We start from the raw sequence: 144,179 nt of genomic DNA, 5'->3' as shown, positions 1-144,179 counted from the left end.
TCTTACTTTATGCACTTTTTGAAAAGGGGGGTTCGGATGATTGCGTAACTTTGACGAGCATACCCCCAAACTCGGTCATCTCTAGTTACTTTTTAACTTGTTCGGAATTCTTACATACTATGCGGAGAGATTTATCATTTTCTTTTATCACTGATCTGACTTCTCCGTCAACACAATTGTTAATTTCCTGCCAAACAGATAGAATTGACTGAAACATTAAGTTTCAGATCACGCCCATTCGTAATTTTTAAAATTTTATTTGGGTCTTTGCAAGTGTTGGCATTGGATTCTCGTATTCTGGCTGTAGGGAATGCTGGAATGAAGCATAATAAGCCTCTTCATCAGATGAGAAGTCAGCCATATTGGCTTAAGACTCGAGGACTATGCAAATAAAGCTACAATCCATGTTAGTGCATCTCCCCAACCGAGTACATTCTTCGCGAATATATAGTTTAGTTGAAGATACATTCTGCAGTGCAAAATTCCTGCCAAAATCTGGGCTTCACGTGATTTTAATGCCTCCTGCTCGTATTTATCCTTTATGATCAAAGAATATCCTATACAAGATTTTTAAAAATGCAATCCAAAATGCAAACCAAAAGGATAATTCCATAAAATGTAATCCAAGGGGCATCCGAAAAACAAAGTTTGAGCTAAAGGATTAGATTCCAGCTTAGGCAAAAAGCACAAAAATTGATGCTGATAGACACACAAAAAAACATGTTCGGTGCTCTCCTCTGGTTTTATTATATCTGCCTTTTAAGGCAAAGACACCACTTAAAATTTGTGTTTCCTTCAGTACTTCGTATATAGTGTCACATACTTCCAAAACAAATGTAGGATATGATGCTTTCTCCTACTCTGTACAGAATTGACAGTCTCATGAAACTTTCACCTTACATAAAAATTGACAAATATGAATGAAATTGTAAAGCTTATGGATTGGATGTAATCATATTCTCAAAGTTTACTTTAAAGCTTACATACATTTCATCAGTTGATTACTCTTTGTATTTATATGTTGCAGACGAAAAAGAGAGATTGAGGAATAGCGCCCTGGAGTATGAGAGTGATGTTGAGTTAAACAATAGAGCTTTCGGAAATTTGTAGTGGAATTATTTATATCATTTTTGGATTGTTAAGAACAAGCTGGGTTTAAACAGTGAGTAATGCGCAGTCATATATGACTGCGCATGCGTGAGGAGTCGATGTCTCTCATTTTGTGCTCTCATTTTCTAGAACAAAATTTCAGAAAATACATTTGCCCAAAGAAGGAATTTATCATTGCATATGTGTTTTGGAAGAAAGAAAGGAAGAAAATAAAACAAAAATACTCCTAAATATGCACACCCAACACAGAACCATCTAGCTCTATCCATCCTCATGCCAGACATCTCCATCCCCTTATTAAACAATTTTGTTGTATATCATTCATCTCTTATCATTTCAAGCACCGTATTACATACAGGTTTTGTTTGTATCTCGAAGTCCAGTGGTTTCCCATTAGTGCTTACGTAGTGGGTGGTTTTTCACTTCCGAAAAGAATGGAAATATATATGTCATAATTCTCAAAATGTTGTTCTACAGGTAAGGTTCTAGGGAAAGTAACCTGCCCTGTTCTATGGGCTTACACATGCCCCATCTGTGGAACCAATTGTGACAATGCCCATACAATCAAATACTGCCTCATGGAATTGGGGCAGTCCAGAGAATCTTCCTAGATGTGGGGCCATGCAGCCTCTCCTCTGCATAAATACTCCTCCGACACACCTTGTCAGCTTTCTTGATACACTCCTCATCTTGTGCTAATAATTCATTGAATGAATCACGGCCCATTCTGACAAAATTTTGAAAGTCTCTGGTGCATTATGACTTAATTCTGTCAAAGTCATGTAGGCACCCAGTGCCTTTCTTTGAGCTATCCATCTTTTCACCCGGATCTTCCTAAGACACCTCTGTTTCTTGCTGACGTTGATGCAGGGCCAATTGCGTGATGTTTTGCTTTTTTCTGCTTTGCTGATATAAGGCTTTTTGTGGTTCAGCTTGGGAGAGCACTTGAGTAACAAGGAGTCAGATGTCGTCTGCTGCTGTTTTCGTTATTATTGTTATTGGTTGATTTGGTATGTTGTTCATTTGTTTACATTGTCTATTTCATATTGTTTTGCTATGTATCATATGGCCATGCGCAAAAATTATGTTATCTTAAAATTTATGTGGTGAATAACTTCCACTTCTCATGAAAGGAAGAAATACCTGAACACCTACTGTGTCTTTTGCAAGAACAACAGAGAAACTCTCAGCTTCTACAGCTCCCATGTTTTGAAGGATGATCTAGGGAAAGTAACCTGCCCTGTTCTACGGGCTTACACGTGCCCCATCTGCGGGGCCAATGGTGACAATGCCCATACAATCAAATACTGCCCCTTGGAATTGGACAAGTCAAGAGAATCTTCCTAGAAGTAGGGCCAGCCTCTCCTCTGCAGAAATACTCCTCCGACACACCTTGTCAGCTTTCTTGATACGCTCCTCACCTTGTGCTAATAATTCAATGAATGAATCACTGTCCATTCTGACGAAATTTTGAAAGTTGTTACTTAATTCTGTCAGTAGAGTCATGTAGGCACCCAGTGCCTTTCTTTGAGCTATCCATCTTTTCACCCAGATCTTTCTACGTCACCACTCTTTGTTGCTGATGTTGACGCAGCACCAATTTGTGATATTTTGCTTTTTCAGCTTTGCTGATATAATGCTTTTTGTGGTTCAGCATGGGAGAGCACTTGAGTAACAAGGAGTCAGATGCTGTCTGCTGCTGTTTTCATTACTATTGTTATTAGTTTATGCTTTTAGTGTGAAGTCTGCACAATCCCTGAATTGATGACATTGTAGTAGCATTGGAAACGCGATTCTCTGACATGCAGCACCGGTGGTTAGCTAACAATACATGTCAAATAAATTGTCCAGATGTCGTATTAAAGTGAAATACCAACAATGCAATCATGATTGAAGAAAATAAGCATATTGATCAGTTTGATTTTATTTTGGAAATATTTTCCGAACCAAATGTCAAGGATGTCATCGTTGAAGAAGGAAAGAAGATACTTTGTATACTTGTTGCGAAAAATCTGAAGAAGAAGTGCAGTTCATATAAAATTTTGGAATGTATGATAAGCCAGACAAATTTTTACCACTTGAACTCTTGAAGTTGCTGAGGAAGCACAGATTGGGTCCAACCTGTTGAATACCGGTAACCTTGGGGAAAAGAATCTTCTTGGGAGTAAAAGTTGAGGCCAATGTCTAGTATGTTTAGATCCTTTTCTGATGAACAATATTTACTGAGGCCAATAACTTTCTGCTTGGTATCCTGGCATTAAGTCAGGTGAACTGATGTTCATTACCAAACATTATGTTGCAAAGACTGTGAGGTAGGCCTGACATCCTATTACTATTAGGTTGGGCAAGAGCAGTCATCTGTCCTGCTTACACTTCTTTTACATCAAACTTTTGTCAACCTCAAATTCTTCACACCCTTTGACTGGCCTTCCCAGAATTTGCACCAAACACCTGTTTCCCCTGCAAGATTTGCTGTGTCTGATTCCCTGTCTTGGGTAGCATACTTTTTCACAGAAGTCTCTCCCTCACTTTAACAAAACCTTGTCCTTGTTCTTCAGATTTACATTGTCAATGGCGATGTGCTTATACTATCAACCATGTGTATATTCTAGGTTTTCATCACTCTTTCAGTTGGTTATTTCCAAGGGTTCATCAAAACTGATTTCTTCAGCTTGTCTTGTATTTTCTGTATCATTCAAGAACTGAATACAGTCAGATATTAGAGATAAAGATTTAGCTAGAGTTAGATTAGGTGATTGATTTAATTAATTAGTTAATAAGTTTCATTGATCGTCTTTCAATTATGGGGTGTCATAGTAAGGTAATATTTTGCATATTGTGAAAGTATTATGGTTAATTACGATGGAAAAAATAAATTTATTCATCTGGACTTACTTTGATTGAAACAGAGGACAGTCTCACGTCCGATCCATGATGCTTCTTCAGCTCTTCTGAATTGGCGGGAAATCGTCAGAAGAGCTGAAGAAGCATCCCGGATCAGACGTGAAACTGTCCTCTGTTTCAATCAAAGTAAGTCCAGATGAATAGATTTATTTTTCCATCGTAATTTGACTTTTCCTGGATAATAATAATAATATTGTACTTATATTGCGCATGAATCAAAACATATCAGTTTATTTAAAGTTAATATACATGAAGAGCAATTTATCACAGCCTTTTTAACCCTAAATAGACTGGGCTATTTCGACGCCTAAGAAGACTGGGGGGGGGGGCTGATTCAGCCCCCCCTTATGATCTCGGCCGTTGATCGCGCCATCGCGACGAAAATTGGCACACGCGTTACCCATGGCATTATCTACAAAACTATAACATCAAATTCTGCAAAAATCTCATGTTTCATTAATTATGCTAATTTATGCGTAAAATCATAAGTTTGCTGTAATTAATAAAATAATGCCCCTGAAATGCTAATTTTTGTTTCACATACTCTAGATAGGCATCTGATCAAATTTATTGAAAAAAAATTTCAACATCACATTTAATTTCTTATGTATTCTATTGTTTTCTAAATTTCTTATGTATTTCTTTGTTTTTCGACTTTTTGTTTTTTCATTGGAAATTGTCAGGGACTTTATTTGGACCATAAAAAAGATAAAATTAATTGATTTTAAGCAGTAAAAGGAAAAATAATGATACATTTATGAATTTTGGTTCAAAATACTATTTGCATTGGATTTGTACACAAATTCACGTTTTTGAGTAATTTTGAGTGTGCATGCACTTACGAAATGTTGCGTAATTTCCGAACCGCTTACCCGGGGGTCACAATTTTGGTCTCAAAAGTTGCGCGAGACTTGAAAGTAAAAAGTCAGTGAGCGACGCGGTCAAAAAATTTTGCACGGCGGATTTATCGCGAAAAATGTCGAGGGGGGGCTGAATCAGCCCCCCCCCAGTCTTTTTAGGGTTAAGACTGGTTTATGTACTTCAAAAAAACCAAAATGTTTACCAATTCTACCTTGCAGAACACATCACTACTATTAATATGCATTAGTAATGATTATCTACCCGATGGTAAATTGGTACAGCCTGAAAAACATGAGATTAGGTACAGTGTGTTTCACACTGTTTAAAAAGTCAGGATAGATAATCCTTATAACGCCTTACTGAGTGATGTGCATTATTTGTTTTATTATCTCACCTGCATAGCACGAGTGAGGCATATCCACTTCATCATTAAATATTAACCAAGTTTAAGTTATTGAATAAATGATTTTCAAATGTTCTAATTATGATATATTAATTCCTCTAGGGGATGCATTCCAAGAGGTTATAGTATGGTGAGTTGGTGAAAAAGATCAAAATAATATACTACCATATTCTATTTATGGTACTTAGGAAGAGTAGTACCTTTTCTGACAATTGTCAACTGTAAGAGAAAGCACTTTAAATGTCCTCACATTTTCAATAAGACAACTCCCCCACCCCTAAAAACCATATGATGTTTCAATTATGGGCTGATAAGCCTTTTCTGTTTACATCCTAGGAGGTTTGAATCTAATCCCTTTGTTGTTTTCATAAGATCCAATATTCGTTAGATCATTGGATATAAAGATAAATGTACTTGAATTTTTTTTCGTGATTTTAAAACCAGTAAAAAATCTTAAAAAGTTGGGTTTCAATCATGTAATAAATCATGTGCCGGGCTTTAAGAGTTAAGAATGATTGTTGCTATCATTTTTACTTTGGAAATCAGTGTGTGCAATTTTTATCATACCCCCCCCTTCTTGGTGTTGTGGTAAATTTCAGTTGCCAAAAATAACAATACTTTAATCAGTGCAATTGAATTCTCTGTAGTCCTCCCTGAATATTCATCTTGAAATAATCTTGTTTTTTGTGTATTATTAATTTTTCCAGTGCATATTTTTGTATCCCAGTATTATTTTTACCATTCCTTGAGTTTTTAAACCTGTATATATGTGTTTTATACTATTTTTGTTTTGTTAAATGTTAAAAAGTATAAGTCACTGCCTGTTGTTCCCACAGCATATGGTAACTGGTATTATTGACCTATTGTCTCATGAAGAATTTATGTTTCCCAGAGACCTCTACAGGGACCACTTGTTTCCAGTAGGCAACGGGTTAACACAATGCAGACCTCTACACTAATCTAAATTTCAAGGTAAAAAAACAGAACTATGACCATTCTAAGTTCTGATAAGAATTCCCTCTATTTTCTGTATTTTTTCTTGACTATTTTTCAGTTTTCCTTTTTTTCATTAAACCCCACACGCACACACAAAAAAATCATCTTTTTTTTCCTTTAGAAAGATTTTGAGGTCTGCATGAAGTTTTGGAACACGATTCCCAGAATACTTTGAAACCAAAGGTAATATGTAAAAGTGCTTTTGAATTTTGTGTGTGTAAATCTTCAGTATTATGAAAACAGTGTACATGCATCATTCTCACTTGTATTCATTTTTTTTTTCATTTTATTCTGTAAAGTATATGAAAACTTTATTTTACATTTAAAATGTTGTATACTGACAAACCTTGTTTTATATAATTGCCATAAATTACATTCCTACAAACTCTGTAAGAAAAGCCTGGGAAGAAAGTTATCAGTTGATTATGTGATAAGTAGTTTTGAACATCAGCAGACATGCCAACCATTCGCTTTTTAGAGTATTTGTTCCTCTTTTTTGCTATGAATACACCAATACTCTTTTTGTATGATTTGTTACTTTTTTTAAAATTTCTGATCATGGACTGTATTATACATAGCTCATTACAATTGCGCCGGTCCGACAGTCACAGACCGGTAAAAATCACTGTTGGGCAGTAATTTGTTGCATGAAAAGAACATGTAAATTCTTGGCTTGCCTACGAGCACATTTTTAAAAGGGTGAATTATCAAGTTTTCAAGCAGAGTCAATTCACATGTTTATTCACCGATCTCACTACAACAGGTTGGTGATTGTTATGTTGAGACATTTTTTTTTAAATGCTCTTTTTTGGTCAAAAAATACTTTTTCCCTTTTTAAGAATACCTTTTTTTTGGTTTTAGAAGGTTGCAAGGTCTGTTGAATAGCTGATAACACAGGAGTATTAAAGTCTGATGGGAATGACACTGATGGATGATTGATCAGAAGTCTGGCTTTAAACAGATTGACATTTATAGAAAAATCTGCACAGGGTGAACCATCGACAGCAACACATAAATAAGTGGCATCTGCTTGGCTTGTCATTGCAATCTTCTAACTCCTGTGTTCCTCTTAAGAGCTTCCGTGTCTAGAATTCTGAATGATTCAACGGTTGCATGGACACATGCGTCCCAGTTGACCACTTCATTCATTCTTTTATCCTTGACAATGTTCATTGAGTGCTTATAAGCGTACGTCAAAGCGAATCCCTCTTCTAGTTTTCGTGTGCAGAGCCCAATCTGTTGCCAATATGTGAGAGCATTTTTTGCTCCCCAGTTGACCACCAATTTGATGTCTTCGATATCCACTCCAAGTCCAAGGGCCCAGAGTGGTGACTACCACTCTAGTACAACCCCCTCTTCTACGAAAATTGTTCATGATATCAGATGATCTGTCATGTGAAATATTCCTATGGAACATGTCTAGAATTCGATGCTGTGCTGGATAATGGCATTGTAGATCAGCAACTTCTTATTTCATCTAGTAATACACCTTTTGGCAGATGTTCGTGCTCCTCATGAAAACAATAATCTTGCATCCATGAATTCTGTATTCTAACAAATGCCTCAGGAAATCTTTTGGTTACGTTCTCTATGTGAAGGTAAATGTTTGGTCTGTCATGGTAGCAGCGATTTCACATCGCGTTGGTTCTATCCGAGGTTTTCTCAAATATCACGACAGTCTTTTAAAGTTGCTGTGGCTGTCAATACTGGGGTAGGGACTTCCCCCAAACATCGTCCCCCATACCACATGCCTGTCTGTATGCCTTTCCTAACTTGGGGCCCCATTTGGGTATGCAATTACCCTCATTGAAACAGACAAGGCAGATCCTCTCTTGAATGTCTGTTCTCATTTTCTTCTGAAAATGCGGAAGAAGACATGCCTCCGGAGATGCGAGTATAAGTGCCACATCTTAACAAGTTCAGACTTTGTAAGATGTTGAGTAATTGCGCACATTCTATTCTGAGATCTCCAATCCAGATCTGTTGCTCGGCCATTTTATATTTCGTTTTCATTTTGAAATGAAAAAGTTGGCAGTCAAGTGCTCTGCACTTGGGTAAAACTTCATATCACATGTCAGGATTAATTCTTGAACATCATCAATGCAGAAACTCTTCTCATAATTGTAATATCACCATAGAATATTGGTTTACATGACCATGCAGAGAAAACAAAATTCTGTTTATTCCTATCAATTTGAAGCTTGTTTTAAAACCTTCGTAAATAACTAAATTCATTAATCGAAAATATGTCATGCACACATGCCAACCGTTTCCATATTAGAGTATTTGTTCCTCTTTTTTTTTTTGCTTCAAAATGAATACGCCAATACTTTTTTTGTATGATCTGTTACTTTTTTTTTTTAATTCACAGCGCGTGACACTAGCGCCTGTTCGACGGTCCCGGACAGGTAAAGATGACTGTCGGGCCAGTAACTTGTTGAATGAAAAGAACAAGTAAATTCTTGGCTTGCCTACGAGCACATGTTTAAAAGGGTGAATTATCAAGTTTTCAAGTAGAGTCATTTCACATGTTTTTTCACCAATCTCACTACAACAGGTTGGCGATTGTTACGTTGAGACATTTTTTAATGGTCTTTTTTGGTCAAAAAATACTTTTTCCCTTTTTAAGAATACTTTTTTTTTGTTTTAGAAGATTTGCCAGGTCTGTTGAATAGCTGATAACACAGGAGTAAGTCTGATGGGAATGACACTGATGGATGATTGATCAGAAATCTGGCTGTAAACAGATTGACATTTATAGAGAAATCTGCACTGTATGAACCATCGACAGCAACACGTAAATAAGTTGCATCTGCATGGCTTGTCAGTGCAATCTTCTAACTCCTGTGTTCCTCTTAAGAGCTTTTGTGTCTAGAATTCTGAATGACTAAAGGTTGCATGGACACTTGCGTCCCCGTTGACCACTTCATTCATTCTTTTGTCTTTGACGATGTTCATTGAGCGCTTATAAGCATACATCAAAGCGAATCTCTTCTAGTTTTCGGGTGCAGCGCCCAATCTGTTGCCAGTATGTGAGAGCATTTTTTGCTCCCCAGTGGACCACCAAATTGATGTCTTCGATATCCACTCCAAGGGCCCACAATGGTGACTAGTACAACCCCCTCTTTTACAAAAATTGTTCATGATATCAGATGATCTGTCATGTGAAATATTCCTATGGAACATGTCTAGAATTCGATGCTGTGCTGGATAATGGCATCGTAGATCGGCAACTTCTTATTTCATCTAGTAATACACCTTTTGGCAGATGTTCGTGCTCCTCATGAAATCAGTCTTGCATTCATGAACTCCGTATTCTTTGATATGTGTCACGATCCATAAAAAAATGCTTCATGAAATCTTTCGGTTACGTTCTCTATGTGGAGGTTAATGTTTGGTCTGTCATGGTAGCAGCGATTTCACACCGCATTGGTTCTATCCGAGGTGTCCACAAATATCACGACAGTCTTTTAAAGTTGCCGTGGGTGTCAATACTGGGGTAGGGACTTCCCCCAAACAGCGTCCCCCATACCACATGCCTGTCTGTATGCTTGTCTGAAATTGCGGCCCCATTCGTGTATGCAGTGACCCTCATTGAAACAGATGAGGTAGATCCTCTCTTGAATGTCTGTTGTCTGAAAATGCGGAAGACATGCCTCCGGAGATGCGAGTATAAGTGCCACTTCTTTACAAGTTCAGACTTTGTAAGATGTTGAGTAATTGTGCACATATCTATTCTGAGATCTCCAATCCAGATATGTTGCTCGGCCATTTTATATTTCGTTTTCATACAGAAATGAAAGAAATGGCAGTCGAGTGCTCTGCACTTGGGTAAAAAAATCATGTCACGTCAGGATTAATTCTTGAACGTCATCAATGCAGAAACTCATCTCACAATTATTATCACCATAGAATATTGGTTTACATGACCATGCTGAGAAAAAAAATCTGTATATTCGTATCAATTTGAAGCTCATTCCTATCAATTTGAAGCTCAATTTAAAACCTTCGTAAGTAACTGAATTCATTAATCGGAAATACGCCATCCACACATGCCAAAGGTTCCCTTTTTTTAGTATTTGTTCCCTTTTTTGCTATGAATACGCCAATACGTTTTTGTATGATCTGTTACTTTTTTTAATATTTCCAGTCTTGGAGTATGTATAATACACAGCTCGTGACATTAGCGCCTGTCCGACGGTCCCAGACCGGTAAAAAACATTGTCGGTCCAGTTACTTGTTGCATGAAAAGAACAAGTAAATTCTTGCCTACGAGCACATGTTTAAAAGGGTGAATTATCAAGTTTTCAAGTACAGTCATTTCACATGTTTTTCACCGATCTCACTACAACAGGCTGGCGATTGTTACGTTGAGACGATTTTTTTTTAAATACTCTCTTTTTTGGGGTCAAAAAATACTTTTTTTCCTTCTAAGAATACTTTTTTGTTGTTGTAGAAGGTTGACAGGTCTGCATCAGTTATATAACATTCAAACTTTGATTAACTGTCTATCATTTTAGAGGATGTTCTGTGAATTAATTTCATTCAATGGCTGTGACTACAGCTGGAATTGATGTTTAAACTGTCTGAAGTTTGGATATTTGTTATCAGGTTATGTGATGGTACACCTCTGACTGACAAATGTAATTTTTTTTTTGCTTTCATTAAGAGTTGTACATAAATGAATCAAGGGCCATTATAACCGGATATGATCAATGTTTCTGTCTATTTTAACCCAAGTGTATGTAAACCATGCACAAACTTTGCGATCAATTTGAAACATTTCATTGTATTTCTTTGTGTTATTGAACCAAGATGGATACTGTAACCTTCTATTGTTGAATAGCTATTAATCATTGTAATGTTCATTGAGAGGTTCTCAATCAAACTTCCATATTGCATTTTTTGTGGATGTTCACTTTCTTAAAATGTCATTAAATTTTTTAAACAATGGATTATATTCTGCATTTCTGTGTTTGTTTATTCTATTTCCCTTATAATAGTAGGGTATATGCGATGGACTGTTTATTTTATATTTTATTTGTGACAGGTATAATGTGTTTATAAGAGTTCAAACTTTGAAACAGGCATGATTGTATCACGAAAATGCAGAGAAGGAGAGAGGGAGAGAGAGAGGGGGGGGAGGAAGGGGGGGATATTTTTTTGTGCAGGGGAGATTGGAGGGGCAGCTACCGAGGAAGAATGGCAGTAATCATTATCAACTGATAATGTAGTAGATGGTTCATATTGGGATTTTTAGAATTATATACTACACCATTACATGAGGACCCCCTCCCAAACAATCATTGATCATGATGAGGGTAATGAGAGTCAAATGTGACCAGTGAACAGTATATTGGTGACATTATGATCAACCCTTTCCATTCAATTGCTTCTTTGTAAGTTTAAGCAATTGGTATGTACCATCGGACATCCTTTATTCCTATCTGTGTTTATTCCTGTCTTTTTTTCTTTGTTCTGTTTAAATCGTTTTCCTTTCATTTGTCTGACTTTATTCCTTTCCATCTTCTTTACCCCCTCTTTATCCTTCCTCTTTCTGTGCATTTTTTCCTTGTTTTATTTATATATTTAAAATTTCAAAACAAATCTTTATTTCTTACTTCATCTTGTTCTTTATTTCTTTTTTTTTCCATCATTTGGTAACTACTTATTCTTATCTTTTGTTTTCCCCCTTTTTATGAGTCTCAATTACCCAGTTTCCTCATATTCTCCTTTCCATTCTCGCCCCTTCCTTTTCACCCGCCATCCTTTATTCCATTTCTCCCTCCCTTTCCCAGTTTCCTCCATATTCCCTCCCTTCCCTCTGTCTTTCCCCTTTTATCTTCTTATCTCATCCTCTATCCTGACCTCTCTCATTCTCCGATCAAAGAGCCATCGATTTCTAGTGTTCTCGGGAATTATCACTAGGGCTCCAGTGCGCCAGCCCGTGAGGTATCTAAGAAACGACTCGCAATCGTCGATGCAATATTCATCTACCAAAATAATTGATCAGGTTATATAGCATGTTAAATTGTAATAGAGAGGGGAGGTTTCACGAACTTGATAATTAATTCACGTATGCTTTTAATTATTGGGTTTGGGAGGTGAATTTGATGGTATCAATTAAAGTTGGATTGAAAAGAAACTGCAGGCCTGAAGATACATACAGGGAAAAAGACACAGAGATGAGTTCATAAAAGATAGGATCTTCTGAGCTAAAGTCAATTGTACAGGGTTGGCATAGTGTAGAGGGTCTGTACATAAGGACGTAAAATACTCTTCGACTTAACGCCCATCTCATTCTCTCGTCTTCATTACCCCTTCTTCATTTCCGAATCCTTATCCATTTCTTCATGCCACCTGTTTGTATAGCTATGTCAAAAACAAAACAAAACCCGGAGTGAGATAATCTGCCTGATGATCCATCATGATCAGTAGGTGATCTGAAACTTTTCCAAGATACGGTCATACAAAATTGTAGTAAAAAGTACACCTTCTTCTTAGCATTGTGGTTACTAGGGGTTACTATGGTTACATGAATTATTAGAGAGATTTGTCTTAGTAGGAGTATGATTGATTGATTGATTGAGAGATTGGTAGATTGATTAATTGATTGATTGATTGATTGATGATTGATTGACTGGCTGACTGATTGATTGATTGTGTAGGAAATGGTGTCACGGGGCTGATGGAGAGAGATGAGAGAATGAGAGGCGGGGAGAAAAGGAGAGACGTGATGAGGATGGCGTTACGTTGCTATGGTGAGGGGCTGGTTTAGCAGATGCATGTATGGAGGCGGGAAATTAGATGCATCAATTATTTAGCTTGTCGGAGCCGAGGCAAAGTCGGCTTTGTACAAACTGTCAGCCGCGCGCCCACGAGTTTGAGCGAGCGAAAAATCTTCAGCAGTTAGCAGGATTCATCTGTAATCATCCCCATTCATCCCAGATTCGCTTTCTTTTGTTGTGTGTTTTTAACATGGGTAAACCAGGGAGTTTGCAGAAAGGATTTTCCATTTCAAAGAGCGTAATACAGAATAGACTGCGATTGGCAGATAAGTACCACCTTAAAAACTACTGTATTTGACTTTTACTTGTATTCTTTTGTTTACGTCTGCGCAGTTATACGCGATGATTGCAAACTGTAAGTTGTTTTGAAGTTGCTTCATGAGACAGATATATTATACGGGATGGTGGTTTAAGCTAGGGACACGTTGTTAAAAATTTGATATAAGTTCTCCCGAGAAACATTTTGATTTCCCCAAGTTTTGATAGAGATATGCGACAGACATGTGAGGGGGAATTCATTAGCAATCAACTCTACTGATGTCCAAGATCCGTTACCAAAAGGACATCCAGCAGCAGGAGAGAGCTCTATGTACCAACTTTTCCGGGAATGTGATAGACCAATTTTGTCAGCATTTCCTCTGCACGTCTGTGTTATGTTTTGATCGGGTTAATAATATACATTCGGATGACTTATGCAGTTATTTTGTGAAACGAAATCATAAACAGGACAAAAAAGAACCCACTCTGCTTTTGGAACGTCCGTTTTGGTTTGATGATGGCAGCTGCCCTGAAGCAAGTAAAGGCCAACCCTTCCACAGTGGCATCTGACAAGACGGAGAGTATCTCTGGAGCTTCAGGAGGCGACGGACCTTCCGTCAAGGTTGGTGGGAGTGACGGTGGAAGAGTTGGTGGTGATGGGAGCGACAATGGATCAGTTATAGGAAGCAGTCCTCACAGTGACTCCAGTAAACCAAGCAACGGTGGGAAGCCGGTAAGAAAGCTCTCGCAGTGGAGCCTCCTCAAGAAGAAGCTGAATATTCGCAATGGCGTCGCGGTCAGCGGAAGTGTAGGTGGTGGCAGCGGTGGGATCAAAGGAACACTGTCCCTTGGAAACCCACTCCTCATCCGCACTGCCTCCAAGAAGTCAATCCTAACCAGCACAAGCAACAACTACAACTCTGCAGAGTCCGTACGACTCGAGAACACCTACCAGTTGGGACCCGACAGACAGCACACCTTTCGTCCGTTGCGCGTCCAGCATGAAGTCGAGCTACTCTTGGACCAGATCTTGGAGAAGGAGAGGTACGACCCCTCTAGGAGTGGCTTTCTGACAGTCCGTATTGCAGAAGCTGTCAAGGATAGGGTTAAGACTCTAGGGTTCGTGAGGCACAAGTTGGTCGTCCAGACCATGCTCAGTTCGGCAGGAGGACAGAGTTTTGAGATTGCCAGCCGATGTCTCTGGAATGCCGACACCGATAATTACACGACGGCAGTTTATCAGAACCCCACCCTCTTTGCAATAGTGTCAGTGTATGGATTGTACTACGAGTGATGTTACTGACATAATACATTTCATATGTCTTTTGGGTAAAGTGACGCTGGGTGCATGATGCATTAGTTGGAATAAACTGTAACATAAACCACATCTTTCGATTGAATTAGATCGTTGTGTTATATTGATGCCTTCTTTTTAATGTCTTGGTATATTTTCTTACGAATGAATTATAGACATGTGCAAAAATTGTTATTGATAAAATAGGACGGACTTGAAGAGGAAGCTTGGTATTTTTCTTATTGTAAGTTAAATGATAAATTTCATTTCCACATGTTTCTATGAAAATATATACTTTCCCTTTGCGAGATTTAAACCAAGCATATAAAAATATGGTAATAACTGTTAACACGTCGTGCTATTTTTTTTGTTGCACCATGGACCTAATAGTTGTATAATTTATTATATATATAAATATATGTATGTATATATATATATATACACACATATATATATATACTCTTTACTGACATAACATACCATGAATTTTCACTCTTTTTGAACGGGTAGCGTTGAAGTTGAAATTGAATAAGGAAGAAATGTCACGTAATAAACTGATTTGAAAGTCACAAAAATAAAGAAAGGTAAGAAAGAAATAAAATAATGAAAAATTGTGAAAGTTGCAATTGTGACAGTCTGTGATAATCAAGAAATAAGAGCATCATCAAGCAATATGTAAATCTCAAGTTGGCAATTTATTGCACATAACCAACTCTTTAAAAAAAAAGTTACTTAGTCATCTTTTGTTCAAATTTTCGATATTCTTCTATTTTCAATATGCTGTATGTCTCTCTTTCGAGAAAAAAAATCTTGATATTTTCGTCCGATTTCCAGTTATGGTTGTGTCGATGAAAAATGACGGATTTTTTCCAATAAAGTGCATTTGACACTTGCCATGTGATTAATCTTGTTCATAGGCCCAATATGGTTTGTGTAAGTAGTTTCTAAGGTTGCTATGGAATTATTATTCGGTTCATCAATCGCATTGTCTGTATGATCAATATATCTATATTAATATTATAGGCCTACCGAGGCATATCTGCTGTCACCATATCCACAATATCACGTCTGAATATCCTGACACTTTTTATTAATGTAATGATATGAATACTTACGATTTGTTTGATGAATTTTATACGATTTATGATAATGGTAACAAATAAAATGAAATGAAAGCTGAAGAAGTTTACCAGTAGATTTTTTTTCTTAAATATGATATTTAATATTTGCCAGTAACGATTAACATTATAGTAATTAAAAAATGACTCATTCGTCAATAATTTGCTTAAATATTTTGATTAAAAAACATTTACTTAGTGCCTACGTGTTACTAAACATCTTTCACGCAAACACATCAGTATGTTCATTATGTTAATGTGATTACGTCACCAAATGAGAATGGGCAGCCGCTTCTACAGCGCTGCCATTGTCTGTTTTAATAAGATACTATTATCTTCAAGAATTAGATCAAAGCGGTGCTTAATTCAAACATTCCGTTTTAGTTCCATACATGGGCGGAATTCCCAGGGGAGACGCGTCCCTTTACCCAAAATAGTAGGGGGGGGGGCACAATATCAAATGTCCCCCCTACTATTTTTGGTCTTTTATGATGCAAAGAAATACATCATTCAAAATCGAAATAAAACATGTATTTTGGACGAGATGACTTTACATTTGGGGTGATAACCCCCCTCCTTTTTTTTTTACTTGTCAAATTTTCCAGCCCCTGGTCCCCCTTCATTCGGACAGAGATTTCCGCCCTTGATTCCATATACAACAAAACTTTCCTCCTCGAGCTTCGAACTTTCATCATTATGTTTAGTGACTAACATTTATGATTACTAAAAGTTCTTCGAGTTGATCGCATCGTTTTGATTGGTAAGAACGTATGCTAGTTATGAATTCCTAACAAGATCCTTAAAATGTCCCTTTTTAACATGCTTGAAGGTCAAGTCCACCCCCTAAAAATGTTGATTTGAATAAGTAGAGAAAAAAAATCTAGCACTAGCACAATGCTGAAAATTTCATTGAAATCGGATGCAAAATAAGAAAGTCATGACATTTTAAAGTTTTTCTTATCTTTCACAAAACAGTAATAAATTATGCACAACTCATGCACATGAGACACTCGATGATGTCCCTCACTCTCTATTTCTTTTGTTTTTTATTGTTTGAATTATACAATATTTCATTTTTTACAGATTTGACTATAAGGACCAACTTGACTGAAATATATAGTGTCAAACAATACTAATTCCACATGTTCAGGGAGGAAATCTTTTTTTCACTTGACAATGAGGAGAAAATTAGAATACTCACTATTTCATATAACAAAATACAAAAGAAATAGTGAGTGGATGACATCATCGGTCTCCTCATTTGCATACCAACAAGTATGTGCATATAAACTGTTTTGTGAAATTAAGAGAAATTTAAAAATGTTATAAGTTTCTTATTTTATATGCGATTTTGATGAAATGTTCAGTTTAATGCTTCTTGGATTTTTCTCTTTTTATTCGAATCAAATCTTTGTTGGGGTTGACTTGTCCTTTAAGGTCTGATAATTTTTTTTTCAGCTCGCGCTTCACAATCGCTTTATTTGGTTAGTTATTCTGTCATGATTGTAAATTTTGTCGTTTTTTATGGTTTTGTTAAGTGAGTTTTCAGGTCTGAAAATCAATAAATATCACCTCGCGTTCGCGTTATTTGATTAGTACTTTCTGTTATTTTATTCTATGGAAATCGCCAGCGACATCAGTCATAACATTAAATCAATTTCTTTTGATCAATGATTTGAGAACAATAAATATGTAAATTGCATTTTGATTTGTTTATTTGTAAGATATTGGAAAAGCCCAAATTCTCTCTCCAAATGAATATCTTCTCCGGCGGGGGGGGGGGGGGGCACTTCCATTCACGAGTGGAAACCATGCGCGACCATGGGGTCTCGAAAAGCACCCTAAACACGTAATTTCCATATTCTGAAAATGCACCCCTTAACAAGTATTGGCTTGTGAAACCCTACCCTTAACAGGTATTGGAAACAAAACGATACTCTTGGCAAATATTCCCTGAAATGAACCCCTAAACAAGTACAGGAATGTTTTATTGTTACGGGTCCTTCGGTCGTCGGCTTTACAGTACATGTAGTTTGGTTTAGTACGATCCCACCTTCTACACCTCGCGCAAATCGGACTCTAAACACGAAGTGTTGGGGCAAAAAGGACATCCTTTATAAAACATTTTAATTTTGTTTCATCATCCCCGGAAATTCGACCCTAAACACGTAATTTTCCTAGCGAAATAGATACCCTTTTTTCATTATTTTTTTGTTTTTGATACCCTTATCAAGTTACGTACGTAACGTGCCTTATCGTGAAAAAGACATCCTTTTTACGTGTTTTGGGGGTCGCGCATTAAACATGGTATCCACTCGTCAATGTAAGTGGCCCCCGGGATATCTTCGCAAACAGTCACATCATTTTGGTTTTTATAAGTATTTGCAGCTAATGAAAAGGTGGCGGCATTGAATAACTCATATGAATATTTTGTTGTTTATAAAATGTTACAAGTGCTTTCTTGATAAAATTTGATACAATAAATGAATAGTTCAACTCAACACCCCCGCACCATCACCCCTCAGTTCGTTGCCTCACGCTAAACCCGACATCGATCACAAACCAGCTGATATAGCGTCATTATAGTGTCAATCTCTTTTATTTCAATATTCTTTGTCAAATAAGTCTATTCTGAAGAGCATTTCCGTTCACAGGTTTGGTTTGTACCGTGTGTATTTATTTTGGGGTCTGATGTTTGTAAGTGTATACATTTGCTTGATGAGAGGTATTTTAAATGGAAGAGATGAGGAAGCCCAGAGCGAAGGGCAGCAGGTCCGCAGCAGGTGTTTTGTGCCCCTACATTGATCGGTTTCCTTTTTTCTCTTATTTTGAACAGAGGTATGTAGAAGTACATGTATGCTGTCACATCCTGAGCAGCGTTGACGAAAGACGTAGAAATCCTGGTCCCGATTAAAAATTCATTGATAAAACCTTTCTTTCAATGGCTAACACTGTCATCAATAGTAATTACCATGATGCACCGCTGAACAACCAATCAAAATAAATGTTCTCCAAATGGCAAAGGGTCACGAACCAAAAATTAGATGAAAAGAAGAAATGGGGAGGGGGCTTGGTGCATATAACTTTAGTCATTTTTATTCATTTTTTTTTTTACTATTCTGAATTCGCTTTTGCTGAGAATAATTATTCGACAGATATTAAGTTGATTTTATAATTGTAGCTATGTCGAGAAACGTTTAACTTTGGATGACATTACGTATTATTGATTGGTATTTTCGGGTTCACTTTATTTACCATTTGAATTACTGTCTTTTTGTACTAAACTGTATCTATTTATATCTTCAAAGGGATTGATTCCTTTCTCTCACTGTAGTTCACTTCCATCAATCAATCGCGGCCCTGACGTCATCGATCGACGTTCTTTCATCAACATAATAAAACGCATCCGCTCTCCCATTGCCAGTCATTAGATATCCATCCATCATTTTTTTTAAAGTCGAATATCTCTTATAAAAGGGGCATTACAAACTGATGCGACTCATTAGGGAATCGTTAGGTCTCCACCACTGTCACCACCATCGTCATCATCATCATTGCAACTGTCACAACATACCTGACAACATTTAGAAGTGAAAAATCTTGACATGAAATTTCAGAAATTAGGACGTCCTGGTATGTGGCCATTTTGAAAGTTGAAAATCGGGATAAAATCAGTCGACGGGTCTCTCATAACCATCACCATCCTCATTATCATAACCATCACCACCACCACCACCATCATCATCATCATCAACAATCATCATCATCATCATGACCATCATTATCATCATGACCATCATATCATCATCAATCATCACCATCATAATCACCAACATAACAATCATCATCACCACCATTACCATCATCATCATATCTTCATCATGACCATTTGGGTGATTTACAGTTTGGTGCTCATTTTTTGTATATAAAAGAAAGCCCCCAAAAAGAAAGATGCACTCGGAATGATCCAATCTTGATGAAAGAGCAATATTAGTCAATTGCTTAAAGGAGAAGTCCACCCCAACAAAAACTTGATTTGAATAAAAAGAGAAAAATTCAACAAGCATAACGCTGAAAATTTCATCAAAATCGGATGATAAATAAGAAAGTTATGACATTTTAAAGTTTCGCTTCATTTCACAAAACAGTGATATGAACATCTCGGTCGGTATGCAAATGAGGGAATTGATGACATCACTCACTATTTCTTTTGTATTTTATTATATGAAATATTTTGATTTTCTTGTATTTGTCATGTGAAATGCAGTTTCATTCCTCCCTGAACACGTGGAATTCCATTATTTTAACATTTTGTGCTTCAGGCAAGGAGGTCCTAATTTTCAAATTCGTAAAAATTGAAATATTGTATAATTCAAACAATACAAAACAAAAGAAATAGTGAGTGAGTGACATCATCGACTCTCTCATTTGGATGTAACTGGCTTGTTCATATAACTATTTTGTTAAAAATAAGCGAAACTTTGAAATGTCATAACTTTCTTATTTTACATCCGATTTTGATGAAATTTTCAGCACTGTGCTTGTCTGATTTTTCTCTATTGATTCAAATCAACATTTTTCTGAGTCAACTACACTATTAAACTCTCATAAACCATTAGAGGGAAGTTGACCTCGACGAGAAGTTAGTTATAATTAGAGCATGAAAATTGTACAGAATTACAGAAATATCATCAAACCTTTACCAATACTTTTTTTCTGTATTTTTATGCTTTTGTTAAACAAATTTTCGGCATTCGAATCCCACTGGTTCCAATTTTTTCTGACTTACGATTTATGATTTTCATACAGATCGAGCATACTGATCTTATGATTTTCATTACAGATCGAGCATACTGATCTTAAATAGGAGTAATGCCGAAAATTTGTTAAACAAATTATAATTTCCTCCTATAAAAGCCTCTTAATTTACTATTTTATGCTTTTGTTAAAACAAAACATTAGAGGGGAGTTGACCTTGACAAGAAGTTAGTTATAATCAGAGCATGAAAACTGTACAGAATTACAGAAAAATCATCAAACCTTTACCAATACTTTTTTCCTGTATTTTTCATGCTTTTGTTAAAACTTAAAAACAAGGTTAACTACTCTTGGAACAAATTATTGTAAAACTTCCAAGAAATCAACAAATGTACATTGATCATTCACATGTACTTGGTTCTGAGGCACTAGTCATTATTTTTGCAACCATCATGACCAATAAATTTAGTATGCAAGGGACTAGGAAATTATTAATAACATTTGACAAGTCCATGAGCACATCTATTTTGTTAGAACGTATCTTGGTCACCTTATTACAAGACTACTGTTCTGAGAACCAAGTATTTGTGATTTTATTATTTTTGCAACATAATGGGGAGGCAATGGGTGAGAGCCAGTAACAAAGAGAACGATTTGGGAGATATTTTTAAAGGGATGCTCCGGGCTGAAGATAAATAGAGTCAAATTCACAGAGCAAAATGCTGAAAATTTCATCAAAATCGGATAACAAATGTCAAAGTTATTGAATTTTAAAGATTTAAATTTTTCCGTTGAAATAGTTCTAGGCACATCTTCATAAATATTCAATAGGTGGGTTAATGTATGTCATATCCCCACTTGTTCTTTTGTATTTTATTATATGAAATTAGGTTTATTCAATTTTTTTTCTACCAAGGACTTAAAATTGGATTTATAACTGATTAAGTGCATAAGTTATTTCTTGCTGCAACTTTTTCATAATAATGGAGATACATCATTTTTACACATTTATGAAAAAAGAAATTATGATTTCATGTAATAACATATGAAAAAGAGAAGTGGGGATGTGACATCATTAGCCCACCAAATGAATATTAAAAAGACATGCCTAGAACTGTTTCACCAGAATGATGCAAATCTTTAACATCCAATAACTTTGTTATCTGGTTTTTGATGAAATTTTCAACATTTTGCTTTGTGAATTTTACTCTATTTATTTAGATATAAATATTTTCGGCCTGCAGTATCTCTTTAATCATCCTTCATCAAACAAATGGACATCCTTCACTTTTTCTCTTGTATATCTCTCAAAATGAAATAATACACATTCGGTACTTTTGTGCATTTCCACTTGTTTGGGTTTTAATCAACAAATACAAGTCACATTATCACAAGATTGGCTTATTCTCTTCTGATTTATTCTCACAACAGTGAATCATAAATTTCAATCTGTTGAAATTTTCATTACCAAAGAATATTCATTCATAAGTCATGATGGACATGTGTATCAACATTTTGTTTGAATAGGTCATACCAACAATAATGTTATCTTGCAAAATAGATCTGTTTACTATGGCTAAACCACAAAGGTTTCATGAGTCAACAGATTCCATCAAACAATTTGGAAAGAATTATTGTGAACACCGACCAAATTAAAAATGCAACATACTCGGTACTACTTCATAAGCAGTTTGCAAAGCTGGAATCTGTTAAATGGAATCATGTAAGGTTTTCTCTTTCCTGTATTCTGATGAAAGAAAAGAAAGTGGCACTTACAGGATTGTAAGCGACATTCCCAGGGATATTTCAAAATAGTCTTGTCAACTATTTCACTGACAAATCCGCTCTCAGCTCTCGTGACAGTTCAAGAACCGTTTGACAGATTTACTTTTTATTTAGATCATGTATGCATATGGGAGTGACAAAGAGGTGTGGAGGTCAAAGGTTGAAGGTCACAGAGGTCATTGTATAACTTGGAAAGCCTTGTTCTTGCAATAACTCAAGAACTGTTTGACAAATCAACTTCAAACTTGGTTCATGTATGCATATTGGAGTGATGGAGATCTGAAAAGTTTTACAGATCTCAAGGTCAACGGTCATAGAGATTATATCATGCCTGTGATTGGATCAATTTGATGGTCTTTTCACAATATCAGAATAAAGTATGCAATAAAGGTCAGATCTGAAGGCACACATTTTGAATTGTGCAGTTGAGAATCCATCCAGTTGTAAATTTTAAAGCGTGGTACAGACAAAAAGCACAGTCAAACCTGTATCTTATGGTCACCCAAAGAAGGTTTTCACTATAGACTGGGGTTGCCAAGAAAGGTTTAACTGTACTGCCTACATGGACGGTGTAGATACTGGATTCGCAAATTACAAATTAAAACTCACCATCACAACTTTTTCCCTACTTTGCAATACAAGAATTCATGCTAACGAGACCATGCAAATACTACGAGAGGGACAAATTTTCAAGACAGAAGGAATGCTGCAAATGGCTTTTTGGACATCCTCTGTGTTGAAGTTCGATGTCAAGAAATGTCTCCTCTTTCATTGTAGCTACTTCATACTGATCCTAGATGGAATTCCTCCGGCTTCTTGAAGACCACAGATACTGCGATCTGGAAAATAAAGAGTTAGATAAGGAAATATTGAAAGATTACCTAATTCATCATCTGACATCACATACAGATGAAAGAAAAGTCATGGTCTTCTACAGGAGTATAAGCACATTAATGGCATCTATATTACACCTGAATCTATTGCTACGTGCTAAGCACTTGTAAGGCACGCGGAACTAAAGGTGATCAAGGGGATAGTGACAATATTTCATCACGACGGTGTCACAAGAACATAGTACTGACAAAGACAAAATATGTAAATGTAACACAACTGCATCACATCCTTGTTACTTTGTAAATCTAAAGCTAAATATTTCATATTCTGCAATTAACTCTTTGCACACTGAATTAATTTATTTGGGGGATAATAATGACAATTGTTTCCATGTCATTTTCTTTCATTCAAGATATCCATATTGCACCATTGATACTTATTACTATTATATAGATGTCATCCAAGAACTATTGCCTGTTATCAGCTTATCTAATTTGAAGGTAGGGGAGAAAACTAATTACGATTGTTGAATTTTATTGTATGAATGTGCACAATTGCAACATCAGCACGCAAAGGGTTAATAAGTTTTAGGCTTTCTTACACAAATCTTCATGTGATGATGTCTTCATATGCTTCATGATACTAGAAGTTGTCATCCTACACAGATGTGTGCATCCAGGCACAGGTGCTCTCCCTCTACCATCGTCGTCCTCCCTACATGAATAAGAAACACCAGTTAGAGGGAAAGCATAATACTTTTATTCGACTTCAAATTTTTTATCATGAATGATCTAAAATTCATTCTACAAACAATAGAGCAAATACTGGTATGACTATGTATACTAATCGTCAAACACTGGGGAAAATATTTAGAAATTGCGGATTCAGTTCTCAATATTCAGGAATCTGTTGCAGGATGAATTCAACCAACAAACTGTGCCTTGATGTCTTGACTTTGATATTGTATCATTTCTATTTTTCTTTAATTCAATGTCTAAACCGAGTTTTATTGTTTATTCAGATTGACATTTCCCTTCAATTTTTTATTGACTTTATTAATTAATAGATTTTAATTTATTTATTTATCTATTTTTTATTATATTTTTAAAAATCATTTATTTATTATTATTATTGATATATATATATATATATTTTTTTTTTTTTTTGGGGGGGGGGGTGATAGGAAAATTCAAAATACACTATTGAAAGTACTGTTAAAATAACAAGGGTATGCATACCTATAGGCAAATTTGATGGCTGTTACAAACTTGCATGTGTGAATACAGTTCAGGAAAATCAAAGACTAATTTCATAAAATGATCAACCTTTTTGTACATCCAACCCCCATTTCTCTCAAGACTTACATCACTTCATAAACTGACCAAGTCATAGTTCTTTGAGAGCATTACAGACTATCAAAAGAACAAGAAATCAGAGAGAGAAAATCTCATGAAGGTCCCACACATAGGGGGTCAGATGTACACATTATGGAATTGCCCAGAATGAAAATTTTAATTATTAGTTCTGTCACGATTTATAACTGCTAACTCATCCACTCACCACATGGTCTACCTTCATTTAGTCTAATACCATAGTCTAACTACTATTTGGTCCAATCATCACTTCGTCTTTTCATTTTGTCTATTACCATTTCGTCTATAACCAGTTGGTCTAATTTTCTTTTCATTAATTTTGCACATTTAACACTGAAGTTTAATTAGACCAAATGGTATATGGACTAAATAGTCATTGGACCAACTGGTTATTAGACATAATGGCATTAAACTAAATGAAAGTAAACCATGTTGTGAGTAGACATACTGATGATAGACCAAATGGTAGTAGACAGAGTTGGAAATTGGACAAATTGGGATCAGACGAATCGAAATAAACCATTAAAACTGTGTCAAAATCATGGAGTAATCGTATAAAGTCATATCACAATAATATGAGATCAATTGTGGCAATTGTATTTATTGTAGAAAATTTTTGGAATGGTCTAAACATTTCACAATCATTTACGAAAAGGCAATCGTGGTGTTTGTAACGGATCGCACGGCAGTGGGAACGAGGTATAACCTTGAACTTCTCATTGGCTAAAAGTAATACTAAAAATTGTGTTAAATTTTTTCTAAAAGCTATATTCAAATGCAAGTTTGGGACAACCAGGGCTCCATAACACGGAGGTTTGCGATGAATTTCAAGTATGAAAGCACCTCACTGATTGGTTCCCAGTCAGTATCTTTAACAGAGTGCGCGTGCAACGACGATCTTGATTGGTCATTGGTATTTAGCATTTGATTGCAAACCATCGTGCTACGGAGCCCAGGACCTGCATGATACTGTTCCATTTACCTTCGAAAGGATGATGGTTGGTGATCAGTCAAAGCATCAGGCCGCACCGGCTATCAGACAAATCTGTAGGATAAAGAGTGAGAGATCTAAAATTAGCGCATGTCCTCATATGATCTATATCTAAAACATGAAAAATTATGGTTTGAATCAAATATACTTGAAAGAGGGGGGGGGGGGCGGACAAAGAAAGAGTTTAGAGAGAATGATGTACTTAATTAAGTTAGTTAATTTCATTTAAATGTGTTAAACAATATTGAATCTCCCACCCCAATTCAAGGCACTGGTAAAAAAAAAAGAACTATTGATAAAAAGCCAAGAAGTTTTTAAAGAAAAAAACAAGACAGTTGGAAGATGTATAAATAAATGAGGTGTTCTTGTATTTTTTTAAAAATCATTTGAAGTACTTCAGCTTTTTTATATGAATAACACATTGAAGAATCTGTCATTATGAGGATAATAATAACCATGATAAAATATCAAAGTATAACTTCGTTGAGATACTGCTCTCATTTCCAAAGTATTTCATCTGTCGGTATTCAATTGCACAAAATAAAGCTGGCTAAATCTCTTACATGGTAAATTTCTTTGGGGGAAAAAATATCAATATCAAGATGATGATGCTATAAAAATGATGTTTCTTCATCACAGCTCTTGGTACAAGTATTGGCAATGTCAATTGAAAAATAGAACAAAATGAGTTGCTATAAAAACATGTCAACAGTATTTCTATGAAGTTACTACTATTATGATTTAATAGTGCAGTGCATTTGCACACTGGACAACTTTGTCCACATATGCATTCAAGTTCAGCCTACAAACAAATGTGCTTGAAGATTCATGTCAGAAATCTGCCCATATCAAGAACAGATCTTGTGAAATAACATGATTTATGGCATGGGGAAACCCCCTTCCTCATTAAATGGTTATTGACGCAGACGAGCATATGCTGTTTATTGATTCTTTTAATTTTATTTTCTTAATGCTTCATACCAAGAAACTTAAGTAGTTCTAAAAACACATGAGGTTGCAAAGATTAAACTGGAGAAAATGGTGCATTATTGGTTTGTATCCCAACGCCTTTTCAATCTTCAACTCATGATAGGGCTATCGAAGTTTGTTATCAGTACTGCAAATGCTCATTTAAAGTTCAGAATGATAATGCGCGCTAATGAACATCATTACATACTTGTATATTGTTGACTATAATGTTGCGTGGACACATACATTGCAGAGGTAAGAATCTAAAGATTGGGTCACATAAGTGACATTGCAAGAACATTTTGAATCAAGCAATCACCTTAAGAAGTGCTGTCTTTATTAAGAACAGTCCACATTTTCATGAAGGCAGATTTATCTGCACATTTCTTTTAGCGTCAGTTCAATCTACAAAATATTGATGTTTGAGAAGAATCCATTATGCAACTTTTAATGTCTGGACATACCCCTTTCAATACTTATTTTTAGCAAAAAAAGTAAAAATAAGTCAAATTCTATAATGCACATCAAAAATAGAAAATGTTCAAGACTAGAACAGTTTCTGAAAGTGTCGTGTTAAGAGATCTAAATATACCATAGTGTCGTTCATAAAATTGAAGATCAATGTTAGTGCACGGAAGGTTTCTGTACACAACAAAATTAAGATGCGATATCTTTGTAATTTCTGGCGAGGTATCATTATTTTAACAATAGAGAAAATGGGTAAAAAAATCATTTGAAGTGTACGACCAACACATTGGTTGGAACAATATCACAAAAGAGCAATTGTATATAAAATTCATGTTTATAACCCCCAGATCTTAAAGAGTTGCATGCGAAACGTCAATTTACACCTGAAGTTCATCATATGGAAAGCTCACATGGGTGGTTCACAAGTTACAAAAAAAGGAAAAAAAAATTAAATGCATAAACTTCCCAACAATCACTGCTGAATATGATGGGAAATTTATATTGCATGCCTAAAATATATTTCACATCATTTGAAATGGCCCAAAACACTACATCATGTAATATCACAGGTTAAAGGCTATATTTTTTTCTTTGCTTTGCAGAAGTCACTATGTGTATGTATGAATATATAAAAGAGGCACGTAAAAATACATGGAAAAAAAATGGGTTGAACACAAAGTAATTTTCCATAAAGTTTTACAGATACCTGAAAGTCTTGCTGGGTAATAGACGAAGTCTGAAGGTCGATAGACACTGAATTGAATGAATACAAACCATCGACGATTGGCACCACTCCTTCGTTTATTCCATTTTCTGCTTCACTTGAAACTATAGAAATGGCTGAAATGCTTGATAGCACATAATTCCTAAAGAAAGTAGCAATACGGCACAGAATAGTAGATGATCAAATATTAAGGGGCGTCACCCTGCCTCGTAATGAGAGGTTGTGAATTACTATGTACATTGCTTGCTCTGCCAGATGTGTGTCTTTCCTGAATTGTTGGTTTTTTCCCCTGACATGGGCTTAGGTCTGTTGCTGTATAATAGTGCTGGTACACAGATCTATCTGAAGTCTGACAACAAGCTGAATTTTTAATAAGTTTTTTGCAATGGGGCTTATGATTTCATAAACATTAGGCTTACAAAATTTATTAGGTAAATAATGCTTGTTTATAAATTATTTTGGACTCTTTAAATGGATCCAATAAGAGTGGTAATTTTAAAGTCCACTCAAGCTATAATGGCATCCCAATGGGAATATATTCCATTCCAATCACTAATACAGACTGCCGATGCTAATTGATTCTATGTCATTGAATTACATGTAGTTAATATTTTCCATTTATCCTTCATTTGAAATATGGTAAAGGTCTCTTTCAGTACTAAAATGTCAAATTATAAGTTATTTTGGGAAAATTACAAATCGTGGAAATATTACCTTGAAATTGATTTAAATTTTCTCCCTTGAACCATGACCCCATTTTGAGAATTGATTTGATATATTGTATTAATGGGTTTTAAGTATTGACATTCTCACATTTTCTGTTTGACAAATGAATATTTCAAACTGCAATGAAAGCAAATCGCTTTTCAAATGCATCTACCTGAATTGAATTTCATCTTTGAATATGTTCCCAGAATTTTTTCACAAATTATATTTATTGAGCATATCATTTACAAATATATCTCATTTTACTGTCAAAGGGATGCAATTTATCTTGTTTCTTTTCACCAGTTTTCAACCATTTTAAAGAAAACAGTATTTATTTCACCCTCTCATGAAAATACAATATTTGATGCATCATTTAGGGTGGTTGGGAAGACAGAAATTTTATGTTTAGGATACCGAGATGGACGGATAATTGCTAGCTTAAGTTTCCATTTTGAAAGTCTGTTTGTATTTTATAATATTCATCTTTGGACATTACCCCCCCCCCCTCGATAATGGAAAATCTATGGCACAGCCCCAAGAATTATATTTCTATTACAAACCCCAAGGACAAGGGAAGGAGTAACCCTTCCAATACCTATTGACAATGTGAAATTATCAACAAAAGATACAATTATTTCTGTTCAATTTCGTTCCAGACTGCAGAGTTTCAATAGATCCTGCACAGTATGAACAAACCATGCTTGGATAAACCTCAAAAACTTGTTGTGAGAATCCCTTATTTATTGAATGAAAATTAATTTCGGTCAACTCAATGTGGTTTTCTTTAGTACAGTATAGTGAGAAACCGTACTGTACGTGTAAAATGCAACTTGCCATATGGAATTACATTACTTTTTAAATCTATGGTTTGATTTGATGATTTTGTTTGCACTGCAAAATTTACTCATTCAGATGCTCATATATTTAGGTTATTTTCCTCTTATTTTGTTTATGGTGTCCCATGTACAAGAGCATTATCTTATAGTTCTTTGAGTAGTCTTCAAAGGGCCACATGGCTTCTGCATCACAACACTGAAAGGTATCATTTTGTTGATAAAAAATGGAAATTGAGGGGAAAATGTAATCAAAGAACTTCAAATTCTTATACAACAATCATGTCAAACTAATAACTTTCAGTTCAACCCAAAGTCATTTGATGTATTTTTTCCTAGATATTCCCCACCCCCATCTGTAATTTTCAATCAAAATAATGATGATAAAAAACACATTAGCACTACAACTAGGAAAAAAAGAGAGAAAATAATAAGATGGATTCACAGTCCTTCTGTAATACCATACTTACATCAATACAATGAAGAAAATTCCAGTTCAGGTTATGAAAAATATAAATTTTACATTTTGAGCCCCATTTGTAAAATAACGCAAGTATATATTTTTTTTCCATGGAAACTGTTTGATTTGATTGCCTGTTGAGCTCTGTTACCATGGTAGTTGCCATAACTTTCATAAAACATGACCCTGATCAATGTGAACTCCCCTTGCATATTTCATGAGTCGGCAAAACTCAGCATTCAACAATTATGATTTTTCTGATTATTTTCCACACATTTAAAAATTCAATATTGCATGCTGAGGACATAATTTTCATCTTCTTTGTGATTTTTAATTCAGTGATTGCATGTGTGGAACAAAATACAATGATCTGGATAAAATTTCAAATTTTTCAAGTTTCTTCAAAACATTTTCTTTACTTCTTTTCCAATTTGAAAAAAAAAAGATTTCACATGGTTGTTATAAACGACTCGGTAAAAATATAAATGAAAACTTAACACAATTTATAATAAATCCAGACAATTATTATCCAATTACACATGAAAATTAAACAGGCTCCCCTTTTTTATTCAAATTCAAGCCACTTATTAAATTCCATTCTGTGGGATAGAGGCTAGAGTCAACATGAAGTCTACATAAATGTTTGAAGAGTTCATATTTTCTGCATATATAAAGCTAAGACTTTTATTTTGTTTTATAAAATGTACCTGGTGCCTTATTTTTCTTAAATTAGAGCCACTTTTACTTCAACCCCCCTCCCGAGATCCCCACATTCAAACATTACTGTCATTGCAGACCTCCACCCCACCAGATTCTGTTAAATATAGCAATGAGTCATGATCTATTCCCCTCATAATAAATCAACTTTAAAAAAAATATCAACTTGATCTAGATAAAGCCCCCCTCTCCCATCTAACATTTTTTACTGCAATTTGGATTTTACCTTTTTCAAACATCTAATACATTATCTTGCCATTTTAAAAATAATTAAATACCCTTAATATCTTATACCCCCTCCCCCCAGTTCTCCAAAGTTGTGGACTCTATGAAATTTGCCCTGCCAGTATTTATTTGAGGGATCAAGTGAGCCTCAAAGTATTCCTAAAAATAAATGAAACATGCTCCTTTTTCTGAATAGACCAGCACTTAAAAGATGTTCCTCCATTTTGAAAATTGTTAATGGGATATCACCCCGATCTTTACGAGGTCATACCCTTTCTTTCTCCATAATCTGCAATGTTTATTACTTATCCCCCCCCCGGTGGCGGTATGGGTATGTGCAGCCCGCTCCCTAACCCCCCCCCCATCTTGCCAGCCGTTCTCAAGCAAATTATTCTATCATCTTTCCCCCTTCCTACAGAACAAATTAGAAATATCTTGTTCTCTGGTTTTATTGCTCATATTCTTCGAGCCCCCACCCCCAAAAAACATTGATAGTACCATGACATTTGCTCCAGCGACAATTGCTCTTCGATAAATTCCCCATACAAATGGAATGACTCAAATTCAACCCTGGATTTAACACCATACTCTATCCTAAACATGACATACAACCCTAGTGCAACCATAATCCTAACCCTATATTTTAAGATGAAATAAAGCCCGGATGCCATTGGGCAATTGCCGCCGGAGCTAATGTTGTGTCACCACATTGATATCCCATCTCCAATGGTTCTATTGTTGATGCAAGCATCGTGTATCCTTCCTTCCATTCTGAACAAAATGTGCGGAAGAGTTCTATGACCATTGTTTGTACCAATTATATCAAGGCGCAGCCAGCGGCGCTACTCCAGTAATAGAGTGCAAAATTAAGGTCAATACATTTTACGCGTCAGTTTCAAATGTCAGTTCCCCAAACATTGAAATCCAATCTCTAACGGTTATATTGTTAATACGCGCAACATGTATGCTTCCTTCCATCCTGAACAAAAATGTGCAGAAGAGTTCTATGACCTGGGGGGGGGGGCACTCACATATATTTTTGGTACAGGGACGTGCTGCTTTGATGAACCCCTTTTTCAGACCTAATTTTCAGCTCTCTAGATACTCCAAATGACAAAATTTCAGTTCAGAAGCTGTCCAGCCCTGCTCGCAAGACCCCCGTTACAACACATCTCAGTTCCCCAGCCCTGCCAAAATTGTCAAGTGCAAGCACCGCATTCGAAATGCACATAAGCCTTCGCAACTCCCTATGTATAACTAGTAGCCGCTCCATATATGGCGAGCGTATTCACAGCGCTCATATCCCATCTCTACTGGTTATATTGCCGATGCATGCACCATGTATGCTTCCTTCGATTCTAAACAAAAAGGTGGCACAAGAGTTTTATGACCACTGTTCGTACCAATCACATTAAGGCAGTCAGTAGCGCTACTCAGTTAATCGCATGCAAAATTTATGGACAACGCATTTTACGCATCAGTTTACAAGACCCTTTTTCATTGTTAATTTCCAGTTTCCAAGCACCCTCATTTTTATAGAGAGCCACCTGGTTTTTAAGTCCCTCATTTCACTAGCAACTTCAATTTTTAAGGCTATTGTCTTATACCCATTCCAAATCCGAGTCCATCCCCCCCCCCCCCCGGTAAGGAGACATACATTGTATTACTTGGGATAGAGGAAGATCTAGAATATCAAGTCCCAGTATTTTTTGCCTCTGCTGCATAAACAGAATGTTGCAAATCTTGAAAATCGCACAGGAACCCCAAACCGGTGTTGTTAGCTGGACTTGTTCAGGCCTCCAGGGATCTTCTCCTTAGGGTCTAAGATTTTGAGATGGCCTGGAGTTTTCAGTGAGATCATAATCCAGCAGGAATAAAAGGGGACCCCCTCACCCGGAAAAATAGCAAATAAGACCTAAAAACCTCGATCGCACAAGTTATTTCATAAAATTTGTGTTAATGTGAAACTGATCCAATTGAATTCATAATTCTTCATAATTTACATAATTGAAATTAGAGAATAGACTTCTGGGCCATGTTGCATAAAAGTTACCATTATGGTAACTTGCATGGAATCCTTGATTCTGATTGGCTGCTGATCATCGTTACCATGGCAGTTCCCACTGGTTGGCAAAGTTATCATAATAGTAACTTTTATTCAACAGGGCCCTGCTTCTCATGTCCAAAAATGAAAACTGTGCAAATTTTTAGTTGCCAATTTCATTGATATGGCCATTTGCACCAGAGATCATGATATTGAAGCTGGAAAAAAATCGACAACAGGTGAACCACAATTTAGAAATAGAGACAAGTTTTAAATGAAATAAAAGTGAAGCAAAAATTGGCATATAGGCTGCATTAGTATGCCACTGGAAATAAAAGTACCAGAAGAGTCATATTAGTGTACAACCGCCATTACTCCAGAGAAAAAGACTGGCCACTGTGTTTCATTTGGGATCCTGACGTTATGGACAAGCAAATTTCAAGAATCCTTTAGAAAAGGGGACAAAATCATGATCCTAATAAGAAAACTAAAAAAAAAGCACCAGGGTGGTTTTCTGGCAACCGAAATTACCCCCCGAAAAATGTTCCAGAGTTAAATGAATTCCATTTTCCAACTTTTTTTTGGAAGTTGGAATTTATTACCTGATACACTAATAAATTCTCAACAAAATACTTCGCAGAATGGCTTATCAAAAGGTATTTTCAATCTTTTGTTTAGAATTTAATTTTAGCCAAATTTAGCACACCAAAACATGTTCCAGTCACAGTATAAGTTGTGCCAAAATCTATCTTCATATAAAATGCCTGGGTACCTAATAGTGTTCTAATTGTGTATTCTGTAGAGTGCCCAAGTCAAAAGTACACAAAGACTACAGGGAGGGGTGCAAAAGAATTGTCCTGTTTAATACATATAAAAAAAAGCTGAAAAGTGATCAAACCTGATCACAAGTGATACCTGTAAAAGAAATGTGAATATTAATAAAGCTTGTCTACATGTAACATGGACCAACTTTACAGTCATCTACAAACGACAAACACTTAACACGATTTAGAATTTCTTGAATGTTCTCTGTGCACAGATTGTTTACAATAACTGTAAACTTGCCCATCATTGTAACCAAATGTATTGAGACTATTATTCCAGGTGTTGTATTTCTTTCATTGTCGTTCAACTGGATATAATTCCATAAAGCTTACACATCGATGGATTTATATAGGGTGGGATCAAAGGTATGCCACATAACACATGAGATACACACCTGATTTTTTTGTAATTCCAGAGTACATTACAGGTCCTGAACTTTCAGATGATGAGACTGAAAACTCAAGAATTATGCAATTCTCCCCCTTAAAAAATTCCAGGACCTGAATGCAGGCATTCACCTGAAAACTGGCAAGGATACCTGTTGAAATTATCATCCTCACAATCACACTATGATATGAGGTTGTCCCATTACAGTTCCTTAAATTACTTCGTCAGTATGGAGTCATTAAATCTTCTGATGATGAAATGGAACACTTGTTTTCATCTGTGTTCTCAGCAATATAACAAAATCATATCAATTGATTGCAATGCCAATTTTGCACAAATGTATTGCATTAAACCTTATACCCCTTTCATAAACCCAATTATGCAGCTAATAGCAGCATAATTTGGTCGTAAAATAGGAGGACCAGAGTTATCTGCATATGCTGCTATTATCCGCATAATGGCAGCATCGGGACCAGATTTTGACTTTATGAACGCATTTCCAAATAATGCGGATAATTGCCATGGTGCGGTCACAAGGTCACCCTTTTCCAACACCACCGCATCGCAGGGGGCGTGTCCAGTTGTCATGACGATTATCCGCCTTTTTCAGGACGGGCGCTCATAAAATAGTGCGGATTATTTTCGGAGTTTGTGAACGCAATTTTTATTGAATTATCTGCATTACTCTTAGGCGGCTAATTGGAGGATGGGTTTATGAAAAGGGTATTGTGTGCAATCACAAATCAATCCATGATCAATCACTATGCTTTGTATGATTGTGACTGGATTATTAAATATCAAATAGCATTTAGAAGCATTTAGAAGGATTGCTCATAAATGCATTTCTACACATTTCCCAGAAAACAACACACAAAAATTAAAAGGGGCAAAATTTTTCAATAAATCTCAGTTGATTTTGGTTGTAATGTTCAGTGAAAAATTGCCAGGTACGATCTGGACAAGTCATAGAACTTAAATAAAAGCAGTTCAAAATCTATTAGTTCTAACAATAAACTCATTAAGTATAATGAACAGACTGCTAAAAACCACAGAATAAATTAATATGACACAATCATAACATGGAAATTTGATACTTATCTGCTTCATGACTTATCAAGGTCTGTTACTTTATGACTTTATTGTGTAGGTAACTTTTGGAGTTCATGAGAAACTTTATATCAATGTAGTGTTGATTAGGATATTGGAGGGTACTTGCAGAACTATGCAAAAGCATGAGGCATTTGCACCAAGTGCTTTTGCATGGTATTGCGAATACCCAAGATGCCTGCATCGTCATAACATCACAAATTTGAAATGCGCATTACTTGTTTTATAAAACAGATTGGCAGTGTAAATTTGTAGCGGAAAGGTTGTTCGAATCCCTCCAAATTTTCTAGGATCGCACCTCCTTACTCTAAACATTTTGTTTTCTCACAAAGCAATTAGCTAGACAGTTTCCAAACCCACTTTTCCAACTGAAGTCATTTGGCTTCTCAGAATTCATTACAATAATAAGAATATGGCAAATGCTTGTATCTCTCCTCAATCTTAGATTATAACACTGAAAACTCCCACCTAGTAGGAACTGCATGCAATTATTTTAATTAGGTTAGCTGGCATTCTAGTTTACAGCACAGATTTCTACTTCATTTGGAATTAGAAACAATTCTTGATTTACAGAAAGTAATTACTTAGTCTCATCTGCTATCAACCACTATATTTTTTGGAAAGTTGTCTTGTACAGTAATTTAAACTAGATTCGTCTTTATATAATTTGAAATAAATCAATTTTTTATGTCATTTGCGAAGGAAACTAAATACATCACACAGTGAAGAACCTTGTCTAAACTTCCAAGGACAGTGGTCAAAAGATAGCAGGGGAATGGTTAACAAACATTCAGAGATCAAGGAAAAGTTAAACACAACACTCTAAATGTGCAGGTGATTGATGCCAAGGCCTTTATTAAAATTATTGTTGACCTAGTAAGCCGTCTATTGGTCCTATAGACTGTTCCAATAGAAGTCATGTGAAGTGTGTTCTGGTATCCATCTACACACATGTAACAATACATGAATACCACCCTAATTCTCAACCGTTGTTGTTTTCTTGCGTTTTCATCAGACAGCTTCAGACGAATGACAGAACCTGAGACTTTATGAATAGGGAGGAAAGAAAAACATGTACAGAACAGACAAAATATTATACTCTGAAAAAGATTAGCAAATTCAATATACCTGTCATAGTGACAGTAAAACAGTATAAATATGAAATGAACGTTTTTTAAGCAAGAATCGCATGAAGGTCAAGAATTCTGCTGTGAAAAAATGAACGTTCACAAATGAGTCTTGGTTATGGTTACCAAATGGACATCTCTGTATTAGATACATGTAGTTCTTTTGAGAACCCAAGGAACACGACAATCACACATGATTTTTATGCATGTATAGATATGAATTGATGTTTTTAATGTTAAATAAGGGCTTAAAATATTAACCCCAAATCAACAAGGCCATACATAGTCTTTGTTGTCCTATAAGCCAGTTCGTAGTTTCTTTCTGCGCATGATCAAAATATTCATCGCAAGATCAGAGGAAGGTCATTTGTACGAAAATGACATGGTGGTTTAAAATCTAATGAGATAAGCACCAACTTTGATGTCTTGATTATTCATATATTATTTTGAATTGTGTTTTTCATTTACATCCAAAAACAACAATGTGCCCATGAACAACTGGTATTTCACAGTTTGCCAAGTACATTGTGCAACATGCCATGATATGCATTCAAAGTAGGAATGCAACAAATACCTTTATAAAGTGTTCATTGGTGTGCTATTCTAGTCACCTCGTCTATTCAATTTCTTCATCCTGCTATGTAAGGCAAGCTTACGTAATATCTTGCTTTGTAATCTGCCTATGAAAGATCATTTGACCAAAATTGTCCATGAAGTAATACAAACTGGTCTATTGATTGGTGTCATTGCCCCTCTCACTGACATTGGATATTTCTTGTGGGATTTTTCAAATTTTCATATTTGTTTCGTAATGTAAAAATGTGCCTTGGCCTAAACACATTGAAATTTAAAGCCTGTGAAATAATAACCTAACTTTTTGAGGGAAGAAAAATATAACCAAACCAAAGATGAAACAAAAAACTATTTCATACAATTTTTTGTTCTCTGCAACAAAAAAAAGTGTCGTGCTGGTACCCAGTAAATACTCACTGTAGCATTGCCTATCTCAATAAGATTCACAACCATTGAAAACTGTTGTCCTTACAGAGAAGCGAGTCTGTTTTGTGTATAAACTGCACCCCAGAGTTTTCTCAAGTACATCTACAGTGCATAGAAATCACCCAATGAATACCCAGGTTGAACTACTGCACTGGCGGATGAGGGGTGGGGAATGACACAACCCTATTTTGAGAAGCAAAATTAAAATTTGAAATGTAAAAATGTTGTTTAAACAGGAGTGTTCCCCCCCTTTTTTTAAAGTGAAGACCTTTTTTTTTTGCTTGTCAAATTTTGCCTCGGAAAAATGTGCCCCCCATTTTGGAAAATCCTGGATCCCCCTGACCTACTGAATCTTCATTACAGCTTTGCATATTCCAGCTTCCAAGATGGATCATACATCATTTAAATGAGACCTAGTAATTACAGCACTTCAATTATACCCCCCCTCCTCCGATATTAACACAAACTAAATAAAGTCGACTGCTTTGGAGCAGTTAAGTTAACCATACTCTACTCAGCATTTTTCAATACAAAGATTACTAATGAAAAAGAAAATTCAAGAGCAACTGAAATTTGCAATTTATTATTTGGTCTACACTGTATGAATGAAATGCCCATCACTGAATGCTTGGTGCAAACTAGGCCTGGAACTTTCGGGTATTTTTTTCTTCAGGTACCCGCAATAATTTTCGGGTAGGTACCCTAGTACCTGTTAATCATGTCACATGAAATATGACTGGTGGTAAAATCCCATAGGTGACATCATCCAGCCACTGCCGCAAGCCAATTTATAAATGAAAAATTAGGTAAGCCTCCCAGTGCCCCAAGCAGTATTCCATCAAAACAAGTCTGTAATACTCTGTTACCTCGTACCAAAATTGACAGAGAATTCCACTTTCTTATATTTTATATGAATTATGAACGTTATTCTCGGAGGATCTGTTTTCTCACCGATACCACACAGGTAAGCAAATTGTGATTACTTCATGCTCTTCCGTCAAAATCTTACGACGTATTGTCGATATCGCCACATGCACAAATTCAATTTATTTCCGGATTTTGGAGCATCGAATGCGCCAGCCAATCACGATCGTGTTACCATTTTCAGTTTATAATGAACTGAAAATGGTAATACGAATGTTATTGGCTGGCGCTTCGTATGCTCAAGCTGCAAAAGAAACATAGCGACGATTGAACGATCTCAGTCACATCACTTGAGAAACTTGTAGATTTATGGATATTTCAAGGGTAATTGGTGAGATTCAAAATGAGACTTGTGTACTTTTGCGATGAGTAACAATCATGTCTTTCACTACGCAATACGAATCAAATACATGTACGTTAAACTGGTAAGCAATTGAGAGTATCGGGTATTGATTTTTCCACCCGGGTACCCAGTCCCAGCCCAAGTGCAAATACTGCTCACAAGAGATTATGCTACTATACATGTAATTTGTTGGCTGGTTGGTTAGTTCTCATCTAGTGAAGTGGTAAGTCGCAATGTAGACTCCAATGGATTGGTAATGTGGATGGATATATGTCTCACCTAACCGATCAAAGGGCACAAAAGCTCAATCTCCCATTTTATTGTTGCAGTTTATGTTACCATAAAATGTGATGGCAATTTGCATGCCTTTAATCAAATAAATGCAAGCAGATAGTGTAATTAAAGGACCAGAGTTTGCTTTCAAAAGTTCTTTAGAAATAGCAATTGCTGGTCTTATTTTTGAAGTCCCTCCAATCTTTTAATGTTAATCAATACTAAAAAAAAACACAAGCACTTAAAAAGTAAACAATTCTAACCCATCAATTAATACCTGAAATATTTGTTAAATGTAAATAGCAGGGAAAAAATTACATAGGGGCTCATGGCAATTTCGCCCCTCCCCCCGAAATGCTCAAAAGAATCCATGTAAATTTCCTGTTCACTGCAATGTTAAAGCTTATCCAATGTTGTTGATTTAGGGATTAAGTTGTGAAAAAGAGGCCCCCCTAAATTTTTCCCTCGCAATAATAATAGGCATTTATATAGCGCCATCTATCTAGAAATAATCTCTTCCAAGGTGCAGTGTTTATTATTACTACTCAGGCTTTGGCTCGAGCTGCCTTTCAGCGCTCAGTGCATTCAAGGAATTAAACCTGCCGGGTACCCATTCACCTCACCTGGGCTGAGTGCAGCACAATGTGGATAAATTTCTTGCTGAAAGAAATTACATCATGGCTGGGATTTTAACCCACAACCCTCTGTTTCAAAGTCAGAAGACTAATCCACTGGGCCACAACACACCATACGCTCGAAAATAGGTTTAAAATAACAAAACAAGAGGGAAATGTTTTATAAATAGTGAATGCTCAGGAGTTGAATGTACATTCATTAGTTTATATTAGTGAATATACCACATCTTCAACTTGGCAAGAATCCTTACTCGGGTTATAGACCAACCCAGAGGTACATGTATAAAGACTTTTAGAGCAACTGATCTTCATCAATGGCTTGTGGTCTAGTGGTTAAAGCATCAGGCCAGAGCTCTATGCTGAACTGATGTTATACATGTAGCTTTGGTTCAGATCCTGCTCCAGTTGGCTGAAATTTCTTTTTAGTTACAGATCGCTATCAATAAACTTGATTCCATTTAGAATATGCCCAACAATAATGAACTTTGGCAATAAAATATAAGAACTATGACTTAATATTCATTTGTTTTATCTTGATATAATAACTATGGACATTTTTCTTTATTTTTTTTGAGGGGGATGGATTTTGGACTTTTTTTTCAATCCATGAGACTTTTCAGCTTCAGTCTAAAAAAAAATAATTTATTTTAACACTGAAGTTAACTGCATATGTCCCAACAATATCACAAATAGTAGCGATTATTTGCAGATTATACTTTTTTATCTACTAATTTCATTCTGTATTTGATATTCCCCCACAATTTTCAGTTGGCATATTTCTAATAATCAAATTTCAATGGGGGGTTCATTTTACATCTCCATGTACCGTAGATCTTCCTGTCTTGAAAAAAATACATAAGTTAACTGTCAGAGAGAAGTAACACAAAACAGAAAAGACAGAAAAGGGAAAGTAAGAAGACAAAGAAATACAAGAATTAGAAATGGAGATTTTCATTTATTCAGAGAAGCAGAGAAATAAGTCATAGATCGGGGGGGGGGGGGATAAAGACAATATCTTCTAAAAATTGGAGAAGAGCAGACAAAGGGAAGAGGAGAAATAAAAGATCAGGGGGTTGCTTCACAATCTCAGAGAAACAGTGATTTAACTTAAAAAGTCATGCTCTAACATAGTACCAATTGACACAAGGCACTTAACACAAAATCAATTTAGACGATCATCCAGTAGGATTGATGTGTTTTTATGTACACATACTGCATACATCTTGACATAAAGAAGATGCCATCTTCAATAAACTTACTCTTTTTCCAACTTTTTGTGAAACAGCCCCCTGTTGCAACACTCAACAGTTATACATTATCAAAATAATTTTAACTGAAAGGGAGAAAGAGAGATGAAGAGCAAAGAAAGGGGAGGGAGAGATATAAAGGGCAGGGGAGGAGGGGTAGATAGTCAATTGGATTTAGAGAGAGAGAAAGAGAGCAAGGGAGGGAAAGGGGGGTGTGGAAGGGGGGGGGGGGGGTAACAATAAAGGTCAAGATTGAAAAGGAAATATAACAGTTCTGAATCTTCTGAGTTATCCATAGCACGAATTGCACAACAATACTCTTGCTGCTGTGAACATGTCCATGCTGGATTTGAAGTGCTGTAACATTCACGTCGCACCATAGTTTTCATCAAATTGGTCTGCAGTTGCCAGGCAAATAATCCCTTAGTCCAGACAAAGTCCATTCCTTTCCCATTATCATGAAATCTTTAGTGCTCTGCTTGTGTGTTTTCTATTATACTTGGTAAAATTAACTTGCTGTTGGGTTGGACTTCAGGCCTAATTTCCCAAAGTTGTACATCAGTAAAGTTTTTTTTCCAAACATGATTCAAATAGGTTCTTAACATCATAGAATTTGACTTTAAGACATGTCACAAATAAAATGTCATGACATTGTTGGCATAACTTGATAGACTTGTGAGACTAAAGGACCAAAGTGGGGTATTTATCTCATGTCTCATCAGTCATTAGGTGTACAAAACATAAGCATAAAGTGCTTTTTTACAAATTACATATTTAATAAAATAAAATTTGTAGATCCTATTAAGCAGATGGTTTGAGAACACTGAACCTTTGTGAATTCAGGCCTTTTACATGTGTCAATAATCATGTACTCTTCACTTGCAACCATCTCTGACCCCACCCCTTCTATTTCCTTTCTCACCTCATTCTCTCTTTCTTCGTGTTATCCATAGCTCTTTTCACTACCACACTCATCCTGCTTATGTTCAGTAATAAATTTATATAAAAATTGTTTTACCATTTCAACACTCTTACGTGTGATTACCACTCTCTATGGGATACCCCTCACAATCTTGTGCTCAACATGAAAATTGCCATCTTGGAACTTCATCTAGTTTCACACCCTATCATTGCAAAAAGTCTAGGGTTGCTCATAAAAACAACTTTATCACAGTGAATTAAAGTTAAATTTTCATTGACCCTAAGCTGAATGCTACTGCATTTTAGCTATATTCTGCTCAGTCGTAATAAGACATTTAAAAAAAGAAATACAATGAAAAAGAGCATTAGTATCCTGCAAAACCGGATGTTTAAATTGCTTGAACCAACAAAGCTCTCTCTCCCGATTCTTAGATGTCATAATGGTGGTCTGATCCTGGTTCTAAACAAACCACTGCAAGTTAATAATTCATCATCACTTATACCTTGGTCACATTTGCTCTACGGCGGCCGTACGGCGAGTCGAAAACAGTCGTTTTATTCATTTTTATTCAAACCACCGATATATCATGTATATAGCTGGTACAAAAAACAAATGTTAAAACGGCTGTTTTCAACTCGCCGTACGGCCGCCGTAGAACAAATGTGACCAAGGTATAAGTCAAACTGCAGTTCCACCTGCAGTGGTAGGGTGCACTGCAAAATATATTCATGTAGAATCTGCATTCATGTAAAATCATGGAAGTCCTTCCTACACTAAATTTGTTCTAGTAGTGCTCTAATTGGCATTGTGATTGATATTTGTGATCCTCACATCTTTCCAGCACGCTTACTGTATATCTTCATGAGAAGTGAAAAAATGGCTTGTTTCTGTAAATAGAACCAAATTCTCTACCTCTTTGATTTTTTCCCTAGTGCAAAATCTTCATGAGCAAGAAACGTACACCTATAACATTCTTATTTTCATGCTAATCCAGTTTGCAAGAGAATTAAGCAGGTTGTGAATCTGAAGATGAACAAAACTAGAAAAAAAAGAAATGCACCTGTCACCATTACTACAATTTTTTTATCACCTCTACCCTACCCCCATTATGAATACTTCATTATCATCTGCAGCCTACTTTCAAGTTTTTAACTATTTATACTTTGCCAATATACTTTTCATAATAAATACATTTCATAAAGAGAATAACCAACTCCCTTTTATAACTTAAATACAGGAGAAACAAAACCAAAAAGCACTGTGCCATTATAAATTCTTTACCTCTACAAATCTTCCAAGAGATTTTTTTTCTTCATTTTTTTACAGCAGGCTGCAGAAATAACTGATGGTTTAAAAAAAGAATGAACTGAGGGATAAAAGAAATTATGTCAATGCAAGTGGTGTTCATCTCACAAAGTTTCACATATTTATTATAAGCATAACCATAAGATACATAACAAGGTCATCAGAAAACAGCTAAAAACACATAACATCTTTGATTTCTTTTCCATAATAAAAGCTTAAAATATCTGTCATTGATGAACAGTGAGTTTACCAATCAACACAACAATTTTTTTTTATTTCAACGTTGCTCCGTGTAACTATGCTTTAGAACATGATTAATTCTCTATCCATCAAATTACAAAAATTCAACACAACCAAGAAAACAGACTTGAGCACTGGAGATTCAATGTACATGGTATTTTCTTCATCTACATGGTTTTTTTTTTGCATTTTATATATTTTTTTGCAGTTCCTTTTCCCCTTCATTATTTTACAATAAATGAGACTCAATTTTTCAATTCGCTATCCTCCTAGGCCACCAGAAATAAAACAATCAAATTTGGTAGCCATTTCAACATACTTGGTTATATACTAGTATACTGTACAAAAGCTTAAATCATCGCAGTGTGGTACCATAGAGATCTACAGAAAAGCACAAGAATTCTATGTACAAAAGTATATCAATTTTTTTTTGGGGTGTTTATAAAAAATGAACATGCTGACTATGTGAGGTCTGCTCAATATGGTTTTTTTTTCCAATGATTATATACAACTGCTGTTTGTATGAGATTAAAATGATATATCTTAGTAATAGGATTTCACTTCATATCTGATCTATAAAATTATATTATTCAGAAACAGAACTGCAGGCAATTTGAAAAGTACAAAAAGAAAATCTTAAAATAAAACGCAAGTATGTCAAGAAATATATACAAAATTATTTTTAAAACTGGAAGTTAACAAAAAATTTCTTGTGTGGAAATCCTTGATTAGTGCTAAAAATAATGTATGAACATTGGAATATAATTAATGCAGATCTCCTTTTGGCATCTTAGGAAGGCCTGAATAATTCTTTTTTATTTTCTGCATTGTTATTTAGAAATTTTCACTGGTATTTACAAGGACCTTTCCCTTTGCATAATCATGTGCATGGATTTATGTTAATCCTTGTATATCAGTAATTATGTTTTTTTCATTCTGCACATGGATAACTTTGAAATTCGTAATTCAACTGGTTTCCTAAATCTACTGTATATAGCTTACTAGGAAGAATGATATAAGTTTGCTATATGGCAATGGTAGTTTCCAAAAAATCTAGAAGCGACGCATGCGCTTGGCCATGTAGTCATCACGGCGTTCCATATTACGGCCACGGTCGCCACCACGGTCGTCTCTTCGCTCAACAGCCATTCTTCCTCTTCCATCATCCATCTGGGAGCGGTTTGGTCCTCCCCTACCACTGCCATAGGATCCTGGTCCTCCACCTTGTGCCATGTTAGCTCCAGGTCCACCTTGGGCTGGGCCTCGTCCTCCCTGGGCTTGGCCACGGCCGCCCTGCTGGGCACCACGTCCACCCTGTTGGTTGCCACCAGGAGTGCTACCTGGGGCGCTGCCAAGAACTCCTGGGGCACCTGGCCCACCTCTGTTGGGCGTTGGGGTTCCATTGTTGCCGCCTTGTCCTCCTTGGTTGGGTCCACGGTTCTGGTTGTTATTGAAGCCACTGCCTGGCTGTTGGTCAAACCTACTCTGACGCTGTTTTTCAAATGTTATTTATAGTTTGGAGCAGCACAGGATCATATTGCGCAAGTTTTAAAGTAGATTCATGTTCAAGTAGCCACGATTATAGGTAGCACAAAATGTTTTGACCAAAATGATTTTTAAAAATAGGATGCAAGACATGTTCCGTCATATGGTTCAGGATTCATTGGGTAATTATATTGGAGGGACATCAGATCAATTCATTGTTGTTCCATAGCAGAGGCATCAACAGAGGTCACAAAGAGTGATTGAGGCACATAATAGGATAAGAGAAATAAAGGTAATTTCATCATTAGCAAAATGTCAGATATCTACAATCTATAGGAAAGTGGCACTTTACATATTTAATTTTAATGAGTTTACAGAGCATGATTCATGGTCGATTTGCTATGTAGTTGAAGATGCAACAGTCACTGAGTGTAGGATATCACTATACCAAGAGTTTGTCCATAGACCGCGCATACAGGAAAACAATCACATAAAAGACCAGTATGTATGGTGTTGTGTGTGTTTTAGACGTAACATTGAACAGAGAAGCATCAAGATGATAAGTTAATGCCTTTTAATCTCCCACATGTATGTTAGTAAAAATTACAATATTTTAAATGACAAAGAGGTTGCAGATCACTGGAAGATTCAAATGTCAAATCTTATATCAAAAATATGATACAAAAAACCGATCTTGGGTAATTAACTCCAAAACCAAGAAGAAACAATAAGATACAAGGATGCATAAAAATCAAGACATCTCTCACATGGGCTGCTTTATAAAGTCACCTATTGTATTAAAAGATTTTAATGCACCATGGCTTAGTGGCAGGAATGATATTTGACAGTGGCTCTCTTTTCATATATGGAGGCTATTGTAACAGTTTCTAGGGGCCAATTGCCCTTAGTTCACCCCCCCCCTTATCATTTTTTTTACGGTGATGGTACTACATCCAGCTTTTCGTCAGGGTTGGTGTCAACCATGCTTATCACATGTAAGTTTAAAATAGTTAAACAATTTTCCCCTTGTAGAGACGGTTTGAACTAAATTGCATGAATACAGAACAGACACGTGCTTGCATAGCACATGGAGGCCTAATGAGTTATGGAAACTCGGTGACTTCAGTCACTACATGTACACAATTTACACATTTATTTTCTGATCTATATTGAAAATCTAGGCAGCAAAATAATGAAGATGCTTCATTAACAAGAAAGTACCAGAAAGCACAAAGAAAATGTCTTCATGGCAGTTCTTATTGCAAACCATTAGAAATACAGCTTGCTCTATTAAAGCGCATTATGTATCAAACAAGTTGTGTTAAATGATGAATTTAATTTAAGTAGAAGTCTAATATGCAGCAGAATGGGTAAGTATGTGCCATTTTAATATTTGAAGCAGCCTCTATATAAACACGATGGGAAATCAATGTTGTCCTCGCGCAAAATGAAATTAAATACATCTCCATTCCAAAACAGATGCCGCAAAGGAAGAACATCAGAACATTCAGCGTGGAAGTCGTCATGTATATTATGCATAAAGGCAGCCATCATCAAGTGATCAATATTGATCAAAGTTCATTTACCAATCAGATCTTACCATTCATCCAAACTATGGTTCCTTTTTATTCCAGAATCTACATGTACATAACACAATTATTATTCTATTTAAAATAGAAAATTATTTGAACCATATCTACTACAACTCAGGCCTGCTTCAACTCCCTCATAATTTGTTTTTCAGTACCATCTGCAATATTCTCTCCAATCGACACCTCCCCCTTCATTGGCATGAAAATCAAGGCTCGATCCAACGATCATTTATGGTTTGCACTGTAGAGCAGTTATCTATCTCAGGCGAGATCCACAAGATTTGCAGATACGAAAAGCCATGGAACATAAGGTTATCAGAAAAGCTGAAAACATGTGATCCCCATCTCTTCTACAAAATCACATTGTCGCTGCCACACATAGGGTACTCAGGACTAGTTGCATATCAACATATTCAACACGACCATGTTTAGCTGCATGCTTTCAATAGTAATGCTAGTACATAATCAAGTGCCACTTTTCAGTAAATTTCTACAATGACAATATAAACATAACTTGGTTTGAACAGTAAATCAGATTTTGCATGTAGTTAGGTTTTCTAGAAAGTTTGGAAATTGGAAGCAGTTGATGAAACGCGCAGGCTAGAATAAGCGCCATATAGATGAATGATATAAAACTTTGCTGGTAAACATGAAGAAAATTGAAATTCACTTGGATCTTGGATGACAGTAGTATAATTATATCAACGTACAACTGTTCCAGGTTGTCTTCATATACAAGACAATTAAAAACTTTTTTTTCATAGAAGTGAAGGTCTAAGTCAGATCTCAACGAGAGTATTTTCACATCGACTCAAAGTTCAAAATCTATCATTCAATACAGTGAATCATTAAAAGTTATGATTATTCACACAAAACACACTCTCACACCTTCCTTTCCCTGAACACAAAAAAATATGTGAAACATGAGATTGAAGGATCATACTGAAGATCATAATGAAGAATTAAGTAGATAAAAAAATAATAAAAAGATGAAAATATGCACACACCTACAGTCAAGAGTGCTGTGCAATGACCACTATCAATGGAAAATGAAAGGGTTCAGCACAGATGTATGGAAAGCAGTCACTATTTGTAATCTTTAGGTAACACTAGATGCAGTAGATTTTTTACACCTTGTATGTTCAAGCCCACTTATTCCCATAACCCTCCGACTGCAGAATTGTCAATTTATCAATACCGGAAGAAAAAATGGTAGAGGGGCAAAAAAAAAAAGAAAGGTAAAGGATGAGAGTAAAAACTACAATAATTTTCATGATCATCATGAAGTAAAACCAGTTTTAAAAGATACTCTAGTCTTGTACATCATGCAATTGGAGTCTTCAAAATGAAAACAAGATTTTGATCTCAGCATCAAGTGGAATCAAGTTTATGCAGTGTGGTGGATAAAAATTTTTCATTTCCCCCAAATCCATGACTGTAAGAGGTGTTACATAGGAGACTTGGTTTGATACAACTTAATTTTTTTTTTATATCTGAGATGCTAAATTAGATGTTTAAGAGACTGCATCCAACAGCCATTATTTACTTTCAAAAATCAAATATTAATTATAACTGCTTGCTTCTTGATTGAAATGGGGAAAAAATGCACAAAACACGATGAAAGTAATTAGTAATTTTTTTTTTCAAATGGGTAATCAGAGGAGTTTTCAGTCATCAGAAAAGCCCCTTTATCTCTGGTCTCAAAAGAACCCCTGCCCCCTCTCACATCACCTTTCAGGCAACTCTCTCTCATCTGACACGATACAGGAACTACTTACCCCGGCACCTCCTTGAACTTGTTGAGGCAACATGTCTGTACCGCTCTGAGGACCACCAACACCTGAGCCACCAGCCATCAAGGGCTGGGGCCCACCAACTCCGGGCATGGGGCGTCTAGAGCCCTAAGAGGAATATGTACACATTGCATTGACCAAACACCTGTTCTACTAGTTTCCATGATGGAAAATATGTCACAAGCCACAAAACTTCAAAACAAGGGATTAAGTGATTGTATGCAAAGTATTCTCTTTTTTGCATGTACAGGTTTTTCTCCATCACATATCCTCTAAATAATAACGTGTAAATAGCTATATCATCTCTTTCCCCTGATGGAAAGTATTTTAGATCTGCTAAGTCTCCAACTAGTATAGCTCTTACATGTAAACTAACAAGGTATACATGGGGTATTATCAATAAAAACAAAAAGTTTTACTTGGTTCCAGGAAAAAGAGCTTAGTTTGGGCATACTAGAACATGACATGCTTGATATCCGTCACCGATAAGATAATGGTGCAGGACCAAGTGGCAAATAGGCCGAGTTGGTCTTTGAGATACATTAGAATTCAGTCCATTGTAACCACCTTCGGATAATCAATTCCAATGTTCTGATAAACCTATGGCAATTGGGGGTGAAACTTAAGATGTATTTCCCTTTATCCTGACTTCTTTTGAACAATATTGAAATTAAAATGATTTAAAATGAAACTTTACAATACTGAAATAGAGCTGTCACTGTAGGATTTGTGTGTCATATTTCTTTTCCTAATTCAATATCTACATCATTTGCTGTCTACACCACTTCATTTCGGGAGACAAATGACGTTAAGAAAAAAAAAAACATGCTAATCCTTCTATATCAATTTTATCAATTAAGTTTTGATATCTATCTGAAGTTGCTCAATACATAGAACAAGTGGAGTACCTCTTGCAGTCTCACCTGCATTATGCTATTCAATATACATAGAGCAGCAGTGCTGACTTTGAAAACTTACCGTATTATAAAATAATTATTCACAGAAAACACCATTCATAAAATGATACAATACTACGTTCATTGACCCCGAATGACATTTGATCTTAATCATGAGTCCTAAGACTTGTCAGTGATACTTGATTACCCCTTCATAAACTATATCCATAAACGTTGAAAGTTATGATGGCAATTTAATAATTACCTGTAATATGGCCAAAGTCAATTGACCTTAAATGACCTTTGAATTTGTTCATGTGACCTGAAACTCAAACAAGATGTTCAGTGATACTTGATTACTCCTATGTCCAATTTATATGAATCAGATCAATAAACTTTCAAAATTATGACGGTAATTCAACAGATACCCCCAACTTGGCAAAAGTTCATTGACCCTAAATGACCTTTGACCTTGACCTGAAACTGAGGTAGGATATTCAGTAATACTTGATTGATCTTATGTCCCATTTTCATGACTAGGTCCAAATACTTTCTAAGTTATGCTGTCATTTAAAAAACTTAACCTTTGGTTAAGATTTGATGTTGACGCCGCCGTCGGAAAAGCGGCGCCTGTAGTCTCACTCTGCTATGCAGGTGGGACAGAAATAATTTCAGTTGTTGAGAACATGTTTATCTCTGAGTGTATTCATTTGATTTATAAACGCTATCAACTTTTACATGGGGAGTTTTACATCAATCGGCTAGTGAAATGCACAGACACTCATGCAAAAGATCAGGCAAGAGAGGATGAGCTCATGTCTTAATTTTGTTGAAGACATGGTAAAGGGTTATGAAAGGAAGTTTGGTTACATCAATATATCAACAGAAAGATTTGAAACCAGGATTCAAGTCTGACACGATACGCAGATTGTTGCCGAGTAAATGAAACGTGATCAACGCATAAAGCTACTTCAGAAGCATAAAACCACTAGATCTATGCAAATCAAGTTTTCAGTCAACTTGGGGAAATTGATAATCAGCGGCTTAAATCAATCATCCTTTATTTTCTGAATACTGATTTTTTTTCTTTTCAAAGCTTAAGACAGTTCCATCCAAAATATTGATATAAACATTAGCGAGTGTCCCCATGGGTACCACTGGTGATGTCGATACAAAAAATGACCTAACTAGATACTTCAATCTCACAGAAACAGAATATAGAAAATCGCAGTAGTTTATTCATGAAAAAAAAGAGAAAAAAAACTACAGTATGAATCAAATAATCAGATTATTCTTCGCAAAAGTCCAAAGTATTCACAGCATCTAGAAAGTAAAAATCTTTTAATAGTCCGTACTCCGTAGCTGGTAAAAAAAAAATATTCAGCCCACTGCTTGTCAGACAAGCGTCTCTCAAATCATTATATTATCCACCTGTAAAAGCAATCTATCAGAACAGAAAACTATGCACCTTTCACACATCTCACATGAATAGTTCAAAACTGAAACTGCTTCCATACCACTCTTCAAATTGTATACATACAGAGAAATGAAAAAATACAGAATACAATGACTGTAACAGAAGATCTGAACTGGTGAAATATGAACTTTCCTTCTGGAATTGTATTTCCCCAAAAAAAATGTATGTAAAAATCACATTGACAACTCCTGAATTATATTTTTCATATGCTGATATAATTCAAGAAGCTTTACAATCAATTTAAATTCTTTATTTAAACTGAAACCAGTAATTTGATGGAAATGAAATTCATATGCAAGGCCAAGGTATTTTAGAAGTTGCCCTCCAGTTTAATATTTCAGCAATTGTTATTAGTATCTGATGTATAAAGCAAGCTCAACATAAGGGGTTGCAAACATGCAAATATGGCAACCTTCAATACAAGCACAAGAATGCAGGCGAAGTCAGACCCTAAACCTTGGACTTGTAAGATTTCTCCAGTTCAGAGCAACTTTGGTCTCTTGAAAGACCATACCTACCTCCATCTGCATCATCTCCTCCTGCTGTCTCCTCATCATATCCTGCTGGAGCCTCATGTCATCCTGCTGGACCTGCTGACGACGTCTCAAGGCATCTTCATGCTGCCTGTACAAGTTCTCTTCCTGACGCCTTCGCTCGTCACGCTCATTGCGCCTGGAAAAAGAGGTTTATGTGAGAACTTAAAACTTGCAGCTAATACAGGAAAAGGATGAAATCCTTGGTATTACTGGTTACAGCAGCAGCACAAAATAATGAAATGGTGAATGAAGATATCAGGAATTGATTGAAACTCAAATGACCTGCGTTAATTCAAGGCCAGACATTTTTGCTTGAAGTTTTCCTGAAAATATTCAAAAATATGAAATTTTTATTTCCAGTGTCAAACCAACACTCTTTATAAGCCTCACAAAACATGCCTTCTTTATAACACTCACAAGAAGAAAAACACACAACAGAATTTCAAATGAAGACCAGAATGGTAAGTTAAGACTTCCTAAAATGGACTACTTTGTACATGTATTGTTATTCTGAACATGTGCAATTTTATCATTTTTACAAAGACATAGAACACTAGTGTCATTTCTTTCATAGCTTTAGTAGATACATGGGGGATATGGGTGTGCTTCCAATACTCACCTCATTTCAAACTCCCTACGTTGGTCCTCTAGACGTTGAAGCTCTTCCTGTCGACGTGCAAGCTCTGAAAATTAAAACAAGAACAAGAGTGTTACTGGGGCAAGCACATTATATACCTGTCTGTAATGTGGGAAATGGAGTTATTGGTCAAGCAAGACTAATATGAGCCTAGGCTAAGTTGAACTAAAGTTATCGCGTTTATAAGGACTTCAGAAGGGTAAAATGAAAACATGTCACTGTGATCTTGACCTTTTGACCTCAAAATCAAGACTTTCTGGGATCCATGCTAGTTTCATACACACCTATTATATGAGCCTCGGTTAAGCTTAACTGAAGTTTTCATGATTACAAGGAAAATTTAACGGACGAACATGGCGCGATACCATAATTCGTCCCGTCCAATGGGTGGGCGTATAAGAATTAAGTCTTCAATGCGATGCCTACCTAATGCCTTATAAGTTGTATATAACTAACGAGACAACCATCTTCAACAATATCTTGAAGGATTCAAATCAACATCTCAAAACTACAAGCTGTTCACAACAAGGAAAGCTTGTTTAATTTCATCTCAACATACCTTGACGCATAAGAATGGCTTGATGCTCTGTCTTTGCAATTTCCATCTCGTCCATAACCTTCAGCCTAGACTCTTCGATGTTCTTTTCCAGATTGTCTCTCTTAATCTTTTCTTCTTCCTCCAGGGCCTTCATCCGCTGCCCCCACTCATACTCAAAGGTTCCTGGCTGGGCAAAACGTGGTGGTTGCTCTCTCTCCCTTTGGTACTCTCTGTTCTTCATGATGTAACGCTCTTGGTTTCCATCCTCTTCATCTTTCTGTTCGAGAGGCTCTACTGTCACAGGAAATGGGGCCCTGCAAAAACAGCCATGTTAAAACTCTTTATTATTCATTTTAATTCGTTGCCTTTTACTGTTGAATGCATAGTTTATTATCAAACCTACCAAACACTTTCAATTAAAATTTTCTTTCTACCTATAGTTCTAACACTATTGCATTTAGCTGGAGAACTTATACATTTCAACCATACAAAGCAAATGACCTTTTTTTTTATTGCCAGGAAATTTGCTTACCAGATGGCTCACCAAAAAATGTTCACTGGCATACTGAAAATAGATCAATTATATGCTACCCCCCAAAAATTATTAATGGCAACTTTTTTGGAAACAAATCAGTTTCCATGGCGACTGACCCAGATCCACTCAATTGTAAAATTTAAGATTATACTTACGCTGTCAAAAGGAAAACACCTTGACCAATTCTGTTCAAGGCATTCTGTGCACCAGGTTTTCGTGAAAATTCCACAATTCCATTCTTTGTCGGTCGCCCTCTGTCATCTACAATCACGATGGCCCGCTCTACCTCCCCAAACATTGAGAATGCCTGTTCTAGAAGTTCATTTGATGTGCTTGGTGGGATGTTCTTTACCCTAAGTGCTGCTCCATGTGTGGCAAAACGAACTCTGATAGTACGATTCTTCTGTTGGGTACCATCTAGGGCAGCTTTAGCAGCCTCTGCATTTAATCTTGTATCCTACATGAAAGATAATTAGAAAATAGATTAATCATTTAATGATACTACAAATCAAAAAGTAAAACTCAAAGTTGTATTGTGGTACACATTCTTAAAAAATTAGTATAGGAAAAAAAATTATAAAAATTGTGATGTTTTTTAACCTCATCTAGACCGGGGGGGCTCAACAAATCGCACCGCTCGCTGACTTCTCACTTTAAAGTCTTGCGCAACTTTTGAGACCAATTTTGCTTCACCAGGGTATGTGGTTCCGAAATTACGCAACATCATGTAAGTGCATGTCAGACCAAACATTGCTCAAAAACATGGTGTTGTGTACAAAGTCAATGCAAATTGTGTTTTCAACCAAAATTAATTTATGTATGATTTTTAGTTTTGCTGGTCTAAATGTATTTCTTTTATGTTTTTATGATCTCAGAAGAGTTCCAACAAATTCCATTGAAAAAACAATGAAAAAAAAGTGAAAAAACAATGAAAAACAAAATGTAAAAAACAAAGAAATACATAAGAAATTGCAAAAAACAATATAATACATAAGAAAATGATTTGATATCGCAATTTGTTCAATGTACACTTGCTAAGAACACCACAAAGAGTTTCTATAACAAATATTAGAACATTTGGAGCTTTATTTAGGGAGTTAGAGGAAAAAGTATGATCTCCCAGGGCCCCCCCCCTCCCCCCGGCCATATGAACTCCAAAAATACCCCGACCTAGATAGGGTTAAAGTACATTTTATCAAATTCCTACAGTCTAAACCAAAAATTAGCAGTTTGGGGAATTTATCCTTAAGGGCAAGTCCACTTCAGAAAAATGTTGATTTAAAGGTCAAGTCCACCTCAGAAAAATGCTAATTTGAATCAAAAAACAGACAAGCACAATGCTGAAAATTTCATCAAAATCGGAAGTAAAATAAGAAAGTTATGACATTTCAAAGTTTTGCTTATTTCTAACAAAATAGTTATATGAACAAGCCAGTTACATCCAACGAGAGAGTCGATGATGTCAATCACTCACTACTTCATTTGTTTTTTTATTGTTTGAATTATACAATATTTCAATTTTTATGAATTTGATGATTAGGACCTTGCCTGAAGCACAAACTATTAAAATAATGGAATTCAACGTGTTCAGGGAGGAATGAAACTTCATTTCACATGACAATGACGAGAAAATCAAAATGTTTCATATTTCATATAATAAATAAATACAAAAGAAATAGTGAGTGAATGTCATCAGTTCCCTCATTTGCATACCGACCGAGATGTGCATTCAACTGATTTGTGAAATGAAGCGAAACTTTAAAATGTCATAACTTTCTTATTTTACATCCAATTTTGATGAAATTTTCAGTGTTATGCTTGTTTAATTTTTTTCTCTTTTTATTCAAATCAAGTTTTTGTTGGGGTGGACTTGTCCTTTAAATCAATAAAAGAAAAATCAGACAAGCATAATGCTAAAAATTTCATCAAATCACATGAAAAATAAGTTATAACAATTTGAATTTTCGCCTATTTTTCCACAACAAAGTTATATGCACAATTTAGTCCCATGCAAATGAGAATGATGTCTTGTGCTATTATGTTTTTTATTGTTTGAATTACACATTTCAATTTTTTACAGATTTGAAAATAAGGACCAACTTGACTGAACCATGAAATGTTAAACAATGGTAGTTCCACATGTTCAGAGGAAATAAAAATTTGTTTCAAAGGACAATGAGAAATTAGAATATTTCATACAATAAAATACAAAAGAAATAGTGATATCATCAGTTCCCTCATTTGCATACCAACCGGGATGTGCATACAACGGTTTTGTAAAATTATTCAAAGCGAAAATTTAAAATGTTATAACTTTAATATTTTACATGCAATTTTGATGAACTTTTCAGTGTTGTGCTTGATTTTTCTCTATTTATTCGAATCAACATTTTCCTGTGGTGGACTTGACCTTTAACAACGATGATAAGAAGTACCGATGGCGATATTTTTGACGCGAGATATGGTAATTTAGATAAGAAAATTTCTCTTCTTATTCGAGATTTTGCCCATGTCACCTGATGATTTTTTAGTGTGGGAGTAAGTGAATGTGTACTTCACACATGGAATTCCATTATTTTAACATTTTGTGGTTAAGCAAGGTCCTAAATCTCAAATTTGTAAAAAATGAAATATAGTATGGTCAGTTCCCCCATGTCTTCGCGGTCTCCCACTTGTTCACTGCTACCACCCTGCCTGTGGGGAATCTACAGGTAGGACTATGGTATGCCAATGTTGTCCAGAGCACACACTTTAAAAAGTCATTAAAATATCACTTTTGTGACCAAAATTACTAATTTCCATACAGTTGCAATTTATTTTTCATTAGTAATTTGGGAATAATTTTTGTATTCACCAGAGCGCTCAAAAACTTTAATTTTGGGCATATTTTTGTGTACGCCCTCTATTGGTGGAAAGTAATATGGCAAGAAAATTTTCATTTTTTTATCTCTATTTTTAACTAAGAAAAAAATGATTTAAAGTATCAAATTTAAATAAGAGCCAAGTTGTATGAATAATAGGTGTAATGGAAACTGTCAGTGTAAAAACATCAAGCATTTGCCCCAAACAAAAAGAGAAAATTAGCCAAACATTGCCACCCTTATTTTGCCACACATGGAGATATAACTGAGAACAAGGTTATATTATAACCTTGTTCATTGAATGAGTGCGGTCTCCCAATTCTGCGCACCCTCGTATCTGCGCTATTCTAGCAAAAGATACGCAACGAGCACAAAATTTACACATGCAATACATAGACAGGTATTCATAAAAAAATCTGACTCAAAATGGTGGAAAAATAATGAATTCAGAGCATTTCATGTGACAGCCTCAAAATGCAGCCTTTGTCATCAAAATCCCCGAATCGTGTACAAAGTGAACGAGTGCGCAGACATGGGGTACGGTACCATTTTTTTTTCAATCTGAAAATGACTGCCTGAGGTTTTTTCCAGGAAATCATATTAGGCCCTATATCTCTTTCAATTTTTTAGGAGATATTTGGCACACTAACTCATTATGATGTAAGAAACATTATCAACTGAAAGATTTTGTGAAATAAGAAATTCATGTTAAATCTTAACTCACATTGTTAGGTGCGCAGACTTGGGGCCCACCATCATATACTTCAACAATAAAATCCAAAAGAAATAGGACTGACATCGACTCATTTGCATATCTCTATCTCTATCACCAAGTTGAGCATAGTTTGATTTTTTAGAACTATTTTGGGAAAGATAAGTGAAACTTTAAAATGTCATACACTGTAACTTTCTTACTTTAGTCTACATCCGATTTTGATGAAGTTTTCCGCTTTATTCATGTTTGATTTGTCTGTTTATTTAAATCAACTTTTTCTGGGGGCACTTCACTTGTCTCGCGGCTCGACCTTTTTATTTTAACCACGTACCGTACCACCATCCTCAATTTCTCTCAGTCTCAGACTCAATCGACATCATTCATACCTAATATTCTACATCATTGAACCTACCAAACGAATGAAACCAAAACCTTTTTGGCTATTCAGGAATGTTTCAGACACTTCTCCAAATTTCTCGAACATCTTTTTGAAATCTGATTCTGACACATCATTTGCAAGATTGCCAACGAAAAGACGGCAACGTCCTGTGAATTTCTTTTCCGTTCTTGGTCCTGCATCAAATTCTGGAAGAGGATTGAGTGTATCATTTCCTTTCTGATAGTCTTTTCGATTTCCCTGAAATTGAGGTCTGTGACGTTTCTCACCACCAGATTGATGTTGATGATGCTGACCACCGCTTCTGTCGTGCCTGTCTTGACTCTGTGGCTGATTGTGTTGCTGCTTGACGTTTGGCTTGTTCGGAGTCGAATTTGCGCTTCCCTCACCGCCTCCTTTACTGTCGTTTCCACGATTATTCATCGGCTGATTGGGCCTTTTTTGTCCTTGGGTTCCTCTCGATTCTTCCCTGTTAGGCATTTTGGATATATTTCAACTAAATAGCAAGGTAAGAAGGATATATTCTTTGATAAAAATTAGATGACGCAGACGTGTAGACACTAGCTGGATGCACAATCAAGAGAAAGTAAAAAGAAAATGGCGAGACGCGGTGTTCGGATTTTTCCGCACATCATCGGCTTTATCCGTATACTTCCGTAAAATAGAATACTTTCTGTAATTTTTGTAATGACCCTAAAAAATTGCTATACATGAAAATTTAGGATGATAAAAATAAAAATTAGACAAAATTTATATTTTTTTAAAGATTTCATGTTATTAAACAATAATGGTTTATTGCTACATTTTTTGCGAAACTTCGAATTGATTCGGATATAAGTTCGGATTGGATAAAAATGACGACATTTAATGCACGTGCGCAGCGCAGCCTCGCCTCGCAAGGCCTATCGTGCCCTAATGGCCCATACGCATAGTGCGACCTTTTTTTCCCAGTAGACAAGCAGCCAGTGCATGCAGCAGTGAGTGAAACTGACACAAACGCAAAAGCGCTGGGGCACCATAATAATTATGATTGACACGAATAACAGAACGTGTACCGATAAGTCCCGAGCGAGCTAAGCAAGTGAAAAAAAAGTATGAGAATCGATTTCGACATGAAATGCAGAAGAAAACGTCAAAGTTCCTTTCACCAACCATTAATATATTTTCTCTTTTTTAAATGTGTAGAACCGGGGGGCCACTTCCATTCACGAGTGGATACCATGCGCGACCATGGGGTATTGAAAAGCACCCTAAACACGTAATTTCCATATTCTGAAAATGCACCCCTTAACAAGTATTGGCGTGTGAAACCCTACCCTTAACAAGTAATGGAAACAATACGATACTCTTGGCAAATATTTCCTGAAATGAACCCCTAAACAAGTACAGGAATGTTTTATTGTTATGGGTCTTTGGGTCGTCGATCGGCTTTACCTTATTTGGTTTAGTACGACCTCACCTTCTACACCTCGCGAAACGGACTCTAAACACGAAGTGTTGGGGCAAAAAGGACATCCTTTATAAAAAAATTCTAATTTTGTTTTATATTCCCGCAAATTCGACCCTAAACACGTAATTTTCCTCGCGAAATAGATACCCTTTTTTCATTATATTTGTGTTTTTGACACCCTTATCACGTTACGTACGTAACGTGCCCTATCGTGAAAAGGACATCCTTTTTACGTGTTTTTTTGGTCGCGCATGGTATCCACTCGTCAATGTAAGTGGCCCCCCCCCCGGGTTTAAAATTCATTTTCTTATGAGTATAAGAGATATACTTATTGCTCGCGATCAATATATGTACGAAGAGTGTTACTGGGCACCCTGCAGAAAATGTATTCTAAAAATAGAGTGAAAAATGATAGCAAAATATTAGTGAAGATTTGAGGAAAATCCATTGTAAGAAAGTTATTGGAATTTCATATTTTTGATTTGTGACATCATTTTGCGTAATATACATTCCATTTTTGTTAATGGCTCGTTATAGCTTTTTTATTTTTTTCGCTTTAGGAATGAATTTACTGAAGGTACAATAAAACCATTTTCATATTTCATTGATTTTTTACCCTACGATATGCATGGAAGCTGCTCGCATATGACGTCACAACGCAAATATTATATATATATTGGCGTGTGAAACCCTACCCTTAACAAGTATTGGAAACAAATCGATACTCTTGGAAAATATTCCCTGAAATGAACCCCTAAACAAGTACAGGAATGTTTTATTGTTACGGGTCATTTGGTTAATTGTTGGCTTTACTTTACAAGTACGACCCCACCTTCTACACCTCGCGCAAATAGGACTCTTAACACGTAGTGTTGGGGCAAAAAGGACATCCTTTATAAAACATTTTAATTTTGTTTTATCATCCCCGCATATTCGACCCTAAACACGTAATTTTCCTAGCGAAATAGATTCCCTTTCTTCATTATTTTTGTGTTTTTGACACCCTTTTCACGTTACGTACGTAACGTGCCCTATCGTGAAAAGGACATCCTTTTTACGTGTTTTTTTGGTCGCGCATGGTATCCACTCGTCAATGTAAGTGGCCCCGGGGTGTAGAACTAGCTTCGATCAAGCCCAACCCTAGCTTGATCTATAACGAAATTATTGAATTTTAATTATAGTTTATCAATATTTTGTGAAAACAGTTATATGCACAATAGTAGGGCCTATTCATTATAGGTTGGCCGCATCACCACTTTTCCTAATATATTAGGCCAACAAGAAATCATAAATGTTTTACTTTTTCATACATGTGTATAAAATGATAATTTTGCGGCAGTTTGCGCTTAAAGGGGAAGTTCACCCTGACAAAAAGTTTATTGTAAAAATAGCAGAAAAAATAATAAAAAATATTGCCAAAGGTTTGAGAAAAATTTATCAAATAATTAAAAAGTTATTACAATTTCAATTATTTGATTTGTGACGTCATATGCGAGCAGCATTCCTACATAGCGAATGGTAAAAAATCAATGAAATGTCATTTTCTCAGAAAATTGAAAATGGTTTTCACTGTATTTGTATATCAATAGACAAATCGTTTCACACCCGATCATGAAAAGAAAACAAAATTAAGTCATCAGGAACCATACAAAATTTGAAATTCATACATTTTATATTACATAACACATGGGGCAGCTGCTCGTTTATGACGTCACAAATTCAAAATTTTGAACTCTAATAACTTTCTTACTCTTTAACGGATTTTCCTCAAACCTTCACCAATATTTTTTACTATTTTTTCTGCTATTTTTACAACAAAGTTTTCTTCAGGGTGAACTTCCCCTTTAAGTCAGTTGTCAATCCAATGTTGTTTCAGTTTTTCGCCATAAATTTTTTGAAGATTTTCATATAATAAAATACAAAAGAACAAGTGGGGATATATATGATCAGCCCACCTGATAAATATTCAAAGAAAGACCTGTTTCACCGGAATAATGCAAATATTTATCATTCAAGTGTTTATTTTGATCAAATTTTCAGCATTTTGCTCCGTGTGAACTGATTGAACTATTTCCAGCCTGGGACCATCCCAAATTAAATGCCCGCTATTTTTAATCAAATCACGGTCGGGGATATTGCAATCACTAATGCCATGGAGATCCTCCCATTGGCAATGCGACAAGGATGTGTGATGTCACTGATGAACAACTTTCCCTTTGGTGGACTATAAAATAACCTCAAAATGTCTCTTTTTGCTTTTTCTGATGATGATACAAACTCTCTATCCATGATGAATTCTAAAAAAATATGTATTACATGACCTCATGTAGAAAGAACACATGATCTATGGATAGATGTGATAAAAGAGGCAATTCAAGTGAAATATATACTAAAGTAATGGGTAGAGTTGTTCACAAGCGACATCACACATCTTTGTCGCATTGCCAATTTGCTATCTCCATAGCATTAGTGATCGCAATATTCAATGCTCATAACTTTCTCATTATTTGTCCGAATTTTCTCAAACTTTCATTGATCTGTTTCTTTGACTTTTCTGTTTTCACACAAGCTAACTTGTTCCAATGGTTTCATTCTCCTTTAATGTTACCGGGGTAATACTGAATGGATAAGAGCCAATCGCTTATCTTTGAACCTTAACAAAACAAAATACATTTTATTTAGTAATTCCATATAGACAAGTTACCGATAAACCCGCCGATAAAACATGTTTGATAAACTCCATTAGAAATGGTATACCGTACACCAAGATTCCTGGACTAACAGTTCACAGTAGTGGTGTAACTACGGGGGGGGGGGGGGGCTTGGGGGGCACATGCCTCCCCCCCATCGGCTAGCCTAGAAAAAAAAATACGTGGGAAAATGAGAAAAAGAGGGAGAAAAAATGAGAGGCGTAGTAGAGGAAAAAGAAACTAGTGTATATTCTATTATATTAAGTTATATATTATTTTATAATATATTGTTACATAAATGTTTTGTTCATAACTTTTTTAAACATATTTTACTGATGGCCTATAACATTGTGTTCATCATTCCTGGTGCTTGCAATTTAAAATGAATAATCCCGTTGTACTATAAAAAATCCAGTTTTAAGTCAATATACACTATGTATATCCTTGTTATCTTTGCCCGCTTTAAGTCTGAATATGAAATAATTATTTCTAGTTGCATACGTTCGAATTAGTGAATTGGTGAGATATGTCTGCTCTTAATGAATTCCTGAAAATAGCCCTTGAAATTTCCATTAACTGGTATGAATATTCTATATCTGAAATTTTGATTACTGTGGTCCGACTGGCCGACTGCAAGCTCTTTCTTTTCATCAGAGCGACTAGCTAAAAATTTAGATGTTAGTGAGACAGAAAACAATAAAATTTATGAACATTGGACCTAACCCCTTTTGACAAATGAACTCTTCAAAAGAGTTTGTTTGCAAAAAGGGTAAGGTCCACTCCAAGAAAATCATTTTTTTATTCTCTCATATTGCAATATTCTTATACGATTTTTTTTTTCATGATACCCTTTTGCAACCAAACTGAAATGGACCTAACCCCTTTTGAAAAAAGGTGATTTTTCTTTGCCATTTTAGATCAATTTTTAATGGGACTTTCAACTTTTCTTTGCATGGTATTATCTTATAAAGCTATACTAAAAGTCTATACATTGAGAAAAAAAAAATCAAATTTGATGAAAAATGGACCTAACCCCATTTGCAAGTGAGTTCTTCATATATATATATATATATATATATATATATATATATATATATATATATATATATATATATATATATATATATATATATATATATATACATATATGGTAGTGGATCGTATTACCGAACACTTTTCAAGAATTCAATCATTTCAAAAATATTATTCTCATAAAATTCACCAAACTTTCACCATAAATACACAATTACCTACAAAATATAAATATGTAACAAAAAATTGCCGAAATCGTTTTTCCTTTTGATGATATTAGCTTCCAATCGGATCGACCCCTCTTCGGATGTGAAATATTTTGGTCACCTGAAAAAGGTATCGTATTACCGAACGTGTGTTTTCAATGGGAAAAGTTGAGAAATCAACAAAATCACTGATGAGCTATTTTGACCATATTTTATTATTTTTAGAATATTAAGACTTTAAAAATAATGTGTTTTGAACATTTTTCATCATCTTTCTATCCAAGTTCTCTTTGGAAGGATGTTGCAAAGAATTGAGCGTATGAAATTATTTTCTGACGCGTACGATGCGCACGTTCGGTAATATAAGGCCGGTCGGTAATACAACCATATTATATGCATTATAGGCCTGATATGATGAAGGCCCTAATTCTGGCCGAAAGCTAGCCCAATAAAAGAGATACTTGAAGCTACGTCTTGCATCAATGCTTGAGGTCATTTACGTCTATATATATATATATATATATATATATATATAGATAGATAGATAGATAGATAGGGCCTTGGCGCTTTTTTTTAAACAATTGCACACCTAGTCACCAATAATGCATATTGCATTTCCATTTATTTGAAAGCAGGATAATAGAGCATTGTAGATTAAATGCCTTGCTCACCGGCATAGGTGCCGCGGCCGGGGATCGAACTCCGGACTTTCCATGAACCACTCGGCCACGGCACCTCGAGGCTCGCTTGTGTGTTGCTGCCCTCTAGAGCTCTACGTTCGTTGTGTACTTTAAGATATCATATTTAAAATTATGCTTCTAAAGTTTAGCCCAATCCGACTTAAGTAACTCAAATTGGACTTTTGGCAAATTTGAGGGCGGATTACATTTGCCAAAGCCAGTGAAAGAACGCCAAAAGACGGTTACTGACCAGAGAGGTGAGTGACTGTCTGAGGACAGTTAACTTAAGTTACGGTAGCGTTTTCGGAGCGGGAGTGTGGCCGGTACTACGGTAGTGCGGCCTGCGGTGGACCTGGGGGGCGGCTCGGAGTGGGGCTAGGGTGCCATGGCCGTGGCTTGCCGTGGCCGCTCAAAAGTGCGGCCTTATCCTGAAAATAAGTCACCTCTCGCTCTCGAGTGTCACTCATTCAATGAACAAAGTTATGATTTGTCAGTGTCTGTGTTTGCGCTCGCTCGTTGTGTACAATGTCAATGACAAAAATTGGGAGATGAATGAAAGAATTCACTGGTGCTGACGAAATTGAACGGCAGCGAATGGAGTGGTTAGCCTGGAGCCGTATGGGGAGTGAAAGTCATGATATATACCCAGTTGTTGTGTGTCCGGACAGGTTGTGTGTCCGGACGATCAATATTAGAAAGTCATTTGGAAAAAAATACAAGCAAGTTTTATCAATTTTTAGTACAAAATGTTAGAAAATATAGAGAACAAAATAGAAGATGATTTCAACAATTGAATTCATACTTTTAGTGTAATCCAAAGACAAAAAAGAAGGCTTCTAAAATATTAAGTGTCCAGACACCCGACCCCCCATCCTACTATACGTATGGTCACTCCCCACTGACGCCTGGGATCCCTACCTATATTCCCCCACGTATGGGTACAAAACCAGAAACTTTCGCCCCCGAGAATTCTACTTTCCCTCTAAAAGATCTAGCCCTATTAACATGTATGGTTGGAACTAGGCATACCCCTTATCGACCACCTAATCTTCTAAGCATCGTATCTGCGAAAATATTCATCAATTTTACCCAATTTTCGTCTCATTTGTGCAGAAAATTGAGCAGATCAGATTCCCATGTTTGCACGGTGACTCCGATTCAATCCGCGTATATATTGACGAACAACGAATACAACGATTTTACATTTGTTCATTTGCACCCATTTTTTGAAACCGACCACCCGCGGAACACTAAGTTTACGGCCGATTCTTGCCGCGGTGGTGAAATATTTTGACTCTTCCAAATCAGTTCTATGATGTAAACATGCTAAATGATCGTCTCACTACTTCCATTGCGAGCTCCGGCACATGGTTCGATGATTGACGACGGATATTTGTTCTAAAGCCGTTTCCTATCGGAATTCTTGGTTTTTCAGCGGGGTTTAGGTCTAGTCAATACAATTTTGATTAATTCTACTAAATTTTTACTTTTTGCTTCTTTTTTTTCTCGTAAAATCGATTCTTACCGTTTCTTTGGACACTGCACCTACTCTCCCGCGCGTATCGTTTGTAATACGCAATAATTTTAACGCACGCAAGGTGGTCGGTTTCAAAAGAGGTGGTCGATATGTGGTAGCCTCACCATACATGGGGTCCAACTTCATTTCCAACATTTCTGCGATATTGATCATATTTTTAAAGAAGAATTCATTAAAAAAAATGAGAAATTTGTTATAAAAGATGGGAAGAGCTTACGGCCGTGTTTACGTCGCCATCTTGATTTCTTTGTCTTCCGCTTGGCAACAGCAAGCAAATCGCGCGATTTGCGTTGAAAGAGTGTTTGAACCATTTCAAAAAGTTCTTGGGCCCCCATGAAGAACACAAAAACCATTCAAAACCCCCCACTTATTAGTTCGTCTAGTTATAGTTCTTCTCTCAGAGTAAATGCTGCTTCAAGATCGTGATGAAGACAAATGCATTGGTTGTGCATGTAGTGTGTAACTTTTCACATAGGGGAGACCGGGGTTAGTTGGAACATGGGGTAAGTTGAAACATTGTAATTTTCTTTTAACGCCTGTGAAATAAATTTTTGCAATACTTCCCTCTATTTATTGCAATAATAATTCAACACTGTTGTATTATTAATAGCAATAAATAAATTAATTAATAATAAAATAATAATTAATAATAAAAGCTCTTGTTCTTATAGTGGAGGTGCATATATATACATGTGTAAGTAAAAAAATCTTTGTGGTGTTTACTTTTACTTATCTTTTTGTCAATTATATGTTCCAAGTCTGTCCTTTGTAATAGTTTATTATGTTGTCTGCTCACACAGAGTTTCCAATTTTGGCCCACTTTTTTGTCTAGACATACAGTGCATCCCACTAAAATCGAAACCCAGATTTAGTGATGATTTGTCATAACTTAATCATAAATACAATAGACAAATTACCTACCAATGCAAAGCTTATTCACGCATGAGTGAGCAAAAACAATTTGAAGAAAGGATACCCAAAACTCATTTGGCGGGGGGGGGGGGGAATATCTGAAAGAAAATCACATGGGCCTAAAAAGTTCAATATCTGCTCTTTTATTTGATACCTTTATCACAGAATATGGTCAAGAAGTAAAAAAGTTCTGTTCCCTCGAAACAATGCTTGTAGTTGTATAATTTAATTAAATAAACATGTTTTCACTGGTTTCCCACAGAAGCTATTGCATGGTAAACAAAAGACTGAATGCAAGGTTGGTCATCAACAAAACGGAGTGTCGAGTGAGTCTGAATGCTAGCCTGTAAAACCTCGTCATTTTATGAAATTATTGAAATTCAAGCCTTATTTCAAATAACCAGAACTTTGTTTTTTGTTGACCATTTTCTGTAATTGAGGTATCAAATTAAAGAGCAGTTATTGAACTTTTTAAAAATGTGGTTTTCTTTTTGAAACCCAGATACAGCCCGCCAAGTGACTTTTTGGTTTCCCGTCTTCAAATTGTTTTTGCTCACTTGTGCGTGAATGAGAAATGAACTAAGTAATTCCAGATGAAAGAAGAGATTCTAAGCTTTAAAATAGGAGTCATTTTGTCTATTTTATTTATGATTAAGTAATGATAAATCATCAATAAATCTCGGTTTCGTTTTTTGTGGGATTCACTGTACAGTGTACTGCCAACTTGGACTTGACATATTTCATTCTTAATTCACATAGGGTGCATTACACACACACACGCACAATTTAGTGATTTGTTCATCTCATTGTGCAGTGTACACATAGAGCTTTTCTTTATAATAACCCATGGATCCTACTATCAAAAGTTATTTTGAGTTGAAGTAGAATAGTCCATTCAAAACCCCTTTTTAAATTGCTCCCTAAAATTCATGTGGCACAGGAGTGCAAAGAGTTAATTGATGACATTCTCTTCCCATCATATAATTAAAGGACAAGTCCACCCCAACAAAAAGTTTGCTTGAATAAAAAGAGAAAAATGCAACAAGCATAACACTGAAAATCTTATCAGAATATATAGGATGTAAAATAAGAAAGTTATGACTTTTCAAAGTTTTGCTTAATTTCACAAAACAACTATGAACATCCTAGTCAGTATGCAAATGAGACTGATGATGTAATCCACCCACTATTTCTTTTGTATTTTATTTATGAAATATGGAATATTCTAATTTTCTCCTCATAGTCAACTGAAACAACAATTAATTCCTCCCTGAACATGTGGAATTAGCATTGCTTAATACTATATGGTTCAGTCAAGTTGGTCCTAACTGTTGAATCTGTAAAAAACGAAATATTGTAGAATTCAAACAATAAAAAACAAAAGAAACAGTGAGGGACATCATGGACTGTCTCATTTTCATGTCACTGAGATGTGCATATAACTATTTTGTGAAAAATAAGCAAAACTTTAAAATATAACTTATTTTACATCAGATTTTGATAAAATTTTTAGTGTTATGCTTTTTTTTATTTCTCTCTATTTATTTAAAGCAACATTTTTCCGGGGTGGACTTGACCTTTAAGACTGGCTTTGTTGCAGGAAAGGTACTGACAGAGAGTTACTCCTACTCCTGGGAGGCTGTGTACTTCAACATGGATACATGTGGTGTCTGTGATGGAAATCTCCAACTTATTGGGACACAAGCTTTATCATTCTGTGCGTATCTCTCAAAAACCAATGTTAAGGTTGGCCAAGTACTTCAGCAAATAGGATGGGCTGTTGGAGATGAAGCAACGTGGAATACAAGGCGTTGCTGTAAGCCATGTTATAAGATTCTTGGAAGTAAGTCAACAAAAGAAATTGGTGAGCTTTTGCTCACCAACGTGTGCGGATGAACCGTTGTAAAAATTTGTTGTTAGTAATTCATGATCTCAGCATCCAAGTTATGATTATTTAGTAATACTAAATATTTAATCATGACTTGAATGCTGAGATCATCACTGTCATGTCCTATGGCAATGTGACAATGATGTGTGATGTCACACATGAACAACTTCCCCATTTTTTTGTGCATATTTATTTTACTTGAATTGCATCTTTTGTAAATCTGTTGGTGTAGATCAGATTTCCTTTCTGTTGGAGGATATGTTATACATGTTTTCATTTAAAGGGGAAGTTCACCCTGAAAAATAGTTTATTGTAAAAATAGCAGAAAAAGTAATAAAAAATATTGCCGAATGTTTGATAAAAATTCCTCAAATGATTAAAAAGTTATTAGAATTTCAATTATATGATTTGTGACGTCATATGCGAGCAGCATTCCTACATAGCGAATAGTAAAAAATCAATGAAATGTCTTTTTCTCAGAAAATTGAAAATGATTTGTACTGTTCTTTTTGTATATCAATAGACAAATCATTTCACACCCGATTAGAATAGAAAACAAAATCAAGTCATCAGGAACCATGTAAAATTTGAAATTCATGCGTTTTATATTGCATAACATATGGGGCAGCTGCTCGTTTATGACATGCAAATCCAAAACTTTGAACTCTAATAACTTTCTTACTCTTTAACAGATTTTCCTCAAACCTTCACCAATATTTTTTACTATTTTTTTCTGCTATTTTTACAACAAAGTCTTCTTCAGGGTGAACTTCCCCTTTAATACATCGTGGATGAAGAATTTTTATCACTGAAAAGCAGGAGCAAAAAGAGAGATATAGTCCATCAAAGGGGATATTTGTACACAATTGCCTTTGACACATTCCAATCGCAATAGAAAACCTCCATAGGATAGTGATTCTCCATAGTTAATTCTCAACATTCAAACGCTCATATAGCTTTACTATTGTCTGTCCATTATTATATTACGACAGTATGCTATTAAATCAATGGTGAAGAAGTGATGGTATGCTGTTTTGTTCCTCTCCCTTCCCTCTCATCCATCCAGAGAAAGACAGACTCATACAGGGGGGGTGGGGTACTTTGACCATTGATGAGTGGATACCATGCATGGCCAAATTAAGTATTTCCATGTTCTGACAATGCACCTCTTAACAAGTATTGGCGTGTGAAACCCTACCCTAAACAAGTATTGGAAATAAAACGGTACCCTTGACAAGTATTCTCTGAAGTGACCCCCTAAACTAGTACGATTTCACAGACCTGATTGGCATGGACGTCGGCTTCACCTTTACTTTTATTGGGTTAAGTACCACTCACAAAGCTCACTGAAATCAGACCCTAAACACGTTAAGTGTTGGGGCAAAAAGTAAATCCATTATAAAGTATATATTTTAGTCTTTTTATACTCTCAGAAATTTTTCATTGTCTTAGTGTTTTGACATCCTTATTACATTACATATGTAATGTGTCCTATCTTGAAAAAGGGATCCTTTTCACCTGTTTTTTGGTTGCTCATAGTATCCACTCGTCAATGGAAGTGGCCCCCCTGGGGACTCTAACACACACTAACTCTTCCCTCTACCCCTCTCTTTCTTTCTCCCGTCCCCTTTCTCGTCCCTAACTGTATTTTATTTTATTTGCCTTCTCCCTCAATACACCCAGATTCCCATATTCATGATAGCCAAATACATGTATGTATCTTATTTGTAAGCAGGCCAATTAGGTCAGTCAATGATTTCACTCGAAGTTTGTTATGTATATAGAATAGTTTTGTACGGTAATTGTTATTGTCCTTTCCCCATTGTAAGTATTATAATTAAAGTAGACCCCGTATTATATTTCATAAATTAACCATTATGATAACTTTTGTTCATATTTTAGAATGGAACACTGTTAGAAGGAATCTGGAATATGTCTGCTGTGAGTGGAGAGAAAGAACAGGGAAGTCATTGCCTGGCCTGCAAGCCGTAGAAAAAGAGACAAAAAAATCTAGAGTCATACAGAGCATTAAACACTCAAACTATGAACAAACATTCCGTTTTCTAAGGGCATCCAAGGCAGCATGCAAAGTGTGGAGGAAGGACATTATCAAAACCATCAAAAGTGAGATGTCATTTCTCTGCAAAACCTCGAACCTCATTCCAGATTCCAGTTCAAAGGAAGAAGAGTTTGACTGGACAAAGATTCTAGATAGAGTAAAATCTGTCGCCCCTACGTTCTTTGCTGTTTGCTTGGCGGCCGTATCTAGAAAGAAGTCTTCAAGGTAAATAACACGAAATACTATACTAGATTTAATCTAACTGTTAAGTATATTCATCTTGTGGGTTGGCGGTGATTAGAGATTGGGAGACACGTGCCCTCTATGTTAGCTTTGGGAAAGGACACTTTCAAACAACAAGGTCCAATCTGGACAACTTTTCAACCAAACTTGGATGGTAGATGGATTTGGGGTACCTGCATGTTATGCTGCAGGCAAAGGTCACATGGTTAGGTCAAAGGTCATTTTCAGGTCAACGTTAAAGTTTACCTGCAAGACTCTCTTATGACACCTAACTCTTCAACCGCAAGTCACTTTTTCAACCAAACTTGGATGGTAGATGGATTTGGGGCACCTGCATATTATGCTGCAGTCGGAGGTCACATGGTAAGGTCAAAGGTCATTTTCAGGTCAACGTTGAAGTTTACATGCAAGACTCTTTCTCTGAAATCATAAGTCACTTTTCAACCACACTTGGATGGTAGATGGGCTTGGGGGACCTGCATGTTAGGGTTATTGTCGCCATGATAATTGTATATATTTGTCAAATTTCTGTGTGAGCTCTATATATCGCAATGACAGATGACGCGCTGGGTTCGGGGGATACAACCCGCCGAGCATCTCTAGTTATTAATAATTATAGACTTACGATTTCATGCTAAAGAGGATGGATAGTGTCGTTCAAGCAGACCTTGCCCTCCCACACCTAGGGACAGTGATTTTCCGCGATCGCGGAAAACGGACGGAATTCACGGAAAAGGCCTTTTGAAACGGAAAGTGGCATTTTAAACGGAAAATCACGGAAAATGTGTTTTCCCTCAAAATACACAGAATAGCAACAGAAATTACTAAAAAAACCCAACAAAATGAGAATATTGAATGGCCACAAAACCCCAGAAAACACGATCTCACTTCGCTACAATCATGACAATTCACACATCGTGACTGCTCTCGACATCAGCACACTCGATAGTACCCCGCGTCCGTACCCAGCCGGCCGGGTTGAGCTTCACATCCCTTCATATCGCTTCATAATCGCTTAACTGCACGGTCGTGTGTAGCTGCCCTCTACGTTTGAAGATGAAGCATGATTTGAGATTTCTGAAACGGAAAAGGCCATTTTTTGAAACGGAAAATCACTTTCCCTACACACCATCCACCAGAGAGAGAGAGAGAGAGTGAGAGAGGGAGAAAAAGAAAAGGAACAGAAGTGATAAAAGAAAAGAAGGCAAAACATCTGAAGAATAATAAGGTTATGACTTTTTAAAACCTTTGTTTTGGTCATTTTCCCAAGTTTTGTTCACAAAAGGGTGGAGGAGCCATCGTAATAGATCCGTGCCTGATGGATGCTATGCAGAAACAAAACTTTGGCAGAATTCATCATCACTATAAACTGTATTGTCTGCATAATGTAATAGCAATCATCTCTTTTCTATTACAGTGCTTCCCAGAAAGTCATGAAGAACAGATTGGGAATGATGCTCCTGATTCCATTGTATCAGAGAAGACCCATCGTCATGCAAAGATTACTACCTGTACCTGTGGCTTCTACATTGAAGAGATATGGCTTAATGGGAAAGGTAGCCCATCTATGATAATGACAAGCGTGCCCGTATGCAGCAGGGAGGGGGCACTTGCACCCAATAAATTCTGAAAACACATTTTTTTATTACAGAAATTCATAAAATCACCAATCCTTCTATTTCAATTTTAGAAATGGAAATTTGCCCCAATGAGATTCTTGGGTGCTTTGCTCCCTGGTTTTTTTAAAAAATTATGTCTTGCCGTACCCCCCCCCCTCTCGAAACTTGTCTGCAAGCAGCCATGGTGACAAAAAATATACTTGTTTTATTGTAAGATGCATGTTTTTTATTACACCTAATGCTCACATTTTGTTAGACACCGGAATACAATGCCAATACTTCCTCAAGTACTTCTTTCTTTGATATCTGTCATATCAAACTGAAAACATTGCTCAAGCATTGTGATGTAAATGGGTAACTGGCAAGAATATTTATTCCTTGAAATGCAGTGCACTGAACAGTTACAATGCTTTTAGTATGGCATGTAATGCTACATATAGAGGACATAGAGACTTCTGATAACTGTTATGCTCTTGTAACACTGTTTTTTTTAATGGTCTTTTTGATATATTATATATATTTGTAATTGTGGTAGCGTTTGACGGTGTATCGAGGCGAGTGTTACAAACAAAGAAAGATGAGACGAGAAGGCAATGATTATTAAGTTCCAATATATATTTATTCACCTTTTCTTGATGGTAGAAAGGTTAGTGAACCCTTTCCATTACAGTGCAACTGATATTTCTTATTTTTGAAATATATATTGATTATTTCTACTTTAACACTCTGTACAAGAAAGTAAAATTATCATTTTCATAATGAAAATAATTTTTGTCTTTTGAATAAAGGGACAAGAAGTAAATCATGATATTGTCAGATATGCAAATGTTCCAATAGAGATCATTAGGAGTAACAAGAAAAAATTAATTCTAAACTAGAGATGTATTGATAATGTAACTTTCATTGTCATTCTATGAACAGGATGTGAGCTCTTTCAAATGTTTTGGTTTGACAACATCGCAGACTACCGCCATGAGAAAATCAAACCAGCCGAGCAGTGAAGCTGACAAGGTCATATCCTCGTGGAAAATGTCAATAGAGGTTGGTCACCTTGAACTAGAAAATGCATGAAATATTTTAAAGGGATGGTCCGGGCTGAAAGTATTTAAAACTTAAAGAAATAGAGTAGAATTCATTGAGCAAAATGTCGAAAATTTCATCAAAATGAGGTGACAAATAACAAAGTTATTGGATTTTAAAGTTTAGCAATATTTTTGAAAACAGTTGTCATGAATAGTAAATAAAGATGGCAGTAGGTGGCAGGTTCGAATCCCACTGGTTCCAATTTTTCTGACTTATGATATTCATTGAAGATCGAGCATGCTATGTTAATACATAGGAGTTATGCCGAAAATTTGTTTACAAATTATAATTTCCTCATATTAAAGCCTCTTTATTTACTATCTATTGTCAACGGCGGACTGCATATGCATATTATGCATACTAATGAGTCAGAAAGAAAAGGATCGAGGATATTTGAATTCCAGTTCATCGTGATTTAGCCGTTAACCAGAATAGCTGTGTGGTTAAGTCGCTGCCTGGAAAGCAGTAGATGGCAAGTTCGAATCCCACTGATTCAAATTTTTTCTGACTTATGATTTTCATAAAAGATCAAGCATGCGATCTTAATACATTGGAGTAATGCCGAAAAATTGTTTACAAAGTTGTCATGAATATTCATTAGTTGGGCTGATGATGTCACATCTCCACTTGTTATTTTGTATTTTATTATATGAAATTAGGTTTATTCAAATTTTTTCCTCCTAGAACTAGAAAAATTGGATTGAGAACAGTTTTAGTGCATTAGATATTTATTGCTGCAACTGATTTCATTATAAGGGAGACATATCATTCACACAAGTATGAAATAATGAAAATATGATTTTATGTAATATAAGAAAACGGAAAGTGGGGATGTGACGTCATCAGCCCACCTAATGAATATTCATGACGACTGTTTTCACAAAATATTGCTAAACTTTAAACTTCAATAAGTAACTTCATTATTTGTTATCCGATTTTGATGAAATTTTCGGCATTTTGCTCAGTGAAATCTGCTCTATGTATTAAGGTATAAATATTTTCAGGCCGGACCATCCCTTTAATAAAGTAACATGTAATAACAAATGCATATTCATAACTTGACGGGAGGATACATTCATGGCTTCAAAAAGAAGAAGAAAATCATTCTCCAGTTGGTTGGATAGGTTTGTCAATGAATACAGTGCCATCTATTATTATTATTTGTTTGGCGTCACATGCGCCTGGGAGGTGAAAAGCGAATCACTGAATGCAGGTGGACCACTACACAGGGGTTTCCCCCTACTCTTATACAAATAGTGCAGTGGGTTCTTAACGTGCAAAGGTGGTGACTCTCCTCTACACGGGGCCTCCATTTAACGTCCTATCCGAGTTGAATGGGTGAAGAACTATTGTCTGATAAAATAAAACCATGGCTTTGTTAATAAAGCATTCATTTCCACTACAAAGTTGCATCTGTATATTCATTAAATTCCACTTATAGATGCTTCAAAGATGCTGTGTCTCTTGTGTACATGTAGTTGTATGGTGATGCTTATGCAAAGCAAACCTCAGTTTATGCATTATGGTGTTCAACAATCTCTCTCGATCATTGTTTCCAGAGAGATATTTCTACACCCACATTTGAAGGTGCAGCTTCAACAGCAACATCAAGCTTGGAAATAACTGAACCTCACGCAACTACACCTGTGGACACGAATCGTGAGTGCATACTTCTTATGCTCTGGTGACATAGACAATTCATAATTATTCTATTTATAATTTTCATAATATATATAATTATCATTTGTTTGCATTAATTAAGAAGTGTCTGCAAGTAGACCCAGGGTAGGACACGCTGAGGAATATTTAACCGGCATATAATCAATCATACAGAAACCTTTGGGAAAATAGACCCCTGGGGGAGGCCAGTCAAATATATTGCTGTACACATGCTCGACCAAAAAAATGTGTTTAAAGGGGTGATTTCAGTTTTGGATGTGGGCCGTGCGTGCACCCGTTACGGGTATCAAAAATACTGATTTTTTTTAAAAGGGTAGTTTTGAAAGACTGGTCAATGGTCAGTCGCAGGGTCAAACGTATTTAGGGTATGCTTTTTTAACGATGCCCCTGTCTGTCCGTCCATTCCCCCACTTGGTCTCCGTGCAGTAACTCGATGAATATTCAATGGATTTTTAAAAAATTTGGTTTATAGCAAGTTGACACCACAATACAAACTAAGTTCAAATTCGGAGTCCGCAGGTCAAAGGGCACAGCTCATTAAATATGCGAGTTTGTTTGCACATGATAACTTCTGAAATATTCAACAGATTAAAAAAAATTTGGGTGTGTAGGTAGATGACACCAAAATATAGGCTTAGTTCGAATCTGGAGTCCGCAGGTCAATGGTCACAGCTCACATATGCGAGTTGGTTCAAACGTCTAAATTTGTTCATTATATGTATGTATATATATATATATATATATATATATATATATAGATTCAAGATTCAAGATTTTATTAGAACAAATGATCGCAGCTTGTTACAGCTGAATTGGCATATGTTTTACAAAAAAGCATAAAAATACACATAAAATCAACAAAATGCAATGTTACAAAAGAATCAAGAAATTACAAAAATAGTTACGGTAAAATCATGATAATAATGAAGAAGTGATCTTAGCTTTGGATAGCTTTTAAAAAGTACATTTGTTGGAAAAATGATTTACTCCTAAAATAAAATTATTGTGATGTAATATATATATATATATATATATATATATGCATATTGGTTTCTGCACGATATTAATTTCAATCATATTGAATGAATTTCTGATCACATTAAGCAGGGGCATCTGTTTCCATTAGACATGTCAAATTTCTAGTGTCCAAAGCTTTTTTTTTAGACTAGCCAAACGTGTTTAGGGTATGTTTTTTCTCCAAGCTCTTTCCCGGGGTCACTCTGGCGACAACTTGTTTAGGGGGTTATTTTGCACACAGAGAAAAACTCGATTTAGGGGGTGTTTTGAAATAGGCCACGCGTTTGTACAGAAATACCCCGCCCCCCGGAATAGACCTCCCCTTAACCCTTATCTAACAGGGGGGAGGGTCAATTTGACATAAGGAATACACAAAACCTAAGGCATTGAATTAAACAGCAAAAAATATAATATGTTATGAACAATACTACAACTATTTGTGAATGTATAAATAGACAAAATACAATGATAAAGGGAAAATGTTTCGAGTTGAATTTAATTCAGTTCAATTTATTTATTTTCTCAGCATAAAAAAATGATATACAATATGTACAGGAATGGCGAATAATATCAGAGAAAATTGGAAACTACAGAAAAGTTTATAAGAACTTGTGAGTAGTAGTTCCCAGTACTGTTACGTGTACATTGAGTCAATAATTTCTACCATGCTGTGGCGTAGATAATGAACGTAATAAAAAATGAAGGGGCCATATGCACTTCCGTATCGGGCAATAATCTCAGTGATTTTTTTATGCACCCGCAGACGAAGTCCAGAGTGGGCATTAAGTGTTGCCCCTGTCCGTCCATCCCTCCACTTGGTTTCCCCGTGCAATAAATTATTTGATGGATTTAAAAGATTTTTGGTGTCTGGGTATGTGACACCAAAACACAGTCGGGTCACATCGAATGACCTGACTGTCATATCTTCTGTCAGAGATTATTATGGAAAGGGTGAGTCTTAAGGTCAAAGCTCTAAATTTGTTCATTATGTGCATATTGGTTTCGGTACGATATTATATTCAGTCATATTGAATTAATTTCGGATTGCGTTAAGCGGGGGCATCTGTGTCCTTTCGAAACATCAAATTTCTATTTTTTGTTTCGTCTGCATAGCAGAGCGAGACTTTAGGCGCCGTTTTTTTGATGGCGGCGGCGTCAACACCAAATCTTAACCTAAGGTTAAGTTTTTGAAATGACAGAATAACTTTAAATAGAATTTATATGGATTAAATAATAATATTTAACAACATTTATATAGCGCTTATCACAAAGAATGTCTCTAAGCGCTTAAGGAAAATAAATAGGAAGACAAGAAATTTCAGCTAAAATTAAATTTAGTTAGGATTTAATTAGGATTTAGTTCATGAAACTTGGCCATAAGGTTAATCAAGTATTACTGAACATCCTGCCTGAGTTTCAGGTCACATGACCAAGGTCGGTCAAAGGTCATTTAGGGTTCACCAAGATTTCTTTGGTATTGCTACAAATGCACAAATATTAAACTAAAAAAGAGCTTTGATAGAAACCTGAACGATTTACACTCTTTCTCAACTTAGTCAAATAGCTACATAGGAAAAAAGTGATGATATACCTCCAAACTTGTTGCTATCTACACAGATCCTGGATTTTCGATGGTATCCCACAAATCTTATTGGACGGAAGAAAAGGCAGATGTGACGGAACAAGGGGCAGATGTGACGAGCGATTCAGAGAAAGTTACAAGAGTCGGAGCCAATTCATATGCCGTCAAAAACCGGATATCATTTCACGATGTTGAAAACCAAAACACTCTCACAGCCAGTGACCTCCCAATTATGACCTACCTACCCAGCCAGGATGATTATGAAGACCTGAGAAAAAGAATGTGCATTCTGGTTGGAAGGATCCTGAAAGACAACCTCAATATCTTTGCCAATGAGTCTGTGATCTCACACATTCCTCATGAATATTCTAAAGAAAGCTCACAAAAGAGTGAATATGTGAGGTTTTTTTTTTTATTTAATCCATTCTTTAAAGAAATATACTTTTTCAAAAGATATGCTCGGGATGTTATTGTCTGAAAATGAGGATTGATTTATGATTATAGAACAGTACTACTACTACTACTACTACTACTACTACTACTACTACTACTACTACTACTACTACTACTACTACTACTACTACTACTACTACTACTACTACTACTACCTACTACTACTACTACTACTACTACTACTACTACTACTACTACTACTACTACTACTACTACTACTACTACTACTACTACTACTACTACTACTACTACTACTACTACTACTACTACTATGACTACTACTACTACTACTACTACTACTACTACTACTATTACTACTACTACTACTACTTCTACTTCTACTACTACTACTACTACTACTACTACTACTACTACTACTATACTACTACTACTACTATACTACTACGACTACTACTACGACTACTACTACTACTACTACTACTATTATTACTACTACTACTACTACTACTACTACTACTACTACTGCTACTACTACTATTACTACTACTACTACTACTACTACTACTATTACTACTACTACTACTACTACTACTACTACTACTACTACTACTACTGCTACTACTACTACTACTACTACTACTACTACTACTACTACTACTCCTACTTTACTACTACTAATTTCCAATAAGTGCACAATAGAGCTTGTTAGGATGATGGGATTTTTTTCTTTTGTATTATTTTTTCCATTTGTATCATCAACTGGCCCAGTAATTATTCTGATACTTCTGTTTTGGTAGTTATATTTTTTAATTTTCCACTGTAAAAAGTAAGATATTACTTTACAGTGTGTAATTTCCTTTCAGGTCAACCTAGGAATAATTGAAGAGGATCCCAAGACCACACGGGGTATGCACAATATCATGACCATCCTTGCCAATTACATCCCAGAGGGATATCCTGTTCCCTTCCATGTGGACCAAAGAACCTTGCAGATAGCAAACAGTTGTAAAATGGCAGTATCGACGGTGCCAGCCCCCGTGAAGAGGCTGCATGATCTCATACCGGTGCCCCAAGATTTTCACTTCCGATCCGTTGTGATTCAGGTAAGAAACCTTTCCATGGGGGTGTTTCACAAAGATTTAAGTATGACTTAGAGTCGCACTTAAATGCCGAGTTGCGTACGGTATGAAAGGCGTGACCGCATTGGTCAGATCGTGCCATGAGGACGCGCTTAACTACGTATCTATCAATAAGATCGCGCGTTGCATATCATGTACGCGTCGGCATTTAAGTGCGACTTAAGTCATACTTAAATCTTTGTGAAACACCCCCCATATTTCTCATGTATGACTTCTATTGAATTTTTTATTCAAGGGTATTATTAAACTTGTCAATTGCACTTGTTGTTTTGAAGACTGGACATTCACATCTTAAATATTGAATTTATTATAGATTTTAAGTTAGGTTACAGGCCTACAACTATTCCCACTCGTACATCAGGCCCACACAAGTTTTTTGAAACGGGGGGGGGGGGGGGGGGGGGGGTGAGGTTCTGATTTTCCCCATACAATATTCATTCAAGAAAAAGTAATCACTTCTGAAATTAGTCAATATTACATTACTCCCTGCACAGATTTGACAAGCAAAACAAAAAAGCTTCTCACTGAATGTGTGGTCAGTGGTCACCATTACCAAATTTTCTACATATATATACACATGCAAACTCTTTCCACAAACATGCACACCTAACTCATATCTCACCCTCTCTCTGTTTCTCCTAAAACAAAAGGATATCGTAGCTGAACTGTTCACGCCAACAAGCCCTACCGAAGAGGGTAGTCTGAAGCATCTGAAAGAATACTTCGGGCACGACAACATGAACGAAAAGGTTACCAGCTTAAATCACGCTGACGATTTCTTACTAGTAAGTATGCCATGTATACTATCGACCTTTAACATAAAGGAACCCATTAAGGCAAATGCATTGTAATGAAAATGGGAAAGACATACATGTACCTGCCTACCATTTTGGCAGAATTATACTGATTTTTGTCTCACCTGCATAGCAGAGTGAGACTATAGGCGCTGCTTTTCCGATGGCGGCGGCAGCGTCAACACCAAATCTTTACTGAAGGTTAGGTTTTTGAAATGAGAGCATAACTTAGAAAGCATATGGTCCTAGTTGATGAAACTTTGACATAAGATTGATCAAGTATTACATGACCAAGGTCAAATGTCATTTAGGGTCAATGAACTTAGACCATATTGAGGGAATCAACTTCAAAATATTAACCCAAGGTTAAGTTTTTGAAATGTCATAACTTTAAAAAGTATATGGACCTAGTTCATGAAACTTGGCCATAAAGCAGCGTGATCATGCCAAAAATTTGCCCGCAAGTTGTCTTGGACATTATCTCCAAAATTATATAGTAATTAAATTCATGCAAATTGCTATTATGTGATTATACTTATTTATGCATGATTAGTATGCGAAATCATACTTTTCCCTCTAACTTTGTAAATTAGGCCCCAAATGTTATGATTTTTGTCTCATCTGCGAAGCAGAGTGAGACTATAGGCGCCGCTTTTCGACGGCGGCAGCGTCAACATCAAATCTTAACCTGAGGTTAAGTTTTTGAAATGACATTATAACTTAGAAAGTATATGGACCTATTTAATAAAGCTTGGCCTTAATCAAGTATTACTGAACATCCTATTAGAGTTTCATGTCACATGACCAAGGTCAAAGGTCATTTAGGGTCAATGAACTTAGACCATGTTGGGGGAATCAACATCAAAATCTTAACCTGAGGTTAAGTTTTTGAAATGTCATCATAACTTAGAAAATATATGGACCTAGTTCATGAAACTTGGACATAAGGTAAATCAAGTATCACTGAACATCCTGCATGAGTTTCACGTCACATGACCAAGGTCAAAGGTCATTTAGGGTCAATGAACTTTGGCCGAATTGGGGATATCTGTTGAATTCCCATCTTAACTTTGAAAGTTTATGGATCTGATTCATGAAACTTGGACATAATAGTAATTTCGACATAAGGTAAATCAAGTATCACTAAACATCCTGTGCAAGTTTCAGGTCACATGATCAAGGTCAAAGGTCATTTAGGGTCAATGAACTTTGGCCGAATTGGGGGTATTTGTTGAATTACCATCATAACTTTGAAAGTATGTTGGTCTAGTTCATAAATCTTGGACATAAGAGTAATCAAGTATCACTGAACATCCTGTGCACATTTTAGGTCACATGACCAAGGTCAAAGGTCAATGAACTTTGGCCAAATGGGGGTATCTGTTGAATTACCATCATAACTTTGCAAGTTTATTGATCTGACTTTTGAAACTTGGACATAAGAGTAATCAAGTATCACTGAATATCCTGTGCAAGTTTCAGGTCACATGATCAAGGTCAAAGTTCATGTGAGGTCAATGAATTTTGGCCACATTGGGGGTATTTGTTGAATTACCATCCTATCTCTGTAAGTGTATTGGTCTAGTTCATAAAACGTGGAAATGAGAGTAACCAAGTATCACTGAACATCTTTAGGGACAGTGATTTTCCGTTTCAAAAAATGGCCTTTTCCGTTTCAGAAAATCTCAAATTCCGTTTCAGCATGTCAGAAAACGGAAATTCCGTTTCCCCATACACTTTGTACACACGGAAAAGTGACAATTCCGTTTACACATTGAATAGCAAAATCACAGTGCGTACACTCGCACTAGCCAAAATTTGTATCTGCTACTGGACCAACAACACAATAAAATCCGTTCTAATCGGATCTATGCGGGTGCATTTAAGAATTTTTCGATCACATTTAGCATGCATACATCCTCACCTTTCACATAAGTAGCATTATTTTGCAGTGAAATTTAATTTCATCGATAATTTTGGGGTTTTTTGGACATCGTTATCATCTGACAACGGCTTTCGCCAATCCGCCATCTTGGATTTTAAGACCGCGATATCGTGCTGTTACATCTTCAAACGTAGAGGGCAGCAACACACGACCATGCAGTTGAGCGATATGAAGTGATATGAAGCTCAACCCGGGCCGGGCAGGCCGGGTACGGGCGCGGGGTACTATCGAGTGTGATGATGTCGAGAGCAGTCACGATGTGTGAATTGTCATGATTGTAGCGAAGTGAGATCGTGTTTTCTGGGGTTTTGTGGCCATTTAATACTCTCATTTTGTTGTTATTTTGGAGTAATTTCTGTTGCTATTCTGTGTATTTTGAGGGAAAATACGTTTTCCGTGAATTTCCGTTTGAAATGCCACTTTCCGTTTCAAAAGGCCTTTTCCGTGAATTCCGTCCGTTTTCCGCGATCGCGGAAAATCACTGTCCCTACATCTTGTGCGAGTTATAGTAGTTTTCAGAGTCAGCAATGCTGCTATGTTGAATCGCGTGATGCAGGTGAGACGGCCAGATGCATTCCACTTAGTTGTATAAAAACTCTCTGTGGTGTTTTAAAAAGTACACATGAAAAAATTGCAATATCAGATCAATTTCTTATGTATTATATTGTTTTTTGAATTTTTGTTTATTTCTTTATTTTTTGGACCTTTTGTTTTTCATTGTTTTTTTTTCTATGAAATTTGTTGAGGACTCTTCTTAGATCATAAACAGAATAAAATAAATACATTTAAACCAGAAAAACTAAAAAAGAATTATACATTAATAATTTTTTGTACACAAAATCATGTTTTTAAGCAATTTTTGGTCAACATGCACTTATATAATATTGCATAATTTTTTTAATCGTGTACCTGGTTGACGCGAAACTGGTCTCAATAATAGAAAGACTTGTAAGTAAAAAATCAGCAAGTGGCATGGTCAGAATATTCCGGGTGGTGAAAATATTGCGTGAAACATTGACGGGGGCCTCCGATGCCCCCCTCCCCCTGGCCTGGATAGGGTTAAGATCAATGAACTTTGGCCATTTGGGGGTATTTGTTGAATTACCTTCATAATTCTGAAATTGAATTGGTCTAGTTCATAAAACTTACACATAAGTGTAATCAAGTATCACTGTACATCCTGTGCGAGTTTCAGGTCACATGACCAAAGTCAAAGGTCATTTAAGGTCAAAGAACATGGGGCCATGTTGGAGGTAATTATTGAATTGCTGTCATAACTTTCAAAGTTTATGGATATAATTTATGAAATGTGGACATAGGGGTAGTCAAGTATCACTGACAAGTCTTAGGTCACATGATCAAGGTCAAAATGTCATTTAGGGTTAATGATTTATATAGTATTGTATCATTATATGAATGGTGTATTTTGTGAATAATTATTTTGTAGTAGTTTTCAAAGTCGCCACTGCTGCTATATTGAATTGCGTATTGCAGGTGAGACTGCCAGAGGCACTCCACTTGTGTATACTTGCAATTATCTTGCCTACAAGACTTAATGAAGCCAAAGTCCATCGATAATCTTGAATTCTTTTAAAGAATGGAATGGGGTGGTAAGTGATGATATGTTTACTTTTAAATGTAAATACAATTTTAGTTTCATAAAACGATTAAACTGAAGAATATGTTAGAAAATGCAGAACCAATATATAGGATTAGTGACAGTAGTGATAATATTGATGAAAATTAGTATGCATTAAAAGAGCTACAATGTGTCAAAAAAACTATTTTTTTATATTACCGTCAGAGAAAATGTTATATATAACCACTGCACTATTGAAAATTCTATGCGTTGTTTTTCATTCTTGTACAGTTCATTACGTGTGCTTTTGTGGTTGGATTTGCACTGCAAATCATACAAGATACCCAGACCCCAACTCAAGACGTCAATGGATCATCGACGTCTACTCCGAGCCTATCTGTGGTAGCAGATGAAGTGGTACGGCAAATATGGCATCAGATTCCCATGAATAGGGTGGCTGATGTCGTGAATGCGACTGCAGAGGGTCATGATGACAAATGGTGCTTCTGCAAGGAAGGTACTGATGATTACTCCACCTCATGATGGGTGATAACTAACCCTGAAAGAAAGAAAGAAAGGAAGGAAGGAAGGAAGGAAGGAAGGAAGGAAGGAAGGAAGGAAGGAAGGAAGGAAGGAAGGAAGGAAGGAAGGAAGGAAGGAAGAAAGGAAGAACCAGGGAGGGAGGGAGAATCTAACCTATTAAAAATGTTTAAGGCTGTAGAAATTTCTCTCTTAAAACAATATCAAGAGAGATCTTTGCAAAACATACTGTATAAACCTGATTGTTACCCCTAGTTGTTAATAATTAATAATAGTAATGATAGCAAGTTTTTATATAACATTTTCCCCGTAATGGCTCAAAGTGCTTTACAGCATATATTGGAGTCATTTCAATCCCGCACGAAGAGTACACAATTGCCAATCTCTGGGGAGCATTCCTTGCATTATTCATCGCAGCCTCATAATGGCGCTGGCAATTTCAAACATAATAACTTTCACACCCTACTTGGTACATATTCGGCATGTGGGTCAAGAGTGGCAAAATGTGGATTAACACCTTGCCAAAGGACACTAGACCGCGGTTGAATTTGAACACACGACCCTCTGTTTACAAGGCGATAGTCAGAACCACTACACAACGGCTCTTCCACTATAATGATAATTATAATGTCATATTTTACCCAGGGTAACCACTCCAGTTCTGAAATTTCCCAGCAGGCCCTGCTGAACATAAGAATGTTATTATTGTCCCATCTTTTTTTAAAAGTTTTTCAAAACTTGAGGAGCAGCTCCTTGACCAACTAAATCAAGAGCATTTTTTTTGCTGCTTTACGCTCATTATGTTCATATAACTTCAGTGTGTAAAGAAATTATGCTATCATCCCCTCAAAAAATAAATTTTGCCTGGTATGGAATTGGAAGAAATTGACAACTGACTTTTTTCAAGGCTACCCCAAAGTCATTTATTGACCTGTGTCCTTTTTTTTCATTTTGCTTTCACAGATATAGAAAATGCCAAAATGGTGGAATGTTCCAATGTTGATTGCGAAAATGGGAAATGGTTTCATGAAGACTGTGTGATGATTCCAAATACAGGTATACAACTAGAAATTTTTAAAATAAATGTTTTTGCTTTTGTTAAGACTTGAATGGTGTACATTAGGTTTATAGCGTGGTATCATTAATAACATACATTTTGCACAATAATTCTTTCAGACAAGATATTGATACACACCTGCAGCTCAAAAGTTGCAACACTTTTTATTCTATCGCATGCATTATTTTGTCAATATCAACCGACATTCCCTTTAAATTGTCTCTCTTACCCCTCAAGCAAAAACACTTATGCATATTTATCCAAATAACAGCTTATGTGAAATGAAACAAAATATATGATATATCGTATAAGTAAACATTATAATTGTAATATAACTTCATTATACATTTACCCAAACTGCTACTATGGCTTTTAACTAACCCTATAGGAACATTGGTATAATGACTGAAATGAAGCTCATTTGTTTTCGTTTTATTGTCTCACCTGCATAGGAGAGCGAGACTCTCGGCGCCGCTTTTCCGACGGCATAAACATCAAGTCTTAACCGAAGGTTAAGTTTTTGAAATGACAGCATAACTTAGAAAGTATATGGATCTAGTTTATGAAACTTGGACAAAAGGTCAATTGAGTATTACTGAAGATCCTGCCTGAGTTTCAGGTCACATGACCAAAGTCAAAAGTCATTTTGGGTCAGTGAACTTAGACCATATTGGGGGAATCAACATCGAAATCTTAACCTGAGGTTAAGTTTTTGAAATGTCATCATAACTTAGAAAATATATGGACCTAGTTCATTAAACTTAAACATAAGGTCAATCATAGTAAATTAAGAAGCTTTTTTATAGGAGGAAATTATAATTTGTTTAACAAATTTTCGGCATTACTCCTATTTGTTTAAGATCAGTATGCTCGATCTGTAATGAAAATCATAAGATCAGTATGCTCGATCTGTATGAAAATCATAAATCATAAGTCAGAAAAAATTGGAACCAGTGGGATTCGAACCTGCCATCTACTGCTTTCCGGGCAGCGACTCAACCACCAGGCTATTCTGGTTCACGGCTAAGCCACGATGAACTGGAATTCAAATACCCTCGATCCTCTTCTTTCTGACTCATTACTATTCAAATGCCGTCCGCCGTGGACAATAGATAGTAAATTAAGAGGCTTTTTTATAGGAGGAAATTATAATTTGTTTAACAAATTTTCGGCATTACTCCTATTTGTTTAAGATCAGTATGCAGGGGCGGATCCAGCCTTCGCCAATAGGGGGGGCCCGGAATTTTTTTTTCAGCCATATTTTCCCCGATCGGCCACTCGAATATGATATTTGCCGGGATTTTTGGTTTCTTTAAAGGGGTAGTCCTATTAGTCACTTCTTAGCTTTATTCTTATGAATAAACATAAATAATACCATAATCATTATTTATATAATGCGAGCGCGAAGCGCGAGCTATTTTTTGGGGGGAATCTTATGTACTTTTTTCTAAAAGTTTTGAACTTTCTGGGCAATCCTGAAAAAAGATGTGTATGCAAGTGAATAATTATTACAAACGTACAAGCGCGAGCAAAAAATGAACTGATGGAAAAGGTACTGTTAAGGACTTGCTTGCAGTTAGCCATGAAGACGTTACATATTTTAAAAAATCAAATAATGCGAGCGCGATGCGCGAGCTGAAATTTTCTTACATTTTTACCTAAGGAATGGAAATTCTAAGTACTTTTTGTAACTTAACAGAATAGGTATATAACTAAACGATTGGTGCGAGCACGAAGCGTGAGCAAAAAAAATCGTGATTAAGACCTACTGAACGAGACACTCTAGTCAAGTTTTGTAAATCATGAAAAGGATGAGGAAGTGGGGATCTTCCTTACTTTAATAATGCGAGCGGAAAATTTTTATATACGTTTTGAGCTGATCGAAAACGTATTTGTTATGGACTGCTTGAACTTAGCCATGAAGACGTTACATATTTCAACATTCAAATATTGCGAGCGCGAAGCGCGAGCTGAAAATTTTTGAAATTTCTACCTGAATAATGGAAATTTTAAGCACTTTTTGTAATCGTGGAAAGGATAAGACAAAAACTGAACATTATTGATGCGAGCGCGAGCGGAAAAATTCTGGACACTCTATTCATGTTTTGTAAATCATGAAAAGGTTAAGCTATTGGAAATTTTCATACATTAATTATGGGAGCACAAAGCGCGAGCAGACAATTTTTTTATATTGTTATCTGAAACTGGATAATTATTTAAATGGAGAACAAGCTGCGTATCTGAATAAACGTGTGTTTGAGATATCGACCTAGAATTTGGGTATTCTAAATACCTTTTTTTTACCATGAAAATCAATAAAGCGAGCCAAAGCGCGAGCTAAAAATATATGATATTCAGATCTGAAAAGGGGTCACTTTAAGCTCTGTATTGCAAGCACTTTGTGGAAAAATTGTGAGGTGAAGAAGGATCACAGTTAAAACAGAGCTGATATTTTCAATTATTGTTACTTTGAGTTTTGACATAGGACCGGGATATTCTTTAAGTACATTATGTCATAAGAAAATTATGACTATCTTACTATTTCTCTTCCTAAGCATGAGAGCGCAAAATCTATTAATATTATGGCCTGAAAATTGGACATTTAAAGCACTTTTGTAATTATGCATAAGATGCATGAGTTTAAAATCTATCAATGCGAGCGCAAATCGCGAACAGAAATTTATGATTAATTGTCATCAAATGGTGATTTTAAGTAGTTTGTTTTAGAATTAATATTGAGATATACATAACTCACTAATCAAAATGCAAGCGTGCAGCGCTAGCTGATACGTTTTGACAATCTGACCTAAATAGGGATATTTTGAGAACTTCATGGAATACAGGAAAATAATAGGTACCTGACAAATCAAATTTTGCGAGCGCGCAGCGCAAGCAGAAATTGTTAATATTCAGACCATGAAACAGAAATTTTTACACTTTTAAAAAATCAATTTGTAAATAAAACAAAATAATGAAAGATCAATTTCCCAGCTGAAATATGTTTTGTATATTGACTTCAGAATTTGATATTTTAAGGTCCATATTGAGCAAGATATCACCTAAAAGGCAATGCGAGCGCAAAGCGCGAGCGAAAATTTTATATCCCGACATGAAAGATAAAAAAAAATGATTTCCAAGTCTTCCCCTTATCTTATTTTATTCACTCATCTTCCTCTTATGCTTGCCTTCCTTCTTTTCTCCTCTCTTTTCCCTTTTTCTTTTTTCCTTCCTTTTCCCCTTTTTTTCTTTTTTTTGCTCCGCCAATAGGGGGGGCCCGGGCCCCTCGGGCCCCCCCCCTGGATCCGCCTATGGTATGCTCGATCTGTAATGAAAAATCATAAGATCAGTATGCTCGATCTGTATGAAAATCATAAATCATAAGTCAGAAAAAATTGGAACCAGTGGGATTCGAACCTGCCATCTACTGCTTTCCGGGCAGCGACTCAACCACCAGGCTATTCTGGTTCACGGCTAAGCCACGATGAACTGGAATTCAAATACCCTCGATCCTCTTCTTTCTGACTCATTACTATTCAAATGCCGTCCGCCGTGGACAATAGATAGTAAATTAAGAGGCTTTTTTTTTATAGGAGGAAATTATAATTTGTTTAACAAATTTTCGGCATTACTCCTATTTGTTTAAGATCAGTATGCTCGATCTGTAATGAAAATCATAAGATCAGTATGCTCGATCTGTATGAAAATCATAAATCATAAGTCAGAAAAAATTGGAACCAGTGGGATTCGAACCTGCCATCTACTGCTTTCCGGGCAGCGACTCAACCACCAGGCTATTCTGGTTCACGGCTAAGCCACGATGAACTGGAATTCAAATACCCTCGATCCTCTTCTTTCTGACTCATTACTATTCAAATGCCGTCCGCCGTGGACAATAGATAGTAAATTAAGAGGCTTTTTTATAGGAGGAAATTATAATTTGTTTAACAAATTTTCGGCATTACTCCTATTTGTTTAAGATCAGTATGCTCGATCTGTAATGAAAATCATAAGATCAGTATGCTCGATCTGTATGAAAATCATAAGTCAGAAAAAATTGGAACCAGTGGGATTCGAACCTGCCATCTACTGCTTTCCGGGCAGCGACTCAACCACCAGGCTATTCTGGTTCACGGCTAAGCCACGATGAACTGGAATTCAAATACCCTCGATCCTCTTCTTTCTGACTCATTACTATTCAAATGCCGTCCGCCGTGGACAATAGATAGTAAATTAAGAAGCTTTTTTTATAGGAGGAAATCATGTATCACCAAATATCCTGTGCAAGTTTCAGGTCACATGATCAAGGTCAAAGGTCATTTAGGGTCAATGAACTTTGGCCGAATTGGGGGTATTTGTTGAATTACCATCATAACTTTAAAAGTATGTTGGTCTAGTTCATAAAATTTGGACATACAGTCCGACCTCTCTTATCCGGACACGTTGGGACCAGCACCAATCCGGATAAGGGATTTATCCGGATCTGGGAGACCCAATATTAAATACACGCAGCTGTGCTGCCGGCTGCCTCCCAGGCCAGTACCGGCAGTAGCTACACTGCACTAATGTAGTGGGCGTACGGTAAAGACAATCACTGCAGAGTCAGTGCAAATTATAGGCAGTGTTTTTTATTGAAATGAAATCGATCGATGGCCAAAACTCTTGGATAATTTACCTGCTAAAATGACTGAGGTATACATCGAGCATACCTCGAAAGAAAGTGAATGACTCGATGAAACTAAGTTTTAAAATTAGATCATCGCGGCGGGTATCGCAGCTTCGCAATGTCAGCCATTGTTCCACTGACTGTAGGCTCAAACATGATAGATGGCGCTGTCCGTATTGAGGCCTAAAGTTAGCTAGCAAGACATGTGTTGTTTTTCCCGCGAAGCAAAAAGAGAAACGTGATGAAATGTTTGCGCTTTACTGGAAATTATCATTCCTAAAGTTCTTTTGGTGATTTGGGTGAGATATTTTCATGAAAAATATGTTTGGTGTAGGGTGACTATGTTGGGAAATATATGTAATCAAAGTGAGTTTATGTATAGGATTGACTTTAGATTGAAATCTCATTTCCTCACGTACCTGTACTAGATTAAAAAAAAAAAAAAAAAAAAAAAAAACCTCGGCAAGTGTGCGTCCGGATAATAGAGAGATCCGGATAAGGGGAGGCCGGATAAGAGAGGTCGGACTGTAAGAGTAATCAAGTATCACTGAACATCATGTGTGCATTTTAGGTCACACAACCAAGGTCAAAGGTCAATGAACTTTGGCCATAATGGGGGTATCTGTGGAATTACCATCATAACTTTGCAAGTTTATTGATCTGACTTTTGAAACTTGGACATAAGAATAATCAAGTATCACTGAACATCCTGTGCGAGATTTAAGGTCACATGATCAAGGTCAAAGGTAATTTACGGTCAATGAACTTTGACCATGTTGGGGGAACTGTTGAATTTCCATCATAACTTCGAAAGTTTATGGATCTGATTAATAAAGCTTGGACATAAGAGTAATCAAGTACATGTATCACTGAACATCCCTTGCGAGATTTAAGGTCACATGAAAAAAGTCAAAGGTCATTTAAGGTTAATGAACTTTGACCATTTGGGGGTATTTGTTGAATAACCATCATAACTCTGATATTGTATTTTGGTCTAGTTCATGAAACTTACACATAAGAGTAATCAAGTATTACTGTACATCCTGTGTGAGTTTCAGGTCACATGACTAAAGTCAAATGTTATGTCAAATCAAAGAACTTTGGCCATGTTGGAGATTATTAAATTGCTGTCAAGTGTCATAACTTTCAGAGTTTATGGATGTTGTTTATTAAATGTGGACATAGGGGTAATCAAGTATCACTGACAAGTCTTAGGTCACATGATCAAGGTCAAGTGTCATTTAGGGTCAATGAATGTAGTATTGTATCATTATATGAAGGGTGTTTTTTTGTGAATGATTATTTCATAGTTTTTAAAGCCAGCACCGCTGCTTTATTGAATCACGTAATGCAGATGAGACTGCCAGAGGCACTCCATGTGTGTATAATCATGAATTGTTGTATTTATCATTTTGTTTCAGACTTGAGTTCTGGAATGTGTAATAATAACCCATGCAATAGTTGTAACATAAAATGTAAAGGAATGCTGTTTTTCTTTATTGATCTATTTTGTACTGTCAGATGACACTGGGTGGTACTGCACCCCTGCATGCGAGGATTCGGATAATGGACAGTACTGCATCTGCAGGAAGAAAGGGGAATCCCTCACGTGGCAATGTGGAAATAAACATTGCGAACGTGGTCAAAGATTTCATCATCGATGTGTGAGAACAACATCGCGTGTTACACAAGGTATTTTTTTCTTTAAAAAATATTTCTAAGCTCTTGACCCATATGAAACCATTCATTGAACAAAATTTTCCAATGTTGTTATCACTACAATATGTACAAATGCATAATTCATGAAAAATACAAATACATATGTAACTGTAACTAAGTGTTTGTTAGGCCTACAGAAATATCATAAATTAGCCTTACAAACGGATATACTGAAGCTCTTTGAAGCTTTCACTCTGATGAGTGCATGTCCATCTTTTAAAGGGGAATGAAACCTTTGGAACAAGTAGGCTTGTGTCGAAACAGAAAAATCAAAGAATAAGCCCAAAGAAAGTTTGAGAAAAATCTGACAAATAATTAGAAAGTTATGAGCATTTGAATATTGCTTTCATTAATGCTATTGAGATCCTCCCATTGGCAATACGACAAGGATGTGTGATGTCACATGTGAACAACTTTCCCTTTGATGGACAATGAAATACCCCCAAAATGTCTCTTTTTGCTTTTTCTTATGGTGATACAAACTCTTTATCCATGATGTATTCTTTAAAGGTCTGTATTACATGCCCTCCTATAGAAAGAATATATGCTCTACCGATAGATGTGAAAAAGAGACAGTTTAAGTGAAGTATATACTATAGTAATGGGGAGAGTTGTTCACAAGTGACATCACACATCTTTGTTGCATTGCCAATGTGAGGATCTCCATAGCATTAGTGATCAAATATTCAAATGCTCATAACTTTAATTATTTATCCGATTTTTCTCAAACTTTTGTTGAACTGTTTCTTTGATTTTTCTGTTCTCACACAAGCTCTTTTGTTCCAAAGATTTCATTCTCCTAAATACATATGTTTACACCCTCCAAGTATTCTATCTGCTGTCACCATTGATTGCCATCAATCATTGATGAAGCAGTCACAAATCGTTCTACCTGAGTATTTGCCAACTAGAATCATGCCTATATTTTATAATTTTTTATGAATATTTATTTTAAAGGTAAAAGAAAGTAGTTGCAGCAAACAATTATTTCGTGACAATTTTTAAAATCAAAGTTAATGGTCACAATATTACCATTGATCTGCAAGTGGTACATTTATGTAAGCTTATCTTTGTGAAATCATGATATCTTAGCTGATAACTGATAATTCTGATGATCACCAACACAGAAAAGCATATGTGGGATAGAGTATAAGTTTTCCTTGGAAAAATACCCAATATTTTACATGAAATTCTTTGCTTTTTTTGCTCATTCCTCAGCAATTACACATTTTCTTCCAGAGCCTATTGCCACATATTTTTTATATTCATATATACAAACACTTTGGTTGTAATTTATTGGATTTTATTTGATCTTTACCACAACTAGCATTTATCTTTAATACAGGAAAGTGGTACTGTTCTGAGGAATGTTCCAAAGTGGCAGGAAAAAATAAAATAGAAGGTGATGAACTCCTGGACTACATCAAAAGGTGCACTTGGCAGTGTCTGTACAGCGAGAGCATTCGAGATGCAGAGAGGGAGGCCGACGGCGTGGCACTTATGCGCCACTGGAGAATATCCATGCCTGAATTCTATCGCCTTGGGCATGAAAAGCATTTTTCTGTTGGCCACCGCTTGCTATCTGGTGAGAAACTCATGCACAATTGTTACATTGTTTATTATTGCAGTGCTGTCAATCCGAAAATAGATTTGTATAAATAAAAAAAAATCCAAACTAGCACAATTTTATCATAATCGAATAAAAATATATGATAAAGTTACCTACATGCATTTGTAAAGTTTTCTGAATATTCCCCCCAAAATAGTCTGGTGTGCAAGTGTGTATATTACAGTTTTATTCTCATTTATTCTCTGAAAGGGCACCTCGTGTTAAGGTCCACTTTAAAAAAAAAATAAAAATTAGAACCCCTCCCTAAAAATTCGTAGTTATTGGCCTGGTATTTGAATTTAATTTTTTCTTCTCGTATTCCATTATACAGGTGTAGCCGGATGTTTCCCCCCCTCGCATTGGGAAGGAGATTGTTCACAATCAAATACCCCCCTGCAAAAATCCTTGCTTACCCGTCTGGTATTTGAATTTCAGTTTTTTATTCTCTTATTCTGTTATACAGGTGTAGCCGGATGTTTTCCTCCTCGCATTGGGAAGGAGATTGTTCACAATCGAACAATAAATCTTTATGGAGGTTTAGGGCGGAACCTTGCTCTTGACTTCTTCATGGAGCAACTTCACCACAGGGCAAAGGGTTAGTCTTAACTTTTTAAATGCAAGAATGAATAGGCTAAGACCCCGCTACATCTTCAATCATCCTATTAAAGGGGAATCCAACCCAAATAAAAACTTGTTTTTATAAGGAAAAGAAAAATCAGACAAGTTGATAGGTGAAAGTTTGAACAATATTGGACAAACAACAAGAAAGTTATGAATTTTTAAAAGTTGTAAATATTGGTAATCACTATACCATGGAGACTTCAAATTGGCCGCATATGTGATGTCATAGTGATGTAAGGCAAGGACTACTCTTCCATGTACTCCAATACATATTATGGCTAAACTGTCATTTTTCCCAAAAGTTTTATTTCAAATTATATTTTTCTTTCATGATGACATACTACAATATACAACCTGGGCTATAGTTAGATTACTGCCCCAGGGGAATGGGTACTTAGGAGAAAACCACAAATCCCTGATAATAAAGTACATGGCCTATGGGAAAGTTGTCATTGCCCCTTGTCATAATTTACTTACACAGTTGCCAATTTGAAATCTACATAGTATTAGTGATCTCAATTTTAAAGCAGCTATAACTTTCTCATTGCTTGTCCGATTTCTTTCAAACTTTCACCATTCTGTTTGATTTATTTTTCTCCTTCCCAGCATAACATTTTATGGCCAAGGCTGGATTCCCCTTTAAGAACTAAAAATGCTTCTCTCGTAGCATTGAGTGAGTTTACCCTAATTGAACTTGGACCGCACTTTAATGGAATTCATTTTGTAATCTCATTTATCAACTACACACTTTTTGTCTTGCATACAATAGTGTCTCTATCCAAAATAATTCCATTGATAGGTAGGACAACAAAACTTAGGAAGCTCTTAATTGGTTATTAAAATATGCATAAAAATAATCTTCAAATCCTAAAACATAATAAGAATTAATAATAAAAAGTTACAGAAATTCCATATAAGTTTTGAAAAAGTAGCAAAATAGATCATGTTTATGTGCCAAAAATACATAGAAAAATGGTACCTCGCTTAGTTGTACGTGGCATGGATGTGTGCACGATGCACGTAATCATGTAATATATAATTTTGTGTGTAAACATTTCGCTGCACGTCAGCGAAAATCCATTAACTTCATCATGCAAGCCTATATCTAGGACTTGAGTGTGCATAGGGCGATGCCTGGCACAGGTCTGATATGGCCATACATCGAACGTCATCAATTCAAGTTTAAAAAACAATCCATATTTTTGGACCCATTTAAACCCAAAATTCGTAAAATGTGAAAAAATGTGGTGAAACTTTAAATGAGCTATCAGATTCTCGAATCATTGATAGATTTGTTTTTTTAGCTTATTAGGAGCAGATTACGTTGGATTTCGAAGCTACATTTGGTATCAAAATCTAGCTAAAATCCAGCCCGTTACAGTGCCGCCTTAAATATTGTAGTTTGTCGGGGATACAAGCACAGAGAGTGAAATGGAGTATTCTTCTGCTCTGCCGTAGACTTTTACGTTAGCGATACGCAGCGATGCCATTGGCATGGAGTATTCTTCCAGCCTGCCACAGACTTTTTCATTAGCGATACGCCGCAGTGTTGGTATCAACGCATTGAAAAGCGAACTGCATGCCTATACAAATTTTATGCACATCCTTGAGAGCGCGCTAGTGCGCTATGGCCTTGCCCACCCTTGAAATAGAGACAAAAAATATAAAAGTGTGAATTAGTTTCAATGATTTTTATTCACATTACATTTTGTATGAATATGGAATGAGGAAGATTGTTCATATGGTCATGAAATGAAATGCAAAAGAAGTAGTTGGTGACCTCATTTGTTCAGTCATTTCCATACTTACCAGGAAGTGCATGTATCTGTTCTCTGAAACTTTTGAAAGTATTAAAGGTCATAACTTAATTATTTTATGTCAAATTTTCATTAATCTTTCAGTGTGATGCCTCTCTCAGTATTCACTGATTATTCCAAAAAACTTTTTCCTGGGATGGAGTTGGCTTTTAGGCATCTCCTGTCTATGTGCCAAGTGCATAGCTACAGTGTAGATGGTTGGCCATTCCTGTCAATGAATTTCTGGTTTGAGTTGGATGGTCATCTAATTTTTTCAGCCGGTTCCATGACGTTTGCTGCAGCGACAATTGCTTCACTGTAAATTCCACACACTAATGGAATGACTGACTTCAACCCTGGATTTAAAACTATATCCTGAAACTAACATAAAACCCTAGTGCAACCCTAACCCTATATTTTAGACGAAACAAAGCCTGGATCAATTGTCGCAGGAGCAAATGTTGTGTCACCTTTTAGCCCCGTGCCCCTGCCCGTCAAGTTCCATTCAAACAAATGAAAATCTTGTTTTTATTTTCAGGAATGATCAAACACAGACTTGGTGGATACACAGCAAGGTCTAGAGCTGCAGATGGGAAATTCGAGAGAACACGCAGAATGAGTCTGGACAGACTCCTTTCCCAGCAAATAAGTCAGATGCGACATGTTGATAGCGGTGCCTCGTCAAAGTCTGTGAGGAATCCACGGTTCAAGCGGTATAAAGTGGATGTGAAAAAGTTTGCGAGCAAGTTTGGGTACCTCTTCAAGGAAGTGAAGGGTCGAAGCATCACATGCCATAAGTATGAAGAGCTCAGTACCGATCAGGCAGTGGCAATGAAGGAGACACTTTGTGACTTGAACAAAAAAATTGACAAAGAGGAAATTTCTCAGACATAACATTCCCTCAGTTTCGCAATATAAGTAAGTGATGCCATGGAAACCTCTTGAACAGCACAAAACTAGTAACAGATTAATTAAAAAGATCAATGAAAGTTTGAGAAGATTTGGAGTTTTTGGACTTATGATGAGAATTTTGTAAGAAAACTAATTCTGATTTAACAACAACAAAAATGAGAAAGAGGCAATATTCTCAAACCTACCATTCTCTCAATTTTGCAATAAACGGAAATGAAACTCTTGAAACAAGTTGAAATGTACAATAGGAATCTATAAATGCAGACCTGTCAACCAGTACGTATTTGCAACCAAAATACAGCAGTACGGTTTTTTTTTTGAAAAAATATTTTTTTTTACAAAATCATAATTTATTGAGAAAAATCATCTCTATATATCTCTATTTCATAAAACTTACACAAATATGGTTATTAGATCAATGTAATTCAGGTAACTTTTTTTTTTTCAGTCATTTTGTTAAAACCAGGGTGAGATATACACATGTTTAAAAAAAAATTTCATCTGCAAGAGCAGTGCACATTTTATCATTTTTAGTTCTTAATAGGATGATTGAAGATGTAGCGGGGTCTTAGCCTAGTCATTCTTGCATAGCGAGCAAGTGTACCACGCATTTTATTATGATTTTCACTTTTTGGGGGAAAATACATTTTTTAATCACAGAATGCAATTTTTCATCCCAGAGGTTGACAGGTCTGTAAATGATGAAACTGATCAATGAAAGTTTGAGAGAAAAAAGTGAGTGAAATGAAACTGAATCAGTCATCACAAGTAAAAAAGAAAATGTACATCGATGTTCCATTATTGTGATATAATAATTTTGTTCAAAATATAAAATTATATCATTTTTTGATGTATCATCAATATCAATTATCAAACAATGCTATCAACAATTACTGGGCAATTCCATAAAATATGTACGTCCAACCCCCTATATGTGGGACCTTCAAGAGATTTTCTGTCTCCGATTTCTTGTTCCTTTGACAGTCTGTAATGTTCTCAAAGGACCCAGACTTGGTCAGTTTATGAAGTGAAGTAAAACTTGAGAAAAAAGGGGGTCGGACGTACGAAAAGGTTTATTATTTTATGGAATTGCCCTACTTTATATTTTTCTGTAATGATTGCATGTAAATGTACTTGACAACCAGATTTGGTATTCAATTCAAACAACTTCACATTAAACCCTTGAAATCAGTTTAACCAGTTGAAAAAGAGATTGATCAATGGAAGTTTAATAAATATTGAACAAAAAACAGGACAGTTCTGAAGATCAGTGAAAGTTTTATCTAAAGTAAACAAATAAAGGTTTGAGCATTTGAATGTCAAAATCACTATTGCTTTTGAAATCCTTCTATTAGCAAATGTAAGCAAAATGTGTGAGGTTATACAAGTACATGAACAACTTTCCGATTATTTTACATATTTCATTTAAATTGCCTTTTTATCAAATCTATCGGTATATCTGATGTTTCTTTTCATGAGAGTACAATGTAAGGTTCCTAAGAATTTATCTAGAAGAAGAGTTTGTTTTATCATAAGGATGGGCAAAAAAAGACTTTGTTTTGGTATTTGTGTATCCATCCATTGCAAGAGTTGTGTGTGACATGTATTGGTCTACATGAGGATCTCAAGAGCTTTTACATTTTCAACATTCAAATGCTTACACTTTTATTATGGTGTGCCGAATCCTAGCTAATGATTTCATTGATCTTTATTTTGATATTTTGTTTCTGTTTTCTTACCAGCTAATCATTTTCAAGGGATTCATTTTCCTTCAACGTGTTGAGGGCAATTTTGCCTTATAATGTCGGATTCTGTATCAGTTAAACGCTGTTAGAAATCGAAGGTTGTTTATGATTTTGGGATATTTAACAGGGTTGTTTTGAAAATATTTATTATTACATAACTTGCTGTAAGACAGTTTTATATTATTTGCTAATGATATACATGTGGATGAGCCAAGCAATCGGACTGACGTGTCAAAACAAGACCCAAATTGCTTTATTTTTTTTTCAAGAGGTCATGACAATTCCTCAAACTGTTTGTTTATCTGCATTAAAGCCAAAGGTATTTTTATTTTTTAACTTTAATGAGATAGTATCATGCTTAGGAGAATATGATTGCCTATGTACTATAGACAAAAAGGTTGAATGATCAGTTATGCTGGATTACAACATTCTACCTCACAGAAGTGAACTCTGACTTGCATTTAAAATTAGAGGTGTTGTGCTTTTTTGTAATTCATTCAATCAAAGCTCAATTTTTTTTTTATAGAGATGTACTGTGGTACCCAAAAGGTTGTGATCATGAACCCAACCAGAAAAAGAATGTATATAAAATATTAAAAGTTCTGTCATGTCTTAGATATTTAATTCTGAAGTCGGGTGATAAAATATTACATTAAAGTTTGTTTCATCGGGCTCGCCGAACATTGTAGTGTTGTCTACATTCAACATGCAGCATGAAAGAGTACATTTTTTTAGAGGGATTTACTAACTTTGAGTACAACTGTAATTATAAAAATTCTGTACTTCGAGGATGATATGTCACCAGTTTACTGAGAAATGAAAAAAAAGGTGTTTTATGTTTTGGAACATAATCTATAAAATTTGATATTTGTTCATACTTCCAGTTATGTTTGATCATTTTGAAATAACATTTTTAGGACAGGTCCCGTATGGTGAAAACAAAATCTGGGAGGGGGGGGCACTTCCATTGACAAATGGATACCATGCGCGACCTTGGGGTCTCAAAAAGTACCCTAAACACATATTTTCCATATTCTGAAAATGCACCCTGTAACAAGTATTGGAAACATTAGGATACTCTTGGCAAGTATTCCCTGTAATGAACCCCTAAACAAGTACAGCGATATTTTATTGTTATGTCACGGGTCCGTCATTCGTCGGTTTTACCTTTACACCATTTTGGTTTAGTATGGCCCCATTTGACTTTCCACACCTCGCGCAAATCAGACTCTAAAAACATGTAGTGTTGGGGCAAAAAGGACATCCTTTACCTTTTTTATTTTGTTTTATTATCCCCGCATATTTGACCCTAAACATGTATATTTTTCCGAGCGAAATAGATACCTTTTTTCAATATTTTGGTGTTTTTGACACCCTTATCTCGTTACGTACGTGACGTGCCCTAACTTGAAAAGACATCTATTTTTTTACGTGTTTTTTTCTAAAAAATGTAAGTGCCCCCCCCCCCTCCGGAACAAAGTATGAAGTATTAATGATGAATTGATGGTGATGATACTTCCCAAGATGGGGAGAAAAAAAAATTCCTGTGAAAAAATGATATAAATGAAAGATATTTTTAAAAGAAACTATGAATTGCCAGGTGCTCTTTAAAGGATCGAGAAGAAACATAGTTTATGAAAAATTAATTTTAATGTAAATAGAGCTGCGTATTTTTTTTGTGAATAGATTTTCACCTTGATAACTTTGCATCAGATAGGCAACAAAAATAATAATTTTGCTTGTTTTTAAATGTCACTTTTCGGTACAAAACAGAAACATACCATGACTTATTTATAGATGCAAAATTTAATCCTTTTGTATGGAATAATCATATTCAAACTCCATCCAATATCATATTAAACTACATTCCTACCTAACATATTGGGAATTGGAAGTGCTTGACCATTTTCAAAGCCTTGTTTGAAGGAAGAAAAAAATGTTCATTTTCTTGAGAAAAGATTAAAACTGAACAAAACAGATCATGTCCGAATGTGTGTAATGTCATTATTTTGAGTAGTGTGATTTGTGTGTATATATATATATAGAGAGAGAGAGAGAGAGAGAGAGATCTGTTTTTGTGACTTCATTTGCATGAAATGCCAGTTCCAGATTCTCAGAATTTTCTCCTTCATCTGAAAAAATGTAACTGTAACAGTAAAAAATCACTTTACATATTTCCTGATTGCGCCCCAGAAACTCTGAGAATGAATTATTTGAAATTTGCATTTAATGCATTCAAGTTGCACGGTCTTTTATTGTTTCTTATCAAGTGAAATGTGGAACATAACAACTATCAGTGGGTTTGTTTATGTTTGCACAAGTTGTTATAAATAGTAGTTTTGTATTCTGAATTTCTACATTTAGTAGTTAAAGTTAATGATGACTTACAAAGTAGAATAAGCAGGAAGAAGATAAAGAATCCTTGCATCTTACATATCCATCTTTCTTCTTTCATATGACACCTTACGCATAAAATGAGAATTACACATGGTCATGTAAAATGAAGACATCTTTAATTTCTATTCGCTGGATCATTTATAGAGAAGCATTTTATTTTCCAAACAATATATATATACACATATAAAGTGTGTAAAAAAATTTAAATGGCTGCCAAATAGATGATTATGTCACCATGGGGGAAGAGAAGGCTTAAAGACAATAAACTCAACCATCAAATGATGCCAAAAAGATGGAAAACTATGTGTGAGTGAGGTATGAAAATTAGGCTGGGCAGGAATTAGCATTCCAATATTTCTTCAGTTTCTGAGATGGAGTCCTTTGGAACTTGCATATATAGTCAAGTTGTAAAATAAAATGCCATTTTAAAAAAAAAATGTGTTTATTGTACTTGCAGTAAGCAGAAAAATTATTTCACCCCTGCTCCTGAAAGAAATGGAGAAAAATACTCAGCATTAAGTGCAATATTAAGTAATTTCCTCTTTTCTGATTTTTATTATTATTAATAATATTGTTTTTATTATTATTGTAATCACGATAACCTTGATATTTATGTATTTTATACCCTTATATTTTGTTACATAAATATAGGGCAGTTGCTCATATATGACGTCACAAATCAAGAACTTCAAATTCTAATAACTTTCTTAATTTTTCATAGATTTTCCCGACTCCAACATACCAAACTTTTTTCAGTGTGAAAAATAAAAATGCAAAATGTTAACGCCCTCTACGTCCCTTGATTCCATTTAACAAAAGATTGTGCACGCAAAAATCCCGACGGTCCGATGTGTACATTTTCATGTTATGTCAACATTTTTTACTTTGAGACCTGATTATTTTAGATTTACCAATGTCAGTGAGAGAATGCATTCTATCATTTTGAAAAAGTGGATTTCTGACCAGTAATGTGAGTAGCTTAGACCTTCTAATGACGTTTTAAAGTTGTTTGACCACGTTTCGTAAAAAAGTGCCCACACCGCGCCGCAAAGTCAGCGCGCTCGCCTGGCCTCTGTCACTGTCAGAGACAGAGTAAGTTAGAGTTAACGCAGGAAGCTCGGGCCCGCGCGCCGCGAAGCCGAAGCGGGCCGGAGCACAGAACTCGGTCAGTCTGCTAGTCCAATGTCAATGAGCAACATTTATCAAAGTCCTCTGGTGGCTGAATTCATATCCCTGCAAAATCTCGTGGATTGTGATACTTTTTTCTCAAACTTTTTGGCCATTTTCTCCTCGAGTAGATTCTAATTGATTATTTTTGTGCCATTGACATTGAGTAAACGTTAGTCTTTTTATTTTATAGAATTGGTTATTTCTTTTGTCTTGAATAAAATATTATGATAAATAAGTGAATTTCAGGCCTGAAAAGATACCTCAAACAGAGTTTCCTTCCTCTCATTTCTCTTGCAAATTGTGCAAAATTTTGTTTTTTGTTTTTTTATTTTAGGCACAAACATATCAGAAAGCTCAAACTTTCTACCGTACTTTCATTCAATGTCACGCTTGATATGTGACACCTTTCAGATGGGTCAGCAGCCAGCTTTTTCCATCAAGATGCAAGACAAGATTTCTGAAATTTCTGAGTTGCATAAAATCTAGAGAGTACTAGAGTTCTGATTGGCTGAATACGGTTTTCAAAACAACAGGTCTGGTAATTTGAAGAGATTACCACATGGTGAGTGTGACTTTGCAGAGGCCCAGTGTGGGGAATATTTTATGTGGGTGTGTGTGTGGTGTCTATGACCAATCAAAGCGCAGTATTCTTCATTTTGAGCTGCTACATGTAAATGTACTTGGTCTATTTCAAGCTGGCTGCTAGCTGCTGACCCATCTAAAATACCTCTTATAAAAATTATATCATGTTAAAGCTTAGACCTTCAACTTTATCATAATCTAAATTTCATTTGTGCTCAAACAGAAATAAAGTGTAACAGCAACAACTTTTGTTGCATGAAAATATTTTGTTTCATGTTTTAGATCAAAAGTTTCCCCTATATTGCAACATCTTGTTAAAAATCCAAACACATGACCTAAAAAATGATTTCTCATTTTTATAAAGATACCAAAAACATGAAAATTGGTCAATATTTAGAGCAGCAATAGTCGATTAAAAAGAGTTGTTTTTGGTCCGCACCAAGCTAACAATGCAAAAACACTCTAGTCATGAAAAGAAGCTACTTATTTTGAGGGCTTGCCGGCTGACTAGACACGTTCGCGTAATATTAGGTAGACAAGGGTACTTTCCAAAATGGGGTAGAATGTGGTCGCAATAGCACTCCAAATAAAAGGGAAAAAATAAATCATGCACTTACCTCGATTATATGGATGAAGGTCTATCGTGACACAGAATCCTGACATCAAGGCACAAGCTGAACCCTCAAAAAAAGGCAAAGTTACAGCTCTATGTCACGTTCATTCTCATCGATCGGCCATTTTGTTGTCAATTTTGAAAGAAGGACTCGCGAACGACACAACTTTTCCTTTTTTTGAGGGTCCAGTTTGTGCCTTGATGTCAGGATTCTGTGTCACAATAGACCTTCATCTATATAATCTAGGTAAGTGCATTATAGGAATAACGCATTCTGCGGAGTTGTTTAGCGAGTATCCAGTGCACGAGAGTTTTCTTCTGAGTATGCGCACTCCACACGAGCCAGAGGAGAGTGTGGAGTGTGCATGCGAAGAAGAAACCTCGAGCGCACTGCATATCGCTGAACAACGATAGGAAAATGCGTTATTCCTTTTATAAGATGGCTAAGTAATTTCGAACGCAATTAAGCACCTTATATGAGAAAGAAATAATGAAATAGATCTAAATCAAATATCAAATTTGGGTGCATGCGCCAAAGCTGTGGGTTAGACAATTTGGGTGCGCGAAAATCCCACGGGCGTGCAGGGGTAGACACTTTTCGCGAATGATCACGTGGTACGCTTTGACCAATCAGCAAGCTGCAAATTATCTAGCCATCTTATAAAATTTATTTTTCCATTGCATGTTGAAGCAGAAATCATTGATTTGCGTAAGTACCTGTGGGTGTTTTTCATTTGAAAAGTTATGAGCAATTTCAAGGAGCAGAAAAAGAAAGAAAAATCTATTATAATATTAGAAATAGAGATGAATCAATGAATTAGATTTCCATTTTAGAATGGTCAAGATTTTAGTAATTATATGTTGAGTCTTATTTGTTTTTCTTTTATATAATTATGATTGCTTCTTTCTTCACAGGTCTAGTGCTGTTCGAGAAAGGTATCAAGCTCTGGTGTAATTATGGAGAAAGACATCACCAGTCAGCAAGAGACGGGTGTGGAGGATGCAGACAATGCCAGTTCTGGTCTTGATCAGAAAGATGAAGGCAGTCTACCTCAGCCGGCAGAGGATGCTGCACATCCACAAAAGCCACACGATGATGAATCAAAGCAAGAAGGTGAAGAGCAGACAGATTTCAAGGACACAGAAAGTGATGGTGTGAGCCATGTGGAAGACACGCCCTCCCAGGATGTAGGTGCCATTATCGATACTGCTGAATCAAGTTCTCCTGTAAAAGCATCTGAGGACACAGAGTCACAGTCAGAACTGAAGGTAGCGGAGCATGAAGCTCTTTCAGATTTGGAAGATGAAGCGAAAGTTGATTCTGATCAAGCTTTAGACACAGGAGAAGGTTCTCCTGTACCTGATTCTCTCAACCAAATTGAAAAGGAGGAGCCGCATACCTCAGCTGAAACTCCTGAAGAGTCAGCCAAAGATGTGAGAGATGACTTGCAGTTCAGTGCTGACAAGGATGCTACTGAAAGATGTTCCCCTCAGTCACCCTTGCCTGCTGTTGCAATAGATGATGAAGCGCAGATGATGTCTGTGGAGGAAGAGACAGAAATTGTTGATTCTGATCAAGCATTAGACACATTAGGAGAAGGTTCTCCTGTACCTGATTCTCTCAACCAAATGGAAAAGGAGGAGCCGCATACCTCAGCTGAAACTCCTGAAGAGTCAGCCAAAGATGTGAGAGATGACTTGCAGTTCAGTGCTGACAAGGATGCTACTGAAAGATGTTCCCCTCAGTCACCCTTGCCTGCTGTTGCAATAGATGATGAAGCGCAGATGATGTCTGTGGAGGAAGAGACAGAAATGGTTGATTCTGATCAAGCATTAGACACATTAGGAGAAGGTTCTCCTGTACCTGATTCTCTCAACCAAATTGAAAAGGAGGAGCCGCATACCTCAGCTGAAACTCCTGAAGAGTCAGCCAAAGATGTGAGAGATGATTTGCAGTTCAGTGCTGACAAGGATGCTACTGAAAGATGTTCCCCTCAGTCACCCTTGCCTGCTGTTGCAATAGATGATGAAGCGCAGATGATGTCTGTGGAGGAAGAGACAGAAATTGTTGATTCTGATCAAGCATTAGACACATTAGGAGAAGGTTCTCCTGTACCTGATTCTCTCAACCAAATGGAAAAGGAGGAGCCGCATACCTCAGCTGAAACTCCTGAAGAGTCAGCCAAAGATGTGAGAGATGACTTGCAGTTCAGTGCTGACAAGGATGCTACTGAAAGATGTTCCCCTCAGTCACCCTTGCATGCTGTTGCAATAGATGATGAAGCGCAGATGATGTCTGTGGAGGAAGAGACAGAAACTGAACATGAGACAGAGAGAGGAGATGATGGTTGGTCAGAGGACATTGGCAAAGATGCATTACCTGACCCTCAACAGTCCTGCAAAGACGAAGACTCTCTTCAGGAACTTGATAAATCTTTAGATATAGAGATAGACACATCTGAAGCAAAAGAAATCCATTCTGATGGGGACCAAACAGACAGAGACAAAGAAATTGAGAGTGTTGAAGGAAATGTAGAAACTCAAGAGGCAGGGTATGATATGCCAATGGTGGAAACTGTCACAGGATCTCAGCAAGCAGATGATGGGGGTCAGTTACAGACTGATTTGAGAATGGAAGATGACAGGATCCTTGGTCAGCATATTACTGATGATATTGAGGGTGGTTGCAAGGTAGATGAGGAGGGCATTGGTCATAGTGAGAGACAAATGATTACAGAAGAGGAGGATCAGCTCCTTTCAGAAGACACTCAAAACAACTCTCATGAGTCCTCCGGCCACTTTGGAGAAACAACTGCAAATCGAGATGCAAATTTATCTTTGAAGGACAACTTGGAAAGTGTTATGGAAACAGGCGATCAGGATATCAATGAAGAAGGAAGAATTACTGATCAGGAAATGACTGGTGTTGCTGAGGGTGGAGTAAGGGAAGATGAAATTGATTGTAGCGAGAGGTCACTGACTTCACAAGAAGAGGATCATCTCCTTTCAGAGGACTCTCAAAGAGATGCTAATCAGCCTCTTAATCAGGTGGGACCAAGCCTTGCAAGTCAAGATTCAAATCTATCTTATGATGAACCTATGGACACAAGTGAAGGTGAAGTAGGAACAGGGTCAACTTTTAAAGGATCAGATAATAGCGAGGGAGCAAGTGCTATGGAAACAAGTGATCAAATTGTAATCAGTAATGTTCTTTCAGAATCAGAGGGCAGTGGTCTGCCAGCACCTTCTACTGAGGTTCCTGCCAACACAGAAGACACCATGTCTGGTGCAGAAGCCCTTGTTAGAGGCAGTGAGCCTAACAGTGAATCCAGTGTGAAGATTAAGAAGGAAATCTTGACTGAAGTCATGACTGAAACTCACGCTACTCCTGAGGCTGAAGCCAGCAAGGCTGATGGAGGCATAAGCCCCAGTAACCCTGTCCCAGAGAAAGACCAAGACATGAAGCCTTCCAAAGCAGAACTTGACAGAATTTTGAACACATCCTCAACCAACCAGACTTCTCTTGGGGATGCAGAGAGCACTCCTGTTTCTCAGGCAAAGAAAGGCAAGGGCAGCAGTATTACCAGTATCGTTGGAAGGCTCTTTAATAAGAAGGAAGAGGAGGCCAGAAAAAGAAAAGAGGTAAAGTAGAGAAAAAAAATGACAAAAGTAGACTTGTTCCATTTGCAGTTGATAAGATGAAAATGTGGTACAGGAGCTGATAATTCATATAATCGTAGTAAATGTTCATATGTTTTATTTTTATGCTGGCAGAGATGCAAAATCAACAAGGATTCCCTTTTTTCAGATAGAGTGTACTAAAACCTATTTGCTCTGCAGGGTAAGGTCAGGTCCCTAGGTTATTTTGTTAGTCTGAACATAATAATGGGATCAATAACAAGATACACTGATATTCCCTGAAAATTTAGAGGTAACTTTGAATTTTTATCTCACCCATGTATATTTGTATTTTAGCAGTAAAATTGAGATTGTATTTTAATTAGTTGCATTCCATATTTTCTTATTTAATGTTACATAAGCTTTTGTAAAGTATTGCTCATTGTAGTCTAAGAATAAAACTTGAAAATAAGACTGCTTACTAGCCTGGAATTAACAACAAACAGTTTATATCCAAGGTCGTCATAAAATGCACCAGATTGGGTCATGTGATCTGAGTAATGCTGCTTTCCATCCAGCCTTGTTTGACAGTTTTATTATATCACACTACCTTTAACCCTAATTCTCCCGGGGGGGGGGGCATAATGGCCCCCCTCAACAATTTTCGCGATATATATCCGCTGCGCAAAATTTTTTGACCTCGCCGCTCACTGACTTGTTACTTTCAAGTTTCGCGCAAGTTGGTACGCGGTTACGACATTACGCAACATTATGTAAGTGCATGTCAGACCCAAATTGCTCATAAACATGATTTCATGTACAGATCCAATGTAAATTGTGTATTTAGCTAAAATTCATAAATGTATCATTATTTCTACTTTCACTGATTAAACTTAATTACTTTTGCCTTGTTTATGATTAGAATTAAGTCTGGAACGATATCCATCAACAAAACAAAGAAATACATAAGAAATTAAATAAAAAAAATACATGAGAAAGCGGTCTTGGTACTGGAATTTTTTTCATTCACAATTGTTAGGAATGCCATAAAGAATATTTTCAACAAAAAGTTGCATTCTAGGAGCTATATTTAGTGAATCAGAGCAAAAAGTATGATTTCATGAATAAATTAGCATAATTAATTCATATAAAATAAACAAAAATGAATTTAGTGAAATTTACCAATGCAACTGCGTAGATTAGGTCATTCTCTACCATCATGCAAATTTTCGTCGTGAATCGCGCAATCCGCGGCTGAGATCTTAAGGGGGGCCATAAAGGCCCTCCCCCCGGGAATTACAAGAAAGGAATTAGTATTCTGCCATCCCACGACAAAAGGTAGCAACTTAGCTGAAAGAGTTTTTAGTAAGTGAGGAAAAATGTCATCGTTTCATGTGGAAAAATATAATGTCACTTGATTTGACGTATGGATCTAGCATCATGTAGAGCATTCAGAAAATATGCAAAATCAAGGGGGGGATCACAGTTGCTTCTTTTTGGGACATCATTATTCAGTAGTTAATGTATATAGTGGGTCCTCTTGAGACAAATTTTCTACTGTACAGGTAACTTTGCGGAAGACAAATCTTTTGGGATCACTGTTCGATCTAGCAGAGGTATAAAACACGTTTTTAACTATCTCATTATCTGGTCTACAAAATTGCATCAATTTTGGCAAATATTTGACTTGTGGAACGTCAGCTTTTACAAGTTTATCTTTCATCATTTTATACACCAGACCTCTCCAGAGGAACCTCCGGATGAGATAGCCAATGTACCCTTCAAGATCTCGGGTGTAAAGTCTCTTGCTGCTCCAGAACAGGCTGCGAAACACCAACAAAGACAGGAGATGAGGCAGACTGCTGGCTCGCCTATCGTCATAGCAAGTGTCACCTCGTTGGCGAAAGAGGTAACTTAAATTTTGGAGAAATGTTTTGGGTGATAGCTGATAGAAGGTTGTTGAAAATCATTGTTTTGCTTCTCTCCCCACAAACGATAAAATTTTAATTAATGTATATATTTTTATTTAAATCACTTCAAGACATATATATATGCTATGGATATGAATCTATTGAAACATCTAGGCTTAACAACATTACTAATAGATATAGGAAATTCATTAGTCTGTTGCCCATTATTATCAAAGATGTGTATCTTTTCCCAGGTCGAGAAGTGCAGCAAGTGTAGCAAGCAGATCGAATCTGAGAGCTCAGCCTTCAAATGGCAGAAAGAACTCTTTTGCTCATTCTCCTGTCTGGACACAACAAGGATTACCTCAACGAAGACAGTGACCTGCGATTCCTGTACTGTTGTCCTGCACCCCAGGATCAGGAATGTCCACTTTGCCAAGGTCGGCAAGGAGATGCGGGAGTTCTGTTCCACGCGCTGTGCCAAGAACTCGGAGGAGTCACCAAAGCTTTGTCCTGGATGCGGGAAGGATGTTTCCACTTCAGGCAATCCTATACTTGCCCAGGTGAGCATCATTCATACAATGTCTGGAAAAAAAAATTGTTCCAAAAAATATGAAGGTATTATTACTGATATTTTTATCAAGTTATGCCAAAAAATTTTCATTGTTGTACATTTCTTCTGAAGTAATCCAGATAAGAATGTAACAAACGAACATGTCGTGAAATATTTTTAAAGAAGCATTTGTGTTTCACTTGAAAGTGAGCCGCTAAATTTATACATTTACTTGCATCAGTTTCCTTGCATTGGTCAATTCATGCCCAGTGGTCAAGGGAATCTCTGAGCTAGCCACTTAAACACCTTCGATGGTGTTTGTGCTCTATTAATCCACACCATTATTATTATAATTGTTATGTTTGTAAGTTGTAAATTAATTGTATGTTTTACTGATGAAAAACAAATTTCCCTAAACCGCCAATGAGTCATAACTGTCATTTTCCCCCCTCTCCTGCCTACAGACTGGCTCCGAGGGTATCTTCTTTGAGTTCTGCACCCAGAATTGTGTCAACCAGTACGAGGAAAGGATCTTGAATGATACCAACAAGGAAAAAGAAATTGCTATTGCAAGGCAAATCAAAGCAGTGTGTACCGAATGTGAAACCGTAACCGACGTAAGAAGCTTTAACCCTTCTCAGGAATTCAGTGTAATGTTTCTAAGGAGGATTCACTAAAGCAGCTATAATCGATTCATTAAAGCTGTAGACAGTTGCAAAATTTATCATACGTCACTGGAAAATTAATTGTAGCTATTATTAAATCACTTCAAAATTATCTTAAAGATAAATTCCAGTTCTGGTAACGATCTCAAAATGACTTTTAACAGAATCTAATATAATGACCACCCAAGTATCTGTTTGTATGAATAAAAAATATGTGCTAAAGGATTCTGGAAGAAATTGTGTAATTGCTGAGAAAAAGGCAAAAAAAAAGGGGTATTCGGTCACTTCCGTCGGGTCTTTATTCCAGCAATAATAATACACTGTCCCATGTGTGTCTATCTGTGTCGGTGATCTTCAGTGTTAACATTTTTCAGCGTAGATTTCAAGATTTTACAAAGTTCAGTTTATGTAACTGTACCAGATCTAGATCCTCGATGATATACTGACAATTAAGCCTGGTTTTACAGACTTTCGCATGAAATCAGTGTTTACAGCAACTACTGGCATTTCTCTTTAATTACAAATCATATGTATGTAAATTCACATTCTTGTGTGGACCATGGAAGGTTACTACGCTATCGTAAACATTTCATTGATTGTCGATTGCATGTAAATAAAAGATTTTGGCCCATATTTTTATAAATTTAGAACTTTTCTAAAGAATCCAAAAATGTCTTGATTCTTCATCATGACATTTCCGGGGAAGGTTTTCTTCATCTTTGAAATATATTATATTGAATGTTGCAGTATGGGTAATGAATCTGGCCAGGCATGAGAAGTTAGGACTTGAGGTGGGATGCGGGTTTGTATGCTCCTTTAAATTTGATTTAAAACATTCCTCAGATATTATTTAGCCAAAAAACTTCTCTGCTTGAAAGCTAGTATTATTTGTGCAACCATGATCCATGCCCCAGTAATGTTCTTCAAATCCTCACTCAAAACTCACCTTTTCTCAACAATAGCATATTTATTTATTCCTTATTTGAAAAAAGATCTAATAGATGGATTCATTGTTTACTTTAGTCAGCACACCTGTGCGCTTTGAACACCCGTTTAAAGCACCCTGTAAATTTTATTATTATTTTGTATCATTATCAATTCTGTTCCCTAGATTCGTTATGAGTTTGTTTTCCATCAAGTGAAGAAGCAATTCTGCTCCGAGGCCTGCTTTGATTCTTTCCGCATGAAGTACAACGCCAAGATAGATCGATGTTCTGCTTGCAATTGCATGTGTTTTAACGATCCCAGCGCTGGCTTGAGCACAACTCTGGATGGAAAAACGTACCCGTTATGCAATGAAAAGTAAGTGACCTCTCTCTTATATCTAAGTGTAATATTAGAGAACACAATTGTGTATATTTTTGTAGTAGTGAGTCATTATCGACAGGGGTAAAGCCACAAGTAGTGACAAAAAAAAAGAGGAGAAAATTGAAGAAGAGAGAACAGAGGACAAATCTTGACTGGGTAACCACTGTATGTTATACCCCAATGATATTATTAAGAAAAGTATGACATGATGATGATGCGCAGCATTTGTACAGCGCCATATATCTGTCAAAGACATTCAAAGGCGCTTTTTGGAGGAGCCTGCCAATCTTGGTCTCCAAGAAGGGCACGCACACACAGAACTGTGACCTGCTGGTCTCTCCTCCCTCACCTCTTGGTGGACACCACCTCTTGGTTACCTTGCCCACCCTGTCAAAATATCCTGACCCTCCTCCCTGTCCACCCTGTTTGCAGTTGAACACCCTGGTTGCCAAACTTTTCTGTCAGGTCACAGTGTGATAATGTCACAACTAAAGAAAAATAAATTGTAAACTGGAACTTTGGATCTAATAAATTTCATTATATTACAATTTCATATATATGTATTTCAAACATTGAATACACAATATTAAAGTAAGGAAAGAAAATTTGCTTGCAGTATTTTTTGTTTTTGCTTGCATTGCATTAGCATTTGCCTTAACTTGAGTTTGGATAGATCATATACTGACTTTGTGTTCATGCGTCATTGGTTATTTTAAACCATTTTGAAAACAGATAATCTAAATATTTTTTTTTAATATTCCAATGACAGCTGTAAAAACGCTTTCACCAAGAAATGTACATCCTGTTCCTTGGTTTGCATCAAGAGATCAATGGTTGCCTATGGAGACGGTGAAGCCAGAAAGTTGTTCTGTGCTCCACCTTGTAGAGATAGCTATCAAAAGAAACATGGCAGTAAGTAGACAGCGCCACCTACATGTAGTGTTCACTTCAATTATTCTGATATGTTGAAGATACTGTATGTTAAAGCCAATTTACCAGTCACTTTGAACAATATCAAGCTCAAGACCTTAACTATGCATTTCTTGTATATTATCAAGATGATTAGCGAATGAAAAATGGCAGAAAGTAGATATTCGGTTCAGTTTGAGATTAAGATATGCAGTGATTTGTGTCTGCTTCAATTGTTCTAATGCCTTGATGCTTTATATTGATTATGTATCTCTCCTACTCTAAACAGCACTATATATACAGATTTTCAGTGAAAATTTTGTTCCCACTATATGATTTTGAAGTGGTTGGTACCCCTGAAGCAAAGTATCTCAATACTTTAAATGTTTTTATTGTAAATTTACAGATTTAATCAGTTCAATTTTATTCATGTGGTGGATGATATTTCTTTTTGTTTGACAACTTGTTCATTCATACAATGAAAAAGAACATTTTTGAGATTTCCAACATTTCACATCAGCTTCTGGTTTGTATTTTTAGGTTCTCCTTTTAAGAATTGACAATGTTGTGCAATGTATGAATATAGACTTATTATCATTTTTATTTTTGTTGTGGATGTATTGTACAGGTCTACCTCCATCAAGTATCTACCAGTGTTTGACCGGCTCCAACAATCCAGCCATTCCTCAACGTGGCCCCCCTCCCTTGACACCACTGACCAACGTCCATGTTCCCACAACCACCAGTGGGGTACCTCAGTCCATCACCTCCAACCAGGCATCCAACAGTCTTCCGCAGCAGGGTCAACAGCATCCGCAACAGACAGGACCCCAACCTACCAAGTGTGACCACTGCCAGAAGGTACAGCGCCCTCTTTACCACCTTACCATGAGCGACCGCACCCTGAGGGACTTCTGCAGCTACAACTGCGTCATCTCCTTCCAGGCCCAGTTCAATGTCCCGCCGGTCACCCTGCCGGAGGAAACCCTCCTCTTGAGGTGCCACAAGTGCCAGAGGGGGTTCAACACTCGCCCCTTTGTGCTGGATTATGAAGACAAGACTTCCCTCTTTTGCAGTGAGCACTGTCTAGAGGACTATAAGAGGGTAAGTGCACAGTGTCTTTTGTTGAAGAAGGAGAGAGGGGGTGGTACCAGTGGTTATTTTGTCTGGGTTTAACAAGAAAGCAAGTCAATCCCTAATTTTTGCAGGGTCTTTGAAATCAACATCAATAACAACTGCAAATCACTTTTATTACATCCCCCATTCTATCTGTTTGTATAAGATTTATAATCAAGACGGTTGCTCATTATTAATATTGTTGTAGATCCTCCATCCATCCATTGTCTCAGGCATAGGGCTCAGTTTGTTAAAATTGGAAAATAAGGAGATTGAGTTAAATAGGCATTTTCATTGAAATAAATATGAATATATATCCAACACCCTTTTGTGACCTTAAATGATTTCTCTGTTTTTTGTAATTCTTATGAAAGGCTATTATGCTCTTAAATCGTCATACATTGATTAGTTTATGAAGTGAACTCAGAATAGAGAAAAAATGTATTCAGACAAACAAACAGATTGATTTCTCTTGGAATTTACCAAATGCTTGCAGTTCTCTTTTGCAGAATGATTTCATGAATATAGAATTCAGGCATTATATTGCTATTCTCTAATTGAATAAATGTTTTTTTGTGTGATACAGACTAACTGCGTGTTTGTGAGATGCGATCAATGTCATCAAGAGAAGATTCTCTATGAAAAGACACACTTCTCTGGTGAGCCAAGGACATTCTGTAGCCAAGGTAACTCATTTAATTTTTAGAAAGATACATTCATGCTATGAATTCTACTCATTGACTTTGGTTATTAAAGCGGAAGTTCACCCTGACATAAAGTTTATTGTAAAAATAGCAGAAAAAATAATAAAAAATATTGCCGAAGGTTTGAGAAAAATTCATCAAATAATTAAAAAGTTATTAGAATTTCAATTATTTGATTTGTGACGTCATATGCGAGCAGCATTCCTACATAGCGAATAGTAAAAAATCAATGAAATGTCATTTTCTCAGAAAATTGAAAATGGTTTTCACTGCAACTTTTGTATATCAATAGACAAATCATTTCACACCCGATCATGAAAAGAAAACAAAATTAAGTCATCAGGAACCATACAAAACTAGAAATTCATAATTTTATATTACATAACACATGGGGCAGCTGCTCGTTTATGACGTCACAAATCCAAAATTTTGAACTCTAATAACTTTCTTACTATTTAACGGATTTTCCTCAAACCTTCACCAATATTTTTTACTATTTTTTCTGCTATTTTTACAACAAAGTTTTCTTCAGGGTGAACTTCCCCTTTAAGATAGATATGTGAATACATATTTGTTGATTGTCTCGTTCTCCTTACCGGTGTATATGTCAAGGCTCGACATTAGCGGTGGCCCGGTGGCCCGGGGCCACCAAAAATTCATCTCGGGCAACCATTATTGAAAAAATGTTAAGTTTTGGTGGCCCGAATCGGGCAACCAATAATTTTCAAAGTAGCACAATTTTTCTCCCGATTTTGCATGCATTTATCAACCTTCTACAGTTAAAATTGCAAGTCAATTCGTCATGCGCCTTTTTTGTTAATCTACACACAAATACACACACACAAAGAGTGCATAGTCATGACAGTATGTAGGCCTACCGCTAGCATACAGTAACTATTATTCAGCCGGCCGTGCCGGCTGTCTGGCTGAGCTTTGCATGCATGAAACCAATGCAGCTAGCTGTGCACGAGCAGACTATTCAGACCCAGGGAGCTGCGATACGAAATGTTACTGCTAAGAAATCTTCTCCAGAACTTTGGAAATCTACGTCAAAGTCACATTTTACACCAATGAAATGCCCTTCTACAGTCCATATTACTGAAACCTGATTAATTGCAAGCATTAAAAGGAGGAATTATGACCTCTCTTTTCACTCAAAAAGACCGATTTCCAAATGCATTAATACACATAGGTGAGTACATCACAGTCCCATATGTGCATTTGTATGTATGTTGATATTTGGTTTATTTCGAAGCTGTGTCTCTTTGAGCCAAAAATAAATAGGCCGCTCTTTCTTTCTTGTTTACAAATGACTTCTTAAACCACTCTTAAGGAAGTAAATACTTTGGGAAGGCATTTCATTGATATGACATGTGATTTTTTTTCCATCATTTTGTCAAATATAGGGAAGGAATTGTCTCACTGTTTTTTCCAGATAACTTTTGCCATTTTATTTTTTTCTTTCATTTTTTTTCAGTGATTAAACCATTTATACCCCTTCTCATTGAAAATACCTGATTAAAGAACATGTTTCTACTGAATAATAATAATTTTCCCCATTTTTTGTTAATATTGTTTTATTTATTTTTCTTAAATTTTCTTTTGTTTTTCTCAAATTTTTTTATGACCTGTTCTTTGTTTTTTCTTCCTTCATTTTTTCTTTTGTTTTATGCAAAGTAAAATAACAGCAAGCACGATTTATATACAAGATGTACAAAGAATAGTGGTACGTGTTAGTGATTGCACAATATTTCAGTTTGTTTTATTCATTTTTAATTAATGTTTTCTTTATATTTTTCGGGCCACCAAACTTTATTAGTGGGCCACCAAAAAAAATTATTTGAAGGTTTTGGTGGCCCGAACGGGCCACCACCAAAAAAAGTAACTGTGGAGCCTTGTATATGTATATTATTCCATATTTGAATTAGGTGTTTTCATTTCTTTCCATCCATCCATTTAATAGATTATTGGTTTATTGACCATTTCATTCATACCGTTTATTTCATTTATTCAAAATATTCATTTTATATATATATACAGGTATATATTAGATAGCCAAAACAGATAGCCAAGCGCGATTGATCAATTGCGCGTCACGTGGTATGATCGAAATCCGTGTATTTTCCCAGCCGGTCCACCTTCGATTAATATATTGACCAACCGGTCCGTGAATATATTTTTCTACGTGTATGGTGCCCTCTTGTGGATTAGGTGTTACCAACTACACGGAAATAAAATATGTGGGACTAAAGTATCTGGACTGGACTCTAACTTAGATCTATGGCTAGGCCTAAAACAAACTTGATTTGATTAGAAAAGGGCCATTCACTGCATTAGAGTAGTAGTAGACAAAAGTTACATCTAGATCTATACCAGTTCCATCAATCACTGTGACTATCGTAAACAACAGGCTGCACGCATCGTTAGGCCATTTTTATCTACATCATTAAAGGCTATCTAATATAACAGATATTGACTGATGGGATGTGTAAAAAAAAATTCTTTGGACCGCCTAAAGAATTAATATTTTCCCTCGTGATCATATTTTCCCTCAGCGCTGCGTGCTTCGGGAAAATATAACCCCTCGGGAAAATATAAATCCGGCGGTCCAAAGAATGTTTATATTACACACCCCGTTAGTCAATATCTGTATAATATATATATATATATATATAGATGATAATTTGTTATTCAGTAATACGTTTTTGTAATTTAATGATAATTTGTTTAAAATGTGAGCTACAAATGCATTTTAAAGAATGAAAGAGCATAGTCGATACTCGATGGTAATAAACTCACACTTTCATTCATTAAATCATTTGTTTGTTCATGACATTGATTAGCGCATTTATCTATACGTCAATATAAAACAAATAATCATTACTGTCATCATAATATGATTGTCCACCTGCACTCCCCCAATCAGTTATATCGAGAGGACAGGTCTGCGGGTCATATTGATTCAGTTTGCTTTTCGCTTTCCACGCACACAAACCGAACTAATGATAATGATAATAATTGTTTTCCCTTCAGGTTGTATGCTGTTGTTCAAACAAGAGATTGTCCAAACCCTTGGGCTACAGTGCATTGTTTGTGATTACTGCGCTCAGATGTGCAAACAGGATGTATCTCAGATGATGGGAGGGATCAAGCGTCACTTCTGCAAGCCCGAGTGCATGTCTAAATACGAGCAATGGTTCTATAAAGTAGCCAGGTAGGACAACATTTATATGATTTAAATCTGCAAGCATGTGCTTCAAGCAATATGAGTCATTATTCATACATTTTATTGGGAATTTGATATTTTGAGTCCTGGGCCCCATCTTACAAAGAGTTACGATTGATCCAATCAATCGTAATTTTATGGAAATCTAGTATTGTAATATTTCCTACAAGAAATTTAAAAAAATGTCCTTTGTGAACAAAAAGAAGCACACTGAATTTTCAAGAAAACTTTGGATGTAAGAATACATCATCGAAATATTTTGAACAAACATGCATTTTCAGATGTTGACATTCCTGGCTTTCCATAGTGTGATAGATTGGATCAATCGCAACTCTTTGTAAGACGGGGCCCAGGTGATGTTTGAAAGTTTGCATGGTGGTGTGAACATTTGCGGAAATGGTTTACCTCACACCAAGTCCTAGAAATGACTAGAAAATGTATACAGGAAGAAGTGAAATGGAGAGGTAAGAAAGTGGAATGTTGAAAGGTAGACAATTCTTTTGGGATGGGGGTAGAACATCTATTCCATAATATTAATTCTTTTCTGAAATGAGTGAAGACCTTAAAAGGACTGTAAACCAGCCCCGTCTTACAAAGAGTTGCGGGTTATTGATCCAATCAGTCACAACTATGGAAAGCCAGCAACGTCAACATCTAAAATACATGTTTCTTCAAAATATTTTCTAGTTATGAGGTATATTCATACATTTACTATTTTCTTGACAATTCAGTATGCTTCTCTTTGTTTTCAAAGAATATTGTGCAAATTTCCTATAGAAAAAATTATGACACTGATGGATTTCCATAGAGTTACGATTGATTGGATCAAACGTAACTCTTTGTAAGACAGGGCCCAGAAAAGTTAAGAAGCTTGAGTAGTTGGAGAGATGGAAGAAGGCTTACTTGAGTTGGTGAGTGGAGTTGCAAAGCAGGAGAGAAAAAAATCAACTTTTGGGGCAGGAAGGACCACCTAACAATAAGTTTGATTTCCATTGAATAATATTCCCTATTGAAACACATATTACAGGAACCTTTTTATAAAGACCATCCAAGCGCCTGTTGCAAAAAGAATTGCAATCAATCCCAACTCTAAAAATTGTTGCAACTTGATTTTCAACCAATCAACAGGGCGCATTTGGGACTTGCGATTTATTTTTTGGCTTGCATTTAAACGCAACTCTTTCTGCAACCGGCCCCAGGTCCTGTAAAACAAGGTTTAGCAATCATTGTAGAACATTTTTTTTATGATTGATTGCATTGACTACAATGTACAAATAATCATAAAAATCAATTGACGATTGATCTCTTTCCTTTGTGTTGCAAGGCCCTGCTCTTAAAGCTTGTGTATAGTTTTGGTAAATCCACCAAAATGCACCTATCACTATTCCAATTCATTGCTAGCTAATATGAATGGATATGCCCTATAACAGTTATGATGTGGAGGATATGAAATGAAAATGTGTTTTACAGGATAAATTTTGCGATTTCACATGGAAATTTAACTTGATCGGGTCACCCGATCAAATTAAAATATCTGTGTGTTTTTGTCTTTCAATTAAATCCTATTCCAAATCATGGAATGGGCTGAAACTTTCAAGATATGTTCTTTGTCTGTAACTTTTGGATATCTAATCACTAAATTTATAAGATAAATGCTTGAATGCCCATTTTTTAATTTAAAACAAGCATCACCGAGAGAGGGCGCTATATATCCAGATTTGAATATTTGAAATTTTCTCAGAGAAGTGCAGTTGGAAAAATATCTAACGGTCTCTACACTTCAGTAAGACTGTCATATTAGATGATATTCGATTATCAATCACATTATTGATCCTTTACCAAAGCTATACACAGGCTTTAAAGACTGCTTTCCTTGTATCCATTTCATGGTCTTTACAAACAGGTGTTAGTAATGACATTTGTATTTACCCCCATAGGTGTGATGGATGTAAGAACACTGGTCGGGAACTGACAGAGAAGTTCACGTGGAGAGGGCAGATGAAACAAGTTTGTAACCAACAATGCCTCTTACTCTTCTACACCCAACAGAACATTCCTAACGTCACTACTCAACTACCAGAACCTATCCCTACATCTACAGCACGTAAGTCAATGGGAATATACATGTAGATGGATGAATAGATAGATGGGTAGATGAATAAATAGATTGATAGCTGGATGTAAATATGGATCGGGAGATTGATGATGGATTGATTGATTGATTATGGATAGACAGACCGACAGGTAGAGATGGATGGGTGGATAGATGGATGGGTGGATGGATGGATTGATTGATTGGGTGAGTGATCGATTGATTGATTGATTATGGATAGAAAGACAGACAGGTAGAGATGGGTGGGTGGATAGATGGATGGATGGATTGATTGAGTGTGTGATCGATTGAGTGATTGATTGATTGATTATGGATAGAAAGACAGACAGGTAGAGATGGATGGGTGGATAGATGGATGGATGGATTGAGTGAGTGATTGAGTGATTGATTATGGATAGAAAGACAGACAGGTAGAGATGGATGGGTGGATAGATGGATGGATGGATGGATGGATTGATTGAGTGAGTGAGTGATCGATTGATTGATTGATTGATTATGGATAGAAAGACAGACAGGTAGAGATGGATGGGTGGATAGATGGATGGATGGATTGATTGAGTGAGTGATCGATTGATTGATTGATTATGGATAGACAGACAGACAGGTAGAGATGGATGGGTGGATAGATGGATGGATGGATGGGTGGATGGATGGATTGATTGATTGATTGAGTGATCGATCAATTGATTGATTGATTGATTATGGATAGACAGACAGACAGGTAGAGATGGATGGGTGGATAGATGGATGGATGGATTGATTGAGTGAGTGAGTGATCGATTGATTGATTGATTGATTGATTATGGATAGACAGACAGACAGGTAGAGATGGATGGGTGGATAGATGGATGGATGGATGGATGGATGGATTGATTGAGTGAGTGATTGATTGATTATGGATAGACAGACAGACAGGTAGAGATGGATGGATGGATAGATGGATGGATGGGTGGATGGATTGATTGATTGAGTGATTGATTGATTGATTATGGATAGATAGACAGACAGGTAGAGAGGGATGGGTGGAGAGACAGATAAATAGACTGGTGATTTCCTCTCAGTCTTCTTTGTTTTTTTTTTGTTGATCTTCAAGATTGACTGCCTCAAGTTTTTTTCAGCAAGAAGTGATATGATGATGAAAATAATGAGCTCAGCGTCATTTTCTCATAATCCAAAAATGATTAAACTTCATTCAAGTCATCGACTGAAAAAAGTTACTGTTAAAACTCACTGTTTTATCATGGTGTCAAAAAAAGGTATTTTGGGGGCCATGTCTACACAACAATGAGGAAAGTGTATTGACCAGTGAATTATTACAATAATTGTTTTATTATATCATTCTTTCCTTCGCATTGATTTAATTTTTTTCTATAGAACATGCAACTCCTACCATAGCAAAGGTCATGTCCCTGGCACCCATGGAAAGGCTAAGTGCACGTAAGTCTAAATATTTTGTTTTTAATTTTGACGAATTTATTGCAGTACAATCTGCACAAGATTGTTGTCACTTGACTCCTTAATAAAGAGTTGATTGATAAGTTGTTTACTTTGATAGTGATCTATTATTTCAAACATTCTTTGAAATTGTATCTTAAGCCTTTATATCTGTTATTTTGTTTCCTTCATTACATGTGGAGGCTGCATATCTCTTCAAAACAATAAAATGTGTATTTTGCTATTTTGTTTTCTTTAGCACGGACCATCGTGAAGGAGAACAAGAAGTCCTTTACAAACAAACAGACTCAGATTACAACCAACACTGTCTACATCAAGCCCCCACCCCCACCCCCATCGGGTCTGCCCCCTCCACCAAAGATGGTCCGCAACAAGATCACATCTTGTCGCCCTATTCAGATCACCAAGGCAACCATGTGTCGACCAATTATGAAGGATATGTGCGTTGGAACAGGCAAGTCTTTTGAGGGAGTAAACCCACTGTTTGGAATTTTCCCTCAAACTAACCATCTTCTTTAAAGTGGTCGATGCTAGCTCTTTCAATCCAAATTTTGCTCAGTTTAAAATCTAGTTGATATATCTATGCCCCCCCCAGAAAAAAATAGAAAGACAGAAAAACTGTGAAACTCCAAGCATCCATGATTGACAAGTGAAAATCAATAGTAAGTGCTTCTACTTTAATAATAAGAACTCCCTTCTGTCTATCATCTTTGAGTGACACTGCTATCAACGCTGAATATTTAGATTGAGAAGAAAAAAGGTACTGTGTTAGTGCTTTAAAATGGGTTATAAGCCATATTATTATTTGATTATTAATATGTACATTAATCTTTGCTACAGAATGATTCTTATGAACACATGAAAACAATCTTTATGTATTTCCTATGGAAAAGAAGTTGAGCCTCTTGGTGTTTTTATTTCTACTCTAGACTTCCCAAGGGTACCTGCCTTGGTACCAATACCCTTCCCCGTCTTCATCCCGGTGCCTATGCAGATGTACACCACCCATATCCCCCATCCCATGGCCATTCCAATCCCGGTCCCCGCCCCCATGTTCGTCCCCGTGGCGGCACGCGACTGCAACAAACTCCTCAAGACCATGGAGGAGATCAAAGACCGCGTACCTTCAGACCCCCTCGAGGCTGAACTCTTCATGATGGCAGCCGCGGTCGCCAGTGACGAGGACGAGGTGAGTGACCTTGGGTCGGAGCAGATCGCATCAAGGAAGAGGGATAGTGCCAGTGAGAAGGAAGGAAGTATTACCAGTCTTGGACAAAGGACCAGGGCATCACTTGTTGACCAGGCCATGATGGATTGTGGTATAATGGACGAGCCTATAGATGGTAAGTATGGCAGATTAATTTTATTTAGAAAATATATCACAGAGGGCATTAGTTCGGGCATTAGCATATGTTATTCACCAGGTCTGTGTTATAATGGATGAACTCCTACATATAGATGGTGCGAGTGCAAGAGATTATAGCATTCAGAGAATACATCAGGGAGGGCATTAGTAAGGGCGTTGTCAACTATTATTCTCCAGCTCGGTGGTATAATCGATGAGCTTATAGACAATAAGGGTAGCTGAGTTGATTGTATTGAGAGGACAATGTATCAGGGAGGGCATTAGAAAATATCATTCACCAGTTGACTACTTAGAATAGTAAAGTGAATGATTGTCTATACTGAAAATGATTGGAGAAACTTCAATTTCTCAGGAAATCTTGATAAGAGGAAAATTGTCTTTTATTTCTGCCCTTCTTAGCTCAAATGAGGCATATTATCCAAGTGACTTCTCTGGCCAAATGTCAAATCAGGTCAAATTGTATGAATTTACCTTTACCTTGAATATGTTGATGTTATCTTCTTTGGCCATGGTAGACACATGTACTTTGGCATGGATGAGTTTCTTTTTTGAAGGAAATGAAAAAATCAGGAATATTCTTTGATTCATTTTCCATCTTTAAAGTGATGAAATATTTCATGCCTCCTCCCTGATATAAAGTGGTTTCATTAATATCCTTAGCTTTTCTTCTGGAATCAATTTTTATTTTTTATGAAAGTGAAATAAGAAAGATTTTTTTTCTTCATGTTAGATTAGATTGTCTCCTCCTTATAAGCCTTTTTCCTATGAATGAAAATTTTGTAAATATATTTCATTCAATTCATTCTTATTAATTTTATTAGTTTAATCTCATCTTAACAAATAATGAAGTAAGCTTTTCTGAAATATAGGGGTACAGATAACTTCTTTAGCCTAATTCTGTGCTTGAAATATCCGTAGTGACTTAATCTCAATCTTGTAAAGTGATACGGTAGATTGTGTTTCTTTGTGACAGATATGGGCGTTGATGAGCTGCTTGCCAGTCTTTCCTCACCGGATGTTTCTGATGATATCCTCTTGATGAATGCTGATCTTGAAGATGATGATGAAAGAGAAAAGAAGGATCTTTTACTTGAGCTTTCTCAAGGGCTCGATGCCCTAGGTCAGTATAATCATTAACCTCATCTAAGGCCGGAGATACACATGTGTCAGGTCTGAGGCCGCCTCCAATGCCGGCTTCAAGCTGGCCTCAAGTCTGTAATTTAGGTAGTGTTACACATACGCCAGAAGTAGACTGAAACCAGTTGAAGATTCTTTATCTACGATGCCTACATGTATTCAAGAGACACGTGTGCCTGTCTTTCCACATCAGCATTTTGTATTGGTCATTAGGAATAATTGTTCGCTATTTCTATTTCAGTGGTTAAGCTGCCTTGGGGGGTAATTGCTGGACGGACATCACCTTTTGGGTGGACTCATTTGAGTCCGGCAATCAAAAATATTTGATACATATATGTCGAGCTGCCTTCGAGCCGTCCTCAGTCCACTTTCGACGTTATGTTCCAGGGAAATGTCTTTCATGGAAAGTCTTGTCAGTGATTTTCAATTACTTATTTCTTTTGAGCCAATTTCAGTAGCTTATAACAATGGTCAGTGAAAATCACTGGCTATTTCTTTCATGAAACACTACCCATTTCTATTGTTTGCTTTGAACCATTGGTTATAGACCATGGGGATAGCTAATCCCCATTTGCTTGTTTTATTAACAAAATTTCCCCTCCTTTTCCCCATAGACAATGGTTTGTTTATTAATAAGGGGTATTGAAAAATTCTTCATTCAGACAGTCATAAACCAATATACATTCAAACTTGTGTATTAAATCCACCAAAGGGAAATAGTGGGAAAGATGGCCACTGGATACAGGATGGCCTTTAAAGACAGGTTCTGTAACACATATTCCTTCCAAATTGGAGACAATTTGATGGCCACTGGAGACAGATACAGACATGTGGCTGCAAAGATAGGTTCAACTGTATTTGAAATAATTCTTATTCTTCTGAAATAGATCTGTTCCAATTATTCAAGAAATAAAAATCATCAAAAGTTAACCTTCATCTGTGATTTTTTTTTTAAGTTTGGTCGAAAATTGGGTGGCATTTTAATAACAGGTTTGAGTAAGTCTTTATCTCTTTCTGTCGTGAATTAGGTCACATCCCAGAGTCAGAAGCAGATCCTCCTCCTCCGCTGCCACTCACAAAGAAGGTCACAAGAATCACCCTCAAGAAGAAACCAAAGAAACGGAAGAGGCGGGTGAGACGTAAGCGTGCATCCGCTCCTCCCGCCCCGTCCTCGGCCCCTGCTCCTCCACCACAGGATAATGTAACTGGTCTGGGACTCCGTCGCAGTAGCCGTGCCAAACGCACAAAAGTCTATGTGTAAGTATTGATATATACTACTCCATCATAGTAACTTAATGAGCTATCAGTGTGTAGGCTATATTAGCTGGGGTGAATGATATAGAATCTGTTTCAGGGCAACTGGGAAATTTACGGGAATGTAGAATTATGCTATAGGTCTTATTGATCCTATAAGAAATCAATCTTAATATGACATAGTGCCACTGCAAATAGATACAAATGCATGGGACTACAAATATAGCATGAATAGGCCTAGACATTTCAGATACCTTGCCAGCATAATCCCAATGCGAATTCGTTTTGTAAATCAATTTTTTTTTAAATGGATCTCTCTTCTGTGATGTTCCTGAATGATTTGAAAAGGAATGTAAATATCTCCAATGGGATTATTTTCCTTGCAGAACTGAATTTTACCTTTAATTTAGGCATTTCTTTTTATGCCTCCGCCACTTTAGGTGGTGCCAGCTAGGCACTTTGTTTTGGGGTTGTCTGTCCATCCTGTTTTTGTTCTTTTGATAGCACAAGAACCATCTGATGGATTGACCTCATTTTTGGATCACGTATATGTATGGCCTTGACAATGACCTAATTAGTTATGGGGTGTGGAGATCAAACGGTCAAGGTCATATAGGTCATATATATATTGAAAGCCTTGTTCTCGCAATTTATAAAAAAACTGTTTGACAAATCAACTTCAAACTTGGGTCATGTATGCATATTGGAGTAATGGTGATCTGATAAGTTTTGAAGATCAAAGATATAATTATATACCTTAAAGTACCACTTCTAACAGCTCATTAATCATTTAAGGTATCGACTACAAAATTGGAAGACATATGCTTACTTTGATGGTTTTCACAAATCAGAATAAAGTATGCAATATATATTAGATCTGGCAATGATGGAGGCATAAATTTTCAATATGTGTAGTCGAGAATCCATCTAGTTTGATATTGTCTCACCTGCGAAGCAAAGTGAGACTATAGGCGCCGCTTTTCTGACGGCGGCGGCAGCGGCGTCAACATCAAATCTTAACCTGAGGTTAAGTTTTTGAAATGATGTCATAACTTAGAAAGTATATGGACCTAGTTAATAAAACTTGGCCATAAGGTTAATCAAGACTTACTGAACATCCTATTAGAGTTTCATGTCACATGACCAAGGTCAAAGGTCATTTAGGGTCAATGAACTTAGACCATGTTGGAGGATTCAACATCGAAATCTGAACCTGAGGTTAAGTTTTTGAAATGTCATCATAACTTAGAAAATATATGGACCTAGTTCATGAAACTTGGACATAAGGTAAATCAAGTATCACTGAACATCCTGCATGAGTTTCACGTCACATGACCAAGGTCAAAGGTCATTTAGGGTCAATGAACTTTGGCCGAATTGGGGATATCTGTTGAATTCCCATCTTAACTTTGAAAGTTTATGGATCTGATTCATGAAACTTGGACATAATAGTAATCAAGCATCACTGAACATCCTGTGCGCGTTTCAGGTCACATGACCAAGGTCAAAGGTCAATGAACTTTGGCCGAATTGGGTGTATCTGTTGAATTACCATCATAACTTTAAAAGTTTATGGATCTGATTCATGAAACTTGTACATAAGAGTAATCAAGTATCACTGAACATCCTGTTCGAGTTTCAGGTCACATGATCAAGGTCAAAGGTCATGTAAGGTCAATGAACTTTGGCCATGTTGGGGTTTTTTGTTGAATAACCATCATATCTCTGTAATTTTATTGGTCTAGTTCATAAAAAGTGGACATAAGAGTAACCATGTATCACTGAACATCTTGTGCAAGTTAGAGTAGTATTCAAAGTCAGCACTGCTGCTATATTGAACCGCGTGATGCAGGTGAGACGGCCAGAGGCATTCCACTTGTTTCATTCTGGGGTTACTTAAAAACAATAAGCCATCAAGATTGCAGCAACCAGAATAATTAAGTTGAGTATGCAATATTTCACTTACCAGGGATGAAGATAGCCAAGAAGATGTGGATGATGATGAAGAGGAGTATGAACCCTCAGTCTCATCATCATCGGAAGAGGAGATCGTTGAGACCGTTGAGGAGCCCATTGACCCTCAACCGATCGCTCGTGTGCCAACGTTACCCCCAACAGACGATGCCTGGGTGACGGCTGGTCTTCTTGCATATAAGCTGTTTGTTATGGGTCTTGATGAGAGTCTCAAGCCTCTATCACAGAGGATCAAACCCAATCTCCTGGAGTGTAGTCCTGATATCATCCATCGCGCTTTGATCCAGTTTGTCCGCGACGCCCGGCGACCCGACGGCGAACCGTATTCTCCAGAAACCATCCTCCTAATGTGCCTTTCCATTCAGAGACACCTCACCGACAACGGCCGCCTGGACAACTTCCTGGCCGGCCCCAGCTACGAGCACTTCCGGATTTGCCTCCACAATGCTCTTAGCCCTTGGGTGCCCAACGTGCACCCCACCACCGGTCTGCTCCTCAACTCCCGCATCAACGAGGAGATGATGTGGGCTTCCCAGCAGTTGGGGGCGCACTCACCCCACGTTCTACTCAGCACCATCTTTTTCTTCAACTGTCGGAACCTGAGGATGAGGACAGCGGAGGAACATTCCAAGCTAGCTTTCTTTCGCATGCAGAAGTTGGTGAAGAAGGCCAACACTCCCAGTGGGAAGGTCTCCCTTCTCCGCTACTTTCCTCCCAAGAAGAAGAACGGTGAGTGTTGTGCTTTGTGGGGTGATGCATATCATAAAAGGGGGTAATCCAATAAAATAATTGACTGTTTTTGCTAAAATTCTCTCTAAATTATATTCAAATGGTTTGAAAACTCACAATTCTTTCCACTTTATCACTTTGTTGTTACCTTCCTAATACTATAGATGCTGCTGAAGTGATTTAAAAATCAATCTTTTAAATCCATCCTTCTCAATATTATTCTTTCCATTTATTGAAATGGTATGAAACTTTGTGGGGCATTGTGATCTAGTGGTTACGACTCTTGTCTTTCATTCAGAAGGATGATGGTTCAAGCCCTATCCATGTTATGTTTTCCTTCAGCAAGAAATTTACCAACATTGTGCTGCACTCAACCCAGGTGATGTGAATGGATACCCAAGTAGGATTAATTCCTTGAATGCACACAGTGCTGGAAAGCAGCTCAAGATAATGCTTGGGTAGTAATAATGATAGAAATGTGCCTCAGACTAAATTATTTCTAGATAGATGGAGCTATACAAATGCCTATTATTATTACCCTTTAATTGTATCTCCAACAGGTGCTATTTGAGAATACCTTAGTTTCTGCAGAGTCATGCTGCTGCATCTTATTGTCATAAAATTTGGTACCCAGAGGCAAAATGTGGGGTCATTGTTGCCATGATAATTGTATTTATTTGTCAAATTTGTATGTGAGCTGTATATATCTCAATGATGGATAATGCGGTGGGTTCAGGGGATACATGTGCTCGGCCGTGCGACCCGCAGAGCATTTCTAGTTCTTTATTATGATTATTGAAGCTGATGTTTCCAACAATTGGAGGTTCACTTTTATTATTGTTTTCAGGAAGACATGAAATGTGTGAATGTTGTCGACTTATGACACAACGACATGGATGGTTTTCCTTTTCCATACAGATGCTGCTGAAGCAGGAAAGACTGGGTTGCTGAACATTGGAAGAGGGAAGAAACGAGAGTATGATCCAGAGACCCTTGATCAGAGTGAAAACACAGAGAACCAGCTACGTTGCCCTGTCAAGCTCTATGAATTCTACCTCTCCAAATGGTAAGAATATTCATCTTTTGGGGTCACTTGGCTTCCATAATGTGATCAACATTTTTTTAACTTCATCATTTTATTGCACATTCAAATCATTCAAAAGAAAGGAATTAGTACAAACAAGAGAAAAAGATTGCCCAGAGTCCCATAACACAGAGGTTAGCGATTAATCGTAGGTTTGAATTTCACAATTAATTGTACATCGCAGTTAGAACAATCAATCAAAAAAAAAACTAGAATGATTGCTAAGCTTTACCCACATCTATCTATTTTATTAACAACTTCGCTTACTGCTCAAGTCAAGATATATAATATGAGGGATTAAACAAGTTCTATAAAACAAGAGACAAATCATTTCTTGGAGGTTCATGTATAGGGGTTCGGATGTATGGATGCATTTTATTTCAACCCAATTACACAACATATATTAATTTTGGTAGCTTTGACATCCAGTGGTACCTTCAGTGGAATCTTTGGTTTTGATTGGATGTTTAACAAAGTTTCTACAGTATTTGTGATTGGATGAAACAGTTAACTGAATATTAGCTTTTATGCAATGGGGTCCAGCGTTTTATCAACACTTTTGTCTGACAAGTTGTCAGATCTGACAGATTTCCTTGATTCTAATTGGCTGATAAGCACTTTTACTGTGGAAACTGTCTGGTAAAGCGGCCGACAAGTTCCTCTGGGGAGCGTTTCATGAAAGGAATTGTTAGATGTTTTTTTTCCATCTATAGCATATTTAGAACAATGATTTCTAAGATTGTGAAAGATATGGAAGATATGTTCTCTATTATAAGGAAGATGTTTGATTTATTCAATCATTAATATTTTCATTTGTCTTTCTCCTGTAGCCCTGAGAGCATCAAGATGCGGAACGAGATCTTCTACCTCCTTCCGGAGCATGCCTGCATCCCAGACAGTCCTGTCTGGTACTCCGCCACCAAGCTCCCTGATGAGCAGATGGAGAAGATGCTCCTTCGCTACGGCATGATCCAGGAGGTCCAGGCAGGCTGGCAGCAGAAGATGAAGGAGGAAGAGGAGGAGGCAGAGCGGGCCGCTGAGCTTGAACGACAGAAGGAGGTCGACGGTGAAGGAGACGGAGCGGTCGAAGGACAGGGGTCGTCGGTGGAACAAGAAACGCATTAACAAACCACGTGATTATGATGTAGCTCAGTTCAAACCAGCTCCTGACTCCTCCTGTACCTTCCTCGATATGGGTAACAATTTCCCTTTTTATATACCAAATTGATGTAAGAGGTCATTTTCTGTCATCCTATTGCTCTACTGCACAGTCATCTTACATCAGACTTGTGGTGGAATGCAAAACTTCAGTTCTATAAGGTCATCAATTTTAATGCGACGTCATTGCTGAAACCAGGGTTGAATTGATGGTCAAATGAGTTGTCAGTAGCATACCCAGGAGGGGGGGGAGGATTGGGGCATATCCAAACCTTGCCACCCCCCTTTTTTTTGAGCCATTGAAATATTTGTAGCTTGTCAATATGTTTTGTAACATAAGTCCCCTTTACCTTCATTTGGGAGTGAGGTTCTCTTTTTCTTTCCTTGTCAGATGTTCTGGACAAATATCCCCCCCCCCCCCGTTCCTTTCGGAAAATTCTGCATCCTTCCCCTTATTGGTGATTGTTCTTTGAGAACTGTTCAAAACTACTGAAAATCTTGAATATGATTGATAAATTGATATTTATCAGTGTTAAAAACTAATGAAATCCTTGAATATGCTCAATAAATTGGAATTTATAGTGAAATATGTGCCATTATCCCATATACTTTCAGTAGTACATGGGATTAAACAAACTACTTGGGCATGCTCGGGCAGTAATATAGTCCAATGAATTGGTTTGAAGTATTAAAAGTGAAGAATAAAACATTCTAGAAATTAATTTTGATGTTGAAAAATTTTCAAGCAAATTCGATGAGGATACTAGAATGAGTATTAAGACCAACAGTTAACTTCGCGAAGCTGAATTTACTATTTAGTAATCTAAAAAAAATATAAAATTCATGCATGTCTAATCACAGTATTTGACAGAACTGAAGGAATGATAATGTAGATGGACAATTTGTTGATACATTGCTTGGGATTACTTTACAGACGGTAGGTTCTGACTCATGCCTGGTGCTAATAAATCATTGTAATCATGTAGTAGACTTTTGAGACACTTTTTTTTTGGGGGGGGAGGGGCTGGGGACTTTGGTAGTTGAATGGTTTGTGTTTTGTTATTTTTCGACTCGTTTAGTAATTGGTTCAAGCGTATTATGTTGTACATGTACATGATATTATGTTATGTATTCATCATTGGCTTTGGATATCCATGTATATATTCTGTAAAGTTACTGGTCTTTTTTTTTATTTTACTTAATTTTGATGAAAACTGAAGGACTTTTCAAGCCATGTTCAGACATAATGTGATTAAGGTTGGCATTTAGACATGGCAAGACACACATCCCTTGTACTGGTTTGTTGACAAGTGTTATACACTTCAATCCCAAAAGCTCATAATTGAAGTTCCATGAATAAATGATTTTCTGAATTTTTGCAACCTGCCAATTATTTTTCTTGAATAAGAAAATTTCCATTTTAGCTCCTGTGTTTCTCTCTCTGAACAAATTTATGTAAGCTTGAATGGGAAGTTTAAAATACTTCCTATTTCTGGAATTAGTAATTTGTCCTTTTTCTTGGTTTCCTGGGTTGGCAGATATGAAAACCTATTTTTACACCAACTATTCAGATGATTTCATAATCATGTGACAACAAGGTTTAAGTTCTGGATTTTGTTATTGCCTAGTATACCATTTCATTTGTAAAATAATATTTCTGATGTTAATCACACCATGCCTCAACATAGAACCATGCTGAATTTCATAGTACCATCCTTTACAAACCTGAAGTCTGAAGACAAATTTAAAATGTTCAAGTTGAAAATGTAGAAAATAAATTGAACTGCTTGTCCATATGAGGATATCATGTGCGTTTCTGTATTCATTTTATATGTCAGGGAATGGTTTATTTTCAGTCCAGTTTTACTATCTCTCTCTCTCTTTCTTGTCACATGGTGCCCATAGGCACTCCTGTGGACCTTGCAAGAGCCTTCCACCTATCTCCGTCTAAAAGCCATTTCTTAGCCAAAATATTAATTAATCGAGTTAACGGAGTTAGCCAAACTTGATATGAGACAAACCAACCTGGGGCCACATACCTGGGCCCCATTGCATAAAAGTTAACCATTATGGTAACTTTGCCATCCAAGGTAACTACCATGGTAACATGGCTCATCAGCCAATCAAAATCAAGGATTCCATGATAGTTGCAATTGGATGGCAACATTACCATAATGGTAAATTTTATGCAACGGGGCCTTCTACCATTGTAGGCACTTGGCCTACTAGCAGAAGATCTACTTATCAGTCTAACACCACTAGGCTAAATGCATTTGGTCTATTAAATTAATTCGATCACATTACTGATGGGTCTTCACCACAGGTAGTCCAGTACCCACTTAGTCTAATTGTCATTTAGTCTACTCCCCAGTTGGTATAATTTCCACTCTACTTATTGTGTTTTAGCTTGTCAAAAGAAAAGAAAAAAAAATGGTCCATAAACAGTTTATATAATCACAAAGCCTATAGTGATGTTAGACCAAGTGTATGAGAGAAAATGAGAATAGCCTAAATGAGAATTAAACAAAATGGTTATGTGGCAATTAGAACACAAGTTTTTTTTCATGGATGTAGAGAAAGACCATCTAGAATGAGATCAAGGTTGTAAATCAGTAATTTTATAATAATTGTATATAAATTAGACTCTAAGCAAGTAGACACTGTTTGACAGCAGAAAACCTGAGAAAAAAATTGTCAAATTTCTTCTGCCATAAACAATGCCTCAGATGATCTTTTTCCCATGATAGGGTGAAATATATATCCTACCCTTTACACATATTAAGCTGTTGTAAGGTATATTAGTTTCCCCCGATTTTGGTAAATTTGTTACCCTTTTTCACTGCATACATTTCATTGCCATCCCTTTTTCAGGAATCAGGACCTTATTTCACACAATGGGAATAAAAAAATTCTGACCATTTTTTTTATTATGATCCTTATTTGCAATCCATTTTCAGTGGTACATATCACAACACACATTCATAATATTCTCTTTCTCTTCTCTGTTTTCATGACAAATAAATGAGCCTTAGAAAATTGAACAATTTGCTGTTAAATTACTTTACTCGCTTATTTTTCACTCTTGATTAACTTGCATTCAATTTTAAGTTGGCTGTACACGATGTGAACATGCAGGAACAAAATAATAATTCATGTATCAGATACAGATGAGAGCTTTTTTTCGGAGGGGGGTGGTTTGACTTTTCAGTCAATTATGAAGTAAATGATTTCAAAACCCTTTTAATGGTTAAGGTACTGAGATTTTCATTTAAATCTGTCTCTGTAGAAGTTTTACAGTCTACGGTTACACTTCGTAATTCTGAAGTTTCTTTATTCTGAAGATTCGTAATTCTGAAACACATAAATTGCCTATACCTCGATGTTCGTTAATCTGAAAGCGAAAAAGGGTTCATTAATCCGAACATTTGTGGCGTAATTCCGAAGGTTTGTTAATCCGAAAAGGAAATGAGGTTCGTAATTCTGAAGGTTCGTTAGTCCGAAAACGAAATGAACAACGAACCTCATTTCGTTATAAACGAAACTTCGGAACAACGAACCATATTTCATTTTCGGATTGTTGAACCTTCGGAACAACGAACCTTAATTCGCTTTCAGATTAACGAACCTTCGGAATATGGAATAACGAAGCTTCGGAATTACGAATGTATATGACAGTCCACAACTTCAGAATAGGGTCCCTTGTGTCTGCCATTTGATTAGAACCAGATATGAAGAGGCACAGCCCTAGGCACATCACCATGGTTTCCTATTAACGGGTGTTAAGCAATCAAGGAAATTCATGTTAATTAATTTACAGGATTTAAAAATAAGTTAATCATTAAATTTCATTTTCATCCTGTTATAGTGTTTTATGGCTTCATTCTGTTGATTTGTAGGAGTGCCATTGCAAGATGATCTTTCTAGTTCCACTTGCATCCACCGCCACTGCCGGCTTTGTCTCTCTCAGTGAGTGCTATCATCGAGTCTTCCCCTGGATGGAGGATGATCTCAGCCCACCCGTGATCGTTCACGGTTACAGTTTGGCCAGTACAACCAGTATCGGTTGGGTCTCCGCTGATCAGATCACAATAGTGCCCAGGTGATAGCCCTGTGGGCACCCAGCGTATCACTTTGTCTTTGTCGTTGCTAAGTGCGAAGAAAGCGTTGCTGCCCCTTGAGAAAGAGATGAAATCAAACTGTTCATCGGCTCTCCAGTTCGAGACTGGTTCCATTCCAGCAGCATTCCGGAAGCAGGCCATGTTGCGGATCTGTCTCCAGCGATGTTCACAGACCCAACCCCCATCGCACGAACCGTCATTCTTAATTTGTGGGAGCAGCGTGTCACCATTTACATTGCATGGAGGTCCATGTTCGCCATTGGTGAATTGATATGAGCTCATGATCCTAGCGACTCCGTAGTTCCAGGCGAGGGTAAATGCTGTTGCTTTCTTGTATGCCGCGCTGTCTTTGAAGGTCAGAATGTGACCTCCGCCACCGTGACCTCTTTGGTTGTCATGGTTATCCACGAAAACCAAAGCTTGCGACTTATCAAGCAATCCCCATTCCCTTCCCAATGTCCTAAAGTCTCTCAGCGCTTTCGTTCCCTTACCAAGTTTTTCAATTTCGTAACAGAATTTGAACTCTGTCACATCGCCGCTGGAAACGTACTCGGTTGATTTTATGGGTTCGAGATCATTGATGGCTATGACTTCCTGGTAAATGTATGGATCAGTACCAAAAGTCGTCTTTCCCAATCTGAATGTAATGAAGAACAAGAGGAAGTGAAATAAAAAATACAGATCATGTTTTCACTTGCAAAAGATTCTAACTTAAATAAAAAAATTAGCAAAAGATTTTTTAAAACAAAAATGCTCCAATACACTCTCAATGTAAGTACAACTCCATTTATAAAGTGAATTCTCATAACAAAAAATGTTGCATATTTTGTTTGCCTTTTGACAGTTTTAAATGAGTGTATTTTATGAGCAGAAACCTAGAACTCTTAAAATATGTTTTACCAAGCAATAACTCAAGATAGGGATAGATTTCATTTTTTTGTTGTTGGTCAGTGCGCTTTCTGTATAAAGCTTTGTATTATTTTGGTGAAACAGTTCTATCTGTCTTCATTAATATGCAATGAGTAAGGTCGTAATGTCATATCTGCACTTATTTGTTTTTATTATGTGAAATCATATTCAAAGTTTGTCCACCAAGAATGAAAAAAAAAATGGATTAACAAGTCTTGTGTTTCACTTTTTAATGAATTCAGGTGAAAGAAATGAAGGCCACGTAACACTGGTTTTAGCTTCTAGATTTATTTGTCACGTCACTTTAATAATCAGGCTTTTGATTTATCTTTGAGATGTTCATCATGGTAGTCTGCAGGGAAAATCACACAAGTTAAAGACGATACTCTGTTAATAAAATTTAATATAAAGTGTATATATATATATATATATATATATATATATATATATAATAATCAAACTAATGAAGAATAGTCAAAGAATGCTCAAATATTTTAGCATTCTTTGACTATTCTTCATTCAGTTTGATTATTTTCTTTCCATGACGGGGGCATACATCGTTATTTTATTGTGTTTATGATATATATCTATATATATATATGTATATATATATATATATATATATATATATATATATATATATATATATATATATATATATAGATATAGATATATAGATATATATATGTATTGATATGTGTTACATTTGATAATAGATCGAGACACCACGACATGTCTGATAGTCTTTATATCTTTCACCTATATATTGTATATATATATATATATATATCTATACTTTCTTACTTATTGACAACGTTTTGAATTTCCGAGGGTAACATGTGCTTGGCGGCATCAATTCTGAATCCTGCAACACCGTAGCTCAAAAGCTTGTTGAGGTAACTGACTACCTTCTCCACAGTTTGTGGTACGGAATAGTCAAGGTCGTCCAAACCATTCAATTCACAGAACCGGACCTGGTGGGCGTCGCTGTAATCTTTGATTTCGTTCGTATCTGTGCCGCATTTACTGTTTTTGGCGTGGAAGTTCCACCAGTGGTACGGCACTTTGGGGAATTCATAACTGTTATCTGAGAAAATAAGAATGTAGCAGTAAATATTGAACAATTTTGGAAACTTTAATGAAACTACAGTAGTAAAGTGTTGAGAATATCACCATCTGGGCCCTGTTGCATAAAAGTTACCATTACGGAAACTTGATTAGCCATCCAATGGTAATTGCCATGGTAACGATGATCAACAGCCAATCAGAATCGAGGATTTCGGGGAACTCACCATTCGATGGCAAAGTTGCCACAATGGTAACTTTTGTGCAACAGGGCCCTAGTGTTTCGATGACCACACCCTTTTAAAGCAGAAACGATCAGAAGCCTTAATAGCGCCATCTCAAGTCCTCAACTACTCACATCTGGCCAGCGTAATGCAACACTGAGCTGTGTAGTCTTGTAATATAAGCCCACTTGAATATCACACTAATTCACCACTCAATGCATTCATACCACACTAATTATGTTACCAAATAGCAAAACAAGTACATTTGTCCAAAAAATATATTAGTTTCTCTGTTTGAATAAAATTATATGCTAATTCGTTCTCTGTATTATTGATGGTTATCTCAAAATGTATATTTTCAAGACTAGTTATTTATAACACACTGAATTCAATGAATTAGAGACCACATAAAGTGTTTGTCAGTTCGCTCCCCCTATAAGTGTTAAAATCACAATCTGAACTTTTTAAGATAACCAAAACATGATGCATTACAGGAACTTTACCTTCCTTTATTTCATACTGACTGTCCATGATAATGAATTTATAATAGAACAGAAGTTATTGATACCAATATATTACTATTCAAACTTCCTGTGAAAACCTGTTTATTTTCACCTTGGGGGCATGAAGAGAGAGTTAAAGGTCTGATTATCCACGCCAGTCTTCTGGTTGTCGTTGGGGGAGAGGGAGCATTATTTATGGCTGAATACATAAATTAAATCTACTCTAGATTTAGCCATCAAAAAAAAGGTTATTGGACGAATACAAATTGCATTTGTATCATTTTTTAAAAATAAGTTTGTATTTAATGATATAATATTATGCACAGGCTATTCAGAGTGTGGATTAGACTAATAAATTTTTAAAAAGCAATCAACAACATATTTGCTTGGGGTTAATGTGACTTGAGGGACTTGAGCAGATCAGATCTGGTATCAAGTGATTTGTTTTTATATAAAGGGAAGACGCAACACCTCCATATTAGGCAGAATAGATGGTCCTGTGGATTTGCATTGTTCTCCGAAAAAACCTGAATAGAATAATGAATTTCAAAATGTCATAAAAATCAAAGAAGGCGCAGTGTCAGGTGGTAGCATTTCTATCTGAGCATAAAGGATTTGTCGAGTAGATTTGCATTTTTCTCCGACCTCCAATGATCTATGTTCTCGTTAAAATTGTATTTGTAACTAAACTTTTGACACAAATTACCACATCCTTACCATTTGCCATGTGGTTGATGACGGCGTCGACGTAGATTCGAACCCCGACCTTGTTGCATCGTTGTACCATGTCCTTAAACTCGCTTTCTCCACCGCTCCTGCTGTTGATCTCGTAACTCACGGGTTGGTAGCGCGACCACCAAGTAAAGTCTGTTTTGCCGTCATGGTAAATTTTGTGGTATATGTGTTCGTTTGGAGGGGAAACCTGTACACCAGCGAACCCACGAGGTCCTAGAAATCTGAGACGTTGAGATAGGGATAGTGAGAAGAAGAAGAAGAGAGACCAACAGACCAAGTCAATTATCATAACCGAAAACGATGAAAATTGCGAAAAAATTATCACAGAAAAAAACATCTTCATCATCTTTATCACCTTTATCATCATCATTATCACATCATCATCTTCTTCCTTTTCTTCTTCTCCTCCTTGTACTCCTCCTCCTTCTGCTTTTTTTTTCTTCTTCTACTTCATCATCAGTTCATCATCGTCTTCATTGTCATCCTCAACTTCATATTAATGATAACGCTATAAATGACCATATATTTTGTCATCCTATGATGAAAGGAAGAAACTGGGATTAAATGAAAAAGAAACGTGTCACTGTTTTATGTAGAAATTCATAGAGTTATAAGCTTGCTTTTAAAACGTCTATATTGCAGAAATTGGCGCTCTATGTGACCCCAATTCCTTAAGCACCATGAACACAGAGCACACTCACAAAAAATTAACCCAAATAAAGAGAAAATGAATTTTGAAAAGAAGTTATTACAGTTTCGGTACAAAATTATGGTATGGGGGGGGGGTCGTTTCTCTTTACACTTAGCTACTTTCGTCTTTATTATTTTTTTTACTTATACAATGTTTTCATCTTTATATGCATGCATCAGGACCATGATGAAAACACCTATATGATTATCATGTTTTAACCTGCATGAATAAATAAACAAAAATAATTTTTGAATTATATTTTTTCCTGAAACAAAAGTACCAACTTCTCTGCAAAAATAGCAACAAGTACAGATTCTAACAAGTCTGATATTCTTATCCTGAACATGATAAGAATTATAAAAGGGGATAAGACAAATTATTCAAAAGAAAAATATATACAAAAAATAATGTGCATTTACGTTTCACATTCTTGGGCAATGGCTGGCCACTTCCATTCGAAGAGGTGGACGATGGTCGAACGACGACCCACGAAGTTCGGATCGGAGAACCCGGCGTGGGTGGCGACCACTACCACAAGAAGAACAACACCACGAAGCAACATCGCAGGTCTGGGAAATAATTAATCAGATCCCAATATAAATTCCCGTATAAAATGTTCTTGAATGAAACAAAATGTCATGATAAATTTATATCAGCAGAAACAGCAATTGGAAATATTTTGCTGATATTCTGATGGTATGTTTCGTGAGCAAGTAATTTTTGCTAGCTTGCTCTGTAAAAAGGTACAGATTATTTTGGAAAGTGATCGAATATATCAATGTAAAAATGAAGACAACAATAAACATCCGCGGTAGTTTAACACTAATTTGTACATAAAGTAAGAATGAAACGAATTCTATTGTTTTCAGAGGTTCCTTATGATCAGTTTAAAGTAATCAAATAAGGCATGATCAAGAACGAGTTATATTAAAACCTGTGTCCTGGACGATTTCATTTTAGTAAGTAAACAAATTTATGTAATATAAAGTGACCGAAAAACATATTTCTTATACCCTATTGGTATACGACATGCACACTTCTATCAATCAATGCTCGAGTCGGTCGCTTATTGGAACCAGCAATGTGAATTGTATTAAAACATGTCATTTTGTGTGTTGAAAAAAAATAATACAAACAAATTTTTTTGAAAGAACGAAAAAATTGCCAAATTACGTATTCTTTCTGTTTTTGGCAATATGTCTTGGATGTTGATTTCTTAGGGCAAGTTTACTGTAAATTCGTCAGTAATATGAATTATCTCTTTTAATATGGTTCATACACGAAAAATAAAACCTCATTATTAATTGAGAAATAAAAATACTTTCATAAAAAAAAATCCTTTGTTCCCAAAAGATTATAAAAAAGGGATAAAATTCTTCTTTTGTCTTTTTTCACCTGGGAAGCATGATATCTTCCATTGTGGGACACAAAAGAAAGAAATTAAGGGAGAAAGATCGAAATGAATAAATAAATCTATATTATATTCTAAAAAAATATTTTTGTCACTATTGTACATGTTGTTTAAGATAGGAGTTCCACACTTACCAGATAGGTGCCTTACAACAAGTCGATGAACTGATGAAGATGAGCAGTCCTTGCTTGTTTTCCCTTTGATGCTGGGATCACAACTGACGATCCATTGAGCAATACCAGCTGTATTTATCTGGGATTATTTGTACTGGAGGGATTGTGGTGCGTATAACAAATGTGACAGATCTGGAACATCATGGTTGTTAAATATTGTCGATGCACATTATAAAACAATGATCGAAGAGATTGATTTCAACCGAAAGCGCGTGAGTTCGAATTAACAATATCAACGTTTCAGGTTGTCGAAAGATTGTGATGTACGTGCATAGTGATTACAAGAAAAACAAATGAAAACTTTGTGTTTGATAAAGACGATGTAGAATTTCGAACATTAAATTTTGAAGGAGGAGCGGATACATCACCATTTTGTAGATGTTTATATTTGAAATAATAAAAAGAAAGTGGCAAGAATTTTACACATAACATGGAGCAAATAATGTCAAGACTTTCTTCTATTTATATAGGGGTATACGTTATGGTTTAAAAGAAAAATTTGACAACCCTTCCCCCCCAAAAAAAAAAAAAGTTTCACTTTAAAATGTGGGTGATTCTGGTTAGTTTTCTACCTTTTTACCTACCAGATTTCCAGGGGGTGCTCTGCCTATATCCACACACACCACCCCCAGGCAAATCTTGGGGGTTAGTATACCCCAGCATTCCCGCATAATTCCATGAAAAACACAAGAAAAACACGAGAAACCAAATCTTAAAAAAATACACCGGATGGTGTACTGATGATGATCAGTGGTAATGAGGGGCCAGGCATGCCATAAGGGGCGAAATTTAAAGAAACAAATGCGAGCGAGCGAAGCAAGCATGCAGAAAAAAAGATGATGGTGGTGAGTACGTATAATGATGATGGTGGTGGTGGTGATGATGGTGGCGGTGGCGATGATGATGAGGAGGAGGAGGAGGATAATGATGAAGATCATGAACTTGAGGTACAAAATTTATTTTGTCCACCCGGTGTCCCCAGCCCCTATCCCCAGGATTTCTGCCCATGCCGATCACAGTCCTAGAAGTTATCAATGAAACTGCAATCCACGAGCAAGGGATAGCCAGGGCCCCGTCTAACAGTGCTACGATCGATCCGATCAACCACAACTATGGAAAGCTGGTAACATCAACACGATCAATATCTAAAATGCATGTTTAATCAAAATATTTACTAAATGTGATGTAAAATCATATACATTCATTGTTTTCTTAATGATTCAGTGAGCTTTTCTTTGTTTACAAAAACATCATGCAAATCTCCTTGAGAAAAAAAAACATATTGTTGGATTTCCATGTAGTTTGAGATGATCGATCAATCGTAAATCTTTTTTTTAAGACGGGGCCTGGTCGATATAGAAAATAAACAAAACGATCGAACTGTTTAGAATTGAGTTTCACTTCCAGTGCATATTATGCACACTTGTCTGGTTATTATCTTTCATAACATACATGTATATATATATTTTTCTTGGTTAATCCAAAAGGATGTTGATTGGCATATACTCAACGGCTCATGAAGTGAAAAGTTTTTTTAAGAACTTCACTAAAACTTTTTGAATACATAGTATATTCTGGGAGGTATCTTTCTGCGTTTGTGATAATACCATCCCCACCACCACCAGCAACAACAACAAATGCAGTATCGCCAACATTACCAACACCATCACCATGCACCACTACTGTCACCACCTCATCAACACCACCATCGCCGCCACAACCACAACCATTTACACCGCCACAACATACCACCAACAACAAAACAAAATAACAACAACAACTACAATAACAACAACAACAACAACTGTATCGCTAATACTACAACCACTGTCATCATCAACACCAATGATATTATAAGTGTAAGCGAAAAAACAAATATTCTGCATGACGTGAGATTACAATGATGGCGATTAATATACAATAAGATAGTCATGTACAGCAACAACAATGTTACTTCTACTACTACAACTACTTCTACTGCTACTACTACTTCTACTACTACTACTACTACTACTACTACTACTACTACTACTACTACTACTACTACTACTACTACTACTACTACTACTACTACTACTACTACTACAGGCCTACGTACTGCTGCTACTACTACCGTGCATGCTACTACTATACTACTACTACTACTACTACTACTACTACTACTACTACTACTACTACTACTACTACTACTACTACTACTACTACTACTACTACTACTACTACTACTACTACTACTTCTACTACTACTACTACTACTACTACTACTACTACTACTACTACTACTACTACTACTACTACTACTACTACTACTACTACTACTACTACTACTACTACTACTACTACTACTACAGGCCTACGTACTGCTGCTACTACTACCGTGCATGCTACTACTATACTACTACTACTACTACTACTACTACTACTACTACTACTACTACTACTACTATACTACTACTACCACTACTACTACAGGCCTACGTACTGCTGCTAGTGCTACTACTACCGTGCATGCTACTACTACTACTACTATTACTACTACAGGCCTACGTACTGCTGCTGCTACTACTGCTACTACTACCATTACTACAACTACTACTACTTCTACTATCACCACTACTTCCACAGCAGCAAAAACAACAACAACACCAACGACAATATATACTGTAGTGATTGTTAATTGGATCGATATGACTGAAATGATTGACAGCATTTTAGATTTAATACTTTAAACTTTAATATTGAAAACATTTTGTTGGTTCATTTTGGTAACGTTCACATGGTGCATATATTTGCACATTTAATGTCTACACCAGAATCGCTCAATTTGCACATTTACACGACAAATAATGCGAATGATCAGACTTTACTCAGCTTCTCCAATACCACGTGTTTTACTTTTAATGACAACAGAAGATCTTGATTAATATTTACAAATTTACAAAATTTAACAAACTACTTCGTACATTTTAATTAAAAAGAAATGGCATGCACTTCGGATTTTGGGGGTTTGATACTGGTGATGGCGTCGCAGCCATGTTATTGACATTATGCCGACTAACGTCACTTCACAAAAAAGTCTAATTGCAATGAAAAAGATGAAGGAGGAGAAGATTGACGAAGAAAAGAAAAAAATTGAAGCATATGGAACCCATATTATGTATATATACAGTGCGTCCCAGAAAAAACGAAACCGAGACTTAGTGATGATTTATCATAACTTAATCATAAATAAAATAGACAAATGACCTAGCAACTTAAAGCTTAGAATCTCCTCTTTCATCTGCTACTACTTAGATTATTTCTCATTCACGCATGAGTGAGCAAAAACAATTCAAAGAAAGGATGCCAAAAACTCATTTGGCGGGGTGTATCTAAATTTCAAAAAGAAAGTCACATGACTAAAAAGTTCAATATCTGCTTTTTTATTTGATACCTTAATCACAAAAAATGGTCAAGAAGTAAAAAAGTTATGATCCCTCGAAACAATGCTTGTATTTCCATAATTTCATTAAAAAAACGTGTTTTCACCAGGGGCCTGTTGCATGACGAGATGAGCGATACGTAGGAACGTCCTAGGACCATTCTTCCGAGATAGGAAGATTGGCGACAAATCAGCGCTTTCCGTTTCACGAAGGCAAATTCTTCTTCCAAGTCCGCGACATCGTTTGATATCGATAGTATCGAAAAAATATTTAGTCTTCATCGTCACCTGAACCTTTTATTTCGGAATTACGACTTTTCATAAAATCATTTATTTCAATAAAAGGAGATCAAATGATGTTTTATTCATTACTGATTGTAGAATTGATGTATGGAGCTTACTTTATGAGGTAAAAAGAGAAAAAACTTTGAAGATTCACAAAAATAACTGAATAAAATCGAAATTTTCATTATTTCCCTTCTTTTTAACACGGTGTCCTTTTAGAGACACCTTTCATTGATATTTCAACGAAAGAGACCCTTGTCCGATATAAAAATTGATTTAACTAAGTAATTTCGACATTTTATTGTTCAATATTCTGTATTTTTATAGAATACTTATATACAGTCATAATTTGACAAATTATGCGTTAATATGTTATTTGTTGAGGTAGAAATAGGGTTTGAATGGAGTAAACAAAATCAACAGTGTCTGATTGTATGAGACTAAAAAGGAAAATATGAGAGGCTGCGTGTGAAAAATCAAATTTATTTATTTTAGATGTCAGATATAACGCAAGAAATACAAATGTGAGTGTTTAGAGTATAAACATACCTCAGTTGCATGATAAGTAATCGAAGACAAGGAACATGAACTTTGCTGCAAACATGTCCAAGTGAATAAAGTCGTGCTTTGCAATAATAATTAAAACATAGAAAAGGTTGTGCAATCCGCAATGGAAAAAATACTATGCTAAAAATTACAACGATCATAAACGTTGGTCATATTTTAAGTTGATCACTTAATTTATGGAGGTTTACTAGTATAAGATTTAAGAATATACAAAATATATATGTTCAACATTTCAATTCTTTTAACATGACATAAGAGCCGAAAGGGGCTTACCCTATGATTTGAAATGCGCCTATTCGCATGGACTTTCCATAATCTTTTCTTTGATGAACTTATCTTCATTTGTAATTATTGTGATGGATTCGTAAGCTATAGGTCTAATCTGTATCTTAAATTCATTTTTTTTTGTTACTGCCGATATTTTTTTTGTTTCACTGTATCCCAAATCCAAGAATTAATTTTCATTGATTAAAATTAATCTCATAAAAAAATAATGAAAATGAAATAAAAATAAATAAATGATTTAGCATATTTAACATCTTAGTTCTGTATTGTTCTTTTTTTTGCTGAACGTTATAAATACGTTTTTTCCTTACATAATTTCTTTTAAATAAACTAGTTTGTTTTCACGTTGTTTAATTGTCTACAATGTATGAGAAAGCATGAGTGGTCAGAGAGATAGTGCAGTGCCGCCCATTTCGATAGTTCAAGTTTATTTTCTTTTTTTTAATGGAAAAGGGGTGGGGATAGGACGGAGGGAGAATAAAAGAAAATATATTTAAATATAATATTTGGGCCTACGTTACCCCCGGAGAAATTAAAATTACATCCGTTTTTGGTCGTCCTGTCGACCTGAAATTATTGATGACAACTAGCCCCCACACAAAGAATAACTTGGCGCCATTCCAGATAAAATGCATCATCAACCCCCTAAAAAATGTTTAAAGGCATAGGCGGCGGAAGCGGGGGGGACGGGGGGGACGTGTCCCCCCCTAAATTTTAGGTGGGGGGGACGGTCCCCCCCTAAATTTTGTTTTTTTTTTGCTTGCCAATTTTTTTTCCTGCGTCCCCCCCTAAATTCACATGCCCCCCCTTGAAACGTGTGTTGCCCCCCTCTAAAATTTAGGTTGATGATCATGCCTACGTAGGACATGTCTGGAGGTGTCTTTCCAAGGACCTTTCTTCGTATCGCCCAAATCGGCTTTGTGAAACAGTTGAGCGATATCTCGTTCTTACGTAGAATGGTTCTACGAAAGACCATGTCATGCAACAGGCCCCAGTTTCCCGCAGAAGCTATCGCACGTTAACAAAAGAGTTACCCCCCCCCCTGATCGTCAACAAAACGGAGCGTCGAGTGAGTTTGAATGCTAGCCTGTAAAACCTCTTCGTTTTATGAAATTAGTGAAATTCAAGCCTTATTTCAAATTACCAGAACTTTGTTATTCCTTGACCATTTTCAGTGACTAAGGTATCAAATTAAAGAGTAGATATTGAACTTTGTAAATATGTGGGGGTTTTTTAAACCCAGATACGGCCCGCCAAGTCACTTTTTGGAATTCCCTTTTCAAATTGTTTTTGCTCACTCATGCGTGAATGAGAAATAATTTAAGTAATTCCAGATGAAAGAGGAGAATCTAAGCTTTAAAATAGTAGGTCATTTGTCTATTGTATTTGTGATTAAGTTATGATAAATGATCGATAAATCTCGGTTTTGTTTTTTGTGGGACGTAGTGTATATATATATGGGTGGGTTCCATATGCTTCGAACACAATCGGTATTCTTCGGAAGGGGCGGGTATGACTGTCAAAAATATTTTTCCATCTATCCGTTTAGTCTCCGTGAAACAATAATCAAGAAAATTGCGATTATAAAAATGGTGGTCAATGTTCCATCATGATGTTCTTAATGGTCTACCCCTCATTATCACACGATCATCCTTGTCATATGATAGGCCTATATAATAATAATATATAACGTTCTTCCATATGGATCTGGGTGGGGCGGGGGTATCACTATGCCGCCCCACCTCTATAGGATCTATATAACACTCGGCACGGAACAAGATCTTGTTGCCTTAAGTTCTATGTGACAGAGGCAGTAGCAGACCGTGACCCGGACGAGACAAAGCATTGGGGGGGGGGGGGGGGCACTGCATTGTCTGTGAACAATGCTGTGCCCCCCCGGCCCCAATAATTCAATTCAATTCAATTCAAATTTATTTTCATTCTTCAAAAATTAATGATACAAATAAGTACAAGATAGATTGATTCAATTTGAATAAACAATAGCATGAACAAAATTCAATATTGGAAAAAAATACATATTTGAAATTAATTTAAATATAAATTAACATACATGTCAAGTCAAATCAATACAATCAATATCATTAAATATAATTAAATCAATG

The 144,179-nt window shown here is 36.3% G+C and overlaps 5 protein-coding genes and 2 long non-coding RNA genes across 12 annotated transcripts; 4 read left to right on the top strand and 3 right to left on the bottom strand.

Moving 5' to 3' along the window:
• The first annotated feature begins 13,168 nt into the window (after window positions 1–13,168).
• LOC121412584 (dynein light chain Tctex-type 4-like) lies at window positions 13,169–14,676 on the top strand. Its single transcript, XM_041605370.1, has one exon. The coding sequence runs from the start codon at window positions 13,835–13,837 to the stop codon at window positions 14,612–14,614; it is 780 nt and encodes a 259-aa protein (XP_041461304.1). The 5' UTR covers window positions 13,169–13,834; the 3' UTR covers window positions 14,615–14,676.
• Window positions 14,677–22,908: 8,232 nt separating this feature from the next.
• LOC121413538 lies at window positions 22,909–25,796 on the bottom strand. The gene is made up of 3 exons (XR_005969752.1): window positions 25,465–25,796; window positions 23,711–23,823; window positions 22,909–23,114 (listed from the first exon to the last, which is right to left on the bottom strand). It is a non-coding gene; the product is annotated as an uncharacterized LOC121413538 (long non-coding RNA).
• Window positions 25,797–42,813: 17,017 nt separating this feature from the next.
• LOC121413537 (non-POU domain-containing octamer-binding protein-like) lies at window positions 42,814–56,994 on the bottom strand. Of its 2 annotated transcripts, XM_041606382.1 has the most exons (7): window positions 56,433–56,994; window positions 52,600–52,901; window positions 51,931–52,223; window positions 51,354–51,417; window positions 50,717–50,870; window positions 47,811–47,933; window positions 42,814–44,446 (listed from the first exon to the last, which is right to left on the bottom strand). In XM_041606382.1, exons 1-7 carry the CDS (start codon window positions 56,895–56,897, stop codon window positions 44,009–44,011), a joined length of 1,839 nt encoding a protein of 612 aa, XP_041462316.1. In that variant the 5' UTR covers window positions 56,898–56,994; the 3' UTR covers window positions 42,814–44,008. The 2 variants fall into 2 exon arrangements, with proteins under 2 accessions (XP_041462316.1, XP_041462317.1); XM_041606383.1 differs by lacking the exon at window positions 47,811–47,933.
• A 5,577-nt stretch (window positions 56,995–62,571) lies between these two features.
• LOC121413536 lies at window positions 62,572–68,835 on the top strand. 3 transcript variants are annotated; one of them, XR_005969750.1, is made up of 3 exons: window positions 62,572–62,732; window positions 66,525–66,767; window positions 68,715–68,835. It is a non-coding gene; the product is annotated as an uncharacterized LOC121413536 (long non-coding RNA). The 3 variants fall into 3 exon arrangements; XR_005969749.1 differs by having other exon boundaries at window positions 66,476–66,767; XR_005969751.1 differs by lacking the exon at window positions 62,572–62,732 and adding an exon at window positions 64,238–64,515.
• A 1-nt stretch (window position 68,836) lies between these two features.
• Window positions 68,837–94,865, top strand: LOC121412848. Its single transcript, XM_041605609.1, has 13 exons — window positions 68,837–69,096; window positions 70,532–70,670; window positions 71,655–71,774; window positions 73,376–73,475; window positions 76,131–76,492; window positions 77,373–77,612; window positions 78,299–78,433; window positions 82,258–82,483; window positions 83,470–83,562; window positions 89,748–89,918; window positions 91,291–91,530; window positions 92,018–92,149; window positions 94,510–94,865. The coding sequence occupies exons 1-13, from the start codon at window positions 68,942–68,944 to the stop codon at window positions 94,863–94,865; spliced, it is 2,469 nt and encodes an 822-aa protein (XP_041461543.1). The 5' UTR covers window positions 68,837–68,941.
• A 5,010-nt stretch (window positions 94,866–99,875) lies between these two features.
• On the top strand, window positions 99,876–128,684 carry LOC121413535 (zinc finger MYM-type protein 3-like). 3 transcript variants are annotated; one of them, XM_041606380.1, is made up of 20 exons: window positions 99,876–99,995; window positions 102,306–102,704; window positions 102,954–105,032; window positions 106,747–106,917; window positions 107,173–107,481; window positions 107,936–108,088; window positions 109,248–109,438; window positions 110,214–110,356; window positions 110,982–111,457; window positions 112,056–112,155; window positions 115,207–115,387; window positions 117,337–117,503; window positions 118,887–118,949; window positions 119,206–119,421; window positions 119,897–120,310; window positions 121,307–121,453; window positions 122,499–122,727; window positions 124,694–125,427; window positions 126,346–126,493; window positions 127,342–128,684. In XM_041606380.1, the coding sequence occupies exons 2-20, from the start codon at window positions 102,348–102,350 to the stop codon at window positions 127,634–127,636; spliced, it is 6,573 nt and encodes a 2,190-aa protein (XP_041462314.1). In that variant the 5' UTR covers window positions 99,876–99,995; window positions 102,306–102,347; the 3' UTR covers window positions 127,637–128,684. The 3 variants fall into 3 exon arrangements, with proteins under 3 accessions (XP_041462314.1, XP_041462312.1, XP_041462313.1); XM_041606378.1 differs by having other exon boundaries at window positions 102,306–105,032; XM_041606379.1 differs by lacking the exon at window positions 99,876–99,995 and adding an exon at window positions 100,694–100,757 and having other exon boundaries at window positions 102,306–105,032.
• Window positions 128,685–131,531: 2,847 nt separating this feature from the next.
• Window positions 131,532–137,618, bottom strand: LOC121412583 (alpha-amylase-like). The gene is made up of 5 exons (XM_041605369.1): window positions 137,460–137,618; window positions 136,334–136,483; window positions 135,206–135,444; window positions 133,501–133,783; window positions 131,532–132,424 (listed from the first exon to the last, which is right to left on the bottom strand). The coding sequence occupies exons 2-5, from the start codon at window positions 136,474–136,476 to the stop codon at window positions 131,590–131,592; spliced, it is 1,500 nt and encodes a 499-aa protein (XP_041461303.1). The 5' UTR covers window positions 136,477–136,483; window positions 137,460–137,618; the 3' UTR covers window positions 131,532–131,589.
• Window positions 137,619–144,179: the final 6,561 nt, after the last annotated feature.

Source organism: Lytechinus variegatus, chromosome 4 (assembly GCF_018143015.1).
Source record: "Lytechinus variegatus isolate NC3 chromosome 4, Lvar_3.0, whole genome shotgun sequence".
NCBI classification, from domain to species: domain Eukaryota; kingdom Metazoa; phylum Echinodermata; class Echinoidea; order Temnopleuroida; family Toxopneustidae; genus Lytechinus; species Lytechinus variegatus.
This window is presented reverse-complemented; position numbering and strand designations above follow the sequence as displayed.

Coding starts and splice junctions, on each gene's coding strand:
- LOC121412584 (XM_041605370.1), top strand. CDS start 13,835: ATGATGGCAGCTGCCCTGAAGCAAGTAAAGGCCAACCCTTCCACAGTG.
- LOC121413537 (XM_041606382.1), bottom strand. CDS start 56,897: ATGCCTAACAGGGAAGAATCGAGAGGAACCCAAGGACAAAAAAGGCCC. Junction 52,902..56,432: donor GTTTTGGTTTCATTCGTTTG/GTAGGTTCAATG, acceptor TCTTTCATGTAG/GATACAAGATTAAATGCAGA. Junction 44,447..47,810: donor AAGTTCAAGGAGGTGCCGGG/GTAAGTAGTTCC, acceptor TTTGAAAAACAG/CGTCAGAGTAGGTTTGACCA.
- LOC121412848 (XM_041605609.1), top strand. CDS start 68,942: ATGTCATTTCTCTGCAAAACCTCGAACCTCATTCCAGATTCCAGTTCA. Junction 70,671..71,654: donor GATATGGCTTAATGGGAAAG/GTAGCCCATCTA, acceptor TTCTATGAACAG/GATGTGAGCTCTTTCAAATG. Junction 89,919..91,290: donor AACATCGCGTGTTACACAAG/GTATTTTTTTCT, acceptor TCTTTAATACAG/GAAAGTGGTACTGTTCTGAG.
- LOC121413535 (XM_041606378.1), top strand. CDS start 102,348: ATGGAGAAAGACATCACCAGTCAGCAAGAGACGGGTGTGGAGGATGCA. Junction 111,458..112,055: donor GTCTAGAGGACTATAAGAGG/GTAAGTGCACAG, acceptor TGTGTGATACAG/ACTAACTGCGTGTTTGTGAG. Junction 121,454..122,498: donor TCAAGGGCTCGATGCCCTAG/GTCAGTATAATC, acceptor GTCGTGAATTAG/GTCACATCCCAGAGTCAGAA.
- LOC121412583 (XM_041605369.1), bottom strand. CDS start 136,476: ATGTTGCTTCGTGGTGTTGTTCTTCTTGTGGTAGTGGTCGCCACCCAC. Junction 135,445..136,333: donor ATTGCCCAAGAATGTGAAAC/GTAAATGCACAT, acceptor TCAACGTCTCAG/ATTTCTAGGACCTCGTGGGT. Junction 133,784..135,205: donor CATCAACCACATGGCAAATG/GTAAGGATGTGG, acceptor TTATTTTCTCAG/ATAACAGTTATGAATTCCCC.